The sequence below is a fragment of the Xylocopa sonorina genome, chromosome 1, assembly GCF_050948175.1.
Source record: "Xylocopa sonorina isolate GNS202 chromosome 1, iyXylSono1_principal, whole genome shotgun sequence".
NCBI classification, from domain to species: domain Eukaryota; kingdom Metazoa; phylum Arthropoda; class Insecta; order Hymenoptera; family Apidae; genus Xylocopa; species Xylocopa sonorina.
The window spans coordinates 10,871,699-10,979,121 of NC_135193.1; the positions used below are offsets into that span (position 1 = coordinate 10,871,699).

Genomic DNA, 107,423 nt, shown 5'->3' on the forward strand with positions numbered 1-107,423 from the left:
TAACGATAGTTTCTTTCGTTTATACAAAAATCATGCGCAATTATTTAACGGGAATGTGGAAAGGAAACATCATGTAGAGAGGTCGGTTAAAAATTCCAAAACGAATGCGAGCCGAGATAGCGAGTCGGATATATGTATTCTTTCATTATAGCTTCACATTTGGTGCGTGAAAGGTATCGCTTTTGATTATATCGATTCAATTTTATAATTGTAATTATACGTATCAATGATTTAGCCATGACACAGATATAGTATCCAATACTATAACACTCCAATATTTTACTTTACAATCATTTATTTCAATAATGTATGCTGTGTATACTGTAAATTTCCATAAGTAAATCCTGTCTAAGTATAATAACGCTTTCTATTCAATCTTTTCAACAATTGACCACCCTCTGGCACTCTACTCGAGCTCCCACTGTTACCGTTCGCGTCAAGTCTCTTCGCAGGCTTCGCGCGAGAATAAAATGGCGGCCAGAGGCGAACGTGTGAAACGTTTTCACCTGTTCAAAAACGAAGTCCGCCGAATCCCGTATGAGAAAGAGAAGTTACGTCGCGAGAGAAATCAGTAAAAAGATTATCACCGGCAAGAAGGAAATTACCCCGGTTGCTTCCGCAATGAAAGCAAAACGCATAACTTTCGTTCATCTTCTGCTCGAGGGACCGCGTTGATTTAATCTAGATCGCAGATATTTAGAACGATCAAGAACGAAACGTTTCTATCGTCGAGTTTTAATCTGACTGTTGGCACAGGCATTTTTGTATAAATTATTGATAAATTCGTATTTTAACACCTACGTGAATACCTTATCGTTTACTTCGAAGAAATCGACGCAAGACCTCTCCCTTCGACGCGTAATCAACGCCCATACGTTCACGTGTTACGAACGATCACGTAGGAAGTAGATCCCGTTTTTTTTTTCATAATATTTTCTCCTGTTTCGTCAACAGCTACCGACGCACATATAATATATCGTCTTCTAGAAGGCGAAGACGAAACTTTTGTGTCACAGATAACTAGTTGTCGCGGTCGATTCGACCCGTGCGAGTCGCGATAATCGCGTAGGAGTTTATCAGCAGCCCAGACTGCCACAACGTTCTTTATTTCCTGTAGGAAAGATTAGCTAGTTCTTTTTCCTTTTTTCAAGTCTACGTTGATTTTTACAAAACCTGCTGCTCGTGGAAATTATATAATGGTCTCTTACCCTCGCGATTTACCTTGATACGCTCGTAGCGAATTTTCCGTGCCCGGGATAATGAGTAGAAAATAAGATTAACAACGAGACATTTTTCCAGAATCTCGAAAGTCGCGCGTGACGTTCATTAGTAGGTGGGGCTCGTTTTCCCGACGACATTTGTAATTTACTCACTTAGGAAGCTTCTTGACGCGTTTACAGAATTTTAATTGTCATTTAAGGCCCGTCATGGGGTGAATTACTTCTCACCCGGCGACTCTCTCACAGCCAAATCGAAAACGCTATCGAACAACGTGTACCCGTGGCTACTCAAGCTGCACAGAATGCAGAGGAATTGAACGATGTTCAAATTTGATCACGTATCTTTTTTATCGCGGTCGGCCGTTGTACAACACGAGGTAAATTTTACGTTCCCATTGTTTTAAAATCAAGTAAAATTTATATTCCCGCTCTCCGTTATACCAAAAGTAAAACCTTTCGCATTCTTATTTGTAGAAAGTCTCTAAACAAAAAGAGCACGGCACATTAAACCGGCGTTCCGTCCAATTGACCATTACATAATCAAGATCCATTGTGTATCGTTAGAATGCATTGGACAGTGCATTTCATAATATATGCACCCTAGAGCCGGCTACGTTGCGGGGTCAGCGAAACGGGACGAAAGCAAAAAGCGAATTAAACCCCGGACATCCTTCTGGCTTGCGATCGAACGCCCACGCGTTGCTAAAAACTCGCGAGAGAAAGAGAGAAGGAGAATTAGAACCTTCGGTGGACACACGACCATAACGATCCAAAGTTTCCCGCCCCCCATACGCACACAGGGAAAGGTGCAATCGGGTGTACACGCAGAATGTTCGACGATCCTCGTGCACGGAGTGGTAGGAAGGTCGTTTTCTTTCCTCTACGCCGCGTAGAGCTGGCTTACTACGGCGACTTTACTCGCTTACGGCTCACGCGTCCTCTTCAGTCGTAGCACAGCGCTCGTGGTGCGTGGAACGTGGTGAAGTCGCGCGAACCGGTGATTCCAACGCTTGTCGAGGCGTATCGTTTCTCGCGCGATACTCTCGTTTTCCTATCAAACTCATTGGAAACGTTTGCAAAGGACCAAAAATAGACGACCGAAAAATACGCTACCACCACTGACATCGATAGTATTAAAGATAAGTCGTGTTTTGTGAGTAACCGCGATCGAATTTACGAAGTGTAGAGTGTCTCGAGCTCCATTATCTTCGAGGACGGAGTTTAAGAAGGATTAAACAGTGACTCTCTGGACGATGTGCTACTGAACAATTCTCAAGAGGAATATCCACGGCAGTGCGAGGACCGTGTAATTTAATTTGGATGCACTCAATGCCACTTGTTCGCCAAGTGTAAACATGATTCCCGCGCATTGACGTATGCACCGGACCGCGAGTGCGGACTGCACTCAGCTGTGAATTCCTAAAGGTAAGAGAATTTCAAGAATTTCACCAATCCGGGCTACCAACGATTATTCGGAGTACGATTGACAACTTTAGATAAATCAATCGCGAGGGCCGTTTACGTCGGTTATTAGCGACGCAAAAGATGGAAAATTGATGAATGTACTGTATAATTTGATTGCTTCAAGCAAGGTAGTTTAACCCATTCACGTAGCATTTATTTCGTATTGGCTATGGACAAGATGCGCATAATAATAAATAATCATGCGATTCATGCGCGAGTCTGACTCGCAGGCGCGCATTTTGGATTCAGACATGCACCAGGAGTCTGGCTTATTATTTCGCGCCGGATTCTTACGTTGACTCGATATCTTTTACTTCATCTTTAATCGCAGTCGTTGCGTCGAATTGATTTTCAATAAATACAATGTACGAGCGCGATGATTAATACCGTTGCTCAATTTAGGGAGCGGGGAATTTCTTTAACGGCGAGCTGTTCTTTAATGGCTCATTCTGATTCTCGAAACTACGACCCGGTCGCGTGATTTCTGTTGGGCAGTACACTATATATTCGTGCCAAAGAAATGATCGACGATCAAACGAGCCCGTTCGTAAACGGATATTACTCGGATGCTTCCAATTAATGAGAAATAATGAATAGGTGCGATTTTAATACATACCGAATCGGATCGTCTTCTGTTCTTGCTCTTCTATTCGTATCCTTTAGCTTCCATCGTAGAATGGCTGTTTATTATTAATGAGAGGGGGATACAGTTAACGCTGTGAGAATGGTTACCATTTTTTTCTTGCGCTTCCTCGTTATGGAAACATTTAACAATCGGGCCACGTACGGCTTCCTGTTGGATGCGCGTCGGGGTCTGGCGTGTGTACTTCGCGAATGTTTAGGCTTCTGGCACGCAGCTGCGCCGCCCTTACGCTGTTTACGCGACATACGTGGAATTTCATAGGCATGTCGTACTCGCGTTCGCTTTGGGACAAAAACATACCGGTACCACTTTTTCCGCGAGCGCTCGATTGCACGAGTTTTCCACGTTTATCCGCGTTATACGTACGCACACGTACAGCCGGTTAATCAACCGCCGCTCCCCGATAATTATCGGACGGCCTTCACCGCGGTTCTTTCCTTTTGCAACCTTGACGAGGCTAGCTGAAGAGGTTGCCGACCAAATTAACGAGTTTTTCCAAACAAATGTCGCGGCTGCATTACCCTGATGTACACGGCTACGAACTGGCGTTTCGTTTCGGTTAGAATAAAATTGGAGCACCCTGTTTCCAGGATAGCTGTCCGTCATTTGCATCCGCGGTGTAGACTAGTTTTCTCCCGTTATTGGATTAATTAACACGGTGAACGGCAACGATCAGATGACGTACCCGCAAACATTACAATTTATTAGAAAAAGTGCTACCACGTCGTATTTTCTTTGTATCCGAGAGCTTATATACGCGGAGCGTTCAATTTTCCATAATATTAGGGTTAATTTCCTTGCCGATGTTTAACATTATTTCACATTCAACCGGTTATCTCTACGACCGATGCATAATCTCGATAAAAAGTGATAAAATATTTATCTCTCTTATTTGCTCGAAGTTAAGTACGTACACCTCGTTTACATGCAACACACTTTTACTCTCGTGATTCATGCGCAGCGTGCAGTTCATTAATTACGCACAGCGGAATGTCAAACAATTAAATAATATACGTACACGATTTGACTCAGCGGCGCTATGGCAACGGAGCCGCGGTGTGTGATTCATTCGCATCTGTCCCGCGGTCAGCGAATGCGTTAATTAACAGCTTCGTTCGTTGGTCAGAAGTAAAGGGAAAAACAATGTAATCTTGGTTTCAGGTGAGATCAAAGAGGCATGCTGAAACACGTGTCAGTCTCGCCGTGGAGAGGGCGAGCGGACAGCGTGAGCCTTGCTTCGAGCGGGGGTGCGAGTAGCTGCGGAAGCGGAAGTCCTACCCCTGGTCACACGCCGCCGCCTTCGAGGGCCTCCTCCTGCGCTTCACTGGCACCCTTAACCGCCCTTTCGAGCTTTTCTCCAGCCGATGTAACGCCACAACAGGTAGAAATCTCTAAATTAATATACTTTAAAGAACAGAAGTTCCAAATCGCAACGCATTCCGAAGAAATATGCTCGTCCAATAATTTAGTCATTATAAAAGGTTCGAAATATTCAATTCTGGCATATGCGATCGTGAAAAGAAAAACGTAAGGGGACGATTAAAACAACGGTACCGATAGAACCATTATTCGGTTAAACGAGGGTATTATTCGGTTGTGCGAGGCACAATGCCGAATAGAAGAGTCACGCGTAAAACGAAGTAAAAGGATCGAAAACGCGGTGGGGTGGGTACAAAAAGCAATGACGTGGTTGCTTTAATGGAGCAAGCAGGAGGAACAAAACGTTATCCGTGACGGGCGTTGAAACGGTTTCGTGAAAACGAGAACAAAACGATTCCCCGCGCTTATTAACAGCTGGACCACGTGTGTCCTTGCTACTGTCGCGTTAATGGGATTCATCGACGAGACGTGTGCTTAATCCACGATTATTTCTGACGTAGTCACCCGGTCGATTAGACACACGTCGAAAATAGCAACGCTCATCCTCGATTGGGTAAACAAAATTCGCGATACGAAGTGAATTGTTAATACATTTGCGATTATCGCGGACCACGAAACGCGATAATCGAAAAATTGACACGATCCAAAATTTTCCATTGCGATAATTTATCGTAGCACGCACGTACTGGTATATTTTTCTGACTTTTGCTCTCGCAGCAGGCAGAAGTCAGGTTTCTGGTGGAGGGTAGATTTCTCACGGACCAAGTGTCCCTGAGTCCAGCCCATTGCGACTGCACGCGGCTCCGTTTCGCATCCCTTTTTGCGCCAACAGAAACACGACTCTCCCGAGGCCCTTGATCCCCAGCAAGATGTTTAGGGAGGCCAGTTTTGTCCGACATCTGCAAGGAAACAGAGAACCCCCGTCAAGTCCGACATTTGAATACGGATACTTAACGAACCAGGACGAACTTCGACTTCACGCGAAATTGGCGTCGTTCACGGGGGTGCCGCGCTCACGTCGATGACTATTTTAATCGGCATTAAGGCCAATTCACCGCATACTTCGTTCACCGTTGTCGATAAAGTACCGTCGCGTCGAACGGGCCGTTCGATAAAAATTAGGGTCATCGCATTTAAAGCGCGAATTTTTCATTACTCCCGACATCCCAGTTTCTGTAGCTTCAGATATTAAACACGCGGCTGTTGCATACATATAATGCATCGATACAGTATTGTTTCATTGTACGTCGCGTTTGCCTGGCCCGTTTCACACGCTTCTGAACCTGAGGTCGCTACGAGACGGCTGACTTCTTCCGTTAACTTCTTCGAGAAACCATCTGCATCCTGGCCAACGGTGTGAATATTTTTAAACCAATTTCGTGACCTCTCGTATCGTGCTCGTCCGACCTTTGACTATCCGTGTCGATTCATGAGATACATTTGCATTAAACGTATCGGCATTCCTCGTACGCTCGGTTTCATTATGGAATCGCCTATCCGGCTGTCTCGACGAATATCCTAGACGAAGAGAAGAGAAAATAGAGTTTATTTTCTTTCCCCGCCAAGATCTCTGCTGTTTTAATTTTTGTAAATTCGTTTCGTTCAATAAATATTTGTATAAAACCGATAGCGTTACACGAAATTCGTTACAATTGTGTTACAGTTTTAGACACGTTTATTTAGTTAAAGGTTAAAGTGAACGGTAGGACTGATTTACACCTTTCATGAACGACTTTTCCACTAACTCGTAAAAAAAGTATTTCTTCCTGTGCTTTTCTGAAAAAACATCGGTCCTGGGCGTAACAGTTTCGTTTTAGTTTTCGGTGTCTTTCGTCTTTCTGGCCGGAGTTTATCTTTTAGCCGGTACGTCCCGCAGTTTTTGTCGATGGAACCGGGAATTCTCTGTGAGAACCCCGCATGCCATGGCGTCGCACATTGGCGGCCGGCTCACAATGTGAAATGAAAAACTATACTACCAAGCGCCATCGTAACCCTGGTGGATCCACTTAATCGCACTTGCTCCCCGTCTACCGACCTTCGTTCCTGGATACGTTCCACGGGATTGATGAGATAGGCGACAATATTAAGAGAACGACTAGTCTGATATAAAAATATTCGAGTAATAAATACAATTCTACGATTCGTTCAATTGTGATAAAATTTTTTTGGTAAATGAAGAAACGCAGAATACACGATCCGCGATAGACCATTTTTTGAGAAAATGAAATATCTGAGAGCTAAGAGGATTGAGCAGGTACTTAAGTACATAAATATAGCGCTCGAGGTATTTGGGATTGGGAAGAATACGGGTCTCGTTTCTTAAAATTTTTTCCATTGAGTAAATCCAGTTTGACCAGTTTTCATGTAAGAATGAATACAAGAATTTATGTGAAAAATTCTTTGAAGTATAGGGAGGGACGAACGGAGCGGAGGAAAAATAAATTCGAACGATAGTGTATGTAGAAAATGAAGAATAGTCGCTATATTCCATTACAAATACAAACCGCAATACGAAAAGACGGCGCCATATGGATTACAGTATAATCGCTTATAGCGATAACTTGTCGCGTTCGCAGACGACCCAGACGTTTCGATTACTTTGACATAATACTACTCCGACTGCAATTTATTCTTGTCATTTTTTTCTACGTCGCTCAACGAGTTACAATTTCTTACGTGTCACTTTTTGCTTTATTTCTATTTTATTTGTGCGTGTTTTTCTTTTAAATGATTTGGAACGTTTGAGTATATTCTAATTTCGAGGCACTGTGACCAGCAGCAACTTTATCGTGGTGACGATAAGATAAGAAACCCGAGGAAGAACCCACGATCTTACGATTTCTCAGCTTGGCTGAGAAAGACGATGAAACCGGTATGAAGTAAAATGTGTTCTGGTCGAGTTTTTTCGCGCGCGCGCGTTAACCGACTGGGATGATCGCGACGATGACGCTGCGGCTACCTGTGTATCCCACAGCTTTACGCAAGTGACGCGAAAAATGAAAAACGATCAATCGCGTGCAATGATCTTGATAATGTCAATGCCTCCTCGCAACCGGACCACTGCTATGTCGAGCACTATCATTACACGAAACAGATATACAAAGTATCAAACAGCCATGCTCGTTCAAGTAGACATTAATTATCGCTCGGATCTGTGAAACTTTTCAATATCTATTCCTCTAATTACTGGAATAATTACCACTAATTATTCCTTTATTTTCTAAATATCTACAAATCTCTGATTCAATATTCGATATATAGTATTCGTTATATTCAATATTCGTTGTATCACAACATTTCTCCCGTCGATTTACATTTAATATCGCCACAGTACACCGACCAGTTTCATTCAATATATATAATACTTTTCTCCATTCACTTCTCCACGCTACATGTTCGTCCTACATAATTTTTCTGCCATATCCATCGACGTGCATTCTCTCTCTGTGGAGCGTCGCGTAACCCCGAGACGAATTAAAAGCCACAGGATTCACTTGGAAGAAATCCGATCGAGCATGATCTGGATCGTTTCCACGGCGATCTTTCTGGCCCTCGATGGCAGTATCGACACGACACACATGAAATCACGTCTCGCCTTTTCGTTCCGCCTCTGGGCGCCGGACCTGTCCCGCGTTCTCCGGCACTCGCAACATCCGGCGCGGCGGCCCGTAGTTCCGGCTTTCTTAGCGTGTATACGCGCGCCTTTTATTCGAACCGGTCCTGATAAAACGTACACGCCGTTGTTCCATCAGAATGCCGGACATTTATCCGCCGATCGATCGACCTTCACCCCTGTAACTCGCGGGCCCGCTCTTAATAGGGCTTCGCTACGTTACAATGGGTCTTGTCGGCGGAAAAAACATATCTAGGTGGGGATTTCGTAACCTCCTCTTTCAAATTCAGAAGGTCGCGCAGGAAATCCTTAACCCTTTCGCTCTTATAAAAGATCGTAATCGTACCTAATTATTGTCGAGCGCCTCTGCTTTGCTATTCGAAGGATAGCCGTAGGTAATGGTACGCAGATGTTTCTTGTATCTGATTAAAACTTTTACGAGTCACGTAATCGCAAGAACGGCCAGGAAGAATGTTAATTTCCTGGATCATTTTTCACATGATCCACCGCTTTCGACAATTGAACAGAGGAGCGTGTACCTGTCCCGAACCGATTTCTTGCCATTTCTCGACACGTAACGGCATTGTCTCCCGAACGACATCCGAGTAGCTCTTGCGCAACTAGATTTCCTCGCAGCGTACAATGACAGAGGAACAAGTTTGCGAACGAGCCAGGGAAATCTGTTCGTTAAACCGCGATCCTTCTACTTCCTGCTCCGATTCCACCGTCGACGAGCCAGGAAACGAGAAAGCACGATGTATCGATCGTTGAATTAACTTGACAGGCGACCGTGTATGCGGCTACCCGCATGACAACGACACGGCCCAGGCAAAGTTTTCGAGAGAGAGGCCCGTTTCATCCGTCTGGCTCGAGATTTTTCACGACAAAGCCTCTGGAGGGAATCACAATGCCCCGTAATCAGGATACGAGCGATCCAGAGTTCCTTCGGGCCAGTTCCAAGGATGCTTCCCCTATAAAATGCACCGCATAATCGTCACACTTGTACGTGTGCGACTACCACGCGGGCATCCTTTTTATGTATCCTGTCGAGAGGCGAAGGCAGGAACCTAACCAGAATTCACACGATTAGCTCGAAATTAGAGCGCTTATAGAGAGATGTTGTTCCTCGTTCTACGCTGATTTATTATCACACTAATGGTCTTTGCGTAGCGTTGGCTGCGTTACGTAATGGTATTAAGTGGCGTTTTCCAGCGACTTAGGAATGTCGTTACGTCACGTGGTGTAACGCGGAGGAAACCTCGACCGTTGCACCGGTGGTTCGATCCTTGTCGGTGGCTGCTGCGTCGCGATAAACTCTTTCGGTGTAATTTTGGTAGCGCCAGCGGGCGATATTTAAAGAATGCGCCAGCCCAAGGGACAGCGTCCCGTCCCTCTGTTCGTTCATGGATAATTATAGGCTATTATACGCTTCTGTTTTTCGGCGAGCAAGAGGAGCAGACTCGCGAGATGAACTCTTCTGTTCGTGCGCATCGGAGACACGTGATTTCTAAACGAGCTCTGCCTCTTAAGTAAACACCTTGGGCCTAACAAAAACAACGTTTAGCATGTGTGACGGAAAAAGTATTAGGGCTGGAGCATTTTTTTCCAGTGTTTTATGGCTGGATTAGAAGTCGTTCTCGTGATTTTTTATCCCTGTCGGGTATTTAGTAGAGTGTATGCTTGTTTTCTTAGAGAGTGCGCTTTAAGAGAGCACATTTCGGTTCACCTGGTAGAGAGTGTCGGTTTCGATCGATCTAACGTCTTGCATTTCGCGGTGACACGACGCCGCCATTCTAACGGGCCATTTAAATGGATTTTGCACGACAGAGGAACGAAACGTAACGTTTTTCGTGAAACGAATCTTAGAGATACGCGTCTGAGGCGGAAGAAGTCTCGTCGTGAGAGATTAGAGGTCGGAATTCTTGTGCAACTGCGTTTCATTTCTTCTGTCAGCGAACGTTTCCCGAGATAACGCCGTATTCATTCGCGGTAGCTATGTAACGACTAGCAAGACTTCCGTCATTCACCAATTCCACACGCTACCGAGAATCGGTGATTGGGCTTCCGTCCTGATAACGTAACCGACCGGCTATCGATCATCGAATATAAATAAAACCGTTTTCTTTTCGTTTATCAGCGGTCTCGGACTCTCGGTGTTACCCTTTTCTCCGGTTATCTGTGCCGTTCACCCGTTTTTCCTCGAACTGATCTCGCGTATCGGCAGAAAGAAAAAGCCTCAAGATTGGCGCCAGCCAGAAAAATCACGTTACTCTAAGTCGCGTGCTCCTGTTCTACAAATACACTCCCCGCGATTTAAAGAACAACGAACTTCTTAAACGATGTAAGATCGGCTATGTTTCAACCCCCTTCGAATAAAAATCAACGTTCTCGTCAGCGTTCAGGGTGATTCGAGGGAAGAAGAGAAGATTCATAGCTGAAGAAACGAAATGACGGTGAACTTGCGATATCATTGAAGGTGAATCACGGTAAGGACCATCGTGGGCGGGCATTTGGGATTCAGATCGCGAGAACGATGGACGATTACCGTAAACCGATCCGGTCGTTACGTCGTTCCCGGTGATTAATCGTCACGGCTGATTCCGCCACTTGCAGCTCCTTTCAATGCCAGCTTCAACGACGCGCGAGTTCGAAATTGAAACGTGGCCCTTGTTACGTTCACCGTGCACGGTCGCATCCGCGATTTAACGTTTGAGCCGATCGCGCAGCCGGAATTCGTTGCTTAACGCCCGCGACAATCGGCCGATTACGCAACCGCGTGACGCACGTACACTTTTCAAGTGCGTTCCCGGGTGTAGAGAGAGAGAGAGAGAGAGAGAGAGAGAGAGCGAAATCGCAACGGATCTCGAACGGTGCGAATTCCTCGCGCGAATCGACGACGACGACGACGACGACGACGACGACGACGAGGACGATTAAGGTCGATCGTTGCCGTCCACTGAGAGACTTGGATTACGGACACGACTACGATCGCCACGGGTGCGCGCTCGATCGTGGCCTGGGACCCATTCACGAGCATCCTCGTACGAATTCTTTAGCCATGAATGTCGTCTGGGATTGGTCGCAACTTGCTGGTGAAAGCACTCGCGGCTGGCTACTCGCACACGTGGCCGAACGTATACGCTGCGGGACTACTCTCGAGTAGTAGTACCAAGAATTGCTGTTTGTGACGCACGGCCAGCAATTAGAGTACTATTTCGCATGTTTATTGCGCGCGTTGCTTATGTATCGATCTCGATCATTGTGTGGGTAATGGTGCCGATAACACAGAGCCGATCCGATCAAACGACGCGCTAACCGATCTGGTTGTTAGCCGAGCGAGGGTTACGATATTCGTAAAAAGTGCTATAAAACGAATTAGTAACTGGATAGTTTAGCTACTGTCAAGCTGTTAAGAGCCATGGCTGGGCGCAAACGGGCGCAGCGGATCTACGGAGCGGAGGACCGCAGAAGAAGAAATCGACTTAGTAAGTATACTGGGGGAAAAAAAACTGGCTTGGTAACTGAACGCGCCAGGATCCATGGAACGGAGAACAGGGCAGGAAGCAATAACAATAACGATCGCGTGTAAAAGAAACGAAATTGAAAAGTCCCCGTCATAAATGATGAAATGGAATGTATCTCTCGAATTTTTCCGACCGTTACGCGTTTCGAACGCAGCCGCGTCACGTTTCACTTTCCTCTAAAGCGAAAAGCTATATTACTTTCTACGGTTTCTTGCGAAACGCCTACAGAATGCACAAGGTATCGCACGTATAAGCATTTCCCCGCCGCTGTGTACCTTGGGACCGGGTTCTGTTCACACCGCGAGCACGTGCTAACGAGCTGCCGTCAATATAAAGGCGCCAAAAGGTCTTGTGTCAGTAGGAATTCGCGGTAGTAAAGACACTTCGCCTCCACGTGTGGGTCGTGTGTCGCATTCTGCGAATCCGCGTGTATCGTGTCCTTGATTATTCGCGGCCTGGCGACTGGAGCGAGTATCGAGCGAGGCTCGTCGAACGTCTGAATCGATCGTTGGATGCCCTACCGGTTTTCTGAAATCGGTTCTAGGAATATTGTGCAAGTAACCCGGCTCTAGCTCCGTTAGGAATTTCTCGTTCACAATCTCCTTTTAATTAGAGCCAAAGTGCCACATCTATCGCACGGGAAACTTGTGGTATTTTAAAGATAATCCATTCGTATTAGGCTACGCGGCACAGGAAGGTGCCTTTTCCGTGATCGTAAGAAGAAGAGAATTGTTCGACGCGACAGGTCTACGCGGCTCTTTAAATTTCACGCTCGCGTTTCGTCATTGACGCCCCTTCTCCTTCTTCGATCCATTATCGATCGACATCTGCTCGAATGGAGCTTTAACAATTGCGGTCCGAGCCTCCGGTGCAGATGGCCGCGCTTCGCGTTCTGCAGGCGTCGAACAATCGCGATTGCGACACTTAACATTCTTCTGGTACGACATCGCTGTCCGCGGCCACCCTTTATGGGGCTCGAATAATGATACCCTCCGTGGCTGGTACAATGGTGGAAGTGAAGGAAGAAGGTGGGACCATGTTCTGCCCCGTGTGGTCGAACGCCACGCGTGTACCAAAACGAAATACGTATCCGCGTGTCTGAGACCTGTTCTTCGCGCTACCGATACTTTGAAAAGGTTTGTGCTTAGATCCTGTCGAAACGGTAACAACGCGTGGGTTATTTCTTCTCGCGGAGGGGGTATCGAATGGATCGATCGGCGTATCGAATCGATGAAAGCACTCGTTCATGGTTGATACTCTATCGACGCACAATTTGGCACCGACAATGCACAATGGTTGGCTTTCAGAGGGTTCGTCGAGAATCTAGATTCGAAATTTTGCCACCTCTCGCGCGAGCGCATTGCCGTGGAAGAATCAATGAAATGGAAAATAAATCTGTATATAATCGTTTCCACGAACAAATACCAATGCAATGATTCGTCGCGAGGCGGGGATTATATTCATGCAGCGTTAAAACCTGTTCGCGAGTTATTACGGTTTCGAAGCCGGACGCGAGATAAAAATTTCGAGGCGGTGAGTTTCGCGTTACCCGCTCGACCGCAGGAATTAATCATCTCGTCTTCTCCTCAAGATCTGTATACAATTCTTCTTTTCACTGCTGCTACCTGATGCAGTACGCGCTCCTGTTTCTCCTTCCTGGTACGTCTTCGGTTCGTTGAAAATCGTGTGTACACGATCGAAGAACCGCAGGAAAAATTACGATTCGTCGAGTCGAATGCGCGATTCGACGTCGAATGTTACGTGCGCGTAATTTCAGCGAGCTCCTTCGAGCGTTCGTTTCCAACGTTCGAAGCTTACGAGTCGGCAGCGCGCGATTGTTGAAACAGGAGCACGGACTTTTCCGTATCGCCACGCTCCCTATTACGCGTTATGAGCGGCGATAGGCGAGCCTCTTCTATTCGCGGAGACTTTTCTATCTTGCCATTCAAGTTCCCCTTCGATAGACCGTTCCTATTAATTGCAATTCATATAGTTTCGCCGACCAAGCCGGATCGAGTCAATAAATTTTCATTAATTATCAAGGGTCGGCAACAGCCGGCGCACAATAACCGCGATTATCGTCCTCGTCGAACGGGACTCGGCGTGGCGTAGCCACCGGCACAGATCTTCCTTCATCATCGGGAAATAGTAATGGAACGAAAGAGTTCGGGGATCGCGACGCGCGTCGGACCATCTGGCACACAGTGCTCCCATTCACTCTTTCTTTCGTGGATCTCGCCTCGCCCCACGCTCTCGTTCGTTCCACGTTGTCGTAGTATGCTCCTTCGCCCGACTCGTTATCCCCTTTTACCGCCTTTGTGCTCTGTTCACAGTGGTCCCTCGCTTTTATATCATCGCGTGATATCACAACCGGGCCTACGTCGACGTTCGCCTGATAATCGTGTTTGCCTAATGGCGCGCCGCGTTACTGGATTGTCAGGGACGGTGAACAAACGCGTCCCTTGTCTTCGTGAAAACCGCGAACCTTTCCGGGCCCACGCTAGAGAGAAACTGCGATTGTACGCTTTAAAAGGACCGGCCGCACCGTCACTTTTAACGTTTTCACGCTACTGACCCAAATTTTCACGTCTGCGTTCCTCGTTATCGCCGCTGTAAAAGTGTACCACGTTTCCTGAGCAGGTTACTTGCACTTCGCTTACCTCGATCGCCGTTACGCGGCCGTTTATCTTAATGGAACTCTTACGAAAGACTTTTCGCTTCGAGCGAGCTATCCTTCGGAATAAACACTGCAACCGAGAAGTACAATATTCACCTATTACGTGCAAAATATGCAGAGTACGCGGAAAATCCTATTCGTATCCGGATGACTAGACGGATTCGATGGTTTTTCTGCGAATGCTCTTGTGACTCACTTGCGGCTAGAAATGTAATTAGTCGGGTTACGAAACGTGGCGACCACTAAACGCGCAAGTGTGAACCATTGTAGCGAAGGGATGAGGGCCGGGTAGCGCATCAATGAGCGGGATAGGATGCGAGCCATTGATCCGGGGAATACAGACTGTTCGATGCTCGAAAGCTAACCGGATGGGAAACGTGCAAGGGTTCCAAACAGCCGGAAACGTGCGCGCGACGATGATACGCGTGACCCTGCAATCGGTCAGGCGAAAAATTCTCTCCAGTACGATTCCTTCGTCATACTTTTATCAGTTTAACGGTCTTGCTGTTCGACGTCGCGTTGTAATACGATATAAAGGTTTAATTTAATTCGACGACGAGTAAATATTTCACTGGGGCGAGACAGAGGCGCCGACCCGGCGATAGCTACACGTCGATTACGCGCGCGTAACAAGTGCCATTTAAGGGTACAGTCCACATGGTGGCGGATCTGTCGGCATTTCGGATCGTTAACGCGCGGTCGTTGAAACGCGTAAACGATTGTGATACACGCTTGCAGCCAGCGCGTACGTGTTACGATGCATTATGAGTTTAAACAACGTAATGATAGGCACGGCGCCAGTAACGCGGGGTGTATCTGCTCTCGTCCCCACGTAACGGGTGTCCCGTGAACGCTTTGCTTCCCAGTATCGGTGAAAAACTGTCACACCCTGCCTCGCTCCGCTATCGTCGCCGTATATTGTCGCGCGAGATGGTTATAAATAATGAATATCAATTTAATGGGATTTTATGCGCACTCGTGATAGCTTTGGGCGTTCAAAGTTTGCCATTGTTCCCCGGGAGCAATTAGCATGATAAAATTATATTCGCGCGATTGGCTAGGTTGGAACGCGTCGGTGTCAATGGACGTCGGGACGCATACGAATGAGAGGATCTTTCGACACGGGCCGGTAGCTATTATCAATCAACGGTTTAACAATGATAAACGATAGTCATCGTTTACGCGGGACAATTTCCCATAACTCTCCACGGGTGAGAGCTTCTTATCGTCGTTCACCGTATTACCGCGATTTCAAGCTTCCCCACGGCTCTGACGAAAGAGTTAAAGCACGGACACGAAACTTCCGGTACAATGAACCCCGTTAGTCGAACTAACGCGGTGCTCGTTACGACACCAATATTAGTTTTACGAGCAACTTCTGGAAATAGATCGATGAAACGGTACGTCATCGAAAGGATCGCGCGACAGGCTATGTATAGTGGACGCGACCGGAGTGTTTGAAAGACCGTGGCGTGGTGGCGCAGGTGCAGAGTGCACCTGCAACCAACCCCCCAGCGAGGGTAAAATCGGACTCCTGGATACGTGACTTATTCCTCGCCCTTTCTGCCCGTCAGCTTTAACGAAAGGGATAATAAACAACGTTTTATTTCTCGTATCGCGACGAGGGACGTGACGAAGAATTGGACGCGATCGAGAACAGAGGAGCTATCTGGATTCGCCAGCCGAGGAAAGCCCGGTCGAAGGTTAGGCGTTTCAGCTGGTTTTCGGTCCTGACATAGCATACGACTTATTGACACTTGGTCAAGTGAAGTCAAGAGGACGGGTTAAATGAAGCCGAGCGTCACCGTTTGCTGCCCCGTTTATTTTCGACCTGTAAGCAATAATCTCGTCCAGCGTTAACGATTCTCCGTGAAAATCCAAAAATCACCCGACGCGAGATCGCAGAGGAACTAATTTTTATCCAAGAAACAGTTGCGAGCGACGATTGATGGGATCGTGAACGATATTATGGAATTTTAAGCGATTCGCTGTTAAGAGATCTCGCGCATAAATTTTGCGGCGACTGCGTGGCTGTTGCATTATTCATGGAAAGAACCACCTCCGTTCCAGATAACCCTCCCTCGTCGACCTTATCGCGTTATGGTTACGACAATCGTAGTCAGGTGTGTGCATCGTGCACTGACCGAACACAAGGGCGACTTCAGAAGGCCCAAGTTGGAGGAGCACGCGCACTGGGAAAGTTGTACGATTACACGCGCAGGTAAACTTTTCCACCCTTTCGCGAGTCCATTGTATCGCTTCCTGTTTGGGTATCGCGAGATTATACGTAAAGTGCACGGTTACGAATACCGATCTTTCGATTATTAACTTGTGTGGACGTTCGTGCTTATAAAATCTAGTTGCTGCAACGATATGGAATATGTACTGTCGCGTATCGCCTACTTCGTTTCTTTACCCTATGAATATTCGATTCTTACGCTCGAAAGACACGTACTCGCGGTAGGAAGTAACGGGAAAAGTCGTAGCGTCGGTATGCTTAACAGTCGATAGAATTAATATACCGTGACTGAAAAAGAGCGATGGCTACGCGATTCTCTATGAGATTAGAGTCGTACTTACCTCGAGTTAGCGCGGAATTGTATTGTCACCCTTCCACGGTCCACGAACCGGATGTAAGCGTTCCGTACATGCTGGTTGCGCCGCTAATAATCGCGCGCGTGTTGGTGGTAACGGGGGACTTAAAGTTGGTCGAGTTGTTCTCGTTTAAAACAATCAGCAGCAGAGGAAGGACCAATTATACGGACCTGCGACCGTCTGTCACCGACCTCCTGTTCTCTTAATATCGTAGATCGGAGCGCACCAGTAAATATAAACAATCATACGGGGAAGAATAAAAACGACGGGCTTCCCAGAAGTTGGCTATGAGCCGTGCGTTAGAAATCTGGTGGCTAACGGGGTAACAATTTAACGCAGCCTTGACGATCGACCTTCCCGGAATTAGTTCCGCAGATTTGTTCCAAGGACCTGCAGCAACGAAGAAGATAATCGTTAAGCCGTCACTGTCATACGTGTAACGGTAATGCCATTTAACCCCACAGTAGTCGCGCACACGAATAATCAGACGCGGTAATACGAGTCCGCTTGTTCCACGATTATACCCGCTGTAAATTATTATTACACGAAGCTATCGCGATGTTTCTCTTGGTGGGAGCGTAAACGCGACCAAGCCTGGGGAAAAAAAGGGCGTACAAGTTCGATGGACGATGGTCACGAACGGATCCACGGGATCTGTCGCTAGATCGGACGTAAACGTTGACGAGAAAGTTGCGTACGCGTGTTGCGTGCCGCGTGTTAGTCACCGCAGTCGGTGGACGAACATTGTAATCGCCTTCGACGAAGCTAAGATAGACACGAGTTGTTCTTATTGGGACAATTACGCGTCGGTGCAGGGAACGCGCGCGATTAGAACCGTGGACGTGCATGCCTCTGTCAATCGCTCGAGGGAAGCCCGCTTCCCGAACTGGATTTACGGTTTAATTTATCCGGCCATTAAGACGCCGCGACCCACAAACATCTCCGCGAGTCGCGATTGTCGTTCTTTAATTTAGTATTCAACAGTGGGAACGGAAGAAACTGGCGGCTGGAGACAGCGCGCGTGGAAAGCGGCTACGGTTAGAGACCAGTTTTCACCGTGTCGATGCGCGTGAAAATCTGATACCATCGGTCGACGAGACGTTTTCTTCTTAATTGCGAGCAGGTTTCTTTTATTCGCGAGAATTCTGACGACCACGACGACGACTGGTTTCTTCTCTCTAATCTGTCGCGTGAGCACATTTTAATTGGACGCATCAAGTGGCTTATTTCTTGGAGGGTACACCTACTAGAGGCTGGTCGGTTCACGTTCCGCGAAGTAGAAGCACGCGTCTACTCTTGAGGCTGTTGCGCCGACAGGAGACGAGAGTATGCGCATACGTAGGTTTGCTCGCAGCAGCCCACTCGAACAGTCGACTCGCGGGTTGAAAAAATAGAAAGCTTGAGGTGGAACAGCCGTCTACCGACTCTCGGCTCGAAGTGGACGCGCTTCGTGACACCCTGTGTAAACAGCTGCACCGATTTCCTGACCAGTGGCCATTAAAATATCGAATTTCGATGGTCGCCCCGTCGAGCAGAAGCTTCCTTGTCCGGGAAATCGCGTAACACCCTCGCTCCACAGGTGGAATGCCTTCCGTTAGAACAATCAAGTGCAACAGTCCACGAGATAATCGTGCGACCACCTCCACTCGGTTGGTTCATTTCATAATGCGTTTATTCGATTCGTTTCCTCTCGTGTCCCTTGTACAGCTACAGAGAGAAAAAATTGCTGCAATGGGACCAACGAGTGACACGATTCAATTAGAAGTGGCGTTCGATCGTTTACACGACCAGTCCTGTAAGCGTTCACGTTTTTACACGATAACGTATACAGCAATTGTAATCAATCCGAGAAAAGATTTCCTTTTACATTATTTGATGTATTTTTCCGTGAAAAGAGGAGAAAAAGAAAGAGAGAGCGAGCGAGTAGCTTTCTCCTCGGTTATATCATGATTTTGGAAACATCCCATATAATCGTAATTCCTGGTCAATGACCCGACCATAATGAACAAGTACGTTCTACCAAGCGTGCATAACTTTAGATGGTGCGATCGAGAAGGAACGTTTCACGGTGTCCATCAACCGAGAAATCATTATCAACGAGCACGCGTGCATCCTCCGCGCACCGATGCGTCTCGTGCAGTTTTGCTTTCATCTCGTGCCAAGAAGCCCCGAAGACGGTGCCATATGGCCCGAGTAGGAGTATCGGGAGGACGTGCGCCGCAGGAAGGAAGCTTTCCAGGCATGATCGTATTATGTTCCCGGGTATACCGGGAACATATTGCGAGGAAGACGCTGGACGAGAGGGCGTGCGTTGCACGTGAAAGCGGGCACGCGATGCCACGATGAGGGCACGTGCCCTATATTCCTCGAGGATCCTCCTCCGCGTCGCTCCTTTTGTGGAACCGCCGGAAACGGGTGTCAATTGTCAGCCACTTGGACGTGGACGGACGTGCACGACCGGACACGGTTGTTCTCCAGCGGTCGAAGAACGCCTTCTTCTTCCGCGTGTGGTCCTCCGCAAATAATTGCACTCGATGTGCACGGCTGCGACCGTGGCCAAGAGTGGAACTTCGTTCGCGCGCAGATCGTATACGTGATCGTTGCCGATTATCAAAAGTAGTTCGATACGTGAAATTTGATTGCCGAGCCTCTCTCGAGAACAAATTTGACGCGAAGATAGCGATCCTGCATAATTGGCTCGCGTGCTCGTTAATCGGTTGAAATTCGAGTCTCGTTCTCGAACGCGTGTTTCGTGTCCCGCCACGTAATTTCACTTATCCCGCGGACACTTACTCTTAATACGTTTCGACGATACGTTCAGACGTCGATCCGCGATAAGGATACTTGACGTGCCACGGAACGCTCGGCGAACGGTTCATTGACGCGTGTGTGCGCGCCGACGTTAGCGTGGCGCGCACTTTCTGTTGCTGCGTTTTGCTGAAACGAGCCTCGCTTCTACCGTTCCCAACGAAATTGCTCGATTACATCGTTAGCGGTTCGCCTAAGCTCGCGTTTTATACCTAATAATCGCCCGTGACGAAGTATTAATTATCCCTCTCTGTACTCCGCGGATCGAGAGGCTCAATTGAGCGGCAGACTGGATGGGGAGGACGCCATGCATCGTGCAACGTGGAAAATGCGTTGCTGTGCAAAAAAACAGCTGATTGACAGGGCGATTACGATCCACCGGCCACTCTTCTTCTTCTATTATTTAATCGTTGCTCGTCTGCATTCCGTCATAAATGGGTCTCTACCAGTTATCTTCCTCTGTCGCTTTGTTGCGTTCGTACTAAGTTCACCGTTACATTAAATCGGTCAGACGTTCGTTTCTCCCTTGTCGCTTCAACTGAAAAGTAAAATTTTCGCGTCTCTAGAAAACTTGTTAGGAAGCATCGTTCTCGGATTAAAGATATCGATCGCGTCGATCGATTCTGGCTGATTACCGACGATACGATGAGCAGAACAGTTGCTGGATTGTCGGTGAAAAGCAGTGAAACGCACGATCGCAACAGCGTAATTGCTCCGTCAGACGACAGGCACGAAATGCTTGCCACCGTTAATGCAAGTGACAGTGATTGACCCTCGCGAGGAATTCTTGACCTCGCGAGCTTCAGACGCTCGCGATTGACCTCGTTGCGCTCGATCCGACGGAGTAGCTTTTCCGGGCAAAAACGGTTCTCGCGGATGCTATTTCTAGCTCTCAGAACACCACGTACCCATGCGCCATTTCACGAACCATCTTTGAGATCGTGCGCTCATCGAATAGGCCGCGACCATAACCCTTCACATTCGTTTCAGATTCCCGATAAGTCCACATTGTGCTCGCCGCGGAATCGTTCGCGGTGCAGTCGACCGCACGTAGTAAACAGGATATGCATACTGACTAGCCACCTGATTGTGAAATACGGCCTGTTCTTTTCCATTATCCCAGTACGATGCTTCGAAACAATTATCTTAAAATATTCATTACGCTGATTCACGCAGCGTCGATGAAAAGCACTACTCGTTGTTACTCGTGCACAGCGATCAGTCGTTCGAGATCGATACTCGAGAGACTCCGTCGATCGGATTCTGTTAGGAGAATCGGAAAATAATGGAAAAAGTGAAGAAAAAAAGGCTGTTTCTCCTGGCCGTTTTCAATCAGGGACACAATCGAGCACTCTCTCCGTGTCTCTGGATCCCACGTACTTGCCGCTCCTTTCAGGATCGTCTCGCGGTGATCCAGGACGATCTTGTCGCCCGGGTTCGGCGTGAAATCGCGAGCCGCTCGTTTCCTGCGGATTCTTACTTTCGCGCGGCCACTTTCCCGCCGCGGAACAATGCGCCACGAAAGCCTGGGAAGCCTAATTGTTGCCAGAACGAAGCACACTTCGCACGCCCGATGGAAACTTGCGCGATCGTAGGCGGGGAAACGAGTCGTTGCCACCACTCGTGGCACTTCTTTTGTGCTCGAGCCCGTCGCACGACCCGGTTTACATAACTTCGCCCGATCTGTAACGGGAATGAAAAAAAAAAGAAGAGAAGAAAAAGATCGCGGATTGGGTAACCATCCAGGAACTCGTTATCGAAATCTCCACGATGTTCCCTTAATGCGCACTCGTTGATCGTTTCGATCCTCGCGATTGAATTCAAATCGCGGATTTCTCGACTCGACGATTACGCGCGCGATTTCTTCTCTCCGATTAATCGGTTGTCTGGTGAATTTAGACAGCGACGATTAGCTTGTTCGCGATAACGTGGAATTCGCTGACAGCGGCTGGCAACGCGTGGACGACACGCGGTGGCAAGTGTGCTCGCCCTCCGACGAACGAACGATCCTGTGACACCGCTTCGATTATGCCCGCTCAGCTAACTTTTCATCGCTTACGAAACGCACCGGTAACAATGTTACAGGATATTTCTGCCTATTAGACAGTTCAATTTCCCAGTTCCGAAGAACAGGATCGTCGAGATGCAAAGGTAGAAGAAGCCTCGAAGCAGCAACCGCAGCCGTGTCTCGGTGCATTCTCGACGGCGATCATCCCAGTAAGCGACAGACTCCTGTAATCGCGGTGGAATCACTTTCTATCGAGAATCCTGGCCGCTCGACGCTTCTGGCGCGATGGAATCGCGAAGAACAAACCCCTGTGACCTCGATTTCCGCAAAGAAGCCGAGGCAGCCGTGCAGAACAATCGTTCCACGGGCTCGAGGGAGCGAGGAGACGAGACGCAGGAACACCAATTCCAGCCGTCCAGGGGCGAGTTTTTGTTCCAAGCTTCGCCGGAATCTTCGTCTTCGTTCTCCTTGTCTTTATCCTCGTTTCTTTTTTTCGTTTTCGCCGGAAATCAGAGGAGAGGGGGCACGCGCTCGAACGGCAACAGCAGCACCTGAAGACCCGGACGACGAAAGGGAGGACACGGCAGCTGAGAGTCGAAAAGCACGTGCCAGGAGGTAAAGGGGTGACGGAGGACACGGCGTCGTTCGGGATTCAATGGACTACTGGGATAACGAATTTATTATGCGACGGGTCCTACCTGGGACTGGCCGATACTGCCACCATTCAAACCGAGGTCGTGCACCACGCCTACGCTGGCTCGCATGAAAATTAATGAACACGCTCGTCGACGAACTCCGCGTGATGGAACAGGGGGCAAAATTCAGGAGTCGCCACGCGAGTCGCTCTTTCCATTCCCTTCGCGATACCTCGTATTTCCTCGTGTCGTTCGCCAGGATACGTGAACGAAAATGTTTAGCGACTTTACTTATGTTTATCGATTTCTCCTTTTATCGCTGGATATTGTGGACGTTGACGCATCGTGGAAAATGAGAAACCGTGTTATAGATTAGAAATTTCGTTCTAATGGTCGATAATGGAAATTTCGATTGGGACGGATCGACGAACGTTGCCTCGCGCGTATGTTAATTGAATACGATATAAATATAATTGCTGATGAAATGAATGAGCCGCGTAACGAAGTTTATCATGACAAAACAGACGCAAGGACGTGACGTCCGACCGGGGAAAAAAAGAGAGCAGAAAATGCGCGCATATTACTATGCGTTGAGTGGTTCCATTGGCGTGGGACAGTCGACACGAAGAAATTCTAGACGATCCTGAAGCGGCTCGACACGATTTCGTTCGCGCTCTAATTATAAAGCGCGCTGTTTCTCATAATCCCTTGCCATTTCCGGATTCCGAAAGAACAGCCGCAACACTCGTTAACACGGGTCTCACTTTTTTTAAAAAGTGAATCCCTCCGATCTTAAAGAAACTCTAAATGATTTCATTTATTTCCCCATTTTACTATGTCGAGTTAATATTTTACAACGATAACGTTAACAGCGCTCCATTCATCACTTTTTCCCAGGAATTCCTCCGCGTTTAAATCTCGCGAACGTTACGAGGCGAACACTTTGCATTTCAAAGACGCTAATTATATAAGCACGCGAATCTATTAACTGATTAGAACAGCAGCAAGGTCGTTCGACAGCATTTCCGTTGAAAGGTGTCGTTTACCTTGCCTCGAAACGGGGATACGTGATATACCGGGTGTGACACTCGCCACACTGCGTCTGCTGTTCCATACCGAACGTCGATAACGATAAGCACGCGATACCGTGTCTATTTATAGTACATCAATGAATCCACCGAGTATCTCTGCTCGTATAACAGAGATTCGCTATAAAACTCGTGAACGTTTTTTCTCCCTTTTCTTTCCTTCTTTCTTTTTTCTGTTTTTATTAAACAAGGAGCAACGGGAGATTCGCTCGAACAGTGATTTCATCGAACGAACACCTGGAAGTGCCTCGAAATGCATTCTTCGAAGCGCGTCCAGAGGTTCGCGGGGCTTTGTGAAACCCCGTTAAGGAAACAGCCCTCGTTACGAGACACTTTGCGGGCATATGGCGTGCCCCATTCCATTCCACTGCTCACCCTCGACTCCTTCCCCAGAATTTTTTACACTTTACGCTCGATACGCCAGATTACCCGGTGGATTTTCGTTTAACGCGGGGTGAACTTCCTTTTCGTTGAAATTCCTGCCCGTTAACTTCCCCATTAGGACGGTTCGTTTACACAGACGACGTTTTTTCGGCTTCCCAGAAAGGCGATGTTCATGCCCCGCGTTCCGCTGCCTCCTATTTTGGGCCGCTCAATTACGGTAAGACTTCGTTCCTCTGAACTTGTCAAGTGAGAAAACGGCTCGCGCAAGTAAGAGCGCGAGAGACGATTCTCGACGCTATTAAAATCGATACGAAACCGATACCGCGATATACCGTCTGTTCGAAAGGTGCGATACTTTGAACGCGAACGTGTACACCTCTTCGAAACCAGAAATATCTCTCTCGTATATTTTGGTTGGTGTATAGACGGCTGGAAGATATTGACGTCTGGTACAACGGGGGTGATGGCATCGCTTCTTTCTCGTAGCAGCTCCTGACGAGCCGCAGGCCCTCCTTTTGACACTTGTACGCGCTCGTCTACACGCTTTTTCTACCTTCCGCGTTATTTTCTCTTTCATTAGCTGCCGCCAACAGGGAAAACACGCTGCTGATCCACCGGTAGGCGGTTCCCTCTTTCGACTAAGCAGGACTGTCGTCGACGGTCGTTGGTTTCGCTAGGAAGGACCACTGAGTGACTCGTACGATGATTAAAATTGACGTCGTTTGACAAACGTCTAAAACAACGCACCTCGAATAGCAAGGGAAGTTGTAAAACTTGGAACGGAGATTGGAAGTTCTCGAACACCTCGTATAGGAAGGGAACGTAGCAGGACTGGAAATGGAGCAAAGTTCTGGAGCATAGATTCTGCTGAATCAAGGCTGCAAAAGGAATTTGGAGTCATCGAACAAGAAGCCGTCTTCGCGACCACGTTCAGGGACGAGAAAAAGTCGAACAAAGATCGATACTTCGGTGCGCGAGTACCTGAGAGAATTCCGCGTAAACCGCATCGGTGTTCGAGCCGTAAGCGTACTGGAATTCTCGCGATGATTCAGAAATCCCGCAACGTGCCCACCTAGCGGCCATCTTCCTTGCTCTTTTTCCATGAAAATGTCGTACGCGCGGTAACGCGAAGCGAGTACGCGAAGTTTTAAAAGCGCGCATATGCCTCGATGTGCGTACGGACAAGTTTCAGTTTCGTTGGAACTGGAGAAAGAGACTCTGGAACGAAAACGCGCCGACTCTCTATCGATTCTCGGTCCTCGTAAAACGCCACCGAGAATTCTTAGGCGAAGGCGCGCTAGAACCCCGCTGTTTGTTTAGTTGGAACGCAAATACAACCACGAACCTGGCGTGTTACGTTCTCGATACTGAAATATCGAAACCTCGGGAACGAATCTTGGTTCTTTAGATTAGAGTAGTTCGCCAGACCTACTTTGGAGCGCGGAATAAATTCAGCCTACGTTCGATTTTTCTATCCGCTCCATCGACTTATCGGTTCTGCCTTTCGTATGAATTACTATAGACATATCCATTGGCACTTTCATTAATACATAACCGTACAGAGAGAAGTTCTGCTGGTCTAGGATTTTGTATACTAAGAGTAACGAATTTATAGAAGCATCTGGTAATTGGCTGGAGGTTACCCTTACATTCGTTCAAGCACTATTCCACGTAATCCCCATTCAGGTCAGTCCAATTTGCCCTAGAAATGAAACGCATAGCAGATGCACGCAGGAGGAACAGATTGAAGTTACAAAACGATACGCGTTGAAAGGATAATCTCGGTATTCTCTTCGATACGTGCCAGTGGAGGGTGGACGAAGCTTAGCGAATATCCGAACGAGCCCAATCGACGCCTCATGAACGCCACGTAGCCCTGTCGGGTGATTTCGCTCGGTACGCTCGATGAAATGATTGTGCGTCGACACGTAGCGTTTGCAACGTTCATCCTGCAGACGGGCGGGTACGATTCGCCGCAGATTGTTACACTCGGAACTAAAGCGTGGCTAGTGGTCATAAAATCTGCCTACACGTGTTTTCGAAACGTTGAGTGGTACTTGCAAACGTGTGGGCCAAGTCTTCGGCTGGTAACATCTGGCTTATCGACACCTTGGACTTCGAACGGTTATAATTAGCTCGGTTACCGTAGCTCTTACTAATTGAAACGTTTCTATTTCCACGTGATCGTCTAATAAAAGGGACCGAGTGAAAATGGATTTTAATCGCACGCGATTGCTAATCGTACATCCGAGAACGACATTTCGTCGTGTAATTTACCGCGGGCAATGTTTTGACTACGGCTCGCGCATTGGGGGTTAAAATCGATTCCGACACGACACCCCTGTATTTAATTTTACTGACTACCGCTACGTAAACGCGGCCTCTAATCTTGACATATGAATACACACAACCGTGACTTTCACCCATCTGCGAACGGGGTGATCTGGTGTCTGGTTTATTTTCAGTGCACGCATCCCCTCTAAGCCGGCGTATCTGAAGGGTTGATAGCGTTTTATGCGGCACGCGTGGCCGACGTCTGTCTCCCCGGGTTAATTATGGACTAATTGTCAAGGTTCTCGTCGCGTCGAATCTCTTTACCATTTTTTCCGCCGCTCCTCCTGCGACAACAGGACGCGCCCTTCCTTCCTCTCCTTTTCTTCCACCGCTATACATTCTTAGAATAACCCGTTCTTTAAACCCTAAACCGAAAGCTGTTCAGACCCTCCGAATATTTTTCCAACCTCCGACAAAACCAATCGAAACCATTTACAATCACGCGTACAAATGGATAGCTGAAAAACAGAGAACAGAATTCTTCGAATCGGATATACCAAAACGTTCTCGCAGTGACAGCCTTCGATATTTGTTACAGACAACCATAAAGGTGTACGCCAACTGCCTACGGCCGGACATCGAGTACAAGACCCTGGGCATCACGTACGAAACGACATGTCGCGAGATCGTACAGAACCTATTGAACAAGTATCGCATGAGGCACCGCGATCCCAGGCTGTTCTACCTAACCATGGAGGTCACCGTCAGAAGACCGAACGTGAGGACCGTTCTGCCACTGGACGAGGACGCCAGGCCGGCCGTTTTGCAATCGTGCCATCCTCGTGGCGATTCCAGGTACGGTTCTGACCTCTGCGCCTCCTCCTCCAGGCCGTGCTGCTCCCCTCGTCGGTTTTGGTCGGCTTCGTGACGTAATTTCAGGGCTCGCGACCGACCGTAAATACGACTTCTTGTGGGTCGGTGAGCACGAGCCAACGATAAGCAACGTCCTCTCGAGAGGGGTCCCCTTTGTTCTGGCTTCTTCGAGTCGTCTGGCTCGACCGTGCGAGACGTGCCTTCGTTTATGTTAACGACTCGGAGAGTTGGGCGAACGGACTCGTGTCTGATCGTTTTATACGGATTTTTAATCTCGCGCTACGAAATTTACATCACGCGCCCGGCGTCGACAATGCCAGGCGAAGGGAGCTCGTTTTAAGGATTGTCTTACAAACGGCGAGGGAGGAATGTTTGGATTCGAGGCGACGACGCTTCTGTCGCGCGACGGAAGAAAGGCTGGAGTAGCTACTGTTTTCTTGGTAGCGCGAAACTTCCGGCGAAGCTATACGTAGGTTTACGTGTAGGTTTACGTAGACGATAAAAGACACTGTAAGACACTGTTTGACTGGGACGTTCGTGTCCCGTGTTTTCACATAGAAGTAGCCGTTGCTCGAGACTCTTTGAACCCACCGACACCTACGGTGCCCCTCGAGATTCACGGATGTTTTTTGTTGCAGATTCTCCTTGCAGACACGCCGTGGTGGACTTGTCAAAATATACGACAGCGCGCTCATGTCCGGAGTAAGTTACCGCGTAACGCTCTCCAATAATTTCGCTCGTTTTCACGTAAATTGCCTTGCCATCTCGCGTACGAGACTTTAGTTCGACTACTAGATTTATTGACTCTTTCCTATTTCCCAAGTAGAATTTCTAATTATCGATTGATCGTTTTCAGTCAAAGTACAAGAGTCTACTGGTCTCAGAGCAGACTACCGTCGACGAGTTGATCCAGATGTTATTAAGCTGCTACAGCTCGAAAGAACGGGTCGAGCAATTCTCTCTATACGAGGTCTGCGAAGGCGAGGAGTACCAAAGGAAGTTGCATCCCGACGACTCACCCCTGAAAGTCACGCAACGGTGGACAAGCGCCGATCGTCATCTTCGCATAAGGCGCAATCCCGACTACAATCCTCACAGGAGAAAAGTAAATTAGCCTGGCTAAATTATCCCGTCCCCTCAATTTTCTCAATTAATTCGCAACCATCTGAGAAACTCCTCGAATATTCTGCTGTCCTACATAAGCGAGTGAATAACAATCTAATCAGCAAAAAATCAATAATTAAGGGACAAATTAGTTGGCCATATAAAAGACGATTTCTAACGAACGAAACGATCCCCGTGCGCGTTCTCACGCTCGGAACACAAAGGAATTCTTCATCTTGGATCTGCTCCAAGATGGCCGAGCGTAATTACGCGTACGGGCGCATCTCGACGCGGTGCGTCAACACGGCCGCGTCGGCATTATTCAGAGGAATATAATAGAAAGTCAAATTCGTTACACAATCGTCCTGTTCTGCAGAGTATGTGGGCGTCTGACTCGAGCATCAGCATGGCGATGTCAAGACTGAACCTCCACGGCACCCACCAGGCCCACTTCCACCAGGCGAACGACAACAACAACCATCTGCCTCTCTACCAATCCAAAGATGCCAACTCGATCAACAACAACAACAACATCCACAAGATCGATCAGCATCACCTGTCCTTGGGTGCTCTGAATCAACAGTCGAGAATCGTGGTGCCTCACGCCACTCAACTTCCACAGTTGCAGATACCGCGAGTCCAGCAACTGCCGCAGAGCGTCCCCTCTACGCCGATCTCCTCGAAGCACATCACCGCGACCTCCTATGCGGATTACGAGAATTATTTGTTCATATAGACGTCTTTTAACTAATCTCGAGTTAACGAAGATATTCTGCAAGTAAAGTAGCGGTAGGAAGATTACGCGACCATTATGCGGAGAATCGATCGTGTGAAACGTTGGAGGTTGCCGAGGTATGCCGAGCGAGTAGCTGCGGCTTCGTTTCAACGTGTTGTACAGTATTTGACGCTTGATCGACTTAGCAGACGTTCCATTGTCTGAGAATCGAGATGCGAAACGATTCTACGCGAGCAGAGGTGTACTAACGTTTCAGAGGTATGAATTAATTCTCTTGGTTCGAGATTATTTATGAATGACGGGTAGAGGGTGGCGAGGATGGCGGCGCGGGTTCGCGTCTCGTCTACATCGCGTCGATACGATGGAACAAAGAGAATTCATGATCATAGTCAATAGCGAGAACAATTGTACCAAAGGTAGACGTACGAAAACACGTAGGTATATAGTATATTCAGCCGTACATGTATAAATGTTGTTAAGCGTTATATAAAAAAAAGGTATGCACGCTAAGGGAGTCCGGACAAAGTCGGAGATGTAATAACGTATCAGTTTCCGGGGGTTATTTAAAAATCATCGTAATGATATTTAATTGAGGACGATCGTCTCAATGAGAAGGATGTTTTAGACAATTCTTTTGAGAACACCGTGAAAATTGTACAAAATAGTACCGCAGGTTTAACATCGTGTATTTATGTGCTGCACATTTGCATTTACCCTAGAACGCTGCTGAGAATGCGCGGCCACTATTATTTATTTATAACAACTGTATAGCGTCTAAGGGAGCGTGCCTGGGAGTTTTAAGTTATTAGCTGAATCCTGTGCTTTAAACGTCGTCGTGCAATACGATCGAACGGTACTCGAGTGTGTATCCGTGTAAATATAATCAATAAACGACGAGTTACTCGGATAAGTTTGGCAATTACTACCGGTAGTCTCACTCGTAGCAATTTAAAACTTTGATAACTTTATTATACGCACGTACTTTTCGACCACGCGAAATTAACGAGTTTGTCTGCTTGAATATTAACCTGAAAGCTGATATACTTCACGACAAGATATATACTATGGACGTTATATATATATATTTTTTTATAGTTCACTGTAAATAGATGACCGTCACTTCCGTTCTACTTTTTTTTTGTTTGTCTTGTATCATTAACGTCAAACGTTGCATCGATTGCCAAAGAGTCGCTACGATATAAAAAAAAAAAAGGAAGGAAAAAAATTCCGTAGACTTAAAGTATCGTTTCGGCAATTTTCTCGTTTGCCACTTGTCACGTGCCGCAAACGCGAAATCGAAATTGTCACGAGTAGCCTCGAAATTGCGCAAGAACCGTCACGGGTACAACGTGACTCACCAGCAACTTGTAACGAGTACAATGAACCTTGTATTATTAGAAACAACGCGATAAAGTGTAAATATTCGTTTTGTAACGTCGTTTATATATGATTCACCGAAGAAAGAAGTATCGTTTCACGTGTCCGAAGAGGCTCGTCGACTTTCATTCACCTCCAGTCTTCACGTATCCTTGTTACGTTAATTGCGACGAGTACAGTGACCAATGATAACACGTCGAGTCGTGTGATGATAAAAATTTTATTTACAAATGCGACAAATGTAGGAATTTCGGGTACCAGTGACGTATCGGAGAGAAACGAGCGTGTAAACGGTTGGTCGATTATCGATCGCTATACTTTCAGGATTCCCCTAATAATAGTAATTCCCTCCACTTTCATCCCCTAACACCTTCGTCGTACATAGAATTTCCACGGTATTATTTTCTGAACGCGTTCTCGTCGACGGCACGTCGTTCTCTCCGTGAGATCACTGATAGAGGAGAGAATCACTGAGATGTAACAATAATAAACTTTACATTAAATACGATTAGAATCTAGCTATTTTTTTCTTTTTTTTTTTGTTTTTGTAAGGGCTATGCGCGAAGTGTTACAATAATAGAAATATTCATTTTCCAAGGAGAAAGAGTTCGCCTCGCGGGATACTTTCTGGGGAAAAAAGGAGATGGGCCGTGTGTCGTAAGGGAGACGTTCTTGGGGTGGTGGGGGGATAACGGGAGAAGGGATATACTTTTTTTTCGTTTGAAGTTTCAAAGGATAACATCACAGCATTGACATATCAACATCGAAACGATCAAAGCATCGCGTCCCTCGAGATTCGTCGACGAAGAAACCGATCGATCTCGGCCGATCGAGTATTCCAACCCCCTGGTGTCGGTGCATTTGCTGCCGGGACTCGTCGTACTCGATTCGACGCGAACGAAAAGTAATCGATCGTCGAAGGATCGTCGTGGTGCGCGCTGCCAGGTCCGTAGCACTTTTCATTTTTGCTATAGAATAATTCACAACATCTCGTTAATTAAATCGCCTCAATTCCGTCACCGAATAATCGTAGCTCGCACACATGAACCTTGAATCACCTCATTCTTCTCTCTTCTCTCTCTCTCTCTCTCTCCAACGTTTGTCATACGTCCCCTATTTCTTTCTCTCTCGATATCGTTCACGCGAAAACACATACAGACACGTACACTTGCTCCACTTTCTCCTCTCATCCAACGACGCTCGATACAATTAGGTGAATCAATAAATTCGATTAACAACGAAGCAGTCGTACGCTCTCTTCCCTCTCCTTCGTTTCACGCACGACAATTCCATCACCGCCAACAACAACAACAACAACAACAACGAAATAAAATTCACTCGAGGAAAACGAATGGAATCGCTCGTTTCTCGACCACTCACCCCCTTTTCTTCTTCTTCTTCTTCTTCTTCTTCTCGCTCTCACTCGTTCCGTCTTTCCTCCCTCCCTCATTCCTTCGTTTGCTTGCAACGACGTTCAAAACCAATCGGACGAGGGAATAAATAGACAATATACACAGGGAAAAACCTTTGATCCAACGAACCAGCCGCAAAAGAAAGAAATTACCGAGGACGCGTGGGTGCACGGCCTCGTTCCACTTCTTTTTTGGGGGGAGATCGTGCACGCGCACCACGCGGGACAGAGACACGCCTGTAAAAGCACGTCGAAATTGAACACGTTTAGAATTCACGTACAACAGGCGACAGGACATCGTCCTCGGAGAGCGACGCCGGTTGATTCGAATCGACGATCGTATTAAATATTATACAAGGACGGCGTGACGAGAAGCAGCGCAGCTTTACCACTTGATCGTTGCGTATCAACGATGTTCGGTAATCGCCGATCACTCGAACGATTGAGAATTAATTTTCCTCTTTTTCTTCTTTTTTTTTCTTTGCTTTGCTAAGAAAGAAAACAATCGATCGGACTCTAAAACTGATCGCGAGTTAATGCTCGATGCTATACAGCCGCGTTTATTATTATTACTTTTTTTTCTTTTCTCTAGCTGCCTCTACGATTCGTTCTAACTCTAAAACATTCTAAAATGTGATCGACAACGAACTTTCTGTCTGCTACGATTTCCCCTGTTCGGATTACGTACCACCCGGATGGTCGAATACAGAAAGCAGCAGCCAGGAAACCGATGGAACGCGCCGATCCTCCCGTTCGACTCGCGCGGAAACGTATTTTCTTCGCCTGCGTCTAGCCTACTATTGTTACACATATTAGAACCGGAGACAAAATCACGATCATCGAGTCAAACCGACAATGACGTCCATTGCGATCCTAGCACCGCGAATTCTCCTTCTCCATTCCTCTCGCCCCGTTCTCCTCTTTCTCTCCGTACGCACACTTATACTTTCGAAACCACATTGTACAGCGGCCAACAATATTTCACTGCGAAAGCCTTAAGGCTCGTTACAAGGACAGGCGTTTCGCGATATATACCTAACTCCGAACCTAACATCGAGACGCAGTCCGCATCCAAGAAGATTCCACCCCCAAAAATTGTTCTGAAAAAGAACGATCGTCGCACGCGACTCGTTGTTGTAGATCCTTCGTCGATGCGCTGTTCTCGTGTCTCTATTCGAACGATCGAGGAAGAAAGCGATGAGAATGTAATTGTTTCAGCGTCTCCTTGCGACGCACTCCTACTACCAGTGCGAAGACAAAGTCCAGATTTCTCGAAATCGAGCTTGAAAGATATCAGACAAGAGGGAAAGTAACGAGAATCCAGAGAATGTATCAAACTTATTTATTCTTCTCAAATGTTTGTACTTCTATGTTTCAAGCTTCTCCCGCCTTCTCTTTAAAATTAGATCGAATCTGTACCGTAATGAACACTCGCGCTAAAATCGATAAGGGTAGTAATAAAACGTCGAAGCGAACACTGAATCTCTCATCGGTTTCTCCCCTCCGATCGTTCGCTCTTCTTTTTTATTTTTACGTTAATTAATTTTTTTTATGCTTCTTGGACCATCCAACCATTCGTAATTGGGATTGCATTCTTCGAGGTGGGCGTCGCGCGATCGACGCGAAATAGCGCGCCGCGACGCCGACAGAAGCAGCTTCGATTCAACAAACAACACGTTCACGTGCACACGGTGCAGGCCAACGCAATAACTCACGCCCACGTAATTAAGGATCAATTCGCGCCCTAATAGTGTATCGAACGAATTGTACTTGCGCCCTCTCGACTCTCTGCTACCCCCAACCCCCCAAAGGGAGGTTATACGCGTCCCCGCTTCCAGTCTTCCCTCTCTCGTCTTTCCGTTTCTTCTCGAAACTGTTTAAACATCGTCAGAACACTCGTGACAGGTTCTCGTCGAGCCATTCAAGAAAATTCGATTGTGTTCCCGATTGGACTTTCAACGTTCCCGCGTGTTCATCGCGGTTTCCCAAGTGAATCCTAGCTTTTCCTCCTTTTCTTTTTTCCTCTCTGCTTTTCTTTCACTTTCTCGCAAGGGGAGATACTTTTTTTTTCTTTCTGTCGTCGGTAGAATACAGTGTGTCGATTTTGTACGCGTCGAACGAGCTTCTCGCGTGTACTTGTCTTTAATCCTAGTTCGTTTACGAAGAAACACTACGATGATGTTCATCTTTTTTTTTTCTTGTTTTATACATAAATCCGAATTGCTTTCGATCAACAGCTACGAGTCACGATTTACATTATTTTTCTCTCGTTTTGCTTTTTTTTTTTTTAATTCAACACGCTAATAGACGCGTAACAGATTCGAACGCTAGTCTTGGACGATACGCGGAAAGAAAGAACCGGAAGCTGCTAAAGTTCTAAACCGAGGTCCATTACGTACCGACGAATTTCGCGTCAGCAGCTACAGGAGTCGTTCACTAAGAAATATCGAGGGCTTCTCAAAGTCGTGTACCATCGGCGTATGATGTATCCGTGACGGTGTGAGACGCCGTATTCGTTCCAGGTCTGCGTGACGTGGGTTTTGCTATCGCTGCCTATCGAGCGGGAGACTCTTAGAAAATATTATAAAAAATTTCCGTTTCGCTAAGGACGTCAGCTAGACGCCGTAGCAAACCCTCTCTATCGATCGCATTTAATCGCGTTTAGTGACGTCTAGAAAAAGTAGTTATACAACAGCTACGATCTCGAAGTCGTTACTCGTAGTTACGACCAGGAACAGATAAATTTGTTAAAATAACCGAGCAAACGTGCGGTAACACCAGATTTTTCGGCGTGCACAGTTTCAGTTCGACGCGGGTAATCAGAGTTCGAAAGAAACTGTGCCTACCACCGTGCATTCGTTTTCGAACCGGCAAATGAAAACGCACGCTCTTTCTCGCGTCGAGCATCGAATGAACTCGCCTGTATCGAAGTGGAAGCGTGAATATCTTTGAACAGACTTCGCCGGTGACCATGTCCTGCGAGTATATTTCACCTAGTATTTACAAAACGTCGGCTGCAAACGGATTTCACAGTCATCGACCGATAATTCGAGCAGTCGACGACGCTCGAAACTCGATCGTGAACAATCGGCTCGAATACTCCGTGACACGCGTCTCGAATTCGACGGGGCTGTTCTTAATGTACAAAATTGTCTGTCCGTCGAAAGATAAAAGTGAAATCTTCGACAAAATGAAATTGCTAGGAGCGGCAAGCCGCGCCAATAAAATTCATTTAACAACGTAGCGGACAAAGATCGAGAATCTTATCGAAGCTCAATTTCCAGGCGAACGTCTGTCGACGCCGAGTACGTTTTTGACGAGAATTTCCACGTAAATACTCGGTTAATCGATCAGTGACGCTATTAAAATTTTAATGAATGACGTCGCACGAAGACATTCGTGATCTTCACGCGAACAACAGCCTATATAATCTTCCAGCGCCAATTTCGAATGGCGAACGAACAACGAGCTTTATAAGGATTCGAATCACTTTCTTTAGTGGTACTTGATAAAACGATGGATCGCTGGCAAACACGCGTTTCTATTAAAAGTAAAGCGAATCGAAACACGTAACCAAATGCGATCCATTGCTCGAGAGAAGCCTGAAAAACTTGGCAACAAACGGACTAATCAATCGGCTTCACCGATCATCCTCCTTCACAATTTTTTCTCTCCCCTCTCTTTTCATTTTAATAAGAAAAAGCGTGCCAGCGATCAGTCGAAGAGATGGGCGAAAACAGTTCGAAAACGATAAGAAAATCACGCTAAATTCACACAGCAACGTCACGCACGAAGTTTGGTTGCGCGAAAGCACACTACTCGAACATAATCGTTCCGATGAAACGAACGCATCGGTACCCCTTTACAAATCTAACCACGCATAAAAGTGATCGTCGCTAGAATTGTCTGAATCATTTTCGAAAAAAGTCCAGCGTGTATACAATCGCAAAAAATGGCGAGGATCGTTCGTTCCAGATGAGAAACAATGTCGATGCGTGGCTAACGGAAACCAATGTACGCTAATGATCAGAATTCGATCGGTGTTATCGGTTTCGCCGCGATTAAATCCAAGCGAACGATGTAATCAAACGTGTGTATGCGTGTTTGTTGTGTTTGTTATGAGTGTAGATGTGTGTCGTATCGATTAATCCATAAATATTTCTCTCGTTTTAGTTGCAGCAAGTTCGTAGTGCATCGAAAGCGTCCACGCTTGTCTACGAGGACCGAAAGTGTAAATCGTAAAAAGAAGGAGAAAATCCCAGCAAATGTTCTGCATCAGCGTTGGATGCGATCCTCGCTGCAGCTGATAGACACAGCATTCACGACAGAATCGAAACGGAAAGTACTCGTCTTCAAAGGTTTGTTACAATATTTACACGATATCCGTTGATTCTATGGTGTAGCTTCGTTCTCCGCTAGTTTCGTTCCTCTTTCACTCTTTCGCCCTTTCTCTCATTCTCTCTCGCTCTCTCTCTCTCTCTTTCTCGCTACACTCTCACTTTTCAACACGATCGGAATTCTGTCGAGTGACAAAGGTGGAAGTGTTCACTGCGCGTACATACGTATACAATATATTTATATATATATATTATTATTTATGTATGTATACTATATACACAAAATGTGTTCCAGCGTGTTTTCGTGTATACGTGTCTCTCCGTGGCAATGGTGTACAGTCCATGGAAGCTGTGGAAGCTTCACTTGTATCTTCTAAAATATAAATAACGAATACACATCATGCGATCATTTTTATCAGAATATTTATGTCGTGTCTGTTTTAGGATTTAGAAAGAATTTTTATTTTTATTATTTTGAGTGGTCGTTTGTAAGTTTTACGGAAACACAGCTTCCTTCTCAGCAAATGTCACTGCACACCACTGCTCCGTGTTATGTCCGTGTGTGCACACGCGTGGAGTGTTCGTGTGTATATTTCAATTTTTTTTTCGTTTTCTTTTTCACCAAATAGACTCTAATAAAACGTATAAACACGTCAGCTTAGCGCGGCGATCACCAACGCGCCATCGATAATCGAAAACTTTCAATCGTGTAACGACAATGATTATCTGATCCCGACCCATCGCCATGCACGTTAATTCGTTTATTTTTCAATTTCATCCCGTGCTCGACCGTGCGGTGTTTCCCGACTGATTGCCGTGAAAATGCAAAAATCTTCGAAATTTCTATAAATAGAATTTAATCATGCGACCAATTCTACGATTAATTCGACTAGAGTGACTCTCGATCTCTTTTTGTTTTTTTTTTTGTTCTTTTTGCTCTTTTTTTCCTTATGACTCTTCTCTCTAAGTCGAAGCAAAAAACTATCACTGTTCCATCGGCCGAATTGAAAGAATCCTACGCGAAATTCGTGTACTGAAGGTTCGCGATCCTTTACTTTTTTTTTTTTCTCGATTGCGTTTCATCAGCTCAGACCGATCGTCTACCTAGTTTCGAGCGAATAATATCGTGCTGTTTGTTAATAGGGACCCAATGCCGATTCACGAGTTCTCCTAGCCGGTTGATATAAATCATCGATCTTAGAAATCCGATGGTTCTCGTGGGGGTGGGTATAGGGGCCCGGGAGGAGTCAGCGCAAAAGTTAAGGCCCCAGGGCTCTTTTTCTCCCTCTATTCCTCTCACTCTTACCTCTTACCCTCTCTGTTTCTCTACCATCTTTCTCACTTTTTTTTCTCTCACTCTCGAATGTGTGTTTCTTTGATTTGTTCACGTGATTTTCATTTTTTTTTTTTTTATCTCGCGTCTACTCATCTCGTTGAGCTGGTTCCGCGAATGGGGGATTTATCCTGTGCGTACCTCACCGACAAGGACATTCGATAATCATTTCACCCCGCCCATCGTTTTGCGGAATTCCTGTTGGAAAAAATGCTCGTGAAAGTTTTCGCTGGCCACACCCCTCCCCTCGTGCTCTCCCTCTTTCTCTCTCTCCCTTTCTCTCGCGCACACGCACACGCATACACATACACACACACGCACATACACACACACACACTCCGCTTACGTGATCGAACTCGAAATATACGAAAAAATTCTGTAAAACGAGGAGGGACTGAAAAAGCCATTTACTCGTTAACATTTGACAACAATAATGATATCTACTGAAGGGGATGTCTACTGTTCTGATTCTATCGAGTGGTACGAAACGATCGTTAACGAAATCAACAAGGCTTCCAATCGAATTACGATTACGAAAATAGAATCTATACGTCTGCCACCATGGATACATTACTCTGTTACGATGATTACGGGTATAGTTTGAAAATCAACGGTGAAAACGAAACGAAAAAACGCTAATCGACTAGTTCTTACTTCTCTCGTAAAGCTTGTACGCAGTATCGATAAATCGCAACGAAAAAGGGAAAAAGTACCTAGGAAAAGAAAAGTTCGTGTACATCGTAGCCAGCGTGCACGCGCGTCGTTACTATTCCCAACAATCCAGCAAATAACAAGAAAGAAGAAAGGAGCAGTTCAACAAATTCAACGAATTCTACGAGGCAGGGATACGCGTAACGCGCACGCTTCTTCAACAACTATAATCGGCGTGAAACGATGCAGTCGCATCTCGCAAGACAAGAACTACATCGGGTAACAATATCGTACAAAGTAACGATTAAACAAAAGAAAGACTGAATTTCGTGAATGAAACCTACTGAAAAAAAAACAAGAAAAAAACGCGCACGATGCCGTACACTAATCGTAAATCTAAAGTATCGTAACAAAAGGCGGTAATCTAAATGCTGGACAGCGCGAACAAGGGAGTAAGTTGTACAGGACGTCGAAAGAAGAATCCAAGACGTTTCAAGGATTTCACGGATCATCTTCATCCCCCTCGACGAGGGGTTGCCAAGGAGGCGGTCGGTCAACCTCTTCGATTCTCACCTTTGACATCTTGCGCGTTAATTAATCGAAGGAAACGAACCATCTTACGGGTAGCGACAGGAAAGAAACCCCACTAACAGAGACCAGTGCGACAATTTTCTCTCGCTACGGTAGCGTAAAGCACGTTTCGTACGTTCAGTAGCGTACCAGATGGCGACCCCACTAAAGAGCAGTGGTGCGCAGGTGGGGACAGCGCTGTAGCGACAGGCCCCGGGGCCCCAGCTCCTAAATGGCGTTCAATGCGCGCGGGTCTTGCTGCTGGCGACGCCTCGATGCGGTGCCGTAATCGACGCCACCAACGTACGATTCCTCCTCGGTGCCGTAGTCGTGTTCGCTGCGATCGCCCCGTTCGCGATCCATCCTCTCCAGCCGCGACTTCCGGGTACCCTCGCTCACGTGTCCGCCGCTGTACGAGCCTGATCCTGGATGTCACATTCGAATTTACTCTTACAACGTGCCACTTAATCGAACACGATTTTCAGTTGTAGCGCCTGAATTTCTATAACGATACCTTCTACGATACCTGCGCGACGATTATCATTTACCTGGGTTGAGCGTTACGGAAATTCAGGTTGCTATCAAGGGGTTCAAATTCGAAAGGACGCTGCGATCTTATCGCTGTGATTTTAAATATATCCTCTCTGGTCCTTTCGAATTCTATTCTCCTCAAGCTCGACGAGATAGCGATTAGAACTTTAGAGCGTCGAGCTTGAGGCGGAATTTCACTGGAGCCACTAAACAAATTAGATTACATGGTTAATCGTAAACATGGCTAAACGGTGAGGAACCAATCAATCCACCTGCGTGTCTTAACTAGGAACACCGGCACACACGTCACACTAACACAACTTGCATGCAAACTAGCTGTGCAAAAAAAGAACGGACGGTGGAAATAAAAGATAAAGAAAAACGGGGGAGGAAAAACGGACACAGTTCGCAAAGACTCCGACGTTCGAAGTGCCGTCGCGCTGTTGAAGCGGAGACGTCGAGAAGTGGACCAGTGAAAAACTCCTCGCGGAGTCCGTCGTCGTGGACTTGCCTGAACTGGAAAAAAATATTCTCAAAACGGGACTTGTGTTCGTTAAGAGACAAAACAATAAAAAAAAAGAAGAAAACAAAAATGTATACGTAAAGTCTAAAAAAAAAAGGACAAAAGGAAGAGCACAAAAACCAACCAACAGGTCCCAAAAGAAGGATTTCGAAGATCTAACCGCGAGACTGCGCTCTGAAATTTCTCTTGGAAGGAGTCATCTGTGAACATAGTTCGACCTGAAAGTTTGATCCTCTCGATTCCAATGAACCACGCCACGTTAATATGTTCGTTAGATCTATTCTATCAACCTATTCTATGTGAGAGGGGTTGGTGAAGGGCTTGCGAGACAACGAAAAAAACAAAAGAAAGAAACCAACAAAGAGCAATGACTGATAAAACACAAATCAGGACAATTCTAATTGGAACGTAAGCTGTCACAGAATCGAAAAATAAAACTGTCTCGACGAGACTGCATCGTGTGAGAAAGAAAGAGAGAGAGAGAGAGAGAGAGAGAGAGAGAGAGAGAGAGAGAGTGGAGAAAAAAAAAGAAAAGAAAAGATGAAATGGGGGATGAAAAAAGATAAAACGGAAAAGTGAGGAACACTTAAGGTGAACAAAAGTAACCAACCAATTAGAATAATACAAATCCTTCTCTTTGGGTAAGAGAGACAAGGTAGGTCTCGTTTGACCGAGCCCATGCACCAAACCCGTTTGTACTTACAAACGCGGCCTCATTAAGGAGGTTTCCCTATTAACACAGTCTCGCTAATTCTCTCGATCGTCATCGTTAATCCCCTGCGTACTAAGAGTTTAAGGGGGGAGGACGACAGAGTATAATTGGTCAGCCGGTCTACGCCGTAAAATCATCTCATCCGTGATAAGGAGAAAGTGTGGAAGAAGTGGTATTGGTCGTGTCTAGGCCAGACCGTCGTTGTGCGTGCGAGCGTTCTTTTAGCTCAACTCATTGGGCTTGTTCTCGTCACCCCGACCATAGGTAAATTGGCCCTGTTTTCGGATGACTCCCGTGGCAGCCACCGCCTCCACGACGGCTTTTACACGTAAACAAAGAGAACATCGGAGTCAGAGCTGATTGCCGATCGTACGTAGACCTGGCAGTTGTTTTCTAGTTTGTCTCATTTTCTGTTCGGTTATTATTATTTTTTTTTTTTCTGCCAGCGATGGTAGTTCTCCGTGGAAATTCGCTTTTATTTCGTGTATCGTAGTCGTTTGGTGGAGATTATTGCGAGTCATCGAATGAAGAGACTTTTACGATGAGACGAGAGACAAAAAAAAAAGACGAAGAGGATGCGGAGGTGGAACGGGCACGAAATTCTTATGTGGCGTTAGTCTTGCGAAGCATGAGTACACGTGTGGATTTAACGTGATCAACTCTTACTGGAGATGAAACGAACAGAAATTTTTAATTAAACTTGTAAGAAAGCTTTTTTCGTTTCTCCGAAAACTCGTCGAATAATTATCTTTTTCAAAATGTAAACACGGATAATATATCAATATATAACACTTTCGTATGTTAATTCTTCTATAAATTCATTTACGCGCGAAATTGTCTCGAGTTGCAGCGACGCCCGACCGAAAAAGTCGTCGAGCGCAAAGGGTTAATGGTCAGACAGATGTCACGAGCGAATCCACTCGCGTCAATGTAGTAGATAGAGCATAGCGTGCACGAAGTAAATTGCAGTTAAAGTATAATAGACGATCGTAGAGATGAGGGTGAAAGAGTGGTAGGGGGATCGCCGTGAGGGATGATCGTGTTTTTCTGATGGAGCGTCGGAGGAAGAGGATATGAACAAAGAAAACGAGATAGAAATGTGTTTGAAACTAACGAGAGCGAACGCGCCATTGTCTTGCTGTGGTTGATACAAGTTTGCCGATCCATACATTGTTGCTGAAAAGAAATTCAGTAGAATGGTGTGTCGTGCGCCTCCTCGTACGAGTCATATTTCTCCGTGAACTTGACTTTTCCCTGGTAATTCAAAGACTGCTAGCTTTCTCTCGATTAAAAATATAGAATAGTATCGTTTAAACCAGCGTTGTTCGTCGGCGAACAATTTTCCACTTGAAAAATGTCAACAGCGTAACATTAGAGCTTGCATAGGAAAAAAAAAAGATAGAAAAAAAGTGCGAGGAACGTTGTTCAGATATCGCAGTTAAACAGCGCTGATCTAAATGGAAAGAGAAATAGAGCAAAGTATTTACAAAAGAAGAAAGACATAACTTTTCGCACGTCATTCAAACGTTACAGTGCGCATACGAAGAAGAGGCGTGCAGCGTACATCGAACGTACATTGTAATAATTTACAAGGCTGAGTGTAGGTTGCAACCAGCGACTAGCAGTCTTTCCGGTAAGAATAGCTCTACGTTCTAACATGAATCCATGCAACGGCTACGTGCAGCTAATGATATAAGTTACTACAGACGTGTTTCATTACTAGCTTCGAATGTCGCCAGTAGTTTCTCTCGACGAACGTCGCGATAACAAAACGATCGAACGCGCGTTTCAGTTCGCGCGTTAAGCACGACTAAACTATCGGCTAATCTACGGATCTCCGTGATTTTTACGTTCTTTTCATTTGTCTTTGTATCTCTTCAAGCAAGTAACGGAACACAGGCTGCGCGACGGTGAACTGAGAGAATAAAAAAAAATAAAATAAAAGAGAAGAAAAAAAGGAACGTGTGTACAATGTTGCGCTCGAGGAAAAGATTGGGTTACCTCTTGGCTCGTGGCCGTAGTAACTCTCATGATGGGCACCTGAAGGGGCAAGAAGAAAGTGTCGAGTGTTAGTTGACGGAATTGGGGCTCGTTAGAGTTTTCAAGTGAGCTAGAAACCTCGACCCAGGCCAGTCAGAGCTGAGAGGCTCTGGGATCGTATCGAGGCTCGTGAGAAGGACTGATAACCGTGGACGAACTTAATGATAAATGATATTATGGGTCGCGATTACGCGAGCCGATGTATTTACTGTTAGATCGCTGTTCGAGATATGATTTATGCGTCTAGGTCCGAGTTTCCTGTCAGTCTGTGTCTCGAGTCGAAAAACGAAGTCGGAAATTCTCGTTTATAGAAGAACCAAAAGTATATCGGACATAAATACAGTTAAATACAAATACTCTACACCCTGTTCCATGCGTGTGCGACAAACAGCGCACCCTAACCAGGCCATTCTCCGCGTTAATGAAACCCGATCGTAGAATATTTGTACTTGGAAACATTCAGCTACGCTCGATCCTCGACGAGAATGTATGTACAACCATAGTTGACGCGTGGTATTTAATGGAATACCTAATCTGAGCCGTGGTGTGAGCGCGTCGATCGGTGCATCCGGGGCAGGAATCGGTCGCGGGACGGTCGCGATCATCTGAGGATGCGTGGCCCTCCAGTAAGCTTCCAGGTACTCGGCCACGTGCTCGCAGGCGTCCTCCAATTGGTTCTCGTCGAGGATCACGTCGAACATCTCCGGCGGGCACTGGGCCAGCTTCTCCGCGGCTACCATTTGTACGTTCAGGTGTCTGATCTGCGACTTTCCACGCGATTTGATCAACCTTTGGAGCACTTTCGGCGACGAGATCTTCAGATAAACGATCGTCGGCGCTAGGCTGGTCTTCGCCAATTGCGACGGATGATTGATAGTGTCGCAATCCAATACCACCAACTGTAAATTGAACGCGCGATGATTTTCGAACGTGGGGTGGGACGTTTCACTGGTCACGGGGAGGAGAATGGTACCTGAAGGGTTCTGGCAAGCTCGAAGATTCTCTCGATCTCCGCTTGCACCTCCGCCAGACAGCTGCTCCTGCTGGTAGATCGTTCCATGATCGCTCGTTTCGTTGGATTGTTCAGCAGCGATCTCTTGGCCAGTGAAATGTCTGCCATTACCCTAGTGATAATTATCCTGAAATGGTAAAAATCAATGTATCCGCGTGAATCACTCGTTCCCCTGAAACTCGATCAACCCTCCGAGCATTCGATCGGACAATCACGAACCTGCCTCGGAAGCGATGCTTCAAGAAATCGAACAACGCCTTCTGCATCATGTCCGTCACCTGATAGCCTTTCAACGATGGACCCACCAGAACGACTGGCCTCATGGATGGTACTACGTCATACGGGGTGGTCGTTTCCTGAAATCGTGACGAGCAAATCAACGGGGACCGATGAAAATTGGTACCGCACGGTCAGGATCAGCCCCAGGATAGTCTCACTTACGTAGGACTTCGTGAGCACGGAATGCAACATTGAAAACATTTAAAACAGTTAATGGCCACGTCGACACGAGACATGCGACCTACCCTCCTGCACAGCCAAAGGCCTTTCCACGTTCACGGTCGCATCGCAAATTTCTCTTCAGCCTCCAAAGGCGCTTTGGCCAAGCAGTGCGTTCGTTAACTACCTATCGACCTAAGCTAACAACGATCTAACACGTATAGATACTACGAGAAATTGCTCGGCTAGAAGCTTATTCAGCTACGGGCGTATTCTACGATACTGTTCTAAGTAACCGCCGAACCATTCTCAATTAGTGGACCATGTAGCCCCGTCCAGCCGACATGGTCGACGGTATCCTCGTCGTGAGCGTTGGTAAAATGGTCCGCCAAGATCAGACGATTAATGCGAGATTATCGATCGATGCTAGAAATCGCTATTCGCATCCGACACTGCGCCTCGTTTAAGTTAAACAGGAAAACGAAGAGAAACATATATATATTTACGTAAGCCAGATCATATGCAGGAAAATCAGTCAGCTAAGAACGATCGTTTTCATTGAGACGACGATTCTTTTTTGGTCATCGTGAACATCTGTGGAAACTGATCAAAATTATTGGGCAGCCTCTCGGTCGGAGAGAGAGTTTCGAATCTGAATGTTCGTCCGTGTACCTCTCTTTCCTTTTTTACTTTTTTCCTCTTCTTTGTTCGTCAAATTTACACGATGCACAGAGATAGATAGATAGAGAGTTAGAGAGAGAGAGAGAAAGAGAAAGAGAGAGAGAGTGAGAGAGAGAGAGAGAGAGAGAGAGAGAGAGAGAGAGAGAGAGAGAGAAAGATATCTCGCAGTCTGATACACACAATCGCATACTCACAGAAATAAATCTGCTAGTCCTCGCGTGGCCCACGATATTTTCTAGCACCGACAGATAAATTTAGACACGAAAGCCTCGTCCACATCACCGCGACTTTATCGCGCGCGCCGAGTCTCTTTGCCAAATCTACGAAAAATGTTAATCGCTCACGGCGTATCGCAAATCAACGAACACGCGCATCTGTTCCTTTAAAATACCTCTGCAAAAAAAAAAAAAAGAAAAACGAAAATTGGCAAGCGGAACAATCGCTCGTTAATTGTTAAGAGAATTGCGCGATCCATTTTGTTGTTGGGTCGGACGAGGCTCTCGAGTGTAATAATGCGTACGAGCGATCGACTACCGAACTAGAGATCCAAGGATCAAGCAACGACGTTTTGGGCACGAGTTTACACAGAATGGGTTAGAGTGATCGCGGGCACAGCGATTCGTCGAAATCGTTTACCGGCTTCTTGAAGAAGTTCTTCCGCTTCTCCTTGGCCGGTGGTGTGGTCAGCGTAGCCTTACCGCCGCGGACGCTGTCGCTGTCGTCACCTGTCAAGGGAAAGTTGGCTCGAATTAATCGCGGAAACGATCCTCCGTTACTGTCGTGCATCTGACAAGTGTCCCTCTTTCTCTCAAAGGAAAACTAGTGAGAAGCGATTCAATGCAGACTAATGTAAGAACCTACGGCACTATGTACGTGTACACTCATTCGAATGCGTCGATGTGATGTCCGAGAATCGTAGAAGCGACTACTTGAAGAAAGGTCAATTCACAGCGAGAGCACTAAGTGCCTTGTTTTACTTCTGCGTGACTCGTGTGTCTCGTGTGTAGAATGGTATTCGAGTCTGATTGAATTTGTGAGGCGAGTGAAAATTGCCAGTCGTATCAAGCGGTGTGATTCGCGCGTGGGTCGTTGAAAAAATTTCGATCGAATCCGGACTAGTTCTGTATCGTTCGAGAGGTGAGAAATTCAAGAGAGTCTGAAAGAGTTGCGGAAGCGAAACTTGTTCAATGACCAACGCGACGACGTCAACTAAACTCCCTACGGTCTAAACTCGCAAAACTCGATCATCGCTAAGCGAGGATACACCCCGCAACTAAAAACGCACAAGGAAGGACAGGTGAGACAGGGGTGAATAAAAGAAGCTCGCGAGAGATGCGTGTGAAGAGGAAACGAAAGCTACAGAATGTGTTCGTATTCATTGAAGATACTTAGGGTCGGCAAGAGCTTTTCTAGTGTTCGTATTTTCATTTTACTTTGTCGCATATAGTTTCTGTCTCTCTTATTCTGTTTTTTTTTTTTGCCTCATTTTTTTCTCATTCTTTTTTGTTTTTGCACGACGAGTCGAGATCTCCCTCCGTCTGTTTTCACTGTCGGACATCGATCGGTCTCGTTGAGAGAATTCTCGTACAGTACACAGGTCGGTACACCGTGGTTTTCGAGGGCGGAAAGAAAGAAGGACGTGCTAGGATACCTGGTGTAGGTGGTGTGGAACCACGTGAGGGCATACCACTCTCGCCAAGGTTCCCTGAAGACCCTCCACGCGCCGAATAGAAACCCTTTGTGCCACGCGCAGCGCTCGCCTGCTGCCTGAGGGCCTCCAACTTAACCGGGGACGGGATGAAGCCAACGTCCGAGTTCTCTTTCACGAGCCTACCTATCCACCAGTTGTTGTCGTACTTCTCCTGAGGGATGACGAGGTAGACGATCATTACTTCAGATTGTTAATTGGACCGTCGTTTGCGCGTGTGTCAATAGTTATTTTCGAAGCACGGAGCTTCTTTCTCAGCCTTCTGAGACCTTTGTGTACGATAAGGGAAAAAGAAAGTCTCGAGACGTCGGGAAGAATGTATTACTTTCAAACGGGCAAAATGGGATGATACGTACCTTGATGTGCAGAAAGTCACGGACGTCGAAGCTGACAGCCGAACCGTGGACCGGCGAGTCATCGTCGACGGAACCGTCATAGCTCACGTTGGTCCGCACTGCAAACGCCACCGGTTTCGTCTGAATAATTTCGGAAGAATTGTCTGTTAGCAGCGTCGGAAACGATTTTCATACCACTACGTATTCAGGGATGGATAACGTTACGTTGAGAAAGCTCGGTTTATAGTCCGCGCTATCGACTTTTCTACTGGGTCACGTCGCGTAACCCCTTGCATCTCCAACGACACTCGCGCGACTGCAATTTAACCATGAAACAAAAGCAATCGATCGCATCACGGGTGATCGGTGCATTATCAACGATGTCCACGCGACGCTTCGCAAAGAATAAAAGTACAGGCTGCTGTCCGTGTTAATTACGATCTTCTACCCCTCGAAGGTCGTGGCCGTTTAATCGATATTCATTTATCGTTCAGCCGATGGCGATTCGGATAATCGGTCGTGCATGGCGACGAGCTTCGACGGGGATTCTTCAGAATTTTTGAACGTGATCTACGATAGTAATATATACGATAGTAATCATATACACGCGTCGACTACTTTGTCGATCATCCGACGAGAAAGGTTATCCGAACATCTAAGATTGATTCTACTTCCGCTGAAACTGGAATATTCGAAAATTTCAAGAATTCTCTACCTCGAGATATCGAAAGAGTTGAAAGAGTCGATACAATTGGACGATCGCGCGCATACATAAACGACTATCGAATAATTATCGGTTGGCCGAGTTCGAGACGTGTTTTAATGACATCAAAGAAGTCTGGAGTGGGACGTATAATTAAAGGCAATAATATCACGGCTAGAAACCCGTGGCACAATGGATTTGCATCTACGGTCGAAGAAGACAATGGATCGTGAGACGTTTAATTGGTCTCGCCGAGCGGCCTCTCTGTGTGAAATCTCATTAGTCCGCCGTCCGTATTCATTGACACGGTTCTCCCGTTTCTGACGGACGACTTCCACGCGGCGCGCTCTTCGCGGGGCTGGCGTCGAAGGCGATGACGCCGTTCGGAAGTCGCCGATCGATACGAAACGATTTACGAAAGACCGGCGGAAAAACAAGCCGCCAGGGGTATGGAGGGACGGAGACACGAGAAACTGGAACATACGAAAGATCAATGACTTACCCTGGCTTTTTCAAGTTGATTGAGGGCCTGCTTCTCCTTCTCACGACGCAAGTTCTCCTTCTCCTCGTCCAGCGAGAGATCCGAGCTCGGCTGCGAGTAGTTGGAGTCCGCCGAGCCCTGAAATACAAAACAAACTCGTTCGAATTGCACCTCGAAAAGGGACCGACATTATTACGTCGGGATCGTTATCGAATCGTTATCCCAGTGTAACTGTTTCCCTTCGATTTCTGATAATACATTCGATCTTCTGCTCGAGCTCGCGGAAAGTTCTTCTTCTATTCTTTTAACACTACTTTGACAAGATTTATTGTACAGCGTATCGAGCGAGTATGAATATGTAAAGCAATGGAATTAATTAACAAGTGGCGCTTCTACGATTCCTGTACTTTGGTCGTAGAAGTATCGGCGAGCGTTAGTTTGAAAAGTAAAGCGACTGTTCCGCTGTAACGCGCCAGTAAGTAGAAACGGATAGTACGTTGCCAGACACAGGTACCACCTATATTCCACACGCTCGCGTCTCTCACGAAATCTTTTTCTTGTTTCAGATCTCTGGACTGCACTTGAAACCAGGCGAAATAGCTACCATCCGACCGTGCGATACATTTTCTACGCCACTCCGGAAGTTCAATAATAATCTGGCGAGATTAGCAAGCGTTAACGCAGTATATTGCCAAGAGTACGCAAGAGTTGCGACACGCTGGCGATTAATTCACCGTTCGTTTCAGCGTAATTTCTAGAGTAATCGGTAGACGATTAAGCCAATAGCATCAAGTGTTGCGACCGAGCGGACGACATCGTGACAGAAATTAGAATTCTATCTATACGATCGTGAGACACCTCGTAACGGCAGCCTACAGCGACGACGTGGCGAAAATGGATCCTCGCCGATCAATTAATTCCCCCGGTACGAACTAATTGAATCAATTGCGTCCATCGTTGGAAGACTTATCGCTGTCGTGCCGTACGTCCCCGTTCAGGCACAGTTTCGAACGCAATTTTATCGATTCCCGGCGACATTGACGTATCGATCCGCCTTTAAAAGTCGAGGCTTTTGCCTCTCCCGTAATTAGATACTTAATTAATCGCGGAGGATACCCGGCGTGTATCCTGAGGCACTTAGCCGACCGTTCGATTTGCATCTCGGTACGTTGCGTTCGACGCCACCTGGAGAGCCACCCCGTGAACGATCACCTATTTCGGTGTAGAGGAGAAGAGAAGGAGAGAAGTTGGAGAGAACGAGTCTCCGCTAACTCGTCCACCGTCTCTCCCGCCGTCAGAAAGGGATTTCTTTTTGTCGAAGCGACGAATTCATTCGGTCGGGGTGGTTGTAGCCATGCCAACGGCCTTTACTTAATCGCCTCTCTACCTGTTCCTCGTGCGTGACTGACTGTGTAAACTCGTCTGTGCGTGCCGCCGCGACCTTCTTCGACCCTCTTGGGGAAGCGCCGGAGGACGGGAGTGCTTTCGAGCAGTGCTCGCATGGGACGAATTTTCAGCCGGAGAATTTTTATGTCACTGGGTGATATTGAATTTGCATAGCGCCGTGTATTGTGTTCGAGCGATGGACGCGACGCTAACGAGGCCGTTTCGCGCGACGAACAAACGTGAGAGGAGATACGTGTAAGCGCGATGATCGATCGGGAAGACTGATCGAGTGGCGCAAACAAAGTAATAAAAATCGAACGCGTATATGAAAGAGGAAGAAGAGCGGCGGGTGCTGCGAGATGGACGAAACCAGCGGCGGCTTGGCTAACGGAGCGTACCGTAAAACGCTCGGTTTCACGCTCGAAATGTAAACCAGATCGATTTAGGTTGCAACGTAAAAAAAGGATCGAGTCTCCACGGTGATAGCACGCCCTGGCGCTTTTATTTCACGCCAGGCTGATTAAATGTGAAACTCGCGCGACGCATCGCGCACGCCACGGGGGGTAACCCTTTTAGAAAAATCGAGGAAACCGATGAAGACGCCTCGCAGCCGCCTAGCGCGATACTCCCTTGCAACTAATTTACTTTGTGCGAGGAGGTCGATTCATTGACACCCTTTTGCGATACGTGTCCGCGTTGCAAGCATTATCCTATTTTAACACAGTGCCTGTGCCTGTTTCACGCGCAAACGAATAACGCGAACGCAGAGATTATCGTAAAGCACTCAAAGCCTCGACGCGATACGTTCTCCGCTTAGTTCGCCAGTATTTATACACCGCGAATAACAGTCGATTATCAGTCGTGCCTTCCAAAATTCTACTCGATCTCGATCATCGAGAAAAGTCTGTCGCAACTGAGAAGTTGCGAGTATACCTGTGTAAACAGCTTGTTGTAGCCAGAATTGTGTTGATTGTATCCGATCATCGCCGGAAGCCAGCGCCGTCGTCGCCCGGGCCGTTGTTCGAGTGGCTTTCGTCCACTTTCGGCCGGGCCCTTCGACCCCCGTTACGGCCCGGTTTCGTTCCCTCGAACCGGGTCTGTGGCACGACGTTGATCCGCTAAGCTCGCGCTTAGCACACGCTACCGCATTGCGTCTTTCCCTCCTCCGTCTTTCGTTCGTCTTTCGCACGGTGAACGGAACGGAAACTCGGCACCGCGGCGTTCGAAAAAGTTACTGCACGGGGAGCACTCGCGGCGCCGCTACGCCATTCTGGCCGGCTCGAGGCCGAGATTACGGCACTTCCCTCGACTTTTTCCGCTTCCGTTTGCAAGCCATCCAAACGCCAGTGGCCAGTTCTACTCACGGCCGACGCTCGTCACCGCGCCTCGACCACCTGGTGTTTCGACCTTCGCGACCATCGCCGATTCCTGCGCGAGACGGGCTCACTTCTCGACGATCTCCTCCTGACGCTCACCCTCGAACACGCTCCTGCCAAGGGAATTCTTCGTTGAGCTAATCGAGGGGGATGAGATGGGGCAGGGGAGTTGAAAATTGGACGAGCGAACGCAGGCAAGATTCCGAATCGATCGAGAGAGCTCGAATTTTTCTGTTGTGTACTGTTGGCAGTACGTCAATTATACTCTCTTACCTTTGCTAAGTGCAGAATGTAATGCACAGTGGTTCTATAATGCGCACCGTGCGCGATAGATATACTCTGCTAACTTTTGGAATATTCATTAATTTACTATCGGAGACAGATTATCGTGTATCGTGGAAAGTAGTTCGACGAAGAATTACGAGAAGCCGGGAGATAAATCGAGACATCGTGATTCTCACGGGTATTAGAAGCTGAGCTCGTTTCGTTTTAAACGTACGAGAGATATACACCGGATACTTTCCTCGACGCCTTACGACGCCGTCGTACGATTTATGGAAAGTTACGGGGAGGACAGGTTTCTAGAGCTAAACAGCCACATCGATAACTCTCGCTCGGATCCTCTCGCGACGGATCGTCTAATATAGATTTCCACCCCTCGCTACGGTGCCAGACAGGCGGCCGTTTCACCTCTATCACGGAATACGCTGATATAATTGCTGCCGTGGAGGAGCTTCTTAACGAACGGAGGCAGCGTCTTGGTTGCATACGGCTTTTGGCCTCGCTTTAATGACTGCTCGCTCGTTAATTACACAGTGTGGCAATTAAAATAACGACACTGGATCGCGTCTGGTCGTCTCTGGACGGGGATACACCGCGCAGCATCCCCGGCTCGGCTGATTTAATCGGCCGACGAAGTCTGGTCACGTAACGTGGAAATCGACCACGAAGCAAGCCACCTTGTACACAGAAAATGTTCGTCGGTAATTATTCGACAATTTAAGCGGTGATTTTACCAGCTAAAATCGAACGAAAAGGAGGGACCGCATTCCGTGTACGTCTACCAACTTTTTCTTATCGCTCGCTCGACGAAAAGTTAAAAACAGAGGATGTTCTCTCGGACGTAGCCAAGGTCTAAATTATCCGCGAGGTTTAAACAAGATTGAAAGACCGTTTTGACGGCATTGCTTATGTAAATCGACGATGTACGCACTCCTGTTACGTGTCGCGAACTGGTATTTAATAACCCAGAGGAATCGAACTTGCGAGGCTTCGATTGTATGCGGTAGCGATGAAAAATCGTCGAGAGGATTCCAGATTACGTGGACGATCTTGTTGGATTCTGACAAATTCGATAAAGCTTGGTAACAAGGTTGATGGAAGGCGCGAATGGAGCGTAAAAATAGAAAAAGAAATTGTATTACAGAGAGAAGCCTGGTGAGAAACAACGTCACGCGATATCTACGATCGTTCTGGGATAATTAATTAGCGACGGTTCTGTGTAAACGAACAGCTTCGTGCGCAGCCTGTGATCGTCGAGAAAAAAAGAGAAAAAAAACCATGAGAATTCGAGAAACTTGACCATCCAGATTTATCAAAGTCGCGGAAGGAGAGCGATCGATTTCGTTTCCGACCCCTTTAAAACGGCGTGTCACTCGGGTTCGTTATCCCTTTGTAAACAACGAACGACGAGTTGGCGAGAGGAGGCTATTAACAATTTTACGAGAACACCTTGGACCAGGCTGTGCGTAATTATTGTACGTTTGGTGCTTGAGATGGATTGAAAAATAAGTATCTCAGAGGGAAAAAGCAAGCCTTCGTTCGCGAACAATGGCAGTGTCCTTTGTAGAATAATAGACTCTCCTTTTTGTCTTCTGCCGAGCGTAACCGCGATATAGCACAGTAGAAAAGCGAAATACGATGAATGAGAAAAGAGGAATAATACGAACAGCCATCCCCCGCTACAAACGATTCAGCACACCGTCGAAGACACTCGACTCTGAGAGGTGGAAAAATTCGCGGAGCTTACGAGTCTGGGAAAACTCGAACTCGGGTTGGCTATGAAAGCGGAGGACGCTCTCGGAAGCGGGTCAACGACATCGCGAAGTGGCGAGTTCGTGTTCATTCGATCGACTCGGCCCGTCGCGAGGCGTTATCAACGTTTATCGAGGCAGGCCTGGCTGCGTTCATCCCTTGGCCCACATTTCCGGTTAGTCGCTGGTGCGTGAATCGGCGTGTATACCTGTGTTCGACCGTCTCGCGCGGAAGTAGATGAGGAAAACAAATATCAACAGCTTGGAAACGTCGGAGGGTGGTCCGGGGTCGCGTGCGTGTGCTCTCGTCGAGCCTCCCGGCAGGACGCGTGCTCGCACCGCGAACACCGACCGAAAGGACCACGAGTCGGAAGCTGTGCGTGCACGATCGAGACGCGTCGAGATCACCTCGCGGCGGCTACGAAACGTGGACCGTTTCGAACTCGATTGGGCGCACTGTGAATCCTCCCCGAGCTGGCGTCGATTTCCGAGGAAGGCACACGCGCGAGTCAACGAGAACGATAACGACGACGTTTCTCCGCGTACTGACACTAGCTGCTGCGTCCTCACGGACGCGAATCGCGTTCCTGCCTGGATTAGTTGATACATCGGCCTAAGGGTTTGCCGACTCACCCGCTCTGTGGCGCCACCGAGGAAGCCGGACGACACCCCCGTAACTATATCGATCCGCGTCCCTCTCTTCCCTCCCCCGATATTCGCCCCCCTGTTGGCGACCTACGCGACAACGCCAGGCCACTGCACCCTGAAGGCAACGTGTCTTATCAAAACCGTACGTACACGCGTACGTGACACGCTCTTGGACACTTTGCCGTGCTCCGTCCAGCGTCTCTCTCTCTGAGTCCGTGTCCTCTTACGCGGACGTAACGCGTTCGATAACGCGTGTACACGCGTCGATCTACGGCCATCGAAGTTGGGGATCGCGGAAACCACGAGGCGTCTTCGCCGCCGCCTCTGCGGTCGAAGGTTTCGCCGACGGAAAGTGTGTCATCCGGATGAATCGAATGTTTAGCCGATAGCAGGTCGCCTCGAGAATAGAAGCCAACTTCCCGTGGCACGAGGAGCATTCACCGTCGACGCGAAGACGTCGCGATGAATTTTTGGGCCGAGCGTGTATCTAGATTGACTGAAGGAATCCGTGAGAGGAATTGTTTTATGTTTCTTGCGGTAGAGATGCTATCTTATTATTCTTGATAACGTAGAATGGACGTGTACGGGCATCGCGAATTGTGCGAGATCGGGCGATCGGATTAAAATCTTCTTCTCTTCTCGAAGACAAATCGAATCGAGTGTATTTGGCTACCGCAACGCGACGATGCGACGGGAACGTCAATCCGTTAATTGAATTTTTGACATTAACGATCCATTACGTGTCCGGCTTGGTGACAAACAGGATTTGACAAGGATTTCAAGCCGGATCGGGCGCGTTAATATCGCGGAATCATCGGGAAATCCAATTTATCGACAAACAATGCGACTCGTTCCCACGAGATCTTTTCACGTGATTTACAGGTGGGCTCAAAAACTGGGTCAAGCTGATACGCTTGCACGCGTCCTCTTTTCACCTTTGAGCGTTTCCTTCTGAAACCGTCAACGTTTCCATAAAAGAGCTGCCTCTCGCGAAATTGCCCGCCTTTAAAGGCGCAAAGTAAATACTATTATTGCATAAAGAGAGAGAGACACGCAACAAAGAGCATTCGCTCCAAACAGGCAAACAGCGATTTGCTCGCTCCTCGTCGTCGTTCGTTCTTTTTTCTAATTAAACGAGCGTAATGGCCAGATAAGATTCCAACGTGGCACAAGCTCCCAGCCAGACGCGCATGTCTGTTTCGTACCGGAGACTCGTAACCGCAAACCGATCGAATTGAAGCATCCTTTCGTGCTTTACGTTCCGCACGCAGATGTGTATAATTCGATACCGTCTCGAGAACTTTACGAGAAGTTCGTCGTGGATCCGTCGTGCGACGAACGAAGCCACGATGTCCAATTTGCGAATGATGCAAAGCGCACATTACAGAAGGCTGATTTGGCAAACTTGGCGACCGAGAGGACACTTGGGCACCGAAGGACGTCGCGGCTATTTCAGTAGAAACGCGGCATTAGAGCATCCTGTCATTTAAAGTACAATTTCAAGAATAGACCGGTTACACAAGACGCTCTCGCGAGAATAATGTTATTACCCTTTCGTTATTCTGTCAGATTAATCCGTTCTCGTTTTACATCGATACGCCCCGCGCAACGATCGAACCTTTCCGCCTCCGTGTTAACCTCGACACGGTATTTCGCGAACAACATACCCCTGCTTATCAATTTTCCTTAATAACTACAACGAAAATCGGCTTGAAAGACGTCGATCCATGACTCGACACTCTCGGGAATCTCTTAAACTTGGTCGATACAAGAACAACTTCAGTTTTCTTTCACAAGTTCCTCTTTTATACCCATCGAACAAATGGATCGAGAAACGTGAATAGTCGAATGAATAGTTGCGTGTTCGTCGGTACAAAGCGATAAGAGTTAGCACGAGAATCATGGTTCGTTTCGTTTACCTTCCTCCGGCCAAAGGGCTTGTAGTGCTCTCGTCTGGCTGGTCGTCGAAGATGCGCCATTTTCCGGGCGTACGTGGCACGGGATGCTCGCGAAAGGGTGGAAGACTCGCGCGAACCGTGGACTTTGGAGACGCGAACAGAGGTGGTCGGACAATCGGATGAACGAACTCCGTTCAGAGGGTCGCCTACGTTGGTCAGCTTTCGTCAGCTTCGCGAGTCCATCGAGTTCCGGCACGAGGTACGTCGGGTCCTGGTTCTAAACTGCATTTATCACGGGCAGGGCTGTCAGTCGCGTGGCCACTTCACAGCTCACAACGGGCACGATGGCGCGATCCGGTTTCTGAGATAGGAAGATCGCGGGGGATGCATCGATGCTGCTCGACTCGACGTCTTTCTGATACTAAGCAGGGTGGACGCGATCGTTCTCGAGCGGGCGAGATAGATTAGAAGATTAACAGGCTTGTTCACGACGCGTCCGTGGATCTTTGGATCCATGCCGAATACTAAATGCGATTGCTCGTGACGTGCTCGGGGTATATCGAACGCATAAATCTTCAGCCTTAACCTTGACTTTTGAACCCGACTTTAGTGACCAGAAACGAGTCGTTTCGAGAACGGATAGAGATCGTATCGATCGCGCGTGCACGATTTCAAATCGATTAAAATAGAATCACGATCGACCGCGATCGATCGAATCGACACGAGTAAACCGTTTTCGAATCATCGGAGCACGATGTATCATCTACTTCGAGCGTCCGTACGAAAGAGAAAGGACCTACCGCTCGTTCAATGCATCCCACGCTCATTCATCGTCTCTACACGCTGAACAACTATCCTCCCTTTATCGATTCCCTTCTTTTCCCAAGAATCACGATCGCTTCTACGGAAAATCGTCGAACACCGAACGACACTGAGTTCCGATCGCGCGAGAGACACGTGTGCGCGCACGGCGATCGAGAATGACTGGGAACGAATTGGACAAGGCGACGAGGATCGACGGGGACCGTCCAGCCAGGATCAAGGATCGATCCGCGATGCTTGGATCCCGCGTCCCGTACTCGTCCGTGTCTTGGACAGCGCGGACAGACGCCGATCGGTGGAAACTGGTACGAGACGAGGCCGGTACGCTTGTACGTGTGCTACTGGTGCGACGAGTAGCTTTTGGAACGCATCACGACCTCCTCCGCTATAAATAAAACGGTGTGGCCGCCACACCGAAAACTCTGCCAGGCAGCAGGAGAGTGCTCGAGCCGTCGTAATTTTCCTCGTTCGGCGAAGGAACACGAGGAAGAAGAATACCAGCCGGCCGTTGGTGATTCCTGGATATCGCGGGAATGTGAATCAGCAGGCTGGACTTTAATATAGGCACACCTCGTCGGTACGGTTCGATGATTTAGCGCGGAGGATTTCTAAGGAGATCGAGAAGAAAATCGCGATTAACGGAACCGATCGACTTTTTCCGGTGTATCGTCAGCAGAGGTATGGAAGGTTGTAACTCGTAGATGACCAACAGAATTGGCAAAAGTGAGTTGTTTTTGACAGTCTGCTCGGTTTGGGACCGATCGCTGGAAAGACGTACGAGGTGATGTGTACACTTTCTATGAAACGCGAAAATAGATGTAGAAATGTATGAAACTTTTGGGAACGCGTATGATTAGAACGCATACCGTAAGTAGGATTCATACTGCAAATGCGTGCGTGAACGGAGCTTCGTTTGAAAATTTTTTCCTTCTTTGTTACATTTTTTTTAATAGAATCGACCACGTCATGGAGTAAGACATCGCTGTGACGTGAATGTAAGCGTGTATCGGATAGTAACGAATGGTATTAATTGTCAAATGCATGACTCTTGTAAAAACTAACTTCGCTATACCAACTTTGGTAATTGTATGAAATACCAAGTTGCAATTACGGCACTCGTATTCGCGTCGCCCTTAATTGTGAAAGTGATGTCTGGAGACAAGTTTGCTCGGCGATTGTACAAGTTACCTCCATTACTTAGGTCGTCAGTTTGAAAAGAAGACGGAAATGAAATCGCAGCGTTGTTTGGAAAGTCGGTTTAACTGCTGAGTGAGATACGCGGGTCTGAAAGGCTGCAATTGTGAAAATAATGGCCGCAGGAGATCGTAGCCGAAGATTGTGCAAGTTGGTTCGATGATGGTGTTATTAAATGGCAGGTTCGATGAGTCGGTTAGGTAACATCCGACATAAACGAGTATTGCAATCGATAAGTAGGTCTGGGTTGTGTCTAGGTTGAATCGATTCTCGTTCTACTAAAATTTGTCAAAACCGAGCAGATCGCCTCACGCCAAGGCAAACAATCTCCGCGGTACCATCGTGTTTAACGTTGTTTGCGTATTGCACGATTGACGAAAACTTGAAGCTTCGTCACGCTGTTCTACGAACAACAGAATGTATGCCCATCTGGAAATTTTCAATTTATGACTCTATCGAAAGAGAGAATAACCGAGCAAAGAGTTCGCTTGGAAATTATCCTTAATTTCAAGAAGAAATGAATATTAAATCAGGTTGAATCTGGAGTTACCAATATTCGCTGAGAAATTGTTTAACGTACAAAGCAAGATGCAACTAATTTTCATTCTGCGGGAATGTGAAACTAGAACTGAAGTTTTTCCAGGATTAACAGCTCCACGGGGGCGTTAAATTGAAATTCCTCGTCCAGCTAGGTATACTTGCTTTAATCAACCGCGTGGAATGCAGATTCAACGATACACTGTGAACGCTAGCTTTTCGCTTTTCTGACATCAACTGGGTCAGCTTCTTGTTTTGTCTTCCCAAGGAAGACACGATGTCAGCGATTTTCTTAATCGTCGCTGATCTTCTTCTCTTTTCGAGTTCAATGAAACGTCTAAATCAAACGGTCTTATTGTTGCGAAACAGTTTTCCTTTACTCCCGAGTAGATTTCTCATAAAACGTCTTACGAAAATCGGAGAGGAGGCAAGAGAACTAAATTATTGAAATTTTCTCTCATAGAAGAACTTTATTGGATGTTTAGATATTTCTCTGTTTAAATGTCAGATCCAAGTGCAGGCGAACCTCAAGACGGCGCCTTGCAGTTTCCGTGCCAATCGGTACTAGTCATCTTTGGCACTGTGCGTGCGTTTAGATTGCACAGAAATTTTTTACAGATTACAACGTATGACTTATCACTTTACAATTTGACGTTAAAGAATTGTACGGTCCTCGAATGAAACATTAGAAAAAAATAGAAAAGTCCAAATGTTGAAGATTTTATCTTCAACGAAAGATTTCTATCACGAACTTGTGTCTGGTGATACGTTTGAAGACTGACGACACAATACACGTGATTAAAGAAGAATGTCGAAGCGAAACTGTCGGAAAAATCTGTGCTCAGTTTCCTTAGGAAGGTAACTAACGATTCGTTAAAGTGGAGACGCTTCGAACAACGCTTAACCGCAGCTCGCGGTCGATCGAGCAAACTAAAGGCCGTGAACATTTCTATTTCCCGCCGAAAGGATATCGACTGTACAGAACTCTCTCTTACCGACTTACAGTAGAGTAGATATTGGGATATAAAGGGTTGTAACGGACATAGCTGCCCGTTAGATGACTCGAAGCTGCTAAACGGAGCCAAGTCCAACGAAATACTCAAAATTTTTATAAAAATGTCAGGAAAATCTAAACAACCGAAGATAGTAGATCACAGAATTCATAGATCACAAGATGAACAAACTCAACGACAAGTTACAAATCACGGATGAATTTTTTCATTTGATATTTGTCGTAACTCTCTTCTGTAAATTCCTATTTTGTTTTGCTCGGAAGAGAAATGAGAAAGCTATTAACAGAATTCTCATCAGGCCGCAAACTCTCCGAATAATCGTTTCTGGTTGTTATCACCGAACAGGAGCATCTGCCTCTGCGTCTACAGAATCGATGCTCGAATGTACAGGCAACGAAAGTCGCCTCTTTTCAGCCGGATGAACTCGCGCCGCTTACCGAATCGTTCCTCGTTTTAATTATTCACCGTCTCGGAATTTCTCCCCACTCCGTCCATAGCAATTACAACGACTAACATCTCCTTTGTGCTAGACATTTCTTACCGCTGCTCGTTCATCGGATCTTCACCAATTTCTACGAATCACTTCAATTGGCCCCAATTGTTTCTATCCATCTTGTCTGGAAAAAGTATCCGTACGAATTGGCGTGCAAAGATCGTAAGAAATTTTAACAAACACGAAAGGTATCTGCTCGAAGAACGAATACAACCCCGAATGGGAGCAGTAACATGGTGAATGGACACGAGCAATTCTTCAACCTCGCGTTCATCGCTTTCGTGGTTACAGAGCTCTCGTAATTGTTCGGTACCGCAATCGGCGGACTTCCTCCGCGAAATACCAGCCTCCCCTTTTATTTACGATGGCGCGCGTCTTCTCTCCTACCCCGCGCGTCACTCTAAATATCATTTTCGCACGGTCTAGCGTGCATCCGCACCTGTTTCGCTTCGACTCGCGGTTGCATCATCGTCGGCGCTTGCCTCCGGAAATGTAGGCCGTTTCTATACGTCCTGCAGGCGGGCAGCACAAAAGCAGATTTAGCATCTCCGCTAGCCCGTCGACCCCTTTCCCAATTCCATCCGGTTCGCCAGCGGGAACGAGCGCAGCACGAGCCGGGAGTTCCGAGTTTTTCCAGCGGCACGCGAGTCGCCACGACCGATTCCGTGACACGGAACGCAGCTGCGACGCTGCACCGGCGGCAATAAACGAAGGTCGAGCCGTAAATTGTTCTCGATTGCGGCGAATTAGCGAAACGATCCCTATCGCGGCTCTAAAATTATTTTCTCTGCCGCGCGATTATCACGTGGAATCACGTGTGTGTGTGTGTGTGTGCGCGCGCGCGTGTGCGTGTATGCGCGAACCCCGAGTAATTGCCGCGACCACCGCTAATACACCGCTCCGTTTCCGCAGGTCTGTCGGAGTTTGCGGCCACGCGGGTCGCAATTAAGAAATTAAAAGTTTGATCGCGATACGCGAGCCGCTACGACGCGAACACGACTCGAAACACGTGGAATTGATAATGGGGTGGTAGATATGGATTCTAGAGTTAATGGATGCGGGGTGGTTCATGATGAATGGAGTGCTCGGAATATTTTACCGTATTGTATCGTACGAGCGATCTCGAGAATCTATAGGTAACGGATAGGAGACGTGGAACGTAACGTTTCAGCTACTTCGTTGTACCATTTAGGTGATAATATCGGTACCCCTATAACGAGTAATACGTAGATAATGGAATACACGATACGAGATACAGATTTTGAATATTTCGAATGATTTATAGAAAGTGTCTGGCGAAGTAATATACATTGTTTACGAGACCAGTGTCGTGTACATCGTTCTGCTTATTATAGAGTTTGATAGAGTTGGCGTACTCCATATGGGACGGCCTATATAGGATGCTCTATATTGCGTCCTATATAGCAGAATGTGTCGCGTCAAATTGCTCCATACAGTGTGACCTGAATACACGGTCAGACCCTGGGTACGTTTCAAAGAGTTGCCATCGTTTCGAGCGTTTCGTACCTCGAGATGCGAGGTTTCCAAAATTTTCCAGCCAGAAGTATTTCACGGGGAACGTAATCTACGGCAGGCACAATATTTGCTCTGTACGGAGTGTGATTAGGGTTCGAAGATTCCAGCAGTCTCTGGAACCCGGAAATTCGAATTGTATTCACTGCCGTGTCAATTTACTCGCGGTGCCACGGACCTCTCGAGTTACGATGTTCGAAGAACAACGGTAAACGCCGCTGTTTTCGTCGGCTGGCAGCGGTAAACAGGGTTTTCGTTCCCTTAAGGGCCCGGTCGACAGACGGCAGATGGCGAGCACCTGACGGAGTTCCCTTTCGGAAAGGCTCCTTTCCCGAAACCTGGCTCGATAACGTCGAAAATCTTGGAAATTTCACATCGCACGATCCACCTCGTTTGCGTCCCACCACCGATCGAGTCGAAAAAGAAAGGACGGCGTCGCGTACGCGACTCTTCGCACTCGCGCCCTTGAACCGACCAACGAACACGATGACACACGGAATCACGAAGGCGAATTAGATCCAATCGAACGATTAAGGACGACGGCTCGAGGTGGACCCCGATCGCTTCGAGACGGAGCAGCTCGAGTAAAAAATCTGCATAGACGAAATGCAACGACGCGTCCGATAACGGTGACGAAGGGACACGAAGTCTTATGAAAAGATCATCGTCCACGTACGGTACAAATTGCACGAATTGTCGCCAATTACTTGAAACCATGATAATTTCAGAGCGAGATAATTGTATGGGCTGGTTGAACGTAGCTCGTTATCCCTGCCGTCTCAAGGCGAGCCTCGCGAATGAATATGACCCGTAATAATAATTGTCCGCGTCCCGTGAGGATCCGAATTTTGTGGGTCACCGTCCTCCGCTCCGTCTCGTTCTCCGCGTTCTCCGTCGTCCGCCTTGAACGGTCCGCGGTGAACAGCGTCAGGCTGGGATCAAGAAAGGTGGGAGACGGACCAATAATTATAGTGGTCGTTGCTCTAGGCGCGCGACATGCTTTGCTATTAAGCAACGATCTACGCGCGCGCGCGTTCACGCTGGCTGGACTCGCGTTTCACTATATTACGTTTCACGTAAAATCCTAATGCAAATCCATTCGATACGTACACGTTTCTCGTTTATGGGCCGCGATAAAATAAATTTCTAGCGTTTAATAGTACCGATATTCATTGCCCGTTTCGGTCCTCGACACAGATTCCTCGGAAGGTATATTATATACGTGTACCCACTTTCAAAGATGGCCCCTCCTCGAGCTGTTCAAAGAAATCGTCTCGGGAGTTTTATGCAAATTCTCTGGATCGGTAAGATCCTTTCTGTTCCTAGTATTCCGAGAGAATTATATGCGACCGGTACTGGTTCGTTAAACGAGAAGGGGTTCGGCTCACGAAATCGGCCGGAGAATTCCAGAGACGGCCGAGAAACCCTTTTATTGCGCCGACTTTGTACGAAATTTCGTCGTTTCGTAGAATTTTACGATCCATCAAGGGAGCGGCGAGCCGATCTGTACTCGCGTCCACAGACGAATTACATAAAAATCTCTTCACTGGACCCGGGGCCCGCTCCGAGACCCGGGGCTTTTTTATCGCAATTTCATAAAAGCGTATCCCCGAAAATTTTTATTACACCGTTTATATTCTCCGGGTGGAGAGGCGGCCAATGCGCGCGGCTGGCCCGTTAAGAAACGGTCTTAGGATAATCCTGTCGTACGTTTTACAGCCCGCACTTACACGACCCTGTTGCACACCCACCCGTGCTCCCGGTGTGTAAGTGCGTGTACGCCTTCTATACCGTCCGGCTTTCTCTTTTTATAGCCTTCTAAGCACCGTGGCCCGCCTCCGAGGCTTCGCCGCGCGCGCCATGGACACATGTTGCACGCGTGGGTGTGACATGACCACGTAAAACCTCGCTGCCAGGAACCACGGAGGCGGATAGAGATCCATCGGCGGTACCACGAGTCCGCGCGAACGTTCGCCGCGTCTGATGCGGGAAAAACGGTCGAGAAAATTTTTCGAACGGCCGCCAAGACGCTGATACGCGGATACGCGGAACGTTTCTAATCCCCGTTCCGATAAATTCGACCTCTACGATCCGTCACAGACACGTTCCGCTCGTCCCCTGTCAACGAACTCGGAATCTTACACTCGTTACAGGCTCTCTTTCTCTCCCTCTCTCTCTCTCTATCTCTTTCTGTCTCGCGTGTTTATTGCGATACTCCGGCTCGACTGAATCCTTTTACGAGCGTTTAATGTCCAAGGTAACACGAGAAGTTATTCGTTGCGCCTCCTCCCTTCCACCGCGGGGTGGACCGCGGTGAAACGCGGAGGAGCGACCGAGCTGGGACAGCACTCGCGGCGTCCCTCGCATTTAGGCCCCTCTAATCACGGCCAGAGTCCGAGGAATATCGCGGCGAGGCTGCAGTTTCTCATGCAAATGGAGCGACAGATAAGCGAAGCAAGTGGCCGAAAGTGCTGTTACAGGCGTAACGAGGCAATATTTTTCCGCGATGCGTTCCTCCGAGTCCTCCGCGATGCGATCCTCTCGATCGAACTCCGCGCGCCGCAGGGACAGTTTTTATTTCCGTATTTAAACGGATTTATCGCGACCATTACGCTCGGGACACGGTTCATCGATAAACGTTCGATCTCCTCGGACTTTTCGTTTCGTGGACACGATTTAGTCAGCCGCCACACGGTTGTCTCGCGTTCCAGATCGACCGCTGAATTTTAATCCTACCTAATCTAGTCCTTAATTAACCGGTGCGCCACTGGCTGCTCGAGAATTTTCATTCCGATATCGCGCGGTGGCTGCTCGCGCGCAATTATGAACCGCGCCGCGGCGAAGACGAGGCTGATAAAGTTATTAGAAGGCAAGCGCACTCGAGGCTCGCCCTCGTCGAAAATCCAGACGCGGCAGCGCGCGCGAGAAATCGCTCGATACCTCTCTCGAATAACAGGAATCCGCTCGATACTCGTTACTATAAGTGGCACGGAGTACTCGGACACGCGCGAGCCGCACAAATTACTCCGTTCGCTCGCTGTTTACAGTCATTGGCACGTAACCGTTGGGCGCACGCGGCCGCTTTTACATCGTGCCACTCTGCACGATCATCGTGTACGCCGTCCGGCGAAAGAGAAAATCATCAATTCGACGCCTTGGTTGCGCAACGGCTCTCTAGCTACGAGCGGTCTCGGTGTACGCGAAACACACCTGAGAGAACACCTTTGGAATTTTTCACCTCCTCGCGTCAGCGAATCGATATGCTCGAATCGAGATCCGTTCCTCGAGAGACTTGTACGAGCGCGCGAATCGGAGCGGACGAGTCGACGGCTTCGACCGCGCTCAAAGTAATTGATTCTATCGAACTGTTTGCGGCTAACTAGCTTAATATCCGATGCATGACCTTGTTGATTATTCAGTACGCACCGATTCCTACTGTTTCATGAGTCACTCCGATCCGTTCTGCCTCGGAAGAGGCAGTTGTTCGCGACGAGGTTTCATTATTATCGCATAGTCAACGTTCGAGCGAAAGATCGATCGGGGTGGGTACGAGTCTTTAAATTTTCAAGGCTTTTTCAATGAAAAAGTCAATCGACGATTAAACACCTTGCGTACAGTGGCTCGATGCAATCGAGGGGCAACAAGAGAGAATGGCTCGAGTACGGTCGAACAAGTCGAATTAAAGGCAACAAAGAACTCAATTCGAGAAATGAATTGCTCCCCCGGAAACGTAGCCCTCGGAAGCTTAATTAGGCACGTTTTTAACACACCAGCCAGACGCTGCGGTAATTGCAACTTTACCCAAGAGACAGTCGGAATTCTTGCGATTCTTTTTTTTTTGTTTTTCACTTGGAACGTGTACGCTCGAAGGCTTTCGATCGACGAATCTGAAAGATACACGCGATTATTGCACAAGAGCGCGCGCGCAGTTTCGATTTGACACGGCCACACGAGAAACGCATTTGGAATAGAAATCAAGATTTTTGCCACCGTGTAAGTGTACCCTTTTCGGTCGGCGGGGAAAAAAGGAGCGCAACGACGTAATAAATCAGCCGTCGTTCATTAATGTGCAAATGCGAGTGACGAAAAAAGGACGCGGCGCGTTCGAGGGCCCCGTTCGACTTTTCCTCTCGATTCTTAGAAGCGGCAATTAAGATCGGAGCAATCCCGTCGACGACAAGCTACGCGCAACCACGCGTATTTTTCTTTTGCGCTATTAACGAGCCTCCTGCGAGAATAATAATTTAATCGGGCCCCCGTTCGTCCGTCCGTTTGCGCCGGCAGACGCGGCCCGATCCTCGTGTTGGTGGCGGCCGCTTCGTGTGTATGCGACGCGTACAACAGAGACAACGTGTTTGTCCGGTTATCATTATGCGCAACCTAATTACCGGCCAATGGTTTCATGGAACGCCGTCCGAAATCCAATTGACGAGATGTCCGACGCGATTGCCGATTCACCGACGAATTAAACGCCCGCTGGTTGTCGCTCCTCCGGAGCATTTACATATTTAATGCCAAGGACTTGTCGTGAGTTACACTCGAAATGTGGGCGACGCCCGCGGACACACGCGTGTCGCCGTCGAGTGACTTTGCTTCTGACGTGCAACCAACTTTGCTTGGGACTTTTCTATTTACGTTTACGAAAAACAGAGGAAAAGAAAGAAGAAATGAAACGAAAAGAAGAGAGGATCGAAAGCGAACTGCACGCCGAGTACTAATTGCTGTGCGATCGAGGCGTTCGATAAAATTGTCATTCACGCTGTTCAATTTACTTTCGATTTTATTGAATCAACCGCGTTATTAAACGACAGCGAACCGCGTAAATTCGCTTTAAACCCCGTTTACGCCGAGTACGCGCGGTATAAATAAACGTAGGACGGAGCTATCAATGGAAGCGCGGTCGCGAAAAGTGGTTAACATGGAAGTTCTAAAAGAGGACGGAAAAATCGATGAAAAAATCGATAAATTCGAGTCACTTACCGACGAGGATGTTCTATTTATACAGTTTAATTTGCCTACGGATGCTCGGTAAGGGGAAACGTAGGAGAGTTTGTTTTATTATTAATAAGCGTATTATTAATACAAATTGTACCTAATAATACGTATCGACCGATCGAAGCTAATGGAAAGGCTATCGGAAATGAAGGAGATTGGGAATGAAATCCGAGCGGTCGAGCGACGAGGCGCGTTGAAAACGACGCGATGCATTTGCGTGCATCATCGGCGGGTGCTCGTACATGCGATGGTAAATAGTAATGACTTCGCGGAGTCATCCCATTGTCAAGAATGACTGGCAGTTTTATCAATTCTATTTACAGACCACCCGATACTCTTACTCTATCGTTTGTCAACAGAGATATCGCCACCACCGCGATCCGATGGCTTCATTCAGCCACCCACCCGGCAACGAGTACATCGTAATAATCATTCTTCGGTTTCGTCAGCGAAATCGTCGGCCACTTGTTCGTAAAATATTCCCCGCTTTCGAAATTCCCCGGAATTCCTCTTCTTCTTATTACTATCATCGTATAATCTCAACCGTTAAATCCAACGACCGAGCAGGTATACTCTGAAAAATACAGCGCTTAAAAAGTTGTTTACTCGCATAATGATGAAGTTATTTCTTGATTACAAGTCACCGCGCTTCTCACCCCCTCGCCTCCCCTACGGAGATTTCGCCGTATCCCCGTTCCGATCTTCGCGTCGCGTGAAATCGTCCCTCGAGTCGCGCGCCTCGAAAAATCTCCTCCGCGCGAGGAAAAGCCGTGTACCCCATCGCCGCATAGGAACTCGTTAAAAAGGAAGGAAAAAAACGAACGCGACCATTCTCACCGTAAACTCTCGATTTTACCACTGGAAACGGACGCACACGCACACCCCGTCAAGCGATCACGATAATAAACCTACAGCCGCGATAAAGATAAACAGCTATCTCAGGACAGAAGCGTAAACTTCAACGAGGCAAATATATCAGGTAACGATACGCTTTTTAAGGCGACCATTATTTTCCAACTAGTTAACAACATTCTGCTGAAAGCGGGGGTATCGATTATCGTGCGCCATAAATATCGTAACGATTTCACGGAGCCCTAGATGCCCGGGTATCGCGAACGATCGGCTCGTGAACGAAACAGGTCCTGGCTTTGACGTCCGCGAAGTATTCAACCAGCACCACCACCGCCAGCACCAACACCACCGCAGCCATTACCACCATCACCACCACCACCGTTAATGGTAGCACGTGGGTGTTTAAAGGCACCTCTGCGTTCCGCGCGAATCGACTTTCACGAAACGAATTGCAGTTCTACGTGCATTCGCGACGGTGTGTGAGTAACGCGCCCGGGCACCGTAGATGGAAACCCGTTTGCGCGTAGTTTCCTGCTCGCACGGTTCACCGTGTCGCCCTTAAATAACGCAATTAAAACGTTCCTTCACGCGGTCGCGTCGCAGAGGAATCACTTATGTATGTCCGCCTTTTATCGTCGACGGGTGAAAAAGTCGCGGGTAAGACTGGTTCCATTACCAAGCGGCCCGGACGGCCACGAAATTAACTTTAACGCGCGAGAAACCGACGTCGACCGTCGAGGTAGGGGATAAGGAGACGCGCGGCGAGGCGTCGCGGGCCGCAGTAATTAGTCGTTGGTGCTTTTTGACACGTCGGAGGGACGACGTCCTCGTGATTGTTTCGTAGAATGTCACCAACGAAATTCGCTCCTCTAGTTTTTCCTTCTCATTTTCCTTTCTATTTTCTTTATCTCGTTTACCGGAATTATTCAGATTTATGCTGCCCATCGAACGTTTATCGTCACTTCGATCTACGATAATACATTGACATTTACGCCAATCAAAAGCTCCTGAACATTAACGGAGTGTAAAAACTTCACGCATAGATAATTCCTACGATATTTTTCCTAATTTGTATCCCTCTCGTTGAAACGACGGAAAAATCGTAAACGAGTAATTTACTGCATTCTAAATATTATATCCTGTAGCTTTAACGGATAACGCGTACGCGATTGCGGAATCGTGACTTTAAGGGGGAAGAATTCAGCGGTGTACACAACTTACTCTCGAGTTAAAGTTCCATTAAACGTGTACGCGTTCCTCGGGTCGGGAGTTTTATTATTACCAAGCGGCGTTATTTAGGCACTGACGTGAAAAAGAAGAGGGATCGGGAGAGCGTGCGCGTGTGTACGAGACAACGAGGTGCCCGTACGTACGCGCGCGTCCGCGTGTGCGCGGAGGCGGTGTAATAAATTCACCGAAACGTTCTCCAAAGTGGCGCGGGTGCGGTGAATCCGTGAAACGACCGCGGCGGGTTTTAATGGTGGCCGCGAGAGAAAGCGAGGCGGAATTATCGTCGCCGGTAGCGGCGGCATTTTGCCTCATTGGAATTGGTTTATCCTTTTCTAGGCGCTGGAAGGCGGTTCGTAAAGAGACAGTCGGGCACTCGTAAGCGACGGAATCGTAAGAACTCGCGCTTGTTTCTTGCTCGTTTGCGCGGGGATACGATTTATGGCGCGACAAACCGCGGCAGCTCGCCCCGTTTGAATGATAAAATATATCGCGTGGACCGCGCAACGACGATAATTACAAGAAAACGCGATGTTTCATGCAACACGCGCGAACGACAGGGGAACTGGTGTACCGTTCTCCGCATTTTTCTTCTCTCTCGACAATTTATTATTGTGATCCTTGTTTTTATTTTTTTCTTTTTTTTCTTCTTTTTTTCCCCCTCTTTCGTTATTAATGGTGTTCCCAACTCTTTGTGTTTTTAGGAACACCGCGACGAGCTTTCCGGCCGGAGCTAAACGATTCCCTGGAATAGTTTCGAAGATTGGAAACCGCGACGATGTTCGTTTAGAGGCGGCAAGAACGAGGAGTAACGAAGGAAAGGTATACGTCGTTTAAAGCGTCCAGTCATCTCCGAAGAGTCGACCTTGATCTTGGAAGAAAAGGAGAGAAGAGGAGAAGCGTACGCGGAGAAAGAGAGACCGGTAAGGTGCACCACGAGGACCAGAAATAAAGGCGGCAGTTAAGGCGCGTTTCGTCGCCTTCTTATTTTTGGCGTTCGCGTGAATCCAAGGGGGACTCGCTAAAAATTCAATCCCACACCAAGAGTAACTCAACCGAGTGTGTCACCGACGCCGCGCGCCCTGGCGCGGACACGTACGACAATGACACTTGAACTTTTATCATTGCCTCGACAGACTCGAGTTCTCCAAGCTGAGCAAACAAACTCTAATAACCGCGTGGCCATTAGCACGTTTACTTTGCCGTAACAAAGACGGGTGGACAATGAAAAGCATGACAATTTTCACAACGAACGCACACGCGTACAGTCTACGTAGATCATCGAATCAGACGTGATCGCGTGACTAACTGTGTTTCTATAAAAAATATTTTTCATCAAATCTGACGAGAAATCTGAGGAGTCTCGAGCCCGGCCTAAAGATTGGCGTAGTCGTAGAGCAAGGCAGGGGGAGACGGCCGTGGGGTTTTTTCATGGTGTTGCGGGGGCCTGAACGGCGGGACCGACGACGGTGCTGGCGGTTTTCGGCTGTGCAACTCCGCGCGCACCGGCCTTAAAGCAGCCTTTAAACCGGCAGACGTAGCGTTTTCGTTCTCTCCTCTCTCGCGGTGCGCGCCGCGGTATAATGGCAACGTGTTTTCGTCTAATGTACTTTTTGTGATGTCCTTGATGGAGGAGTCTGCGAATGCAGAACTACAGGGCAGGACCGGGTGGGGCCTGCCACGGCGCGGCGAGACGGGTGTTGGATCCTCTTCGGATCGAAGCGAGAAAGAGGACGGGAGTAGGAGAGGGAGAGGGATCGAGTAGCAAAGAGAGAAGCGGAGAAGGTGGACAGGAGGGCCCGGCAGCACCTCAACCCACCTCAACTTCGGGCCTAGTCAAGGTCAGGGTGGCAGGCCCCACCCTCCTTGCCCCCCTCTTCTTTTTCTGGCTTCCTCCTTCTTCTCGCTTCTGCTTCTTCTTCTTCTTCTCCTCCTCCTCCTCCTCCTTCTTCTTCTTCTTCTTCTTCTTCTTCTTCTTCTTCTTCTTCTCCTCCTCGTCTGGTACCCCCTGTTTCAGTGAACGTCGCCCCGTACCGCATTATCGCGTCATACCATGTTGGGACCCATGCCCTCCTCTTTTAGGGTTCTGCTTTGCCTCTATCCTTTATTTTGAATCCCCTCTGTCTTCTCGCCGCCCGGGGAACCCGCGAAATCCCAATTAGTGGAGATACCCGCTCGATACCGGTCGGCCACCGTATTGAATCGCAGTGAATCTCGCCGGGCTATGCGAGTTATCGTTCGACGTGGCCGATGATGATCTTCTCGTCCCCGTTGCGAGACGACGGAGAACGACGAGGGGAGGAAGAGACGAGCGGTCGTATATAACCTATTCGTCTCTCGAATGATGGATTTTGAAGGATGAAGTACACTCGGACCGAGGGTGGGACCTCGGTGGCCGACTAATGATCGAATATCAGAATGATCCATATCGATAAAACGAAGAAAGGATTAGGTGGTATCCCTCTCTCTAATGATCTGTTTAATCATAAAGGTAAGGGCGGGTGGGGGTGTTTCGGTGTAACCGGTCATATGCTCACACTTTTGCACGATGCACGTACACTAGAAGCGTGTTAGGTTTCAAAGAAATGAAAGAAACAGAAGCGGCCGACGTTGATGAATGAAGCTGATGAATCAGACATCCTTCGTGGAGTATACCCGAAAGAGCTTTCTTTACGATCGCGGGTGTCATGATAAATAGGCCGCTTTTTTTATTCACGTGATATCCGACGCAGCTATTTGGTCCGCGCTTTCGTGCCCACGTAGACAGGCGCGCGCGCGCGCGCTCGCGCACACACCAAGCACACCCAGGCGCATTTCGAAGGACCAACGAACAGGAATCCGTTTTTCTGCTGGCAGAAAATTTTCGAAGAAGCCCGCGATAACGCGATCTTGATACACTTAATTGCCCATCAAGCCAGATACTTAGGCAGCGGTAATGCTCCTCGTCAAGGAGAGGCGGTCGGCCGTTCTTTCTTGAGAAACGCCATGAATCAACGACGGGATTCCTCCTCCGCGCCAGCTTCTCTTCTTCGCCTATATTCGAGCGTCGTTTGATCGAAATCTCGTCGCGAAAAACGAGCATCCTCGAAAAACTGGAGACGCACCTGGTCAAGGACCACCGAATCCGCGGGCCGCCGTTCTCCCGGTCACGCGTTGCGTTTGCACCGTCGTAGATACGGCTCGGAATGTCTGGCCCGATAATGATCTATGACCGAGGTGGGGATTGCGTTTTCGATGAAGAAGAGAAGAGGCAAGAAGGGGGGGGATATACCAGAGGGGCCGGTAATCCGAGGCTCGAAGGTGAGTGAGCGAAGGCATGCCTAGTACCAAATGAGATTGGGTCCTAGCCGACTGTAGTAGGACGACTTTCGGGCCCTGCCGGTCCGGTCGAGAGTACCTTAGATTCGGCGAAGCCGCGCTCCCTCCTTCTCTGCTCGGGTGTGCCGCCATTCGTCGGGTGTCGAAGTTGCATTACCATCGACGCCATTCCATTCGGATACGTTTCTCGGACGGTACGCGCATAGTTCCCGGCATGGTTGCTGGCTTGAAAAATTCTCCGGCCGGCCGACCATTCACATTTTATTCGCCACAGCCCGAGATTTTATGTCCCCTGACCGGGAACACGTGTAGAAAACACCGGGCTACCGTTATGACAACCGGCCGTAATAATTTCGACGATTTAAATCGAGAATTTATACGGCTCTAAACCAGCCGCGTAATCAGCGCTCGATTCGATTTAATTGCTTGGCGGGCCTCTTACGGGGAATTCGTCTGGGGATGGGGAAGGGGAACGATCCACGATTTTCTATACCATGTACGATACATATGCCGTCTCCTACCTACGGTTCGAACAGTTCCCTCGACCGTTCCGCTCACAAAGATTCGAGTCGACTTTTCGACTTTCTAGCGATCGCGCGTGGTGGTGTTTAAGGTTCCGTATACGTAGCGGTGGCCACGGTGCTCGCACACAGGGGAACGGTTCCCCACTTTGCCATATGGTTTACAAGCGTCGGTGCCCGAAGTTGCACCGCCACCACCGGCGTCGGGTTACCCACCCCTCCCGCCGCCGCTCCTTCTCAAAAAGTTCCCCGTAATGCGCCAAATGCATTCTTTGTCCGGATACGAGCGTGAACGCGGCCTGTTCGCCGTCTATTTTCGGCTTACCCGGGGATAGACTCCATTTTGAATATTGTACCTCGGTGCCCGCGATCGCCATCCACGCTCGTCGTGGAAAAAGCGTCGATTCCTGTGTCTCGCGTTCGCGTAACTCGCCGGTGACGCGAGGTAATCTGCGACGAAATATGTACAGTGCTGGACAAAAGTATTGGCACAGCATGATTGTTATGATAAAAATGCTTATAACTATGAAACAAATTGTTAAAAAGGAAAAATTTGTTTACACGTTTATTTATTTATTATTCTAGATTATTATTTAACAGAAACAGTAATATAAATAAAGTGATATGCGAAATAATAACAAAAACATATTTATTGAGCGTTTTAAGCATGGACAAAAGTATTGGCACATTATACAAAATTTAGTGTAGTTGTATCTCTCCGAAAAAAATCCGATTGTCACTTGATGGTATAGGTAGGGGATTCCCTGATAGTCATTTTTTCTAACAGTCATCCTTAAGTTCAGTCGATTAGCAACATAGGAAATATAACAAGCAACAATGTCAAGAAGAGGGAAAGAAACTACAAGTGAAGAGAGAAAAATAATATTAAATTTGCACAAAATGCGAAAATCTTATAGTGAAATAGCAAAAAGTGTTAATAGAAGTCGATTCACTATTAGAAGTGTCGTAAAACGATTTGAGAATCAATCAGATTTCAAAAGTAGGAATCGAAGTGGACGTCCCTCAAAGTTAACAGTTAGAGAAAAACGGAAAATTGTAAAGGAAGTGAAAATAAATTGTAAATTAAACTCATCACAACTTAGAGCAAAGTTAAATGAAGAAAATAAAAAAGAAGTAAGTTCGAAAACTATACGGAGAGTGTTAAAAGATGCGGGATATTCTGCGTGTGTCGCAAGAAGGAAACCATACATATCCAAGAAGAATCGGAAGATGAGAAAAGAATTTGCAAAAGAATTTATAAAAAAGGATCCCACATTCTGGAATAACGTATTATTTTCAGATGAAACTAAATTTAATATATTTAAATCAGATGGCAGAGTATTAGTTTGGAGAAAGCCAAATACGGAAATGGATCCACAACATTTACAAGCCACTGTGAAACATGGAGGAGGTGGAGTCATGGTATGGGGTTCCATTGCAGCGTCTGGGGTTGGCGAATTAGTATTCATAGATGAGATTATGGACAAATATGTATATTTAAATATATTAAAGGAAAATTTATTTAAAAGTGCTAATAAATTAAATCTCCCGCGTGATTTTTATTTTCAACAAGACCATGATCCAAAACATACTGCCTATATTGTACGACAATGGATCGTTTACAATACCGCACATACATTAAATACCCCACCCCAGAGTCCAGACATGAATCCCATCGAACATGTTTGGAATGAATTAGAAAAAAAAATTAGAAAATATAATATAACAAACAAAAACCAATTAAAAGCTATTATTTTACAAGAATGGAACAATATAGAGCCGGATTTTACAAAAAAATTGGTAACTTCAATGCCAAAACGATTGAAGGAAGTTATCATGAGGAATGGAGGGCCAACCAAATATTAATTTTTAATTTCTAAGTACTTTCAATCATTTGTGCCAATACTTTTGTCCATGCTTAAAACGCTCAATAAATATGTTTTTGTTATTATTTCGCATATCACTTTATTTATATTACTGTTTCTGTTAAATAATAATCTAGAATAATAAATAAATAAACGTGTAAACAAATTTTTCCTTTTTAACAATTTGTTTCATAGTTATAAGCATTTTTATCATAACAATCATGCTGTGCCAATACTTTTGTCCAGCACTGTATATCGTCGAATCTGTCCTTCGACTTTCTAATGGTACGTCGCGGCAGCTGCGCGGAATTCAAAGTTCCCCCCGGGGAGGAAAAGGTGGATCGAAACGATTCGAGCCGATGAAGATCGAAGATCCGAGCCGAGGGTAAAAATGTCGGACGGGCCCGCGCTGGTCCGCGGCTATTTTTCGACGGGGCTCTCTTCTAATTACCCGCAATTCCCTTTTTCCGGGTAGCGTGCGTGAGTTCGCATTAATTGGCCCCGGCGACGCGCATCTGCGCGTTACGCCCGTGCGTGATACAAAGCGTGGCAGTGTTGCAGCTGCAGGTATACATACATACATACATACATACATACGTACGGTGTACCGAAAAGAGCCAGTGCAACGGTTTCAATTGTCCGCAGTATGGCTGCCGCCTCAGCTAGGCCTCATAGTCGTTATCCTTGAGAGGCCCGTGCAGCGTTTCGTTTTGTTTTAGAACGCGGGGAGATGCGCGCGCGCGGGTGCGACCGAGAAAAGAATAAAGAACGAACGAACGAAAGGTATGGCGGGAACGAGGTAAGAAAACGAGGGAGAAAGAGAGAGATGGAGTGAGAGGGTGAGGGGAACAAAAGATGTTAGGGAGAGAGGAAGGGAGAGAGAGAGAGAGAGAGAATGAAAGGAACCACGCCACAATGAGGGCCCGAATGTTGCAAAACCGCCTATATCCGTGACTATACCCACACCGGCGGCTTGTACAAGAAATGATAATTACCAGCCTCCTCCATCTTTTCCCCTCTTCCTTCAATTCCTCCGCGTCCACTCTTCGCCCGTATCGTTTCCTTCCACCGCCTCTCGACAATTACTCGTTTATTTCTTCGTTCTTCACGGGATTCGACTTCGATCCTGCGGCTAGATTGGGATCGAGTCGAGCATGTTCCCTCGGAGCATCGAGTGCATCGTCTTCTTTAGAATATTTATCCCTGACCGTTCAACAACGTGCAAATCACCGGCTGTTTCGACGGCTGGCGTGATTCACGAAGGACGACGGCACTTGGGTTTACGATCCGGCGATTCGACGCAGAGGCGATCCTTCGCGACGCGACGTCGAACGTGTCGCGACTGGGAGCAACGCCTACGCGAAACTACTTTTTCGTTCGAAAAGCGAGGATAGTTTCGAAAAACGTTTAATGAAACGGAACAGGGATCGGTCGGTCGAGAGGCGTACTCGTTGTTCCACGCAACGTTCGTTCGTAGTTTTTACGCGTTCGGTTCCCATGAAAAATCACTCCGGCTCCTACAATACTGGCCTCTGTGCGGGCCAGTCATCCCGATTCAACGGCCAGAAGCCATATGTTCCTATGCTCGAATGTGCTAAGAAATCATTGAAGGAACCGCCCGTAATGAGAGACCACCCAATGAGCGTTTCGCGGTGATCACCGTCCGACCGGAAACTCAGTCAGATCGGAACCGCTTCATTATGCGACACAATGCGTCGATGTTTTCGCGCGACCACTTTTTTCCGCCGCTCGTCTCGCCGATAATTGCATTCACGGATCGTTCGTTTGCTACCTCCGGCGAGGATACACCTTGCGTTATCCCCGATTGGACGAGAAACGAACGACGCGGATGGGAGAAACCTCTGGCACTTGTTTGAATTTTCAGATGAAAATTATCGAGAGACGAGCGCGTCGCGTGACGCGTATAAACAATTACGGAGCCAGTCGTAATATTGTAGCAAGTCATCGAGCCCTCTTCTTGGGTCCGCTCTACCTGGCGTCGAAGAAAGACGGTATTATGGCGGTTGTAAAGCACTAAAACACCCCGATAGTTGTAGACGGCCCACGGGGGAGGCCGTAAGTGGACATTAGCGGTGGCATTGTGAATCGAACCGCATCTTAGCTAGCTTCCAGCCAGGACAAAGAGAACGCCGCCTTGGTTTGCGCCTTCCATCTTGCTGCCCCTTATGAATATACGCTTGCACCTCGGCCATAACCGCCGATAGAACGTGTACAGGTTCGGGTGTATTAGAGGAAGCCGCGTTTTACGCTTCGTGGGTATTTTGGGCCCTGTCTTACCTTGCAGCCCGCTGGTCCACCGGTAGAGGGGGTCGTTAGAGCTACCGACAACGCTATTGGATACCGAGATTGCGTTACCGACGTCCAACGACGGGTTTAAGGCGCGACAGGAATTTATCGTGGCTTCGAGTCCAGAAAAAGATGATCCACGGTCGGGGCTAAACGATCAGAATCTCCGTAATGATCGGTTAACTCCGCCGAGTGTTAACATTTCGGGTAGTTAATAATTCCTCGGAGCGAACCGTAGGTATTCGAAGAAATCTTATTGATTTCCGGGGATTCGAGGGGTTGAATTCTCGGGGACCTCGTCGAGTAGAGCTACCCTGACAAATCGAACTCTTATCCCTTGTCAAGGGGACGTCAAGGTGCGCGTATCTCGAATCGAAGATGCGGAATTCAGCGCGAACCGATTGGTCAGGTACGGCGGCGTTATTTTAAGAGATTTCGAGATTTACGACAATGGGGAAAGATGCTGGCCGCTTCGCTAAGGAGGGTTTAACTTTGACCGGACTTAAGGAAAAATTGCCAGGTCGATTCTTCGAGCCGTGAACAATGGCTAGGTTTGGCATTTGCATCCGGAGAAAAATCGTCCCTCTGTCCCGGAACGGTGAAAATCGTTTGACGTCTGTTACACTTGCCAACGCGGTGGAGGTGACTCGAGCAGGCATCCCAGTGATTTGCGTGCACACCCGTGGGGATGGTCAAGAGTTAGGTCAGGTTAGGGCCATCCCAACCTGTGCATCTCGTTTAGGGATAAATGCTCCCCTCGAGGAGAGACTCGATCCTGTTCGTGAAAAGAGTTTCACCTGACCCTCTTCAACGATACTCGAGGGGTACGCGCACCTCACGCCCTCTACAGTTTCGACTTTTGTCTCAGATGAAAGGATCAGTCCCTTTTGTGGTTTCGACATCCGATACCCGACGATCGATAGACGAATTCCTCGCCAGGAAACGTAGATATTAAATGAAAGGTGACCCAGAAACGATCGATAATCCAGCAAGTAGCCCCGCGTACACGCGTTTGAAATTCGATAGGCGGCGAACGAATCCCACGGAACAGGTTCCACGAGAATCTGACCAAAAGTAAGCGACTATTAACGGTAGAACAACTGTGTACAAGACTTATCATCCTGATTTAACAAACCAACGGGGAGGAGACGGGACCTCTTCTGGTCGACGGTTCAAAGTCGATAATAAAATACCAATGAGCCAAGCTGGTGGACCTGTTTCCACGTGGGCCTCGCCGCGATCGTTCGCGCAGCATCCCGACTCTTTCCCTCCTTTCTCTCTTTCTCTGTCCCCCCTTTCTTTCTTTCTTTCTGATTCTTTAGACGTTAATCCGTGGAGCGTACGTAGGTGGGCGCACGCACCACGCGGCCCATGGTACCTGTCAAAAACTGGCGCTGCAACAATGCCCGAGGTCCGGGGGCACCTTGGCAGAAGTTAACCGCAGCGCAGCAGGGCTGCAAGGGCCAGTTCGCCAGTTCAGACGGGCCTTTTGCGTATCGCGAGAGAAATAAGTCACCCAATGGCGTGGAACATTCGGTGTCATCTTCTTAATTAACCTTTGCGAACCCTTCCTAACTTTCGCTTTCTATTCTTCTCGTCCTTCGAAATTCCCACTACCGCTACCGTGTATCGAATATTTCTAGACATCGAAACGATCGTCTCTTGCTATTTCGTTCTCCGCGTTAGTTTTCAACAGTTTCTATCGAATGTTTGAAATTCGTGCGAACGTCAGCACGAATTTATACCCAACATTCGAACTCGACGGTCCTTCCATTTTATTATCGTTCACATCGAAACGAAAAATTCGTAAAAACGCGAGAGTCAATTTTCAGAGCATCTCACCATACTTTCGATGGAAGCTTTCGATGATCGAGATACGAGGCGTCTACGCCAGTGGGGCAGCAGGTCAATGCTGCCGTAAGGATCTCGGTGAGGACAAAGAGATCCTTTCCCTTCCCTGATTCTTTCCTCCCGCTTCAACAACTTCCCCGGTCGCCCCTCGGCCGCTGTTGCAGCCGTCATTGCGCTAACGCAAGTGTGACTGCACCGTGGAACGTAGCTTCTTCGCTGCAACGACGAACCGCAGCTGCGCCGAATGCACCACCCCAAAACGAAGCCATCGTGCTCACGCGAGGAGTCGCGATCCCCCGTTGCCGCCGCCTCGAGCGAACGCGACCGAAATTATTCAATCAGAAATTATTCTTTTCGCAAATCATCGTGGTTAACGGCGAGGTGGTAACGTCCATTTTTTCACGGCGCCCAACCATCGTACCCTTCCTCTTCTGCTTCTTCTTCTTCTTCTTCTTCTTCTCCTCCTCCTCATCCTCGGATGGTTCGAGCCGTGAAGTCGGGAAACGAGACGAACGAGAGAGGGACGGTGAGACAGGGGGCCCCCGTGGGTATGTACCTGGCCCCGCGGTTTCGTCGACAGTGAAAACGAGAGCGCGGTTAGGAATTTACACTTGAAAGGTCGGAATTAACGCTTTCTTTTTCGGCCGTTTACGGGTCTCGTTAGTATCATTGTCGCGACTCGCGCGTCCCCAGCCGCACACCGATTCTCTTCCCCGAAACGAATTAAGGCGGTGCCATTATTCCCGGCTGTTTTCCCTCGCGTGCAGCCTGTAAGTGTTATTTTGCGGTCCGTTTCGCCGGCCCGTGGGCCTCTACGCGATGCGAGCCGTGATCGTGCGTCCAGAGTGCAAACAGAGAAGCGAGAGAGAGAGAGAGAGAGAAAGAGATAGGTGCCAGAGGAGGAGAAAATTGATAAAAGCGTTCGAGTGTATCGCGTGCCATTTATGAGAGACTGTACGTCTCTCTGTCCGAGTTTGCTTGGATTTTTGTTACTGAAGCTTCGTGGCTTGGCCAGGTGAATTTACTTACGACGATCGCCGATCTCGTTGGCACGCACAGATTCACTAATTGCAGATCGTCGCGGCCGTCGTGCAGCGTGGCCCTTCCGTTCGACCTCTCCTGAAAGTCCACGAAATTCTTTAATTTTTTGGCATTATTAACAGGTTCGATTCCTGCTCGTGGGACGTGCGCAACGGTGCTTTCGTTTTCGCTCTCGGTGACAGATTTGGGGCGGAATGTTAATTTTTAACAGCATTACAGGGACCAACTCTCGAGATGGAAGGACAATGGAAGATCTCGTGGATAAGATTGCGTCCTTTCTTCTTTATCCTAAGTAATTCCTTTAGAAAGGACGCGTCCCTCGAAGTGACAGCGAAATAAATGTTCGTCGAGCGGAAGATGACAAGCGATGCCAAACGAGCTCGTTAATTGAACGCCCCGTCTCTCTCCCCCTTCCGCCAAATAATCTAGAGAATAAAAGGAACCACTCGAGAGCCTCCATCTCTATACTCTTTGCATTAAAACATTAATCACCCTTAAATTCGCGTATGTGGCTCCGATCAACCTGAACAAAGGTGCACACATTTCTCTCACTCTCCCTCACTCTCTCTCTCTCTCTCTCTCTCTCTCTCTCTCTTTCTCGTCTGGCCACACGAAATCCTTCATCGAATACTGTTTCAATGTTTCACAGTCGAAAGGATCCGAAGGGTCTCGAACAAAAAGATCCAAAGTGGGAAAAAAATAGGGTGGAAAAAAACAATTCCGTACAGTTGACCCTGCCTTCCTCTCTCTTTACAATCCTAGACCCGGGGCATCGGTCAGACCGAGCGACAGAGAAGAGAGAGAGAGAGAGAGAGGGAGACGAGAACCATTCACTCAAGAGAGAAAAAGCTAGTTTGCGGATTCCGTCCAACAGTTGGTACTAATGATCCAACCTGGCGAGGTACATCAACGGTATCCGGTATCGTGTAACTTGCTAAGTGAAAATGCGCGTAGATCCTGCCAAGATACAAGATCACCGGGCCCGGCCAGCCGTCGTCCTCCCGCCGGTCCTAGTCCATCGAGAAACAATAAAAGCAGCGGCCGGCCACGGACATAATCCCGCAGAACCCGCAGCCTCCGTCTCTGGTTCCTCTCGGGTACCTCACGGGCATCTCACGGGCGCGGGGTTAAGCGACGCGCCACATCGTACACGGTTTTTTGGGTGTGCCGCGTGTCTAATCCTAATGCCAGGACTTGGAAACGTTGCACGCCGCGTACGGTCGCTCGACAAAGGAGCCCGTGACGCCGAGGACCCACTGGCCGCCATTTATACGGCTGGTGCGTTTCTTGGTGTCGCGCGATCTTTCGGATACTCGCTCTTGTGCCAACGAGCCGAAAGTTTCGCGTTGCTGTAGCCGTAGCGAAGATTCGTTTCTCCACGCATCGAAGACGATAGCCTCGTTTAATTTCGTACAAAAGAAAAAACGTTCTGCGAGACACAATCGTGGAATTCTCGTACAATCGTGGACAGTTCTCGCGGTAGACGAGCTTCCGGCGAGTAATTTGTTTCGTTACGTTGCACTCGACGGAGGGCGGAAGAATTTCGCGTGTCATCCTCTCCGCGTCAGCGTGGTGCAGGGTTCGGGTTGTCCGTGAAAAGACAGACAATCCCCCGTTCCCTCGTCCCCCCGCCTCCCTCACGACTTTTCGACTTCACCGGGTACTAGTCGATCTCGACTAGTGAGCCCTAGAAAATTTATCTCCTCTATTTTCCCTCCCTTTTCGAACCGGCTAGCTATTACCCGGAGTTTCCCATGAGCGGGAGAGCTCGTAGCCTCGACACTATCTGGAAGCGATTCACCCTCCTTCTGTTTCTCTGTGCAAACGAAGGAGAAAGAGAGAGAGAGAGATTGAGCATGTGGTGCGAGAAAGCTGAACGAGCAGAGCGAAAAGAGACAGAGAGACACAGCAGAGCAAGTGAGAATATATACCTGCTGGTGGATATTAAAGCGAACATCATACCCTCATCACTTTTACTAGCCCCTGTCTCTGTCTCCGTTCCACGCATCCCGTTTCGTCCTTGTCCCGTCCGGACACCAGTTCAACCCTCTCGCTCGCGTCGCCACTCTTTCCTCTCGCTCTTGCTATCCTGCAAGTTAAACACGTCGAAAAGAGGATGCTGTGCGCGGCCCAACTGCAAAGTCAAATCCTCAACGTTTCCTCTGGCCGTTCGTAGTAACCCAACCTAAAGCCGCGCGATGGAAAGGACAGAAGAGAGAGAGAGAGAGAGAGAGAGAGAGAGAGAGAGAGAGAGAAAGAGAGGTAGATGAAAAGGGTGCGAGTGGGACCGAGAGAGGGGCTCCCGCCTCGTGCACTTATGCTGCATTCCAGGCTTAGACGCTCGTTTCTACTCTCCATTTTCATCGTTCTCGCTTTACGGGCGAGTCGTCGTTAGCCCTAAAAGCAAGCCACGCTATACCGCTCCTTGTCCCCTCTCTCATCCCTCACTCTCTCTCTCTCTCACTCTCTCTCTTTCTCTCCCTTTCTCTCTCTTCTTCTCTTTTTCTCACTGCTCGACGTCGTTGGTTTTAGAGGCTCACCTGCTCGATGGATCTCGGCCGCGGCTTAATCCCCGCGATATCGCGCCGGGACAAGCTCCGTCGCGGCGATTTACCAGCGAGCTGAACGTGCCACTTGGGATTTTACGTGGTGTTCGTATTTCACCACTTCGTTGCTCGAGCGTTGCAAACGGTTCGGATACGCTTAATCTTCCGCTGGACAAATTTTCAAATTGCTTCCACCACGCCGTACGACGCGCCCACCTCGCGCAAATAATTGCGAACATTTTTTTTTTTTATTCGAGAGCCGACGAAACGTTTCTATTACAATGGCGCGCGAAGAGGAACCGAAGCCTCTCTTTCACCCACGCGATCCGTAGCATCTCGCTTTAAATCCCTCGGTTCGAACGCCCACGCGAATTTTTCCGAGTCGCTCGCGAGACTCGTCGATAAAGTACGCGCAATATCAGCTCATCGTCCGCGCCGTTGGTTTTTCATCTGGCTCGCAAAACATTCTATTTATGGCGATGGAACGTGGCGCAACAGCGAGCGCACCTCGGCTACCGTGTGTCGGCACGCACGTCCACCTCATTACGCTGATTGCCACCGCAATCAGAGATTGGTCGCGCGTCTCGCCGCTGTTAAGGGTCACACGTACGGTTACCGATCCCATTAGCAATTGCTCGCGACTCCGCTCGCTACGGAACGTACGCCACGTGCACGAAATAATTAATAACGTCGATAATAAGTCCGTTGAGATTACCTGAGCGTTCGTATCGATAGAAGCACACGGAAACGAGAAACGAGAACGTTCGACTAAAGAGTGCGAGCCGTGAAAAAAGAGAGGAAGAGCGTTGAATGGGGTGATGGTGGTGCTCCGTGACTGGAAAGCGACCGTCCAACAAAGGCGCTGGAAAGTCGCAACATGTGGTTACCGAGGCAGAAACCAACCCCCGCTCCTCGGGGTGCCTTCTCCCTATATCGACGCGCCTCTTTATCCGGTCTGCGTGTCAAGATTTGTACGATCCGCGTCCTTTTCAGATCTCTCTCAGCCGACGATAGAGGAGAGGGCTTCGTGTCGGCGTGTATCCTTCGAGGAACAGAGACACGAGGGTGCGGAGGGGTTGAAGTCACGCAACGAGATCGTTTCCACGCGAAGGTACAGAAGTACGTGACCGACCAATCCAGCGTGGAGATTATCGCGAAGAAGTTTGCGAGCTGGTTCCCCCCCGAATAACTCGGGGACGACGAAGAAAATCGGAGCGTAGCGCGCGGCTTTTCGGACGGATACTTTTCGTTACGCAACCGCTCTCGATGGACGTGACTGCGCAACCTTGAATCGCGCGCCGTGTTGGGAAACGTATTAACGCGTCGACGTCGCGGTTGAGGACATTATCGTGTTCCTGTTGTCGTTCCGCGCGAGGCTTGTCCGGCATTTTTGCTCGTCGCTGCGAGAGTAATTGCTCTCGGGGATTACGCAGCCGGCTGTTGGCCGTGTCGACCGCGAGGGACAGGGGGAGGAATGTTAATCGCGAACGATAAAACGACAAACGAGGCGGATTCTATTTAGTACTGTGTACGAGATATCGACAGCCGGGCCGAAATTTATTAAACGCCATTGTACGCGGTACATAACCGAACGTGTACCCGGCAGGCGGCGAGATCGTATTCAGAGGAAAAGCCGGCCGGTTGGCTGCCGGTTGGTCGTTAAAAACTAGTTCTAACGGTACCGGCAACAGATTTTCTTGCAACACGGCATTTCCTGATAACGTAACCCAGTTAACGGGCCAGTTCACCGACGCATACTATTGACACGTGTAGTTCTAATAACCAGTCGTCTTGTAATTACGGGACCGCGCCGCCCAGGTACACCAATACTATCTCTCGCGTCCACGGTGAAACTCGGTTGCTTCCAATTCGACGCTTATTACGTGTTCGCGGAACAGGGAGAGAGTTTGCAATAATGCGTCGATAAATAATTACAAAGGCAAAATCGAAAAAAAAGAGAAAAATGAAAACTGTACGATACTCGCGACCAACGTTGGTTACCGTATTCGATATCGTATTATATTTACACATGTTCCGTGCAGAATAGAAAAACCGGAAATCCTCCGAACCAGTTCGACAGAATTAATATATCCTCTGTTAATAATCCGCCTATCGATTTCTCCTAGCCCTCGCGCGGGTGAATAATTTTCGCCGCGTACACACCGGTGCAACCTGTAATTACACGATCGTCGCCCGATAACGGCCGCGGAACCTTCTCCACGCTCGCTTTCCTCTCCCGGTCAATCGAATCGTGATTAATCGCGCCCCCGTACCTTTTCCCAGCCGGGCGAAAATTCTATATCCCCGATTCGTCGGATCGCCTTACCCCCGGCTACGAAACGATCGTGGCAGGGAGTCGTGGCCGGTGCGAGAAGCAGTTAGTCGCGTTAGCGCCGCAACGAGACCGCGGCTCGCGCCTGCCCAGGCGCAATCTGGGCCCGATCGGTGCACGCTCGAATGCGCCCGCGTCCGCAGCCGTGGCCGATCTTAATTACAATCGCAAATGAGACGGCGAGCGGATAATTGCGGCGCATGTCGCAAGTCGCTACAATGTCGTCCGGCCGGTGTCCCCATGCCAGAACACGGCCGCGTTTCTACGGCTCGAAAATAGCGACATTCTACCGGCGTCACGACCGATCGATCGATCGATCGTCAGAGCTGTACGTTTTCAGCGATCCATTTTCATGGGATGTTCTTCCGCGATCGTTCTTAGAAGGCGAGAGGGAAAGTTTCGAAATAAGAGAAGTTTCATTTGCATATTTATCTCCATATTTGGAACGATTCTCCTACCCGTCGGTGCCCCCTCTTCCGCAATCGGCTTTTATAACATTCGAATACAAATTATTCGATGGCACCGAGGACGTTGTATATTAATGTCGACGAGGGAATTTCGTTTGCATATATTTTTTATAAAGTAGCCAGATGAAAGTAGTTTTTTTTTTTCTCAATAACCGAAGAGTGCATTTATCAGAGCATATCTGTGATTCGAAAGTTTTTCTACGTTTCGAAATTACCGGTGATTCGATTAGCCCACTTGTCAGCGAGGATAGAAAAAAGGCATCGTACCGTCTCATGTGCGGTATTTCAGTCTCGAAACGGTGTCAGAACCAGCTGCGATTCCCGAAGAGCGTCCGACAAAAATTGGATAAACGTCGCGTGTTGGATAATTATTGGATTATCCCGGTTCTAGTCGTAACTTTCCGCCGGTACACGTACACTCGCGTTTATTTAAGTGTACCGGCTCGCTCGTGCATTCTAGCGACTGCAGTCGATCGATAGTTCGCCAATGCGTTTCCGTTGACACCCTTCTAGGGAACACGGTTGCACTGGCGCATAAGTAATGTTTATATTTAGACGTTACCCATCGCGCAAAATCCGCGTGCACATTTTCACCAGGGGGATGAATTAAACGTACTTTTCCCGTATTATCGTTTCATTATCTCTTCGTAACGATTAATCGCGGACGACTGGTCAATGAATCCAGGCAACGCGAAATTCAGGGAACCACGCGCGTTCTCCGGATCATAATTCACGCTCGTATTTACAGACTTTCGCTGGTTCGAACAAGCGAAGATTTCACTTGTTAAAACGGCAATAAATCAGAAAACGCCGCGCGAATTTCTATCGTTTACCGCGTAGCTTGTGTTAATAAACGCTACACGAAGTGTTTATTAAATATGTAAATCGTCGAACTTTCCTTTTTATAGGTCTCGTTCACGGTTTATTGCGCGTCGTTCGCCACTCCAACCCTCCGCCGCTCGATATTGCTCGATATATCGCCTGGTAGCTAAAAAGCCCCGCACAGAAGCGGACGCGCCGGCACACTGGATGAACGATCGATTAGTCAATGACGCGTTTCCGATGACGCGCTTTGTGCGCTCGAGCATTTCTTCTCGACAAATTACAGCTGTCTCCGGGACAACTATTTCTTCTCTCCTCTCCTTTATTTTTTCTTTTCTTTTTCGGTGGTTGCTTTAATTGCACCGCCCCTCCCTTTCTCCCGATTCGCCCTGATAATCTCGGCGACAATATTATCGACGTTCCGTGCTGTCGCTGCCGCGCGGAGATACGGGCTCATTATTCTAACCGGACCTTATCTTATCCGCCTTGTAATGCTGCTATATGACGGCGTCTACGTGAAAATGGCGAACCCGTTTCTCTTCTCGCATCGCGCGCAAAAAATGATGCGAGCCAATGGAACGGCTTCGAACGACTCGCTCTATAATTGCCACGAACGCGGTTAAAATCCACCGATCACGTCTAATCACGCTGATTGATGTCTCGTCGTGTACGATGTTAAACGTCAGTCGGCAGAACAATACATATTCATACACCGACACAGCGAGACCAATCGGACGTCCAGGAATCCTCGCCTTATAAAATGATACGCCCGTGCGTACACGGCCTATCAAAATGATCGCTGGGGCCACGATTTCCGGGAATAATGGTACACGAAGGTCCCTCTGTCTAACCTCGAAATGGGAGAAAGAACACCGTGGCCCCAGCCCCGGGTAATGAGTATAATCAAAACGATTTAGTAGAAAACTAGCCCCGAGCTATATACACTCCGATATGCCCCGCTACGTATCCCGTGCAGTTGAATTTAAATTTCGGGCTGACTTTTACACGGCCATAATATTCACCGGTCACGAAGACGCCATCTGATGGACGACCAAATTGCCGGTCTGACCGGCTCCGAGCAGACCTTTTCCTATTCGTCTCTAACTCTCTGCACTATTGTTCCTCTGGTCTAGGCTTCCTCGATAGTTTTTTCTGCACCGCTAACGGCCAGAGAAATCCGCAAACGCTCTATCCGCAGATGTTCCCGACGGCGTCTGCCGACTATCTTGCGTCTGCAGTGCTACCCCCGCCAAAATGGCGAACCGCAACGTTTCAAAGGTACCCGGATGATTCTGGAACTTTTATTCCCTGCACTACTAGTGGAACCGGAGATAATTGTGTCTTTCGTTGTTCGCGTGTGGAAAAGCAAATGCATAATATCCGCGGATCTACGCGTGTAAACAGTTTCGTCAGCGATGGAACGTTGAGCGGATCGGCGAAGTAATTCAGCCGAAGACGAGTCGTCCTACGGCGAGAGTGGCACACTTCCGTTTCGCTGTTGAACAAAGCCCCGAAATTACGGCCAGTCGATATTCGCCGGCACTCGAGGGAGATCCGTTCCAGGGAAAACTCCGTCCATCCAGCAATAATTTCGTTTCTAGCTGGCTTTCGACCGTGGACCAGGTATAAGGAACAGAGAGACAAAGGAGGCGAGAGCCAGAGGAGGCGCGAGAGGAGAAAAGCGGGACGCGAAGATGGAATTACCTTCTGGTCGGGACCTGGTACGTGTGTATATAGTATATTGGGAGCCGGTAGATTTATGTAGGTGCACGAGAAGAAGGTATTATGGTGGATAAACTAGGAAACCGGTGGCCTGTCTGCCGCCTGAGAGTCGAACGTACGTGTATACCACCCGACTCTGGCCCAACGGATGTGAAACCCGCCGTGGAATCTTTGTTCTCTCCGCTGGTCCCAATTACCTGGCCCGTCCGTGTGTACCCATGCCACGGATCAGACGTTCGGAGCCAAAAATTAATTAAAATTCTTCCGCGCTCGCATCCTGTGTACCGTTTACGATAATCGTGCAGGACGGTATTTATACTGACGCGGACGTTGCGCAATATTAACCGGTCGTTCGTTCTCTACCCCCTGTCTCCCTCCACCCCGTGGCCGCTTCGATCGACAGTCCTTATAAATAGCTGGCCACGCTGTGAGACGTATCGGGGAAAATTACGGCACGGTAAGGCGTTATGTCACGGAAACCGTAACGCCGTCCAAGGGTTCAGCAGCCTTCGAACGCGTCGCGCGCGAGATACAGAGAGGAGCGCGGCGCGGTGCGACGCGGCGAGCCAGAGGAAACCGTCTACCTCGCCGAAGGGGGTCGAGATTATCGTTCGTGGGCTGGAAAGCCGAGGATAACCCGATGAAGGGTTGCTCTTCCGAGCCAGTGGCGCGTGCCCGTTGTTGATCGTCACCCCTTCCACGGTTTATTATACCCGATGCAACCCCCGTTGAATCGCGCCCCAATACCCGTTCAGCTGCCGCAGAATCCGGCTACGGTTACAGTTAATTGTCGTATCTCGCGGAGAACGATTTCCCCGGCAGGAGCCAGTTCCAATTTTTCTTCTCTCCCTTCTTCCTCGTCCTCTTATTTTCTCTTGGCAGCCACGCTCGGCTGAATCGTTTATCGGTGGCATGCGCGACGGACGAATTGAAAGATGCCGAGGAAGGGTCTATTAAAAACAGTAATCTTCCGACGTTTACCCTATCCGACCCTATTTATACGTGATATTCTAAAAGGGGGATCTTCAGGAGAGGTGCGTTGCGTAATAATACCGCGAAGCTTCGAAACGTACGTTTAGCAATGTATATTTATTCCTGGATTGTCTGCTGCCGGTCTGGGGAGGAAAGAATCCCTCGAACGGGGTGAACGATTATTCTTGCCTTCGTATGCGCGGGGAGGAAGTTTCTTTCATAATTAAAACGCGATGCAAACCATGCTTCGACGTTCCGCATGGTTGCTACAAAACTCGTAAAGAGGATCCAGGTTGCGTTGACGGAGAAATATTTCGGGGAAATCCAAACCGCTCGTCCCGTTCAAGTGCGCGGTCCGTTTTACCTTGTAAAGTATACGACTGCGAGTTCGTTACGCTCGTAAAATGCCTCGGAGATTGCTTCGCTGTCGTCGTACGGGCCACAGGATCAATCGCGCGGTGCAGATGTAAAATCCCAATTAATACCGGATAGAATTTCATCTTTCGAGCTTTACATTCGCCTTTGATTGTTTCGATGGAACGTACCCCCCGTGCTGTGCAGCGGGCAGCTGTAATGTTCACGTGCGAGTTAGCGGTCGACTTAACGGCGAGACGCGGAATAATCCCGCTGCTTGTATTTCCGCCTATTAATTTGGGTAAGGCGATTGTCTCTTCCTCCTTTCCCTGGTTTTTTCACGTGCACTCGCTTGACAGCCACAGCCTGGTAACCGAAGGTAATTCGAGCACGGTTAAACGGCGGCCTGGGGAGCAAGAAGTCCCTTATATTCTCTAAGTACTTAATAAGGTCCGACAAGGGCGTCCCTAAAGCCACTTTAACCGTGTGTTCCCCTTTTGGGATTAAGATTCTCGACATGCCGGAAGAAACAGCGAAGGGAAATGCCGGTAATCGTTTCCTAAACGTTCCCGTCCTTCTCCCTCGTCGTTTCATCCAGCCAGGGTTAGGCTCTCGGTCGGGTGACAGATGCGCTTATGGTATCAGCGGGTGAATTTATTAGGTGCAGATATGGGTGCTCGTTGGAGATTGACGAATTTCGGTGGTCTCGAATTTCCGAGCTGGGAAATCGCCAGCCAGTCGAACTCTCAAATTTCCCAATGTCCTCTCGTCGTTAATTGGAACGCGACGAATTTCGTAGCGGCGCTCGTTTCCAAGATGGACGACAGACGCGACCGCGGTAGGCGCGGTCGAAGAAAATTTCCTGCGCGACAAATGTTTTAATCGCATCTTCGACTGCCGTACACCTAGGATTATCGTGCGGTCCCCATCCGGACTGACCGCATTCTCACCCGCGTGACGTCAGCATCGAAAGAGATCCACCTTACCGCGGGGCTCGTAGAGAGGAAGCTCATGAATTTGCGCCTGGCTACATGTCGGCTGGACGGCCTTAAAAATTCCCGGTGTTCGTTTACGGCCGGCTAATTAGATTTTTATCTTCATTAACGGCCCGCCCGGCGAATCCAGTCCCCCTGAATCGTTTCTACGTCGTTCGCGACTCGCGTATAAACAGAGTGCGTGTACCGGGTGTCCCGCGATTAATCAGCGTCGATTATCCGGCGCGCGGGTACCAATTTTAACCTACTCTCGACGACTCCACCTTTATCTGTACATCTTCCATTACGAGCGGCGTAATATCGTGTCCGAAATATTTCACGAGGTCCGCCCGTGACGCGCGAGCCCGAGGATCGATCAACGACGCTGGCGGATCCTTTAAATTCGACGCGAGAGAAACGATCGCACACGGGCGAATAATAAATTCTGTCCCCTGAGAGAGGAGAGGAGTATTCAAATGTTACGCAGAAATGGTTGGCGCGGTAGAAGGGGGCAGGTGCGTCGTGTCTTTTAAGTTATTCATATATTCGTTTAATCGGTTTCTGGCGCGTTACCCGGGCCCATCTTGTTTTCAAGCTTAGCCCGGGTAATCGACGTTTTCAAATTCGTAGAAACCGTACGCGTAACGAGGACTGTAAATACTTTATCTCTCCGAATTCCCTCGTTTCCCTCTCCCCCGTTGAACGTGGCTGCGCGCGTCCTCTCGAGCTGCCTCGCTCCTCTTCGTAACGATGTGTGGCATCGACGAAGCCGACACAACCGTTCTCGTTCACCAGAGGCTTCGTCAGCCGTACGATCGCGCGGCTGCGATCTGGGCTAGGGACCACTGTTATTTACAACGACGAACGGTAACCTTTTAAAATCGCCAAATGTCTCGCCGCGGGAGCCTTGCCTCGCTCGATCCACGACTTCCTGATACCCGGTTAGCCTGGGTCGCGGACCGATCTAACGTGCCAGAATTTAAACGACGCTCTCTAGTCCGCGATCGTCAGGAGTCGTGACTTGTTAGAGGAGAGGGAAAGAAACGATGACTGAAACAAGTAGATTGGTTCGATCGAGTACACGCAGAGGTAATAAAGATACCGAGGAATTTATAGAATCGCTCTTCTTGTTTCGCTACAAGATGGCTCGAGCCTCGGCGCAGCAAAAGTTGCATAATCTCGCGGTATAAGTTGTTCGCTCTGCAATCTCCTACAGTTGAAGATGATTTTTTCCGTGAGATCGACTTTGTTTTAACGTCCTTTCGAGTAGTTCGAACGAGTTCATAATGGTGCGAGCGAGACGCGAAGTCGAATCGACGGAGAAGTAGGTATACGCCGCGATGCTGCTTCCTTCGAATGGAACAAACGGGTGGTAAAAGAAAATGAAGGCTGGAGCTGGCCACGATTCGTTGGATAATCGATATCGAAGCTCCTTCGCGGAGGAATTCAAACGTTTAGCGTTTGGCTGAATTCCACGGAGCAGAGAATGGCTGGTTTTGCGAACGAGCTGGAGTGGAACGAGCTTGCGAGTGCAATCTGTCCGTTGAGAACGTCCGCGGGGAATAACTGCGCTTTTCTCTATCCATTGTTGCCTGGTGACGGTTAAAATGATGAAGTACTATTATAAAGTATCCACTCCCATCCAATGCAACCGCCAAAATTCAATGGAAGATCACTTCTTCGAACTTGAACGATCCTTCGAACGTATCCTCGAATGAACAGGACGAGAAGCTAGAGAAGAACGAGCGTTTCGATCGGACGCGAAACACGGTCAAGATCAAATGGAATGAACTAGCTAGCGCACTGAGACCATCGCGGACCACTTTTATCATCGACGAAATTTAATAAAAGGATATCGAGAAACGTTTGGGAGCGGGTGAAAATCGCGAGCCACTACCGACGACCCTTTTAACCCAACGTTGAAACGAACAGGACGCATTCCCCCGTAGAGTTCGGGCTTCTTTCCCGCTTGGCGTAACTCGAGCGTTCAGCACGGGTTCCTAGAAGTTCCTAGAAAGTTATGTCGCGGATTTCAGCGAGAGCTTAACGATCCGCTGGAATTCTTATTGCCGCAATGAAAGCCGCTTAGCCGGGCCGTCTCTCTCGATCCTAGGCGATCGAAATACCGCGACGGACGGGACGGGAGATCGCTCTTTTTGCCGTGGTACAGTTCTGTGTTCCGAAGTCGCGGTTTCTGGGAAGAGGGTGGCACGAATGCGGGGCCAAGGAATGCGGCGGAAAAGGACGGCGACGCTGCTCCATATTTATCGTACCGCGTCCTCAAAGGCCTCCACTAACGCAAAACCCACGCTTAGAGGCCCGCGGCCGGTGCGCAAGAAACAAATCAGTCTTATTAATTAATTTAACCGAACGACGCGAAACGATGCCAAAAACCGGCGATTTCGTCGCGACGCGGTCCGCTTTGGGCCGCGTGTGAACTGGGAATAGGAATCTTCCCGGAGGACGATGGCTATCGACGCGATCGAGTTTGTTTAAAAATATATATATATATAGGGAGGGTTATTTAATTAGCTTTCGAGAGAGAGAGAGAGATTCTTTTCCGCCTTGTTGCCGATACGTCGACGCTCGATAAAACCGATACGAGATCCCGAGAGAGGAGCTCGGTCAAGTTTTTGACACAATCTTCGTGGACAAGGAAGGGAACTAGTTTCGGGCCCGAAGGTCTTCTAGTCTCGAGTTCGTAATCGAGGTAGCCCTTTCGGCGTACGCTGCTGCCGGGCGCACTAATGGCGCGTCTAAGGCGGGCAACAGGAGCAAAATGAATATCGGAGGGCGGAAAAGAGAGAATAGGACATCGTCTCGAGGTGAATAAAAAGAGAGAAAAGGCCGCCGGGAGAGGAGTAGTCCCGAGGCTGGGCATGGCTTACGACCGCTTCTTGCTAGAAACGCATGAATAATGCAACAATTGGCCGGAGCGAGGACGATCCTTTGTTTTCGCAGGCCCTTCGTTACCAGCCGCCAAATTGCTCGCGAGCTATCCGCCTCGTCTGCCATAGTCACCGACCAATTTCGTGCACAGACAGAGCGTACACCTCTCGCCACCAGCCACCCTTCTTCTTCGCCTTCGCTGCGAGCCGCCGTCCCCGCTATTCTTTTCGCGAAATCCCCGGTCCCCATTACCGTAGAACGATTAATAATTACAGCCGAGGCATCCTCGTCAAACTGCAGCTGCGTTTCACTCGGACGGACAGCACGGTGGACGTGCACGAATAATAATCGTACACGCGGACGAATAATCTGTTCCACGAAACGAATATTACATCAGCGAAACCACTCCGTGGATCTAGGAGGATCTATGCGTACGATAACGCTCTGCCACTTAAGCAGTAGATGACGCTCGACGGTTCGACCAGTTTCGGTTTTCGGATCGCGATCAGATTCCGATCTTGTTTAGATCGTAGAAGCGTTCGTCCCTCTAGATATTATCCGCTGATTAAGCGAACTCTCGTATCGTTCGTGTCAATATTTGTCGCTTGGTACCAAGGGTGGTTGATCGCGCGCGTTCGCGATATTCGAGAGGGAGGATAGCGATGGCGGAAGCCAGGATGGAGGAGTATTGAAATACAGTATTGGACAAATATACGAATAATGTAATTTGTTTGTCTTAGCTGTTCCTCCGCGTTTGTTTACAGCTGTTAACCAAAATTGATCAGCGTCTAGCAGAAGACACTCGAGACGAAGAGTGTTTTCCGGAACGTTCAGAGATGTCCGCGGCCATTATTGTTCTTTAAAGTCCATCGGCTCGGAAGAGGCGAGGGAAGGCCAGGGCAAAGATGGAAACCAGGATTCGTCGGAATTATCTTAATGAAGTGTCACTAATGTCCACCTTCTGCGTTCGTCTTTCCTCGGGGAGAGATCGCTCCGAAGATCCTTCATCCTCGGGGACGTCAGGTAGCTCAGGGTCCCTTGTGTTCTCGACCGCGAGTAAAGAGGAGAACGACCAAGATTTTCTATGATAAAGTGCCCGTGGAATCTCGAAACGAGGTACACACAGAGGGTGGACCCTCGTGGAGTTTCTCTCCGTACCTTCAGCGTCCGTAAACGATCGGTTCGAAGCTTCGACAAAGTCGAATCGCGACGAATTCCACCTCGAGCAACCGAGAGTAATTCGAGCCCCATCGTCGTCTGTATAAATAATGCAGCCTTTTGCGCGTCCACCAGTCCACACCATGGACAAGACCAACGGTGTTCCTCCATCGCGACTGGCATTATCGTGTTCTAGCGCGAACGATCGCAATAAATTCGTCAGAGCTGACTGAATTGTATCATTAACGGGTCATAAACCGGGACGGCGAGTCTGTGTAACAGCGCGACAGGTACCGTAGGTCGGAATAGAGTTCCCTGGTGATTTTACAATCGCAATTACAAGCAACGGTTCGCACGATTTATGCCTGCCGGCCGTATAATTATTCGGGGATCTTCCATACCGTCGGAGAATTCGACTCCCGTCATCCCCGTGCCCGAAAAAGGGATCGACGCTAAGAATATCGAGCTAATGAACGGACATCGGGGCATGTCGTGAGAAAATGTTTTCGCACAGGTAGAGGGAACGAGGATGGCTCTTCTCCCGCGTACGCGAGTATTTTTAGCACGGGTAGGGTACCCACGTTGCGTCTATGAGCGGTAAACACACCGCAGCGCTAAAAATCGACCCGCTCGAGAGAGAGAGAGAGAGAGAGAGAGAGAGAGAGAGAGAGAGAAAGAGAGAGAGAGCGGGTGGAACCGAAAAACGCCCCCTCATCCATCCTGAACCATCTCTCTATCTATCTCCCTCTCTTTCTCACATTTTCTGCCTCCGGTCCGTACATCGACGTTCGGCAAAAGGATCCTCGAGGCTCCCTCCTTGGTATTGGTAAAAACGCCGGTGATGCTGGTACCTGTTTCGATTTACCTGAGAAAGGACTGTCCGCCCAAGAAGAACGGAGAGGATGGACACATGGGACGGCGGGAGGGGGGGAGCGGGAACCGGGATACTTCTCGAACGAACACTTCGGAGCATCGATGGTTTACGGATAGAAAGGGACGGATAGCTGCTCGCTAGCCCTCCCGATCCCCTGTCATTTGCTGCGAGCTTCAACTCCGTGAAGAACCCCGATGCCTTCGTCGTCCCGGTTAGCCCGCGCGTGCACCTACGATTCCCTCCACCCACTCATACACGCGTAAATCTCCCGTTCGCTGTGTGTGCGCGCGCTGGTGTTGCACGATACACCGGCCGCAGCAAGTCGCATACCTGACCAGAACTTGGCGTACCCTCCCCCGTCGGCCGTCCTCCCATCCTACTTACCTTTGTACCTTTATACCTGCCAACGGGCGAGCTTCGTGCAACGACGCGGAGATACACGCGTCATTAAATAATCCCGGGCCCGGGCGCTCATCAGGATCTTTACGAGGCGAAATAATATTCGGCCGACCGTCCTGCGGATAGCCGCGCGATATTTTACGTAAGGATCCCCGACGCCTTCTATTTCTCTTACTCGGACGATCTTCAACCCCGGCTCCGCGTCCTTCTCTCCTACCACGGGCCCTCTATGACTCTTCGTCAGCCAGCGACTCGCCTTTTTTCCTCCGCGCCGGTTTCGTCTCGTCATTTTTCTTCCACCGCCCAGCCCGCCCTCCTCCAGACCCTCGCCGCCTTCCTCTTTCTCTCTCTCTCTCTCTTTCTCTCTCGCTCGCTCTCGCTCTTCTTCGCCTTTCGATTTGTTATTGCACACCGGATTCGCATCACGCCGCGGTGCATCGCGCGAACGCGACAGAGATCGTGTTGCGTTAAATTTAAACAACGATCGCACCGCCGTACGGCCGTTTATTAATGGATCGTAACGGGGTACGGATCTACCGCGTAAACGATCTTGCGAGCAACAGCGAGTGCCGGTGGAACGCGATTACCTAGGTAGACGTTAATTACGGGGTCCGGAAAATACATTTACTTATTTGTTACTCGGAAACGCGCTCACCTGGAAATTCAACTGAACGCTACCTCCGTTGATCTGGATGATCGTGATGTGGTAATTATTGGTTCTCGAGCGGAATAATTTCTGTTGATTTTGATTAAGGTCGTGCTCGTCGGACCGTGGCTAAAGGTAATTAATCACCAAGCTTTAGCGATTATGGGACTATTGTTTTTTAAAATTCCGCGCGGACCGCACTTTCAGATACTTGCAGCTGATACGATTCTACTACAATTTGTTCCTTACGAAAACGCGACAGGTACGGCAGGGTGAGAGGGGGTGCAAAACAGGGGGGGAGCAAAAAAAAAAGACGTTGCGCAACTAATCTACCAATAACCACCGATCCAGGACGCGAGCAATGATTTATCGCATGAATGCAAGGAGTAAACGGAAGTTCAGCGAATCGTGACGGTGAATTTATCATACGAGTTCTATCTTTGAGCCTGGCGAACGAGGAAACGATCGAGAAGCTTGAAATAATACGACCGGCGAAGAGGAGGCGGTTCCGTACCATTGCTTTTCGAAATAAGTGGAAAGTGCGGCGGAATGTACCAGTTTCGCGTGACGCGTCGTTTTTCGGGAAGGAACGGGCAACGAAAATTCCCCTCGCGAACAGTTCGCAGTATATAAGTTCCACACTGCCGGACCGTTTATAAACGAAGGCCAGAATAGAAGTAGTAAACCATCTGGAATAATAAACCATCTACTAGCCAAGTAGTGCAGCCTTGATTTCTTCGATAACAAGATCTCGGACGAACGAAATTCTAACTCCATCTTCAGCAGACGGCACACATCGGACCACCGCGGGGTAACAGAAACGCGCTTTCGTTTCCGATCGACGCGATGTAACTCCATCGAACGTGCGCGCGTTCATCAACGTGCTCGAGGGAAACACTGCACTGGGTAAAAATGCGGGTGCAACGCTCCCCTTTTTCTATACTACGCGCGCGTTCGTTTCTGAATACGTAGCGAGGAGGATGGTTATAAACGAACCAGGACGTATCAAAAGAGAATCGGCAAGGCAAACGACGATAACGATCTCGATATCATCGAAGACGCGCCCCTCGGCTATTCGCGCGCCTCGCACTCGAAAGCCTCGACATCGAAATTGCATTTGCAACGGCGACCGCGGCGTCGCAGGTATTATTCCGTGCTCGACCGGATGGCATTCCTGCCAGGCCGGAAACTCGAATTTCTCCTGTCTCGCGGCACCTGCCCGCCTCTAATTATTCGAAGACCGTCCGCCGCGGCGTAACCGGGTGTACACAGGGCGTTAACTTCTATTACGTTCCCGAACTACGCGATCCGAACGCGGACCGATGGCCGCTCGAACATATCCGGCCGCGCGCTCTCTACCATAGAAATTCCTGGCTCGCGTGTTTCACGCGACTCTTGTCCGCAAACAATGCTCGATCTTCGTGGATCTTTCCAATTAAGCGGCCGGCGGGGCTGCTCGTTCGATCAGGTGCAAAGGAATAGAGGGTGCACGAGGTGCCTGCTCGTGTTCCTGCTTTTTTTCTTCGTCCCTTTCACGGCCCCGAGGGCACCGGTTAGAAAAGAGTAGTCACGGGGTTCTCGAGAAATCTCCTTCGGAACAGTCACTCTCTTACCCATCTCTCGTTCCCCCCCGCTTCTCATTATTCCCCTTTCCGTTTCACTTCTTTTATTATATTTCTTTCTGGCCACCGTGGACGTTACCACGTCCAATTTCTCGATACGAACCTGGCGACACTCGTTGGCCTCGTTCCGAGAAGAATAATAATTCTGCAACTTTGCTGGCTTTCTCTCTCCCTCTCTTCTCTCCCTCTCTTCCTCTCTGTCTCGTTTATTTTTTTCCACTTTTGCGACTAATTCCGCAGGTGTACACGCTCGTGACGGCGACGATTTGCGTCCACCTCTTTCGAAGCCAGTCGCGTCTGTCCGCTGCTACATTAGCGTCTGCGTGCCCGGACCCGAAGGGGCGAAAGTAAGACGGGAGACGTACAGGCGAGGAGCATAAGACTTTAGGCCGCTGGGACTTAGGAAGAACGTGTTCAAGGAGCGGCGCGATGGAGGGAGGAAAGAAAGAGTGTAACTATGGCGCGGTGTAACAAAACACAGTCTAGAAGCGGGGCCCGAAAGGCTGCCAGCCTAGGACAACAAAGGCCCACTGGGTCTTGCTCCGCGAGCACGTCCCGCGCCACCTCGTATAACGCTCCCTCGTCCTCCCTCCTTTTTATCCTTCGCCCGCTTCTTTCTTTCCCTCCCACGTTCACCACGCTCCACCATTTTTCTCGTCGGGGGCCCCAGTCGCGAGGTAAGACCCGGGAATTTGTCGCTGGATGTTTCCTTTTTTTCTTTCTCTCTTTCTTTTTTTATCGCGACCATCTCCGGGCTCGATCTTCGGGCTCTTTGTTCCGTTACGAAACGACTGAACGCGAAAAATTTTGGATTAGACACGAGGCCATCCTCGCTCTACGGAACGTTTTTATCGTTTAACCCCTTTGCCTTGGAAGCGTGCGAGAGACGCATCGGTGGAATAGATCGTAGCTCATACGAAACGAAGGCGTGTCGTGTTTGCGATAAAACTTAATTTTAACTCGAACTGCAGTCTCGGTTTATAAGACAGAGGATGCATGCGGATAGTTTACGCCACATTTCTCGACGTTGTTCTTCGGATGTTTGATAAAAGTGACAGCGTAAACTAATAAAACTACGGCGTTCAACAAGAGAAGACAGAGCCACCTCCGGCCCCGCGGCGCGGGTCTCGAGAAGTCGACGGCTCGTACAAAGGCATCGTAGATCGCGTCCGAAAACGCTCGAACCGCCTTTGAGGCTGGGGAACAATACTCTCCGCGGAAAGAAAAAAAAAAATGGCCCGTACGAAACGAGATCAAGGGCGAGACAAAGGAACGTTTAATTACCAAACTGCGAAAGACGGTCGAACTGCCGGGGCATTACACGGATTCCTGCCGCAGAAAAAGCAGCGGCCGGTTCACCGGAGCGCGATGTATACGCACGCCGCGAGTGGTCCATTAACAATAATTTCGACGGTGAATCGGCCCTCCCGCCTTACCCCGAGCGGGCTGAACGGGGCGCGGAGCGGGAGCAAGCGAGAGACGCGAAGAAGTCCGAAGGAGGAATCCTTCCACGGCAAAAAGGAAACGGGAGGAGAAAAAAGGAGGAAGGAAGGGAACACGGGTGTGCAAACCCGTTTGGCCGTTAGCAGACTCCTCCGTGCTAGCACGCTCCAGCTCGCTCCGACGCAGGACGATCAGGCTCGCCGCTTGCTCACGGCTAAAAGTCTCCGGAGCTGCTCTTTTGCTCCTGCCGGCTTGTACACTGACCTATATTCGATGGAACCGGGTCTGGAGACTCGAAGCGACCAACCAACGAAGACCCACTACCCCGAAGAACTCTACCGAGCTAAATATGCGCGGTTCTTCCTCGCGCGGTATCCGTACGGGGACGATGCATCGTACACGTCCGCGCGTCTGGGCGCGAAGGACGCGCCAGGCTTTTCGATCGATCGAAATTTACCCCGAGGTACGTGACTCGTGTCGGATAGAAAAACGTCCCCTTTCGGGGCGGGTGGATACACGTACGTTTCCCAGCATACTCCTCTCCGGTACGTGCTCCGTTGCGTCGAATGATGCAGTTAGATCGATGCAGCCTGCACACTCGGCCCGGTCGAGCGACTGCTATTTATGTGCCCCGGTGCTCCTGAATCTTTTAGCGCGTGACGCACTTCAGGGACTATCCGGCGCAACGATAATCGATCCCACTGTCGCGGAGATGCGATCCTCTGGATCGGTGAACTTGCTTTAGGAGGATCGCGTGGGCGTAGCCGTGCACGAGACGCGAACCGACATCCAGTTCTTAAAGGTGGAAACTCTCGCGAAACGACGAGAGGAGTTCGAGGCAGAGGTGGTTCTTCATTTTCCAGCGAGCGTTTCCGGTCTCGTGCAAGTTTGATGAAACACGCTGAGTTATGGATGCACGTACGCGTGGACGCTGATGTATGCGGTACTTCCTTTCCCGATCGGGACACGAGGTCCTACGTGAGCGCGGAAAATTCAGTGGACGCGGCACTCGCGGCGAATCGATAAATTTCATTTTTGTTTCGCTCATCGTCCGCCTCGCCGGGATACTCGAAACGACAGGGTATATACTGGCGCGAATCTGGGTTAAGCGAGGATCATCCGGGAGTCATGCTCCTTCTAACCTGGATTGAAACATCCCGTCGCGGGACTTGATCGATTTCACGGTTTGTACACCGAGATCAGAGGCGTCTCGAGATTCTTCGAATCGATGTTCCAATAATAACAATGAGCATCGTGACTACCCGAAGCACCCTCGACGTCAAAGGCCACTGAACAATTCTAGCGATCTGTCGTCGATGGTGCACGGAATTATCCAATAGCGGGACGCGATATTCGAATTGTCCGCGTTCCACGAATATACGCGAGTTTATCGCGAACTCGTTGGTTAACCGAGTCATAATGTGTCTTCGAATCGAGGAGTCGATTCCGGGTACTCGGTTACCGAGTTCAGCTGGTCCCAATTTTCGAGAGTTCGCGCGCACGTTTCGCAATAATCCCGCAACGATTTTCACTTTCGACGACGGGGATTCGAGTATCGATCGCATCGCAGCGAGCAGCGACAAGATCGATCGGTCGAGCCTCCGTGTGTCGCGCTGCTTTACTTTCTGGCATTGAAAAACGATCGATAATTGGTCGTGTACACTCCGCACGTACGCCGGCAGCCAGTCCCGGAAAGTCCGGATTAAGTCCGCGCGATTATCGCGCTTGATAGTAATATAGTTTCATTTTAATGCGCGCTCCGTTATTTGCATGATTATAGGTGTAGACGATTATAAAGCGTGCGCCAGGCTGGATACGCGGCTGGATCGAGATAAGTGAAGGGTTGCCCGCGATAAATATGCCCGTGATTGATACCGGGACAAGCGTAAAGATGTCGATTAAGGAAGCCTGATGCTGGGCCCCGTGGCGAAAGGAAGAGAAATAATCCTGTCACTGTTCGCGCGGTTACCTCGCGCGCGGACGTTTTAATATTCCTGCGCGGACACGCCGCACGTCCCCAAGCGAATATTTCGCAAATACCAGCCGATCCCGAACGTTTGCCACGAAAACGGGCGCCGTTTTTTGAAAGCACCCATTCGCACCGCGCGCGTAATGAGAGTGTTGTAAACTGATTTACATATCGAATAGAAAGCGGACGAATAAATCAGTGCGGAGTGTACAGGTTGATTTTCTTGCATCATCGTACGCTGATAAATACGTGGCGCGGGAATATACGCGTTTGCACGTGACAGGATTCGTTGAATTATTAATCGGATCTGAATTGGCAAAAAAGGACCGAGAGAAGAAACCGATAAGCGGGACATACTTTTAATTGCCCGCGTCGGGTTTCGGTCACCGGAGGTAACTATCATTTTGTTCTGTCGCTCGCCTTAAATTAGCCAATTGTTGTAATTAACGTTCGCGAACCGTCGAAAGTGGCTTATCTAATACCGACTAGTCTCGATAAAATGGAACGTGTTCCGTGCTCGCAAAGGGTTAATATTCCAGACGAACGTATTGCGCAACGAGAATATATACGTGTTATTAAGAGTAAGTCGGGTAATCGGGGGTAAAGAAATACCCTGGAACAGTAGCGCTGGGGGGCGAATTAAGGAAACCAAGTGCTTCCTAACGAAGTGGACTCCCAAGGAATTCGAGCACCGCGAACTTGCTCCGCAATCACGCAACGAGGCGATCTTCCCTCGGTAGCCTCGAATCGAGCCACCGCCGCGTGGAATAATTACGAACTTTCGTAGTCCCTATCCTAAATTGAAACAAGGTTCGGTTTAACGTCACTGGTCTCCTCTGAACGTGTAACGCTATTAAAATCTCTCTGGATTGACCTTGGGGAACAAAACGTGGCCCAGTTTCCTACCTCAAGCGCGCCACATCCGTTTCCATCGACGGAGAAAAATAAGAGGAGATTAAGGAAGAAGGTTGGGTCGAAGCAAGAAGCGTTCCAAGGAGTCTCGATTCCATTTTCTACCCCATCATCTCGTGTCTGTCTCATTAGCACTTCTAACCCTCGAAGGAGAGATAGGGATAGAATGCGAGAAAGAGAGAGAGAGAGAGATGGCTGTGTCGTAGTCGTAGAGAAAGCCAGGCCAAGCTCGACTGAATGCAGCTGCAAATGAGAGGCACCAACGACGCTGCTGTGGTGGTCGTCAGCGTTGGCTATAGCCAGCCCTCTCTATGAAAGATGCAGAAGCGCTAAATGAAGAGCTTGGTCACCGGAATAGCGTGCATATCAGGGACGCCGAGGAAACATCACCTAGGAGGACGAGCTTTGATCAAACCGTCCCGCTCATCTTTCATTTTCTTACACTCTAAATGGCGTTCGTTCCCAGCTCCATTCACGATTCTTTCTGGCGCGAACCGCGTCGCGACTACGGGAATAAATCAAGCGAACTAGTTCCCTCGGCATTTTTTTCTCGTCATATTAGAAAAAAAGTCGAACGTTTTCAGTCGAACCAGCGTCGGCGATAAATTCACGCTATCTACGGAACGGACGTGCGATGGATTTTTGCGACACACACGCCGCGTTGCGTAAATTCCGCGTAACGCAATATATAACGGTGGTATAAATTATAGCAAGGTTAGGGTGTAGCGAGATTAGCGTCGCGAGCAAACAGTAATACGGAAGATAGAGTTTAGCTGGGATCAATGAGCACCGAGGTGGATGGAAGGCAGGTATGTATAGTCGCAAGAAGGCTGTAACGCGCCACGTAACGTTGCGCAATACACTCGCTAGACGAAATATTAAGGAGAAATGTTCCAGAGGTACACACAGTCCCTGCGATCGTACACTCTTTCTCTCTCTCTCTCTCTCTGTCTCTCTCTATCTCTATCTGGATGTACGTCTCTGTGGGTTTATGTAAAGCATCTTATGCGCCTGGATATTGCTTCCCGAGATTTTCAAACGTGACGCCACGTTGTGCAACATCCATCGCATCCCTTATATTTGAACGGTACGAAGGTGGATAAAAATATCGCTCCGAGTTTCAATAGCTGTGAACTTTTACGAGGTGGTGTGCAATTTCCATCTAGTATTATAATTTCCACTGTACCTCGCATATTGCATTGGCAAACGATAAAGGTATCTACGAGTATAAACGTATCAGACTGGAATGGATTTTACTAAAATTTTTTCCGATATGTTAAGTCGTCCCAACCACGATAACAGATAAGCTCGAGCGTATAAATTGTTTGTCGTCGGGTTTTTCCTTATTCCATGCACACCGGAGCTATCTCGAAAAGCGTCGCCTCTTCATTGCGAAATGATACCAGAAGCTCCGACCTTGGCAGAGACTCGAGTATCTCAATTCCTTTCACACATTCTACACGTCTGGTATTCACAAGCCACCATCTCAAGCCTACTCCTGCAATAACGAAACCCGGTGCTTATCACTTTCCAAGCTGATATCAAACACCTTGACCTTGATGCAGCCTGCTGAAGTGGCCCTTTTCACTCCGAGCTCGGAGAGGCTACCCACGACAGCCTATGCTTACGAACCTACCCTTCTGAAAACTAACACCTCGGAAGAGCAGCGTTAACATCTCCCGAAAAGAAAATCGAATCCCGACCAAGCGGTTCGTCCGATGAGCAACCTTCGATCGGTTTAAGCACCAAAGCTCAACCGTTCCTATAGCTGATAAAAAAAAAAAAAAAAGAAAACAGTTGGAAACTCACCGGATTGTTGGTGAGTGCCGAGGTGGACGCAGCGGTGGGATGGTGATCGTAATCCAGGTACTCGTCCCGATGATGTCTCCCGGTACCGTACGTCTCCGGCTCGTCCCGAAGGTCGCGGAGGTCGCGTTGTTCTCGGAGGTCGCAACTTCTCACGTGGTCCCGTTCAACGCGAAGCTGCCTCGACATCGCCGTCGGCTCCTCCTCCTCCGAGTCGAGCAGCAGCTGCTCGGCTCCGCCGCCACCTCCTCCACCGCCGCCTCCGCCACCTCCAGGACCAACTCCGCGTTGGGCGGGATAACGCCGGAGGTCACACCATCCTACCTCCTCCTCCGCCCCTCCGGCGACCTCGCCGCGGGGCAACCGAGCCGTGTCTGGGGCCCTCACGACCGATCTGCCTCGAACCTCCTGCCCCCGCGGCCCCCCGGGGGGCTCCACCACATCACACCCAAACGCTACGCTTCTTGGACCCCTCACGACCCAACTCTTCTGCTTCCACTACGCTTCCACCCTTCTCTTCCTCCCCCTTTCGTTTTCTTTTTCTCTTAATCCCGCTCTCTTCCGCGTGCTAGTTCTCCCCTGCTTTTTTTCCCTTTCACTTCCGTTTATTCTTCCCTTCGACTCGGCTGCTTTCCGTCTCTGTTAGACCGTTCGTTTGGGCGGATCGTTTCGCGGCCCGTGGGATGACTCGCGCGGAAGCTGGCTGGCTAGAGGAGACAGAGCGGCGGTAGACGAGCGGAAGTAGCGAGAGAGTGGCGGCTGAAGATGACGCGCTCGGCGAAACGCTTCGAGTGTCTGTAAACAGAGATAGGAAGGGTTAGAGAAATCGATTTCGAACGTGTTCGAGGCTTTCGTGCGGTCTCGAGGATCTCGATCGAGGTTCTAGTTAGTACTTGGTTAAACGCGTTCGTCGTTCTGCCGCGCGATATCATTTCGCGACGTACTTGCGAAACTGTACGGATAGTTGTACCTGTGCGTCACATGTGATGACTGCACCGCGACAGAAAAACGATCGACCATCAGGTACGATGAATTGGACGGTGAATCTTTCTTTTTGTACTAATGACCAAGGATAAGCAGGGTTGGAGAGGATGAAACGTTGTCGCGATGATACGTTTGCGTTACGCTTTTTGTATGTCGATGAGCGATGGTACCAATTACACGTTGAAATAGTTTTTCGCACGAGAATAATCGCGGATACGATTTTACTGAAACGTAGTACGCACACCAGAAGAGATCAGAGTTACGGATGAACGACGTTATAGTTTCCGCAGTCTTTGGTAGACGTTATAACATCACCGCAACCACGTAAGATGTAAATTCAATTTTCACGCCGTTACCATATGCCGCGGCGGATAATTCAATTTAAATTTAGCGAGCCAAACTATTTTGACACAGTGACACGTGTTCCCCTATTGTTCACAGTGTATAACTCGCACTGTATAGCTGAAAGTTATTTCGTCGAAGAACACGTCTCGCGAAGTTTACATTTCTTGCTCGAGTTTACGATGGAATTTAGCTTCTGGTTTGAATTCGATCTAACGTAAACATCGTACGCGCGACGATTACCGGGAAATTCGAATCGATCGAAGCGGAGTATTTTTCGTAAATTCGTCGAACGTTTTCTATCGCGATCGAACGATAAGTCGAGCAGGGTCAGAGAGCCTCGCGTAAACTGTCACGGGATCGATTAATTGGTCCCCGAGACGATCGTTGGAACAATAGCAAGGTCGGTCCCGATTCGACAAATCGATGATCATTAATTAACCCGTCCCCGGCGGAAAACGTGGCCCGTTGATAGTGATAGACGCGGAACTACTCTCTGCCAAGGTCAGACACGACCGTTCGAAAGTTATGGCTGGCCTGCACCGTTACCTTGAGGGGCTCTAGCGCAGAAAGCGATAGGTACTCCCACAGAGGGACACGGATGGAGCGTTGCGGAGCGAAAAGAGCGGACGCGCGAACTGCCGTGAAATCAGACGATAAACCGGTGCGTAAAGTCCTCCCTGACGTTCCAGCCTTACGAAGGAGAGAGGGTGGCAACGAAGCTCACCCAAGGTGGGGTGAGTTGAGGTTAGGTCACGCCGCAGACCGCGAATGTAGGGTTGTGGGTCGCGCCCGGTCGAGCTCAGCTGCGCTGCGACCTAAAGGGGTTACGGCTCGTCTCTGGTCAGACACGCCAGACCCACTCGACCCTCCATCCCCTTATACCGCCACGGAGGATGCTCTAACGAACCAGCTCTGTAATTTCTCCGCGGATCTTCTTTCTACTTTTCGCAGACCCTTACATTAACAAAGGCACACTTTACGCGTCCAGTAGAATGCGACCGTCACCAGTCAGACCGATGGAGCGCTGACGCGTCAGCCGTCTATGGTAAAACCCCGTCTCGTCGCTCCATTATTCCGAATAATTGAATTCCATAAATTGAAGGCGGTGCAGGGGGGAGGGTGAACCTAGCCTATCCCAATAATCGTAATCTAAGGGAGACGCTTGCGAGATGGAAGAATATCAGAGATAGGAGCGGAGCGGGTCATCCCAGTAAAACTTACGCGATGCCCTGTTCGACTCGGGATCCTCGTACCGCGACCTTACCAGTCAAGAGACGAGAGAGAACACACCACTGGGGATATCACTTTTTTTCGCGCGCGGCTCACGTTCCACCGCGAGCGAATCCGGCTGTGAACGCGTACGATCGGCGAAGAAGTCGAGCAGAATGAGGTCCGCTCGCGACGGGACACGGTTTTTCCGCGTGGACGATCGACGGCGGCAAGAAAGTGTCCACGACGTCGAAACGACGGTGACGGTTGGGCCGTGCTCGCGTCGACGGCTGCTGGTACCGCGGCTCGCGCTATCTCGGACGGTGTCGGTCGACCTCGTCCTTTGTCGGTCTACCTCGGCTCTTGTATCGTGACGTCGCGCGGAGACGCGAGGACCCCGGCGGTCTAGAGTATCGATCGCATGCGCCAGCGCACGCGAGCCTCGCTGCGGCGCGTCAACACGCGCCTTTCTCGACTGGCGTGAGGGTTGCTCGACACGTGGTTGCGTTTCCGTTCCTCGATCGTCCTGTTATCGCCCTCTTTCCCCATTACCCGATCGCTGGTCGCTTGCCCAGGTAGCTCTCTCGCTGGACCGCTGCTGAGTGAAAGTTCGGGGAGTTCCCCAGGTGTCGGTCCGACACTCGGTCCGTTCACCGATCTTCCGAGATCGCGAGCTCTAGGTGTCAAGGGATGACCTTGCTGGAACTGCGTTCGTTGCGACAGTAGCGTTCGATGTTGCATCGAGATGCGATCGATAGATTTTCAATGAAGTTTCCAGAGAGCAAATAAACAGTCGACGGCAAAGCGGGGAAATTGTATTTCGTACGTGTAAAGCGAGCCACTCCAGCGGCTCGATTTAAATTCATCAACGTTTCTTTCGCTCCGTCCATAATCTGAATTGCAGATGCGACTCGCGAACTGTTCCAACGTTGATTTATCGATGGACCACCGTATCGCGGGCAAACTTTTGCAACGCGCAATGAATTACTCGGGCTACTCCTTTTCCGCAGGAATGTTTCGATTCGGTGATATCGAGCGGCGTGTAGCGGATTGCGTTACGGACGCGATTGCTCTGCTTATCGTTCGACGCTCACTCGTTATCGCGCAGGACTTTCGATACACATGCGGTACGTTTCGAAACGGTAATACGTCATTAAGCTGTGTACCGCAAACCAGTCGTTAAAATCGGTGCTTTCGGTTAATTGCCCGTTATTAACTTACGTTAAATACTAGGAGTTAACCTGACTGAAACTAGTCTAATCACCGAGCGTTGTAATTAGTTTAACGGACCGTACTTCCTATGTATACGTAAATAATCGATGGAAACGCGATACGAAGTCTCGCTGGATCCTCTTCGGTCATGGTTATCTATTCAAAGCTCGTAAGGGTTGAAATCACCCTCGCGCACCGCGACATCTGACGGAGGGTAAGAGAAGTGCCACGAAAGAAAGCGGCTCGCGAAAGAGGGGACGATCTGCAGTTTTCTGCGCGCAGATAGCCACCCTCGCGATCCACCCCGTGAATCAGCCCCTCTGGGGCTTCCCTTACCGACCAACAGTGATAACGTTCGTGTTTACTCGCGATAAAGACGAGCTTACTTTCCAACGGACGAATGGCTGCGTTCCAATCGAACGTTATTGATCGCGGACACAAGTGCTAGATACGTCGAAAGAACCGGAACAGAGCAGTGCACCATGCAGTGCTGCATGCTGGCGGCTGGAGTCGGAACGTTATCATTCCGAGCGGTAATTGTTTAGAGACCAACCGTTTAAAGACACACTCGCGTGCGATCCTTTGAACCTTTGAGTTACGGGAATTGTCAGTACCCAAGGATTACTCAGGACCGAATCACGCGTCATTTTCAAGAGGATTGGCAGGAATTTGACCGGTGCCAGTTCGATTTGCATCACCGCGAGACCAGCGAACGACGCGTGTCGCGTTCGCTAGAAAAATTCCAGCTCGAAACTGTGTTCCCTGCCGTTTCGAGCCGACCAAACATCCAGTATTTACCATTGAAAAAAATTCTTCGCTCGCCAAACATCAAAAGCTGCTCGTCGACTTCCCCTTCGAAAGTCAAACACCCTTCCCGGGCAGGGAACAACCCTTTCTCGCTACCTGCACCAGCGCGTTATCCGATCATCGATCAACCGCGAGGAGGATAGTCAGACAGCGTCTGTGTCTGGTAGCACGAGGGGCGTC

General features: G+C 48.7%; 2 protein-coding genes across 15 annotated transcripts; one reads left to right on the forward strand and one right to left on the reverse strand.

Annotated features, from left to right (window-relative positions):
- Positions 1–2,418: 2,418 nt before the first annotated feature.
- On the forward strand, positions 2,419–29,259 carry Rau (RA domain-containing protein rau). The gene is made up of 6 exons (XM_076907025.1): positions 2,419–2,644; positions 4,487–4,708; positions 26,912–27,168; positions 27,825–27,888; positions 28,043–28,291; positions 28,667–29,259. The coding sequence occupies exons 2-6, from the start codon at positions 4,505–4,507 to the stop codon at positions 29,024–29,026; spliced, it is 1,134 nt and encodes a 377-aa protein (XP_076763140.1). The 5' UTR covers positions 2,419–2,644; positions 4,487–4,504; the 3' UTR covers positions 29,027–29,259.
- Positions 29,260–37,060: 7,801 nt separating this feature from the next.
- Positions 37,061–105,550, reverse strand: Ca-beta (Calcium channel protein beta subunit). Of its 14 annotated transcripts, XR_013102628.1 has the most exons (13): positions 105,237–105,549; positions 102,690–103,481; positions 78,768–78,857; positions 47,891–48,007; positions 46,707–46,826; positions 46,294–46,504; positions 45,279–45,367; positions 43,743–43,879; positions 43,485–43,650; positions 43,041–43,410; positions 42,473–42,511; positions 38,856–39,130; positions 37,061–37,682 (listed from the first exon to the last, which is right to left on the reverse strand). XR_013102628.1 is itself a non-coding variant. In XM_076906606.1 (12 exons), exons 2-12 carry the CDS (start codon positions 102,873–102,875, stop codon positions 38,934–38,936), a joined length of 1,686 nt encoding a protein of 561 aa, XP_076762721.1. In that variant the 5' UTR covers positions 102,876–103,481; positions 105,237–105,550; the 3' UTR covers positions 37,061–38,933. The 14 variants fall into 14 exon arrangements, 13 of the variants coding, with proteins under 13 accessions (XP_076762721.1, XP_076762713.1, XP_076762746.1 ...); XM_076906606.1 differs by having other exon boundaries at positions 37,061–39,130; positions 46,330–46,504; positions 105,237–105,550; XM_076906598.1 differs by having other exon boundaries at positions 37,061–39,130.
- Between the last annotated feature and the right edge of the window lie 1,873 nt (positions 105,551–107,423).

Excerpts from the sequence above, each read along its gene's own strand:
- Rau (XM_076907025.1), top strand. The coding sequence starts at position 4,505 with ATGCTGAAACACGTGTCAGTCTCGCCGTGGAGAGGGCGAGCGGACAGC. Across the intron at positions 27,169-27,824 it reads CATCCTCGTGGCGATTCCAG|ATTCTCCTTGCAGACACGCC; the intron begins GTACGGTTCTGA and ends TTTTTGTTGCAG. Across the intron at positions 27,889-28,042 it reads ACAGCGCGCTCATGTCCGGA|TCAAAGTACAAGAGTCTACT; the intron begins GTAAGTTACCGC and ends GATCGTTTTCAG.
- Ca-beta (XM_076906598.1), bottom strand. The coding sequence starts at position 102,875 with ATGTCGAGGCAGCTTCGCGTTGAACGGGACCACGTGAGAAGTTGCGAC. Across the intron at positions 46,827-47,890 it reads ATCAACTTGAAAAAGCCAGG|ACGAAACCGGTGGCGTTTGC; the intron begins GTAAGTCATTGA and ends GAAATTATTCAG. Across the intron at positions 42,512-43,040 it reads CACACCACGGCTCAGATTAG|GTGCCCATCATGAGAGTTAC; the intron begins GTATTCCATTAA and ends TTGCCCCTTCAG.